Here is a 123,358-nt window from a genome sequence, read left to right as displayed (position 1 = left end):
ACTTTCCTTAAGAAGTATGAAATGTCCTTCTTTATCTCTTCTGATTAACCTTGGTTTGAAGTCTATTTTATCTGAAATGAGAATAAAAACCCCTGCTTCTTCATGCAATACATAAGTTTTTTCCCATCCTTTCACCTTCAGCCTGTTGATGTCTTTGCCAATAAGGTTAGTCTCTTGAAGACAGCATATTGTTGGGTTTTGCTTTTTAATCCAATCTGCCAGTCTATGTCATTTGATTGATGAGTTTAGGCCATTAACATTCAATGTTATTATTGAGATATGATTTGTATTCCCTGTCATTTTGATTTATTTCTGGTTTTTGATTTGTCTTAGTTTCTCATTTGGTTGAATGTCCTTTTAGTATAGGTCTTCCCTTTGCTGGTTTTCACTTTTTTTCCACTTCATCCTCATGGAATATTTTGTTGAGAATGTTCTGTAATGTAGGCTTTCTAGTTGTGAATTCTTTTAATTTTTGTTTATCATGGAATGTTTTAATTTCATCTTCAAATCTGAAACTTAATTTTGCTGGGTATAAAATTCTTGGTTGGCATCCGTTTTCTTTCAGAGCTTGAAATATATTATTCCAGGACCTCCTAGTTTTGAGGGTCTGGGTTGAGAAATCATTTGAGATCCAATTGTTTTCCCCCTCTATATAATTTGATTTTTTTTTTTTACCTCTCACAGCCTTTAGGATTTTATATTTATTCTCTGTGTTAGTCATTCTCCTTATAATGTGTCTTGGTGTGGGTTTACTGTAATTTTGTACATTTGGAGGTCCTGTAAGCTTCTTCTTCTTCTTTTTTTTTTTTAGAGAGAGAGACAGAGAGAGAGAGAGAGAGAGAGAATTTTTTAATATTTATTTTTTAGCTTTCAGCAGACACAACATCTTTGTATGTATGTGGTGCTGAGGATCGAACCCGGGCCGCACATATGCTTGAGCCACATCCCCAGCCCCCCTGTAAACTTCTTGTATTTGATTTTCCATTCCATTCTCTAGGTTTGGGAAATTTTCTGCTATTATATTATTTTTTTAAAGCATACATGAGAAACAAAGATTCTTTAGAATGAGCCAATCACAAAGACTCTACTTCCCTTTAATGCATTTTTTTTTGAGAGAGAGAGAGAGAGAGAGAGAGAGAGAGAATTTTATTTATTTTTCAGTTTTCGGCGGACACAACATCTTTGTATGTGGTGCTGAGGATCAAACCCGGGCTGCACGCGTGCCAGGCGAGCGCACTACCGCTTGAGCCACATCCCCAGCCCCTCTGCTATTATATTATTGAAAAGATTGTGTATTCCTTTGGTTTGTATCTCTGCTCCTTCATCTATTCTGAAACTCTTAAATTTGGTCTTTTTATGTTATCCCATAATTCTTGGATGTTCTGTTCTTGGTTTCTTACTATCTTCTCTGCATGTTTAACTCTACTTTCAAGATTATATATTTTGTCTTTGTTGTGTGCAGTTCTGTCTTCCAAGTGGTCTAGTCTGTTGGTGATGTTTTCTATTGAATTTATAATTTGGTTTACTGATTCCTTCATTTCAAGGATTTCTTCTTGGTGTTTTTTTTTTCTTCATGATTTTTAACTCTTTACTGAAGTGGTCTTTCACTCCTGTATTTTTTCTTTGATTTCACTCCTTATACTATCCTTTACTTCACATATCAATTTAACTATATACAATTTGAACTCCTTCTTGGACATTTCTTATATTGTGTTATCAGTGGCTTCTGTTGTTGGAGCATCTTGGTTTGTTTGGGGCTCTTTATTCCCTTGCTTTTTCATGTTGTTAGTGTGTTTTTCCAACTAAAAGTATGTACCTAAGGCAGGATAAATTCTTCCCTGTAAACCTATAGTGTCCCTGAAGGTTTCCAGCACTTTGCCTTTACAGGTAAGACCAATATCAACAGCACCCAGTGTACACAATATATAGCCTTAAACCTAATAGCTCCCACTAACATATCTACTGCTTTCTTGCATAAATCAAAATGATGAGTTCAATAACTATCAATAGAACAAACAGAATATTTGTTAAAACGATTTACAATTTCAAATGGTGGATGAGAGAACAGAGGTCGTGTAGTATGCAATATTTGTGAGGGAGGAAGAGGGAAGCTAGAAGTAAAAATTCACAAGAAGAGTGGAAGAAGAGCCAACAGAGATTGGCTGTTGGTTGGAGAAAAGGTGGAAAGAAAATAGACAAGAGAGAGGAAGAATACAAACAAAGAGAAAAAATTAAAGACATAAGAATACAACAAAAATGCAAAACACCATTCGTATATTATTGTCCTCTACAGACTGATGCATAAAAAACACCCTGTTTCAAATATGGCAGAGAGATTAGTGAATCAAAAAATAAAATAAGTCTTGCTGGAAAGTCAAACTGTCTCTGTCAGTGTTCAATATTTTCTCAGCCCTGTCTCTGAAACATCTCTCAGGATCACCAAACCCAGATCAGCCCTCTTAAACCCAGTGTCTATCCCACTGATCAGAATTGGCCATGCTATAGTCCTAAGATCTCAATGCTGCTCCTACTTGCAGAGAGACCATCAGGGATACACTCATGCAAAGGAGCAACCCTGATATGCAGCTACAAGACAAGGCCACCAGCACTCTTAGCAGGAAGACCCTAGGCTCTTCCAAACCTGCAGGCAACCGCACACTGGATCTTCAGGTTCCAGCTGGAATCCCCAGACAGAGGCTCTTGTGGTGGTAAATCTGCTGGCACCCGGGCACCAGTCCCTGGCTGGTGTCCCAAAATGGGTGCAGCCACTTGTAACCAAACCTGGAATTTGCCCCGAAGCAGTCCTAAAAGCTGTGGTAGCAGCGGTAGTGTCGGTGGTTGTTGGCAGCAGGCAGCCGGTCAGTAGTAGCCGTGGTTGCAGCAGCAGCTGCAATGGCAACTGTGGGGTCAGCGTCACCAGGCAATCTCCAGGGGTCAGCAGCAGCATCAGCTTTAGTTGCACCTGGGTAGCGGTTTCTTCTGTGGCAGCAGCACCCAGAAAGAGGAACTCCATGCAATCTCAGACTGGCCACAGTGGAATCAGAGGCAGCAGCAATGGTGGTAGCAGTGCAGGCGGCTGCTGATTGACCAAGTCATTTTTATTTTTTAAGAGGAGGAAAAGGTTATTTGGGGCTTTTGGGTTCAGAGGTCTCAGTTCATAGATAGCCAACTTTGTTGATCTGGGCCCAAGATTAATCAGAACATTATGACTGAAAGGTGTGGAGGAGGGAAGCAGCTCAGGGATGACAATCTGGAAGCAGAGAGAGACTACTCCACTTACCAGGGACAAACAATAAACCCCAAAGCATACCCCCAGTGACCTATCTCTTCTAGCCACACCCTACTTGCTTGCAGTTACCACCCAGTTAATCCCTAACGGAAAATTAATGCAGTGATAAGGTTAAAACTCTCATAGCCCAATCATTTCACCTCTAAATTTTCCTGCATTAGCTCATAACATGAACTTTTGTGGGACACCCCATATCTAAGCCATAACATCCTGCCCCGGTCCCCCAAAACTCATGCGTATCTCACAATGCAAAATACATTAAATCCATTTTCTAGAGTCCCTATGGTTTTAACAGTTTTAGCATTTCCCAGAGGTCCAAGTTCTAAGTCTCTCCTGAGATGCAAGGCAAACTCTCAGCATGTGTCCCTGTAAAAATCAAAAACAAGTTCCATATATCAAGTCGTTTTTAAAGGTCCTTTTTGTGATAGAAATGTATGAAAATGGGATGCCTCTCTGCAAGTTTTTCTCATGTCAGCTATTCAAGTTTTGTTCCAGAGATGTGAGCATAAGATATATAGATAGAAAGAATATGAATGCATACACTAATGGTTCATACCAGCCTGGGAACTGGGTATTTCTGTGATTGCAGGGTAACTTTGTAGATGGGTAAGCATATTTCAGAATGTAACAGAGTAAATGAGTGTCCATGTCTGCATGTGTATAGCACATGAATGGATAAAAGTGTGATAGCTGCATGAGCCTGTTTACATTTACATGTCTGTGTGAAAGGTATATGAGAATATGAGAAAAAGCAATAGATTTTTTTTAGTGCCTCACAATTGGACTATGTGTACAAGATCAAAAGATTTACATTCTTCCTTGCTATAGTTTAGATATGGGTTGAGTGTGTCACCCAAAATTTCATGTGTTGAGAGCTTGGTTCTCAACGTGAGAATATTGGGAGGTGGTGTTAGCTACTTGCATTCAAGATCACAGCCCCTCATGGCTGCTCTGGAATCTTCATCAGGTAGCCTTTTCTTGTAAATATTTTAGAATTTTTAAAATACATTCTTTTTCTCTTTCTCTTTGCCTCTTCCTCTTCTGTGGTCCTCACCTCTTGCCTTTCTTGCTTTCAAAACCAAAGTTTTTAAAAGAATGTTTAAATTCAGGATCTCTCCTATCCTTTCTCGGAGTAACTCTTTGACATCACCAGGGACTTCCTAAATGTAAGATCCAGTACAGACCTTTCAGTCCTTTGGCCTTTCTCTAGCATTTGTCTTTACTTTCTCCTTCCTCGACTTTGGACTTTATGCAGTCTTGGTATTTCTTCCTCCTCCTCCTCCTCCTCCTCCTCCTCCTCCTCCTTCTCCTCCTCCTCCTCCTCTTCCTCTTCTTCTTCTTTAAATATTTTTTAGTTGTCAAGGGCTCTTTTTTTATTTAATTATTTTTATGTGATGCTGAGGATCAAACCCAGGGCCAGGCTAGTGCTCTACCACTGAGCCACAACCCCAGCCCCTCTCTTCAGCTTCTTGAACAGTTCCTTTTCAGTCTCTTTCAAGAGATTCATCATCCCATGGTCCACCTTCAACCCTCTCTTTGTCTTACACTACTGTTCTCCATGGGGACTTTCATTCATCTGATAACTTCAACCCTCCCTTCCTTCCTTCCTTCCCCTGCCATTTAATAACTTGGTTTTCAAGTTATTCAACACAGTTGTCCTTCCCGACACTTAGGTATCTAAATAAACATATAAACTTTTCCTGTGAGCTAGAGTTGTAGCTCAGTAGTAGAGCCCTTGCCTAGCATGTGTGAGGCACTGAGTTAGATTCTCAGCACTGCATGTAAATAAATAAATAAATATTCCATCAACAACTAAAACTATATATATAAAGAATTTTCTTACTAGTCATCTATGCCTGTTTGTTTCCCCATTGTGATGTTTAATTTTATGTGTCAAGTTGATTAGACTATGGGGAACAGTTGTTTAGTCAAACACTAGTATACATGTTGCTCTAAAGGTGCTTTTGGTTTGTTAGATGTTTTCTCTTTTTTGTATTGCCATGAGGAGGATCAAATCCAGGCCATGCAAAGCACATAGCTCTACCACTAGCTAATATCCACAGCCCCAAGGATTAGTTGTGAGTCACATTTATGATCAATTGACAAAGTAAAGCAGATTATCCTCCATAATTATTTGGTGGGCCTCATCCAATCATTTGAAGGCCTTAAAAACAAAAGATTAAAGTTTCATTCTCTTTTTTATTTTTTTTGTATGTGATACTGGGAATTGAACCCAGGGATGCTCCAACACTGAGCTACACCCTCAACCCTTTTTAAATTTTTATTTTGAGACAGGGTCTCCCTAAGTTGCCAAAGCTGACCTTGAACTTGCAACCCTCCTGCCTCAGCTCCCCAAGTCACTAGGATTACAGACTTTACAGACTTATGCCACCACACCTAGCTGAAGTTTCCCAAATAAGGGGGAATTCTGTTTCCAGACAGCAACATAGAAATTCTCCCTGCATTTGGAGCCCTCAAACTCAACCCTCTAACATCAACTGTTACTTGAATCTCCAGGCTGTGGGGTGCTTGTTCTATGGATTTTGGACTTGTCAGTCCCCAAAATTACATGACCCAATTTCTTAAAATCTCCCACTCTTAATAGAAATTGGTATATATTGTGTGTATGTGTGTGTGTGCGTTTGTGTGTGTATATATCAGATGTTATATAACCATATATTACATATATAATTATGTGTGTGTGTGTATTTTTTGTTTGGTGCTGGAGTTTGAACCTAGGGCTTTGCTCAGGATCTACCACTTAGTGGTACACCTCAGTCTTAACTTGATATATATTTTATATAAAATAAAACTTGAATATAACTGGGCATGGGGGCACATGCCTGTAATCCCAGTGGCTCAGGAGGCTGAGGCAGGAGAATTATGAGTTCAAAGTCAGCCTCAGCAATGGGGAGGTGCTAAGCAACTCGTGAGACCCTATCTCTAAATAAAATACAAAATAGGGCTGGAGATGTGGTTCAGTGGCCGAGTGCATCTGAGTTCAATCCCCAGTACCTCCCCATCAAAAAAACCCTTGAATATAACATATGTAAAGAAAGTATTTGTTTGCTTTGTTTTGCTTTTATCATTCTGGGGATCAAGTCCAGGACCTTGTACATTTTAGGCAGGTGCTCTACTACTGAGCTGCAACCTCAGCTTCAAAAGAGAGTTTAAAGAATATTATATACTTATATATTATGTGTGTGTGTATATACATATATCTCCTAATATATATTTCATATATTTAAAAATATTTATTTATTTATTTATTTATTCAGCTTTTTCACTGCTTTGACTAAAGGATCTGACCAGAACAATTTTAGGGGAGGAAAAATTTATTTTAGGACTCATAGTTTCAGAGGTTTTAGTCCATAGATGTCTGGCTCCATCATGGTGGAAGACTGTGGCAGAGGGAAGCATCTCACAGGCTGATCAGAAAACAGAGGGAGAGACTCCATTCACCAGATTCAAATATATACCCCATAACAATGCCCCCAATGAACCACTTTCTCCAGCCATACTACATCTGCCTTCTTACCATTCAGTTATTCCCATCAGGGATTGATTCACTGATTAGGTTAAGGGTATAACCCAATAATTTCTCCTCCAAATCTCCTTGCATTGTGTCTCTTGTGAGTTTTTGGGGAAACCTCACATCCAAACCATAACAATGTTCTATTCCTTCTGGTTCTCTGGAGAACCTTGACTAATGCCCATCATGTACTTATTATATCCAAATCCCTTAGCATATTTGCAAGGACCTTCACAATTCTGATGTCACTGACAGCCTCGCCTGCCATCCTAACATAGCAATTCTCCCCTCTTTTCATATGACCTTTCTGCTCATTCCTTGAGCTTGCCAATCTTTTCCCCTCTGTGCCTTTGTACTGTCTGTCCACCTAGAAAAAAATTTGTACTTTGGAACACAACTCAAGTTTGACCCTGGCTCTTTGAAGGAGGCAAGCAGAAAAGTAGATCCCCTTGCATTTCTATTGCACCATGTTCATAGAGTCTTCCTTCATACAGCAGTCATATTTATAAAATTATTTCTCTCCATTTAAAAAAAAACTTTTTTGGAACAGGGCATGGTGGGGCTGTAATTACAGCAACTCAAGAGGCTGAGGCAGGAGGATTGCAAGTTCAAGGCTGGCCTCAGAAACTTATGGCTTAAGCAACTTAACAAGACCAGTCTCAAAATAAAAAAATAAAAAGGTTTGGTGATGTAACTCAATAGTAAAGCAATTACTATTGGGTTCAATATTTAAATATATATATATATATATATTTTTTTTTTAAATATATATATATTTTTTTTTCTTTTACCATGGCTGCCTATGGTTTTCAAAATGAAAGGTTCCTCAATGTAGCACATTGTCTCATGTTCCCCTCTCTAGTCTCTGCTCCTCTCAGTGCTCTACACACTCTAATTTCTAGCTAACTTCAGAATTAATTGCAGTTCTTTCAACAAGCTTAGCTTCCTTGCATTAACTTCTGCATTCTTTAATCACCTGCAATATTCTCCTTCCTCTCAAACCATTTTGCAATTTCCATTAGCCTTGTAATCTTTGTTTCAAGTATTCTCTTTCCTGTGAACCCTATGCTCATCCCTGCCTGCCTTTTCCTGTTTCCTTAACATTCTGTATTTATCCTACTTAGTGTAATCGTTTGCTTCTTCATCTACCAACTGCAGAATGTAAGTCATAATCTATCTTCTCTATTTCACAGTTCCTTGAGGGATATGTGTAGCCCCACTGCACTTGGGTTTGGCATGTTTCTGTTGAACTGAGGGTGAGGAGGCATCAAGTGTTAAAAAAGGAAGCACAAAGGAGGGGTTCTTCTGAAAATAAATCCCTTGCTGTACAGTTTGCCCAACTACTGCCTTATAGGCCGTTACTCTGAAGATGAAATGTTCTGCTTAAGAAATGTCATTTTCTAATAATGTTAATTATTTCATAATGGTGCAGCAAGATTTTGTATGCTTTAGAATTTCAGAAACTATTCTCTATGGTGACACCTGCCTATAATCCCAGTGATTTGGCAGACGGAAGCAGGAGAATCTCCAAGTTCAAGGCCAGCCTCAGCAACTTATTGAAACCCTGTCTCAAAAATAAAAGAACAGATCAAAGTGTGAAATATGATATATCAAGAACTATGTAATGTTTTGAACAACCAACAATAAAAAAAAATAAAAGAACAGGATACAACTCAGTGCCCCTGGATCCAATTCCTAGTTTAAAAAAAAAAAAGGAACTGAAAGGATCTAAATTTTTGCCCAGAACATAAAAATCATCTGGAGTATACAATTTGACATTCATAGACTGAGGATTCTTATTCACTTTCTTCTTCTTCTCTTTTTCTCTTCTATTACTTCCATTTGTTTAACATTTTGAAGTCTATGGCAAAAATTCCTGGATGAAATGGTAAAGCAGTAGAGTATAATATTTAAGAGCACATCTGCCTTTTTCTAAATCCTTGTTCTGCGAGTTAATAGTTACGTGATCTTAGCCAAGTTATTTCACTTTTCTGTGACTTAGTTTTGTGACATCAAATAGATATGATAATAATAGTATCTATCTCAAAGGGTGGCTCTAAGCATTAAAATATTTGGTGTATAAGAAGTCCTTGACACATTACTGCTTCCCCAAAATGTCAGCTACAGTTAACTGCTGCTTAATTCTTGGTGACTAATGGAAATTTATTATAAATGCAGTGGAATATAGGAAGAAAGAGTTTTCTAGATTAAGTAAATATCTTATTTGAACTCCCTGAGGCAAGAAGAAGGTGCAGGATATTTTGGGAAACTGAAAACTGACAGTGACTAGTGAGGTAGCCAGAGACCAGATTATTTAGGACCTTGAAGACCATATACTGTATAGGATTTTGTTTCAAGATCCCATACACTGTATAGGATTTTATTTTTATCCTAAAAACTAAGAAAATCCCTTGAAGGATTTCAGAAAGTTTTAAGCAAGGGATGACATAATCCAATTTGCTTTTCTAAAGATAACTCCCATTGCTGTGGGAGAGAATCTTAGTTTGAAGCAGGCCAAGAGGAAATGCAGGGAGATAAGTGAGGAGGTAGGTGCAGTTGTCAGGTCAAGATAATTTATTCTATTTGATCAAGATGTCAGTAATAGAAAGAAATGGATAAGACCAAAGGCTGCTTATGAGTTAGGATAGGGTTGGATGCTGAGGGGGGAAAGGAGTGTGTGACATGTAGAGGGAGGAACTATATGATGGTGTTATCTGAGCCATTTGTGGGTGATGGGGCCCTTCATTAATATGTAGAACACCAGAAGAGAATTGGGTTGAGGGAGAAATGAAGAGGACTCAGAATTGAACATGGGAGATTTTCACATGAAGTTAGATTCTAGAGAAATTGGGTATGTGGTTCCAAGGCTTAGAGATAAAATTTGTCTTGGCTATTAAACTCAGAGTCTAAGTGAAAAGAGAAAGTCTGAATGAAGTTAAAATAGACAACTTCAGCTACTGATGAAACAGGAATCAACAACCAAGTCTACATTTGGTTAAAGGCAGGGAAACTTGCCAACAGCAATTGATTGAAGCATGACGATGGGCAATTAGCTTAAGAAGACTGAATTTTAAGCAAGCATTTCAGAAAATGACAATTTAGCCTTTTTTAGCTATCAAATAAACAGGTCATTGATTTAAAATATATTTTACTTACTTGAAGAAAAGGGAAAAGAGGCAAGCCTAGTTTCTCTGTCTAGTTCTAAAACATGTTTCCACTAGAGATTGAAACTATCAGCCAAGAGCAACTTTTGCAAATTGGAAAACTCCCACAGGCTTAGGTTTTAAGTGGTACTTGAGGTAAATATAGTGCATTTTGGAATTTCAAAGGTCTCTATTGATCTTGCTTAAACATTCCAGGTTAAATTAGCAGAGCATTGTATTTGCTGCATAGCTTTATTCTCTTAGAGACACTCAGGCATTGGACTAAGTCTTTTAGAGATTTTGAGAATAAAGTACCAGATATAATAAAAGAAGTGGATTCATACTTAAAAATTAGCAGGCTATTTAAAATATTGTTCCATGAAAGTGTCAAAAATGGGTCCTGCCCAGCCGCTTTGGTGCTCGTGTTTTACCGTCTTGTCGCGGAGAGTCACTGCGCTGGGTTTTCGGGTCGCCATGTCTGGCTACGAATACGTGAGCCCAGAGCAGCTGGCTGGCTTTGATAAATACAAGGTAGCGTGGGCCGGGGGACGCCCCTCTCCCTCGCTGTGGCCGCGTCCAGGCAGCTGAGGGGCTGGCGAGGTCCGTGTCACCTTGTGCCGCGTGGCTCGGGGCGCGCTGGCGGGCGTTACTGCCGGGTCCTGCGAGTCCCGGCGCCGGGGTCTGGGAGCGTGGGAGCCCCTTAAGCTCGCTGCCCTGACACGGCGCCCTCCCCAGAGATTTTCTTTTCCTTAGAAGAGCGCTCAACTGTAGTGGAGCAACAGTTATCTTATCTCTTTTTAATAATAATAATAATAATGACATTATTATTTTAAGCCCCCAGAAAGGATTCTGTTTCCTTCTGTGTTGGAATTGTCTTCGTTTGAATGAACTTTCTACCTGCCTTTCTTGCATACAACTTCAGAGATGGAGATGATCATCTCTCAGATGAGGCCCCGGGAGGGGGAGTGACTTACCGAGGCCTTACTGTGGGTGCATTCCACTTCTGCTCCCAGGAAAGAGGCTTCCTCAGTGGTGGCTTGTGGCGGTGGGGCTGCCAGATGTGCACGGGAAGGATTGTATAGTGGAAAGAACGCTGCTTTCGAATACATGTAAACCTGAAGTCAAAATTTCTTTATTTGGTCCTGGACAAGTCATTTTAACCCCACTCAGCCCTCTCTTTTTTTGCTAGTAAACAGGGAATAATAGTTCCTACTCTGCAAAGTGATTATAAGGATTTGAGAAGTGCCTGGCACATAATGAGCGCCTAGTAAATTCTGGCTGTTAAGCTTTTTTCGAAATCTAGTTCCTCTGCATCAATGAATGACTTTGCTAACCTTTTGCCCAAACCTGGAATACGAGTTTTAACCTTTCATCCTTGTTACATGTTTATCGTCACAGCTTTAAATGTTACTTCCTCAGATAAGCCTTCCCGAAGCGCCCCTTTTCTCCTTGAATATTCTGTTTTGGAATTACTCTTTAGTGTGTCTCTTCATTAGAATGTAATGCCCGAGTAATGAGACTTACTCATTAAGTCTCACCATGGCCTGAGCACAGTGCTAGGTACTAGGCACAGGTACTAGGCACCTAATAAATAAACATCTGTGGAATGGATGGATTACTGGAAAAATCATGATGGATTTTGTTTAACTGGGATAGAAAAAACTGTAAAGGGCTGTAGAAAGCCATCCAGTTAATGTTTCTTTGCTTTTGAGCAATATTGTGCTACACCATTTTGAACTGAGGTGATGACTTGTCTTAAAATTTTAAGTGGGAAGAGGTTCCAGAGCTGCCTTGGTAACTCAGGGCAGGGTTTTACATCTTTCATTTCAGAAGACTATTTAACCTAGATATCTCTGTTTTGCTTTAAGCCCTACTCCCTTTTTGTTATCTGCTCTGCATTGTAAATATTGACATGTAAAATATTTTTTTCCTTACTAGGGTCTGACTTTCAGAATAATAAAGATAGCTGTTTTATTTGGAAAAAAAAGAAAGTGTCAAAAATGATATTTTTGTGGAGGAGTACAGGGGAGGATCAAAACAAGGTCTTAGGCATTGCTAGGCAAGCAGAAATAAACTTTTATTAGGGAAAAGTCCACCCCCCAAAAAATACACAAAATCTCCTTCACCCAGCTTCAACCACCATTGACTGCCTGCTTGTAAAAAATATATTTTGAAAATAATTGTGCTGGATGTGGTGGCACATGCCTATAATCCCAGCTAATTGAGAAGCCAAGGCAGGAGGATCCCAAGTTCAAGGCCAGCTACTTAATTAGACTCTGTCTCAAAATAAAAAATAAAATAAAACATCAATAAAATAATTTTTTTTACTTATTCATTGATGAAAATATAGAGGGTGGGGGGAACCAGATTATCCAGGAGAAGAAAACATACTAGTTTCAATTGCAACCCTCCTAGCAGTGCTATCAGTAGTGCATTTGAAAAATTCAGAAAAAAAAAGTGCTCCTTCTCTTGGATATATATATGCTCCGGTTCATGGCTTAGCTTATGTAGTGTGAACTTGATCTCTGCTCAGTTAAGTTCTCTTCTGAGAGCTCAAGATGCACAGTGGACGTGGCATCTCTGCCTTCTAATCTCCTTTCTCTAGAGGCACATGTGCATTTACATAATTGGTATTATACTATACATACTGTTTTATGGTCTCTTTTTTCGGTTAATATTTGGTGAACACTTTTTCCTGATTGTTATTGAATTCTAAAAATATCATTTTATGCTATATTCTGTAATAATCCCCTAATTAATTTAAATCTACAGTTGAACATTTAGATTATTTCTCATTTGCTAATACTATAAAAGCACTTATTATATATTCATTTTATATATAATGTAACAAACATTAGTGCCCATCCATGATAAACTCCTTTAGTTAAGTTTTCAGAGTGGGATTCCTGGAACAAATAACACAGCAAATTTTAAGCTTCTTTATACCTGTTACTAAACAGTGAGGTTGAACTAACTTTTATCCCATTATCCAGCTTTGTGGAAGACTACTTATTTTCCAAAAGCTTGATAGCATTAAACATAATAATGAAAGGCATGGATTCATATTAAAATATAACATTAATGTTTGATTAAAATATGGATTCATATTTTAAAAATAGAAATAAAAACAACACTGTCAGTTTGACAATTGAAAAATGATACCTAATACTGGAGTTTCTTTGAGTACTATTAAAGTGAAAAATATTTTTGTATTTATATTAGTCACTCTTCCTGAATTCCCTAATGTATTATTATTTCTACTGACATATTTTCTTTTTCTTTTTTTATGACATATTTTCTGATCTGATAAATCTTTTTGGATAAAAATTAAGTTACTCAATATATGTGCGGCATCACCCCAACATTAATAAAAGCATAAGAGGGTATTGTAGTCCATTCATGATGCTGAAACAAATAATTTGAGACTGAGACTGGATAATTTATAAACAACAGAAATTTGTTTCTCATAGTTCTGGAGGATGGGAAAGCTGCCAGCAGTTTCGATGACTAGTGAGGGGACTCATTTCTCCTTCCAAGACAGAAGGCTCAAGAAGAGTCAAGCCTGTATATTTGAGCTTCCACCTTCCATTTTTTGTTCCATTCTGCCTCTAGCCTATTGGACAATGTAGTGCACATTCAGGATGGGTCTTCCCTGCTCAGTTTGCTGACCTATATGCTAGTTGTCTCTGAAAACATTTTCACATACACATCCAGAAGTGTGCTTTACCAATTTTCTTTCTTTCTTGCGGTAAAAGGAATTAAACCTATGAGCACTCTATCCCTAGCTACATCCTCAGCCCTTGTTACTTTTTTTTTTTATTTTGAGAAAAGGTCTTATTAATTCGCTGAGGCTGTTCTGGAACTTGTGATCCTTCTGCCTTAGCCTTCAAAGTTGCTGGGATTGCAGGCATATACCACCATGCCCCATACTTTACTAATTTTGTAGGTGTCTCTCAATCCACTCACCTTAACAATCAAGATTAACCATAACAACATGTGATGTGGTACATCTTTTCATATTTTACTTGTCATCTTCTGTATATCTTCTTTGGTGAGGTGTCTATTAAAGTCTTTGGATCTTTTTTTTTTTTTTTTTTTTTTTTTTGTAGTACAAGGGATTGAACTCAGAGTCTCACACAGGCTAGGTAAGTGTTCTACCACTGAGCTACACCCAGCGTCCCTTGTTTTCTTTTTTTTTTTTTTAAAGAGAATTTTTAATATTTATTTTTTAGTTTTCAGGGGACACAGCATCTTTGTTTTGTATGTGGTGCTGAGGATCGAACCCAGGCTGCACGCATGCCAGGTGAGCGTGCTACCACTTGAGCCACATCCCCAGCCCCCCTTGTTTTCTTATTGTAGAGTTTTAAAAGTTCTTTGTGTATTTTGGATAACAGTCTTTTATCAGATAAGCATTTTTGCAAATATTTTATTCCAGTCCATGACCTGTGTTTTCCTTTTGTTGAGGGCCCTCAATTTTTAAGAGTGTAAGAGAATCTTAAATTGAAAAGTTTGATAATCTCTGCTTTGTGACATTTGAATTTAGTTACCTTTTCCTTCAAAGATAGCAAGAGATGTGTAGGAAGTGCTTCCTAGGAACTCAGTGTGATGAATCTAGGAGTGTCAGAGGTACTCTTTTGTTCAGAATGTTTTTGGTGTTGATTGTGATATTATGGGATACTCTATAGCAGAGTCTATGGCAAAGAACCCTGTTTCCTGGGCCTAATGGCAGTTCTGAAAAGGATCAATAACAGTGAGATTAGATGATTAGTGATAAATGTGAAGATCCTCATACTAGCAACAAAATGGTGAAACATGACTTTGTATTCCTCTTTTTCCCTTTGCTTCAGTTAAAAAAAAAATAAAATGAGTTTATCTGAGGTGATGTGAATTGGAAGAATCTGTTCCTTCCTCAATTATACTAGGAAATGCATATTTTAAAAAGAAAAAAAGGATACACTTTCCTCCCACTTGGGCTCCTTGGGGAGCACCAGAGTCCAAAGAATCTCAAAATCTACTTCTGTTAATTAGAAATTAATTAACCTAATAAGAAACAGGTAGAACCTAAAGAAGCAATCTTTAAAACTTTACATAAGAAACAAGAGAAAAAAATGGAAAGATACACTTTGTTCTTAGGTTAGAAATGGAACATTGTTTAAAGTGCCATTTCTTGAGCTGGGGTTGTGGCTCAGTGGTAGAGTGCTCGCCTAGCACATGTGAGGCGCTGGGTTCAATCCTCAGCACCACATAACAGTAAATAAATAAAATAAAGGTATTGTGTCCAATACCTCCAATACTACATCTAAAGAATCCAATACACAAAGAATACCATTTCTCTCCAAACAATATTTAGGGTGAATGTGATTCTGACAAATCTGCACATTCTCTGAAGCATCAATTATTTTAAAAATCAGGAATCTGTTATATTAAGCTTATTTTTATTTTATAAAAGTTAACTCATTTAGTTTGTCTCCTTCTATCATCCAGATGTCTGTATTGGAGGTATTTTTACATAGATCTTTCTCCTAAATGGTAAATAACTTATGAATAAGGATATTATTAACACCCCCCACAAAAGAATCTTGATCTCCATTCTTCTCCAAGATATTATTATTTTCTCTTGAACTTGCTATAATGTTCATATATCCTCAAGGATACCAGAAGGCTAGAATGTGGCAACAAGAGTTACCAAGGCACTAACCAAACTGCATATCCATAGTTATATTAGTGTTGGGCTTTCTCTCCTCCCTCCCCTGCAGTTCTGGGGATTAAACCAGAGGTTTATTAGGGAAAAGTCCACCCCCCAAAAAATACACAAAATCTCCTTCACCCAGCTTCAACCACCATTGACTGCCTGCTTGTAAAAAATATATTTTGAAAATAATTGTGCTGGATGTGGTGGCACATGCCTATAATCCCAGCTAATTGAGAAGCCAAGGCAGGAGGATCCCAAGTTCAAGGCCAGCTACTTAATTAGACTCTGTCTCAAAATAAAAAATAAAATAAAACATCAATAAAATAATTTTTTTTACTTATTCATTGATGAAAATATAGAGGGTGGGGGGAACCAGATTATCCAGGAGAAGAAAACATACTAGTTTCAATTGCAACCCTCCTAGCAGTGCTATCAGTAGTGCATTTGAAAAATTCAGAAAAAAAAAGTGCTCCTTCTCTTGGATATATATATGCTCCGGTTCATGGCTTAGCTTATGTAGTGTGAACTTGATCTCTGCTCAGTTAAGTTCTCTTCTGAGAGCTCAAGATGCACAGTGGACGTGGCATCTCTGCCTTCTAATCTCCTTTCTCTAGAGGCACATGTGCATTTACATAATTGGTATTATACTATACATACTGTTTTATGGTCTCTTTTTTCGGTTAATATTTGGTGAACACTTTTTCCTGATTGTTATTGAATTCTAAAAATATCATTTTATGCTATATTCTGTAATAATCCCCTAATTAATTTAAATCTACAGTTGAACATTTAGATTATTTCTCATTTGCTAATACTATAAAAGCACTTATTATATATTCATTTTATATATAATGTAACAAACATTAGTGCCCATCCATGATAAACTCCTTTAGTTAAGTTTTCAGAGTGGGATTCCTGGAACAAATAACACAGCAAATTTTAAGCTTCTTTATACCTGTTACTAAACAGTGAGGTTGAACTAACTTTTATCCCATTATCCAGCTTTGTGGAAGACTACTTATTTTCCAAAAGCTTGATAGCATTAAACATAATAATGAAAGGCATGGATTCATATTAAAATATAACATTAATGTTTGATTAAAATATGGATTCATATTTTAAAAATAGAAATAAAAACAACACTGTCAGTTTGACAATTGAAAAATGATACCTAATACTGGAGTTTCTTTGAGTACTATTAAAGTGAAAAATATTTTTGTATTTATATTAGTCACTCTTCCTGAATTCCCTAATGTATTATTATTTCTACTGACATATTTTCTTTTTCTTTTTTTATGACATATTTTCTGATCTGATAAATCTTTTTGGATAAAAATTAAGTTACTCAATATATGTGCGGCATCACCCCAACATTAATAAAAGCATAAGAGGGTATTGTAGTCCATTCATGATGCTGAAACAAATAATTTGAGACTGAGACTGGATAATTTATAAACAACAGAAATTTGTTTCTCATAGTTCTGGAGGATGGGAAAGCTGCCAGCAGTTTCGATGACTAGTGAGGGGACTCATTTCTCCTTCCAAGACAGAAGGCTCAAGAAGAGTCAAGCCTGTATATTTGAGCTTCCACCTTCCATTTTTTGTTCCATTCTGCCTCTAGCCTATTGGACAATGTAGTGCACATTCAGGATGGGTCTTCCCTGCTCAGTTTGCTGACCTATATGCTAGTTGTCTCTGAAAACATTTTCACATACACATCCAGAAGTGTGCTTTACCAATTTTCTTTCTTTCTTGCGGTAAAAGGAATTAAACCTATGAGCACTCTATCCCTAGCTACATCCTCAGCCCTTGTTACTTTTTTTTTTTATTTTGAGAAAAGGTCTTATTAATTCGCTGAGGCTGTTCTGGAACTTGTGATCCTTCTGCCTTAGCCTTCAAAGTTGCTGGGATTGCAGGCATATACCACCATGCCCCATACTTTACTAATTTTGTAGGTGTCTCTCAATCCACTCACCTTAACAATCAAGATTAACCATAACAACATGTGATGTGGTACATCTTTTCATATTTTACTTGTCATCTTCTGTATATCTTCTTTGGTGAGGTGTCTATTAAAGTCTTTGGATCTTTTTTTTTTTTTTTTTTTTTTTTTTGTAGTACAAGGGATTGAACTCAGAGTCTCACACAGGCTAGGTAAGTGTTCTACCACTGAGCTACACCCAGCGTCCCTTGTTTTCTTTTTTTTTTTTTTAAAGAGAATTTTTAATATTTATTTTTTAGTTTTCAGGGGACACAGCATCTTTGTTTTGTATGTGGTGCTGAGGATCGAACCCAGGCTGCACGCATGCCAGGTGAGCGTGCTACCACTTGAGCCACATCCCCAGCCCCCCTTGTTTTCTTATTGTAGAGTTTTAAAAGTTCTTTGTGTATTTTGGATAACAGTCTTTTATCAGATAAGCATTTTTGCAAATATTTTATTCCAGTCCATGACCTGTGTTTTCCTTTTGTTGAGGGCCCTCAATTTTTAAGAGTGTAAGAGAATCTTAAATTGAAAAGTTTGATAATCTCTGCTTTGTGACATTTGAATTTAGTTACCTTTTCCTTCAAAGATAGCAAGAGATGTGTAGGAAGTGCTTCCTAGGAACTCAGTGTGATGAATCTAGGAGTGTCAGAGGTACTCTTTTGTTCAGAATGTTTTTGGTGTTGATTGTGATATTATGGGATACTCTATAGCAGAGTCTATGGCAAAGAACCCTGTTTCCTGGGCCTAATGGCAGTTCTGAAAAGGATCAATAACAGTGAGATTAGATGATTAGTGATAAATGTGAAGATCCTCATACTAGCAACAAAATGGTGAAACATGACTTTGTATTCCTCTTTTTCCCTTTGCTTCAGTTAAAAAAAAAATAAAATGAGTTTATCTGAGGTGATGTGAATTGGAAGAATCTGTTCCTTCCTCAATTATACTAGGAAATGCATATTTTAAAAAGAAAAAAAGGATACACTTTCCTCCCACTTGGGCTCCTTGGGGAGCACCAGAGTCCAAAGAATCTCAAAATCTACTTCTGTTAATTAGAAATTAATTAACCTAATAAGAAACAGGTAGAACCTAAAGAAGCAATCTTTAAAACTTTACATAAGAAACAAGAGAAAAAAATGGAAAGATACACTTTGTTCTTAGGTTAGAAATGGAACATTGTTTAAAGTGCCATTTCTTGAGCTGGGGTTGTGGCTCAGTGGTAGAGTGCTCGCCTAGCACATGTGAGGCGCTGGGTTCAATCCTCAGCACCACATAACAGTAAATAAATAAAATAAAGGTATTGTGTCCAATACCTCCAATACTACATCTAAAGAATCCAATACACAAAGAATACCATTTCTCTCCAAACAATATTTAGGGTGAATGTGATTCTGACAAATCTGCACATTCTCTGAAGCATCAATTATTTTAAAAATCAGGAATCTGTTATATTAAGCTTATTTTTATTTTATAAAAGTTAACTCATTTAGTTTGTCTCCTTCTATCATCCAGATGTCTGTATTGGAGGTATTTTTACATAGATCTTTCTCCTAAATGGTAAATAACTTATGAATAAGGATATTATTAACACCCCCCACAAAAGAATCTTGATCTCCATTCTTCTCCAAGATATTATTATTTTCTCTTGAACTTGCTATAATGTTCATATATCCTCAAGGATACCAGAAGGCTAGAATGTGGCAACAAGAGTTACCAAGGCACTAACCAAACTGCATATCCATAGTTATATTAGTGTTGGGCTTTCTCTCCTCCCTCCCCTGCAGTTCTGGGGATTAAACCAGAGGTGCTAACTGAATTACACCCCTAAATCTTTATATTTCTTCATTTTAAGACAGAGTCTCAATAAATTTCCCAGTTTGGCCTCAAACTTGTGATCCTCCAGCCTCAACCTCCTGAGTTGCTGGGATTACAGGATTGTGCCACCACACCTGGCATGTAGAACTTTTCTTTATGGTTGCGGACTCCAAACTAAATGGATGTTATCATTCATCTTATTACTTGAGAAATTTCATTAGTATTTTAAATTTTAAGGAAAACCAATTGTTCTATGTGAGCTAGAGGAGTCAAAAAGACCAGAATTTGGTGTAATGTTATGTATTGTGAAGATCATTAAAACGTCTAAAGATGTGGAGAACAGGGCAGTGTTAGAGCTTGGGAAGGAAGAAACAAATGAAAAACACGAATGATTTAAAAAAATAGATAAATCAGAAAAAAACGACAAATTAAAATTTTGATCTTCTCTTAATTCACAATAAGAAAATTTGAGATTTCACTTTTTAAAAAAAGCCTTGAAGTATAATGTTTTGCATATGAAAAAAGCACACAAATCATAAACATACATCCCCCCTTCTTTGTGGTACTGGGAATGGAACCAAGAGCCTCATGCATGCTAGGCAAGGGCTATGCCATTGAACTACATCCCCAGCACACCCTGCCCTTTTAAAATTTTACGACAAGGTCTTGCTAAGTTTCCCAGGCTGATCTCCAGCTTGCAATTCTCCTGCCTCAACTTCTCCAGTAATAGATTCCAAGTGTGTACCACCGTACCCAGCTATAAATGTACATTTCAATGAATTTTCTCAAATTCAATGCACTTATTTAACTACTATTAGGTTAAAAAAGATAACATTACCCACATGCCAGACATCTCCCTTTTGTTCCCTTCCATTTGCTACAGTGAACCCCCAGTCACATACCAAGGGTAAACACTATCCTTTTTTCTAATAGCAAAGATAATCTTTGCTTGTTGTTGACCTCTTTTGTCTCTGGCTTCTTCATCATTATGCTGTATAATTCACCCATATTGTGTGTGGTGTTGGGTCACTCATTCTAATCATAGAGCAGAAATATACTGTGTAACTAATATCACAATTTATTCATTCATTTTTGTTTCTTTTTATTTGTTTTTTGTCTGTTTTCATTCACTTAAATAGACTTTTTTTTCCCCAGCAGTTTTAGGCTCACAGTAAAATTGTGCAGAAAATGCAGAGTTTCCATCATTAACATCTAACACCATAGTGACATGGTGGTTATAGAACTTACAGTTCCATGAATGAACATGACACATCCTTATCAACAAAAACCCATGGCTTACATTAGAATTCACTCTTAGTGTTGTATTGTCTACAGGTTTTGAAAATATATAATGACATATGCTATAATTTGAATATTTTGTCCCTTTTGAAAATCATGTGTTGGTCACTTAATCCTGCCTAATCCAGTTTTTTTCTGCTGGGTATATACCTAAGGCTGGAACTTCTGGGCCACAGGATGACATTTGCTTGGCTTTAGTACATACAACCGGTTTTCCAAGGTGGTTGTACTAATTTACACTCCTACCAGTGGTCTATGAGAGTTTACATTACTCTAAATTCTTGCCAACACTTGATATGTTTTCTCTTTTTGTTGTAGCTGTTTTGGTGTATATGTAGTCATTTTGGTTGTAATGTACATTATTTGGATGACTAAATAAACAGTACCTTTAAAAGTATTAAAATAATAGTCTTTTATGAAATGCTTTTTCATGCTATTTTCCCATTTTATTATCAGGCTGTCTTTTTCTGATTGATTTGTAGAAATTCTCTATTTTGGGTATTAGTCTTTTTAATTTACATATTAGCATATCTTCCTTAATTCTATAACTTGCCTTTTGGTGATGAAAAATTATGTAATTGTTTAGTAGTCTCAATTATCATATTTTTTTCCTTTATTTAATGGTTTTTAGTGTTGATTTTAAGAAACATCTTGTTCCTTAACAAATGATGCTAGGAACACTGGATATCTCTATGTAGAAGAATGAAATTAGATTCCTATCTCTCACCCTGCACAAAAAAAAATTAAAATAGATCACAAACTTAGGAATTAGAGCAGAAACTTTCAAATGCTAGAAGAAAACATAAGGTCAACACTCCATCATATAGGTGCAGGCACTGACTACCTCAATAAGACCCTCAAAACTAAAAAAATAAAACTAAGAATCAATATGTGGAGGTGCCAGAAAACTAAAAAGCTTCTGGCTGGGGTTGTAGCTCAGTGGTAGAGCATTACTTAGCACATGTGAGACACTGGCTTTAATCCTCAATACCACATAAAACACAAATCAATAAAATAAAGGTTAAATTCTTAGGGGGAAAAATGCTGCTGTATAGCAAAGGAAATGATTAAGAGCTTGAAGAGAGAGCCTACAGAATGGGGGAAAATATTTGCTAGCTGATCCTTTCACAGTGGGTTAATATCCAGAATATATAAAGAACTCAAAAAACTTAATGCCAGGGGCTGGGGTTGTGGCTCAGTGGTAGAGCGCTTGCCTAGCATGTGTGAGGTTCTGGGTTCGATCCTCAGAACCACATAAAAATAAATAAATAAATGTATTGTGCCCAACAACTAAAAACAATTTAAAAAATGCAAAAAAAGAAAAAAAACCCAACCAACCAACCAAACAACAACAACAAAAACTCAACAAACAACCCAGTCTGTAATTTTTTTTTTAGAAGAGAGAGTGAGAGAGGAGAGAGAGAATTTTTAATATTTATTTTTTAGTTCTCGGGGGACACAACATCTTTGTTGGTATGTGGTGCTGAGGATCGAACCCTGGCCGCACGCATGCCAGGCGAGCGCGCTACTGCTTGAGCCACATCCCCAGCCCCACCCAGTCTATAAATTGTAATTCTCAAAAGAAAAAAACTCAGGGCTGGAGTTGTGGTTCAGTGTTAGAGCACTTGCCTCACATGTATAAAGCACTGGGTTTAATTCTCAGCACTGCATGTACATAAATGAATAAAATGAAGGTCCATCAATGACTAAAAAAAAATTTTAAAAAAGAAGAAACACAGGCCTGGGGATGTGGCTCAAGTGGTAGCGGGCTTGCCTGGCATGCGTGAGGCCTGGGTCCGATCCTCAGCACCACATACAAACAAAGATGTTGTGTCTGCCAAATACTAAAAAATAAATATTAAAATTCTCTCTCTCTCTCTCTCCCTCTCTCTCACTCTCTCTTTAAAAAAAAAAAAGAAGAAACACAAATGGCCAAAAAATATATACATGAAAAAAAATGTTCAACTTCTCTAGCAATCAGAAAAATGGAAATCAAAACTACACTAAGATTTCATCTCACTTCTATCAGAATGGCAATTATCAAGAAAACAAATAACAATAAATGCTGGCAAGGATGTGGGGGAAAATGTACACTCATCCATTGTTGATGGGACTGCAAATTAATAGAAGCACTCTGGAAAGCTGTGTGGAGATTCCTCAAAAAACTAGAAATAGAACCACCATATGACTCAACTAACTCACCCCTTGGTATTTATCCTAAAGAACTAAAATCAGCATACTAAAACAATATAGCCACTTCAATGTTTACAGCAGCATAATTCACAATAGCTAAATTTTGGAATCAGCCCAAATATCCATCAGGAGATAAATAGATCAGGAGATAAATACTTCAGGAAAATGTGGCATGTACACACACACACACACACACATAATGGAAATATATATATATATATATATATATATATAATGGAATTTTACTCAGTCATAAAGAAGAATAAAATAATGGCATTTGACAGTAAATAGAGGGAAATGGAGAACATAAGTGAAAAAAACCAGACTCAGAAAAATCAAGGGTCAAAAGTCTTCTCTCATATGTGAAAGCTATAGCAAAATAAGGAAAAGATGGTGAAGAGTGGGGTAAGGGGGGATTGGATATCATATTGGGAAGATAAGTAGAGGAAGGAGAATTAGGAGGAGAGAGGAAGGGAGTGAAAGGGGGAGAATGGGGATTTAAATCAAATCAACTTCTATGCATGTATGATTTTGTCAAAATGAACCTGACTACTATGTATAATTATAATGCTTTAATTTTTTAAAAATCCTGTTCTAAGATCATTAAGTTATTCTCTTATGTTTTCTTCTAAAGGATTTGTTGCTTTCCTTATGTTTTTAAAGATGTCTGAGTTGGAAGTTGTAAAAATCACTGACTATCAAAATTAAAGAGCTATTTATGAAAAACCAGAGTACTGTGATATGAATCTGAAGTAGTTGAACAAACAGCTGTCTGCAGCAGGAATACTAGGGAAAGCAATTACACAACTCCCACCTTACTTCAGTCAAGTGTTCCTTACTAAGAAGCCATGTTGTAAGACAGTCAAAAATTGGATTAACTGCCAAGGGACTGTAAAAAATAAAATAAGACAGAGGGGGAAAAGTGACATCATCTGAAGTAGATTCTTTTATCTCCTATGATTAGAAGTTCCTGTCACAGAATTATTTCCTATCTTTCCAAGACTAACCACTCCATCAATACCCCTGATACAGTAATCTTTCTGCATCATTTATCTCCTTTTATTTTAACTTCAGTTTTTAAATCTGCTCTATAAGTTTCCTTTCAACCTACACATAAGTTCACTCTGCCCAATTCACCCTACACTGAGAATCCTCAATCACTTCCCTCATCTGCCACTTTCCACAGTGCCAAAATGCACATAGTCATCACATTTGTTGTTTCTGCTTTCTCACTTCCCATTTATCCTTAGCCATTTGGCTTATCTTGTGAATTTTTGTACCAATCTACAAATACTGATCTCTTCTTTTTTAAAAAAAATTTGTAGTTGTAGATGGACAGCATGCCTTTATTTTACTTGTTTATTTTTATGTGGTGCTAAGGATCGAACCCAGTGCCTCACATGTGCTAGGCAAGTGCTCTGCCACTAAGCTACAGTCCCAGGACTCTTATTGATTTTTCAAATTAGTGTTATGGTTTAGATATGAGGTATCCTCTAAAAGCTCATATGTGAGACAATGCAAGAAGGTTCAGAGGTGAAATTATTAGATTATGAGAGCTTTATGACCTGAGTGGTAACTGTAGGCAGGTAGAGTGTGACTGGAGGAGGTGGGTCACTTGGGTATGCCTTTGGGATTCATATTTTGTCCCTGGTGAGTGGAGCTCTCTGTCTCTGTCTCTCTTTCTGTCTGCTTTCTGTGGCCATGTCTGAGCTTTTTTCCTCTACCATGCCCTTGCAACATGATGTTCTTCCTTATCTTGGGTCCAGAGCCAGGATTGGCTGACCATGGACTGAATTTCTGAAATTGTGAGTCAGATGAACTTTTACTCCTTTATGTTGTTCTTGTCAGGTATTTTGGTCACAGTGATGAACAAGTTAACCGAAACAATTGGTGTGTCCAAACTGAACTTTTCCACTTCACTTCTCCCTAAGAATTCTCTCTCTCTCTCTCTCTCTCTCTTTTGGGGATTGAACCCAGGGCCTTGTGCATGAGAGGCAAGCACCCCACCAACTGAGCTATATCCCCAGCCCAGCATTCTCTCTTAATTAAAAAAAAAACATATGTTAATAGTGTACATCCTCAGACACTTAGGTTAGTAAGAGTTCCCTTAAGTAGGCTCCCTACATCATTGGCACACCCAGACTTGGCTTTAGCTCAGGATATTATAGCCACACCTTCAGAAAATGATGTTCCTAAACTGAAATTCTAGAAACAGGCAAAGGCAAGCTACTAAGAGAGACTGAGTTTGCCCCTGTCTTCAGAAACTCGTAGTACAGGTTCTATAAATAAGGTAAGTATTGCTGCTTGGGAAAGCTGTTCATTTACTTCTTTATCAATTCATAAATGGCTTTGTGGAAAAGAAGGGTGATCTATTTAGAGTAGTTTCTTAATGACAGAGATTTTTGTTTGCAATATCTTTAATTTCCCCATAACATTATGAGATGAGAATTATTATTTTAAATTTGCAAATAAGGAAAGTGACGCTCAGTGTGCTTATTCAATATCATATAGCTGGAGAATGACAGAACCAGGACTTGAAAGCCAGAATGTATGGTTCTTCAGTACAAACTCTTTCCACCTCATATTCCTGAGGGGAATGAGTGTCCCTGGGTTTAGTCTCCAATGCCAGGTGGATCGAGGAGGAGACACTGACAATCTGGCATAGTGTCATCTGTTGACAACAACAGGAGACGACAGGGTGGAAGAGTAGAGTCTTTTCTAAAAGACCTCCCTCATAAGAGAGGGTTATTATAAAAGTTAATTTGGTTTTGTCTTGCTTTCTTTCTTCTATATGTGTTCTTTCATACATGATCACTTTCTTCCTGCTTTTTCATCACAATTCACAGCGTAAGGTCCTCCACCAGAAGTTGAAGAGATGCTAGTGCCACAACTGGAAGCAAAATAAACCTCTTTTCTTTATAAATTTTCCCGTCTTAGGTATTTTTTATACCTGAGACTTAGACTTTATAGTCTTAGAAAATTATTAAGACAAAGAGGAACTCAAGGCACAGTTAATCTCAAAGGAAATTCCCTCTAGCTATGAGCCCGTGAAATCAATACAAGTTATCTCCTTCCAAAATACGATGATAGGACAGGCATAATGTAGACATCCCCATTACAAAGGGGGAAACAGGCAAGAATAAAGGAGTAAAAGGTTCCAAGTAAGTGTAAAATCCAACAGCAAAACAACATTAAGTTTGAAGCTTGAGAATAACCTGATTCCATCTCTATGATTCTGGGCACACTGTTGGGACCCCTGGACCTCTGACAGCCCATCTCCATGGCTTTCCTAGGATCAGCACACACTTCAGCTCTCTGATTAGAGTCCTGTTACTGTAGTCCTTTCGTGCTGGAGTTGCACACTATAGCTCCACAGTTCTGGAGTCTTGTGGCATCATGTTCCCATACTAGGTATCACCCTAGTGGGGACTCCATCTCTGTGAGGGTCTCTGATTGAGTCCTCAAGCCATCCACAACATCCTCTGAAACCTAGATGGGGGAAGCCATATTCCCACAACTCTTGCATTCCGTAGGTCTTCAGGATTAATACCATATGAACATTGCTGAGATTTGCAGGTTGTGGCCCCCTGGAGTGGTGAGCTGAGCTGCACCTGGGGCTTGAGACCCAGCTAGAGTGGCTGAGGGGTGCTGGCCTGGAATGTGGGGAGCAGAGGCATCTCTTTGCTGTCATTTCATTGTAAGTGATTTAAAGTAGCCAGCAGCAACTCCAATGCTTGGTTGCCGAGAAGTTTCCCATACCAGATATTTAAGTTCTGCATTCCATAAATTTCTAGGGCATCAACACAAAGCAGGTAATGTTTTTGCAACTTTAAAACAAGGATGGTCTTTACTCTAGTTTCTAATACTTTTCCTTCAGTTCCATTTGAAACATCATCAGATGGCCCTTACTGTCCACATCTTTAGTAACATTCTGGTCACAATCACTTAGATAATCTTCGTGAAGTTCCAGATTTTTCCTGGTCTCTTCTGAATCCTCACCAGAATCACCCTTAAAGCTCCACAGCAATACAAGAAAAAAAGCAATACAAGCTTTTTTCAAGCATTCATTTCAAAACTGTTTCAGCCTCTGCTCTCATTACAGAGATCCAAAGCCACTTCTACATTGTCAGCTGTTAGTACAGCAAAAGCCCCACGTTTTGTTATAAATGTTCTGTTTTAGTCTGTCTTCTGTTGCTGTTACTGAATAGCACAGACTGGGTGATTTATACAGAATAAAAGTTTACTTGGCTCACAGTTCTAGAGGATGGAAATCCAAGAGCACACACACACTGGTGTCAGTTCAGCTTCTGGTGAGGGCTTTCTCCTGACATCATTACACAGCACTGGGCATTACATGGTGAGACAGAGCAAACATGCTACATCTGGTGCCACCTGCTCTTCTTATAAAGCCACTAATGCCATTATGCCCTCATCTAACTAATTAGATAGGGAATTAATTCTCTAACACATGAAATTTTAGGGGACACATCCAAATCATAGCAGAAAGAAAATTTAAATTGTTTCAACATGGGTAGGTGAATGGATTAGAAGCCTTATTGACTTTTTGTCATATGTTAGAACAAGGATTAAAACTTCATACCTCTGCTCACAGTATTCCAATCAACAGCTCTGCATTCAAGAAACTTAGCAATACACCCAGTACTTAGTGAACATTTGATAAATTATTAAACAAAGCAGTTATGGGCCAAACACTGTGACAACATTAATAAGTTAGTGAAAAGGAAAATCAGTAAGGACTAGAGTACACAGCATTCATGAAGAAATTTATATTCTACCTCTGTAATAAAGCAGATATGCTAAATCAAGTAGAAGATGTCATGCTTATATTCCTTCAGTTTCTCTTTTAAAATGAGGAAACCATTTTAGGCAATCTCAAAATTTCTTTTTTTAAAATTTTTTTGGTAGATGGACACAATACCTTTATTTTATTTATTTATTTTTTTATGCAGTGCTGAGGATTGAACCCAGTGCCTCACACATGCTAGGCAAGCATTCTACCAGTGAGTCACAACCCCAGCCCCTCAGAGGTTCTTAACTCTTAGTTTTGATGTTTCTATTTATAGATGGGGAAAGCCCCTCCACTTCTTTTTTTTTTTTTTTTTTTTGTAATGCTGGTGATTGAACCCAGGGCCTCATGCGTGCTAGGCAACTTCTCTACCACTGAGTCACATCCCTGACTCTTCTTTAAAAAAAAAAAATAGGAAATACATTTTATTTATATGGGTTAAAAAACAGAACAATATCAGAAGGTGTACACTGGAAAGTATTGCTTCCATCACTGTCTCACGGACTTACCTTATGGGTAATCACTTCGACTGATAACTTAGGGAGCCTTTGAGAATTTATTTATGCAAATACAATACATGCATGTGTATATATGCATACAAAGGTAGAATGTTAAGGGCTGGGGATTAGCTCAGTGGTAGTCATAGAGTGGTATAGCATGTATGAGGCCCTGGGTTGTATCCCTAACACTTAAAAAAAACAGATATCACACTACATACAATTTCTGCACCTTTTTAAAAACAATCTATCTGCCAAGTGCAGTGGTACATGCCTGTCATTTCAGTGGCTTGGGAGGCTGAGGCAAGAGGATCACAAGTTCAAAGTCAGCCTCAGCAACTTAGTGAGACCTTGTCTCAAAATAAAAAATAAAAAGGGTGATAGGAAAGATGGTGGAATGAGATGGACATCATTACCCTAGGTACATGTACAATGACATGAATGGTGTGACTCTACGTGTACAACCAGAGAAATTAAAAATTATGCTCCATTTGTGTCCTATGAATCAAAATGCATTCTGCTGTCATGTATTACTAATTAGAAAAAATAAATTAATTAAATTTAAAAAAAGAAGAAAAAAAGGGCTTGGGATGTTGCTCAGTAGTAAGCACCTCTGGTTTCAATCCCTGGTACCAAAAATAAATAAATAAAATTTTAATAAATAATAAAACAATCTATAATTAAATATACTTTAAACTGGAGAGAATTCCCTATCAGTGCTTATAGATATTCCTTATTTTTTCCAAGTAGTGATCTGCTTTTTTGACTTTGTTTATACACACACACACACACACACACACACACATATTTGTCATGCAGATTTTTTTCTTTTGTTTTACATGGATGCCTTTATAATTTTTAATTGACTTGTAGTTTGAATCAAAATCAAACATGGTATAGTTTCTGTAGTATCACTTTATTTTTTTTCTGGTCAAGGAACATCTCTGTGGAGTTTGTGCTCTTATTAACTATATCTTTAGTTTTCTCTTTCCTGGAGAAGCAGAAACCTAGGGGCAGGGGAAGTATACCATGAAACTGAAAGTCTATGGCACATGATCAACTCTAGGCTAGTCAGCAAGAGATTGCTTTAAGCATAGTTGAGTCTGTATTTGCCTAAGTATGGTTTTTTTCCCCCTTGGTTGGGGTGTTTGAAGGAATTAAGGGGCTCTCAGTACCCAGAACCCATGTAAGACTTTAATGAGCCAGTCCTTTCTTGGATCTGACTTATTTTTAACTACAAGTGCCACAAAATCTGGTTTCTTCTTCATATACTTCAGTGTAGACATGTGTTAAACTTTGCTGTATTATACACATAGGCATACTTCATTTTATTAAGCTTTGCAGATATTCTTTTTGTAAATTGATGGTTTATGGTAACCGTGCCTTAAGCAACTCTATTGGCACAATTTTTCCAGTAGTATGTGCTCACTTCATGTTTGCTTGTCATATTTTTGTAATTTTTTCAATATTTCAAATACTTTCTGTATTATTAAATGTTATGTTGATCTATAATCAGTGCTCACTGAGGTTGCTACTGTAATTGCTGCCAGGTGGTAGGCACACTGATCAAAATAAAAAATCAAAATCATATTGCATGCACAAGGTCCTGGGTTCAATCCCCAGCACCAAAAAAAAAAAAAAAAAAAAAAGGACTGGGGATAAAGTGCCACTGGGTTCTATCTCTGATAGCAGAAGTAAAAAAAAAGAAAGAAAACATAAAACTATTATAATTGTAGTTGTTTTGGGCTCTACAAATTGGGAGCTCCTCCTAACACTTTATCTCCAGCCCTTTCTTATTTTGACATGGGGTCTCATTAAATTGCTGAGATTGGCCTTAAACTTGAGATCCTCCTGCCTCAGCCTCCTGAGTATCTGGGATTATAGGCGTGGGCTACTATGCCTGGCTCAAACTGGAAGCTTTTAAGACAATGAGCTTTAATACATAAACCTGTGTGTTTTAATTCCTCCACCAAAATGGCCAATCCTTCATCTCTGTCCTGCTCCTGGGACTTCCTTATTCCTTGAGACAAAACAATATTGAAATTAGGCCACTTAACCTTACAATGTTCTCTTTTTTTTTTTATTGTTGGTTGTTCAAAACATTACATAGTTCTTGATATATCATATTTCACACTTTGATTCAAGCGGGTTATGAACTCCCATTTTACCCCTTATACAGCTTGCAGAATCCCATCAGTTACACTTTCATTGATTTACATATTGATATACTCATGTCTGTTGTATTCTGCTGCCTTTCCTATCCTCCACTATCCCCCCTCCCCTCCCCTCCCCTCCCCTCCCCTCTTCTCTCTCTACCCCCACTACTGTAGTTCATTCCTCCCCCTTGTATTATTTTTCCCTTTCCCCTTACTTCCTCTTGTATGCAACCTTGTAAAACCCTGAGGGTCTCCTTCCATCTCCATGCAATTTCCCTTCTCTCTCCCCTTCCCTCCCACCTCTCATCCTTGTTTAATGTTGCTCTTCTTCCCTAGTCTGTTCTTAGCTACTCTCCTTATATCAAAGAAGACATTTGGCATTTGTTTTTTAGGGCTTGGTTCTCTTAAGTATTCATGTGAAAGAAAGAGTCCCACGTTTGTCATTTTAAATTTAAAAAAAAAACAACAACCTAGAAATGATTTAAATTTAATGAAAAAATCACAATGAAGGCTGAGATAGGCCCAAAACTAGACCTCCTGTACTAGTTAGCCATGCTGAGAATGCAAAGGAAAAGTTCTTCAAGGTAGAGCAAGATGGTGGCTGAATAAGATCCTCTGGCAACTATCTTCCCCCATATACCAAGTTGAACTGCTGTTCACACCTGAACTACCCTTTCTAGAGCTAAGGAAGCCAGGTGAGACCATAGTGCCTGTCAATAATAATAATAATAATAATAATGCATTGAAAAAAGCAGAAATGAGAGTTGCAAGTACCAACCTTCCCTCCAGCATACAGAGTTTTGCTCCATGCTATGGTGCCCAAGGTTGGGGTGGTGAAGGTATTTCTTGGTCACCAAGACTGATGCTAAACTGGCCACACCCAAGTCTCACAGGCACAGGGAGCTTGAAAGTCTCATAGGTCCATCCAGGCCCATGCTGCAACTGACTATGACACTAGGCAAAACGTAAGTTCAACTTCCCTCAACTCCAAGCAGGGTGGAGATGCCTGCTGCTTGGGGAAAGAATAAATTAAGTTCATACCTTAGATTTGAAACACAGGCCCTCCTCAGCAAAATACAGTTCCAGGCATAGACTTACCACCTATGCCTCAGGTCTATACCAATGGTCTAAGCTTCTGGAATTGCAATAGTTAGACAGCCAATAGAATGCCACCAACCCCTCTCCCCCAGTCTTAGGCAGCAGAGGGGATAGTAAGACTTCACCTGTGGGGAGCACGGAATGAAAACCAGTTCAGTACTTTGCCTTGGAACTTGGTACCAGACCCACTGCAGTGATTCCCAATACCAGGTAGAAAACAGAAGCCCCTATACCCAGGTCAGAGCCCTCAGACAGAGGGCTCAGACAGATTTATTTGCCTTGGCAGTAGGTAGTTACCTATGTGGCAGTAGCACAGACTCACATTTTGACCTGCATCATTATTAATCTTGGAGTAGGCATAGGAACACCCATCCCTTAGACTGTGAGAGACCCTAGTGCCTGGTTCCTGTAGCTCAATTATGACTCAAGTGTGACCCACCTTGGTTTCAGTCTTGACACCTAAGGGGACTCTCTGGACCAGGTTTACCCCAACCTCGGACAGCAAAGGAATCCCCAGGGTAGCACCTGTATACAGAGCTCTAGATATGCACTGGCACCAAGACCTTTTCTGGATGGGATGAACTTGCATTTGCCTAGAGTCATAGTCAGTTGCAGCATGGGCCTGGATGGACCTATGAGACTTTCAAGCTCCCTGTGCCTGTGAGACTTGGGTGTGGCCAGTTTAGCATCAGTCTTGGTGACCAGGAAATACCTTCACCACCCCAACCTTGGGCATCATAGCATGGAGCAAAACTCTGTATGCTGGAGGGAACATAGGATAGTAAGCACAGGACTTTGCCTTGGAATTCAGTGCCTGGCTGGTGAAATCTAACACTGGGAAGATCCTATGGGCCTCACCCCAGGTCAGTGCCCACAGATGGAGTATCTGGAACAGCTTGTGTCAGGCAGAAACATGTGGCTCCAATCTATCAGAATTCTATTCCAGACAGTATCACCTGTGACTGGCTGCAGTTGTCTTGAGCTATGTGTCTCTCTTAGCAGTAGACAGCCCATAGCAATATAGGCCTTGATCCTACTCAGTGCTGTGCTGGTCTCAGTAGGCTGTGGACTTAAGGTGTGATCCAGTATATAAGTGCTCATGGCCACCGGTGTGGCATTAGAGGCTGATCCCTCCTCATTGATTATGTTCAAACCAGGCAAAATTCTGCAGTCCTTGATCATAGGCTGGTGATTGCAGATGAAACATGTGGGCCTAACTTGGCCTCAGGAAGAGGATTATGAGGAGGACTACCCATTATAGGTGCTCCCCCTAAGTCATGTTGAACAAACATATCAACTACAGATTGAGGGATAGGATTGCCCTCTATTGGGGGGGTGGGGAGGGGTGGGGGGGAGTAATTTACAGAAAATATGGACCTAGGGTGCCATCTAGTGGTAAAAAATAGTGACAGTGACTACAGACTCAGAGAAAAGCAGCCTGCTTGAACTTTTGCCAACAGACAAAAAGCAAGATCATGAAGACTGCAATAAATACCAAACCTTCAATGTGCAAATGACGTTGCATATCACCAAGCATCAGTAACTTTCAAGAAACCATGATCTGACCAACAGTCAAAATAAGGTGCAAAAAAAAAATCAGGCATGGTGTCAAATGCCTATAATCTAAACTATGGTGAAGGCTGAGGCAGGAGGATTATAGATTTGGGGTGAGCTTGCACAACTTAATGAGACCTTGCCTCAGAATAAAATAAAAGAGGCTGTATATGTAGCTCAGTGGTAGAGCATTGCCTAGCATGTACAAGTCCCTGGGTTCAATTCTCAGCTCCATCAAGGCAGGGGTGGGATGCCAGAAGCTGGGCACAGCCGCCTACACCTATAATCTCATTTTACTCAAAAACCTGTGGTAGGAGGATTGCAAGTTGAAGCCTGGGCAAATTTAGCAAGACCTTGTTGCAAAAAAAAATAAAAAAGTGAGGGGGTGCTGATGATATAGCTCAGTGGTACGTGGTAGCCTAGCATGCACAAGACTATGGGTTCAATTTCAAGTCTTCTCTCTCTCTCTCTCTCTCTCTCTCTCTCTCTCTCTCTCTCTCACACACACACACACACACACACACACACACACACACACATACACACACACACTCACAGGTGCCAGAAACTGGCCAGAGACCAACCAGTCTGTAAAGAATAAAACAGGCATATTAAGGAAACTAAATGAGAGAACAAAGAAAAATAGCTCAATGCTCTAACAAAGAAACAGAAACAAGAGCAATTTTAAAAAATTAAACAAGCTAGGCTGGTGGTGCACACTATATATAATCCTGGTAATCCCAGCAACCCAGGAGGCTAAGACATGAGGATCACAAGATTAGCCTCAGCAACTTAGTAAGACCCTCAGAAATTTAGTGAGACCCTGTCTCAAAATAAAAAACAAAAAGTACTGGGGGTGTAATTTGGTGGTAAAGTTCTCTTGGGTTCAATTCCCAGTGCCCACCCCCCCTGCAAAAAAAGAGAAAAGAAAAGAAAATCAAACAAATTCTTGAGTTGAAAAATAGATTAAATGAATTAAAAACATAATAGAAGGCATCAGTAGTAGAATGGATAGAAGAGAAAATCAACAAGTTACAAGATAGCCTATTTGAAAATATACAATTAAAGGAGAAAAAAAGAAAGAAAGAATGATAACAGAAAATTTCCTGAATCTAGAAAAGGACATGAATATCCAGGTACATAAGGTCAAAGATCACTAGTCAGATTTAACTCAACCAATTCTACCCCTGAACAAAATCAAGCTCTCAAAGGTGAAAAATAATAAGATTTTTGAGGCATCAAATGAAAAGAATAACACATAAGGGTGTCCCAATTTGCCTGTCAGCAAAAACCGTAAGGCAAGAGAGAGTTGGCATGAGATTTTCACAGCATGAAGGGAGGAGAAAAATGAACTGTTGAACAATAATATTGTATAAAGCAAAGCTATTTTGTTTTTAAGAAAAGAAGCAGAGATAAAGACATTCAAGCAAAAACTAAGTGAATATATCTTTACTGGACCTGTTCTACAAGAAGTACTAAAGTAAGTTCTTCAAACTTAAAAGAAAAAAGACATACTGAGCAAGAAGAAAACATCAGAAAGCATCAAACCCACTTGTAAGAGGTATGCAGACAAGTTCAGAATGGTGCAATATTGCAAACATGGTGCATAGGTGGTTCATATCTTTAGTATAAACACACAAAAAACCCTCAAGCCAATTTAAAAATACATTAATATGTTAAGAGATAAGCAACATAGAAAGATATAAAATGGAACATCAAAAGTTCTACATGTGTCCCCTTTCCAGGTTTGCTGGCTGTTTTGATTGCTTTGGTCTGATCCCTCTTTACTATTTCCCTGTTCCTCCCTTTCAAAATAGGAATGTTTGTCCTGTGCCTATTTCATCACTGTATCTTGAAAGTATGTAATTTGTTCTTTTGATTTTACGGGAGCTCACAACTAAATTTGCCTGGAGTCTTGCCTGAAGTCTCACTGTGGACTTGGACTTACACATAATACTGGAACAGTTAAGACTTTGGAAACTCAGACTGAATGCATTTGGCACTGTGTGATGGACATGAACCTTTGGAGACAGAGACATATGTTGTAATTTGGATATTAAGTGTCCCCCCAAAAGCACATGTGGTAAAGATTTTGTCCCTGTTATCAAAAACTCGGTCCTTGTCCCCAGTGACAAGCCAACAACAAGGATAAAGTTTTGGGAAAAAGGAAAAAGAAGTTGTATTGCTTTGTTAGCAAAGGAGAAATACAGGGACTATTCCAGAGGCTGTGATTCTGTATATCAGGGGGAACAGGGTTTTTTTTTTGTTTGTTTTTGTTTTAAGAGGTGAATCAAAAGCTACACTCCAAGTGTTCTCTATTTGGACTTGTAATTCACTTGTTACTTTGGGAGATAGTAATTTCTTAGATCTTCTGGAACCATCCCTGAATCTGAACTACTTTGTTCCTGTGGTGGGTGTGTGCTCAAGGATAGATTACTCTTCCTGGGATGGGGAAGGTAATCCTGTTTCCCCTGAGATTAGGGATGGGGAGAGAATAGGGAGGCTCAACCCAAAAAAACCAAAAGCCAAGAACTGGGGATGTGGCTCAGTTGGTAGAGCGCTTGCCTTACATGCATAAGGCCCTGGATTCAATCCCCAGCACCATAAATAAATAAATAAATAAATAAATAAATAAACCAAAGGCTGAATGTTTTCTTATACATTCAGATGCTAATTCACAACAAGGGGGCAGGGTGCTAGGGAAAAATAGAGGTACTTTGGATTAGGCAGAGGGGAGTGAAGGGAGGGCAGGGGATATGGGGGGAGGAAGGATAGTAGAATGAATTGGATATTATTACCCTATGTACATATATGATTACATAACTGGTGTGATCCTACATCATGTACAGCCACAAGAATGAGAAGTTATACTCCATTTATGCATGATGTGCCAAAATTCATTCTACTGTCATGTATAACTAATTAGAACAAATTTAAGAAAGAAAAATATATTTACAAATAAAGAAAGTAGTCAATAAACTAGGCTGAGTGGTGTGCACTTGTACTCCCAGCTACTCCTGAGGCTGAGGCAGGAGGATTGCCTGAACCTAGGAGTCTGAATAAGGCTTAGGCAACATTATGATTCTGTCTCTTGTTAAAAAAAAAAAAAAAAAAAAAAAAAAAAAAAAAAAAGCAGTAGACCTCCGCAGTCTGGCTGGGCACAAAATAACAGAGCCACCACACACCTTGTAGATTCAAACAGCAACTCTTTATTCCCGAACTTTCACCGGCGCTCTACCCACACTTCGAGTGAACACACTGCCTCTACCCAGCTCCAGGCACCAATTCTCTCAGAACCCTGTGAGAACTCCACGGGAACTCCAAAGAGCGGGTGCCTGAGGCAGCAGGATACGCCCTAATCCTGGAGCTGCCCTATTCCCAGCAGGATCCATCCTAAACCTGGAGTCGCCCTATTCCCAGCAGGATCCACCCTAAACCTGGAGCCACCCTAATCCCTGAGCAGGGTCACCTTTCAACCCCAAAATGCCATGCGTCATTCCTACTTGGCAATGGCTCTCAGCAGTAGACTTAAAAAAGACATACAAGCAGCCAAAAGGTATATGGAAAAAGCACTCAAATTCACCAATCATCAGAGAAAGCAAATCCAAGCCTTAATTAAGATAGCACTTTATTCTCATTAGAATGTTATTAACAAAAGATAAGTATTAGGTGTGGACAAAATGGACCATTTGTATACTGATAGTAGGCATGTAAATTAGTATAGCCAGTTTGAAAAAGAAGTTCTTCAAAAAATTTAAATGTAAAACTATCATATGATCCAGCAGTCCTACTCCTGGATATGTATTCAAGGAAATCTGTATGTCAAAGAGACATCTGCAGCCTCATGTTCACTGCAGCACTATTCACAATTTCCAAGAAATGGAAACAACCAAGTGCTGATTAGTTGATGAATGGATATAGAAAATGTGGTATATGTATACCATGGAATAGTATTTAGTCATAAAAAGAGTGAAACCATTATTTTCAACAATATGGATGGAACTGGATATTGTTATTAGGTGAAATAAGCCAGAAACACAAAGACAAGCACCACATGGTCTTTCTTATATATGGAATACAAAGAGTTTACCTCACAGAGGTATGGAGTAGAATGGTAGTTACTAGAGGCGGGGGAAAAGGAAGGGATGGAGGCATGGGGACAGTGTGATTAATGAGTACTAAGTAATAATCAGATAGAAATAAGAAGTTGGTGTCTTATAGATGACTATTGATAATGATGATTTCAAACTCCTTCTACTACAAACTTGGGAGTGTCTTTGGGAAGGGAAAGGACAAAGCAAAGACTGAATGGCAGGGCTGGCTGCTCAGTGTTAGTTGGGGGAAGTTTCTAACTTGTACTTATTCCATCTCGTGAGCTATGCATATGTGGATTCTTTTTTTTTTTTTTAAGAGAGAGTGAGAGAGTAGAGAGAGAGAGAGAGAATTTTAATATTTATTTTTTAGTTATCGGTGGATACAACATCTTTGTTTTATATGTGGTGCTGAGGATCGAACCTGCACGCATGCCAGGTGAGCGTGCTACCGCTTGAGCCACATCCCCAGCCCCCAGATGTGGATTCTAATTGAGGGGATATAAGTAGACAGGGACACAAATGGAGGCAAGTGTGTTGGAGTTGAGCTCTTAATATTCTGAAAGTGAGATGAGAAAGTATTACTTCAGTATCTTGAACAGTAACAGACACAAATACCTGGAATAATGATCAAAAGAATTCTTGAAGAATCAAAAGTTAATGAGTTAGATCTAGAATTTTGTCATTCACTGTTCTATGGATTCCTTAAGTTATAGTCCAATTTTAATGCCTGCCTTCAGACTCTTACAAAAATCTTACAGTTCTACAGGCCAGGAAGTCCAAGATCAAGATGCCGGCCGGTTCATTTCCTGATAAATGCTTTTTTGAAGATGACTGCCTTGTCATGGAATCTTCATATGCCTTTGCCTCTATGATCTTGAGAGAGATCTTTCTCTTCCCCTTCTTTTTTTAAAATATTTTTTTCACAATATCTTTATTGCTTTAACATGAAAGGAGTGGACAAAGAACTTCCACATTTTCACATATGAATTTTATTCCATTTGTTGAGCCAGACTTTCACTTGCAAAAGGAAAACAGATTGGGGAAAAGGACAGTCAGCCATGTCTGAGAAGCAGCATAATGTGGTAGAAATAAAACATGAATTTTTTTGGGAATCATATGGGTAAAATTCATAATTTTCTTATTTTCTACCTGCATAATATTTATCTAGGATCAACATTTTATTATTTGTGAAATGGGCAGTAACACTCACCTTGCAGAGATTTGAGATAACCTACAATGAAAGCACTTAGCAGCTGCTAAATAAATGTATGGCAAATGAAGTTTAATGTGTACTAATGTTTAGCATTTTAATTTTCATGCTTACTAAGACACATAAATTGAAGATTCTTTAATACATTAACATTAGCAGTAACAGACCACACATAATAATGAAAGATGAGATGTGAAAGCCTAAGTGTAGTAATTAATTATACACAATCATAACTTATATTAAAAATCATTATAGAAAATTTACATCTTTTTTTTAAAAAGAGAGTGAGAGAGAGAGAGAGAGAGAGAGAGAGAGAGAGAGAGAATTTTTTAGTATTTATTTTTTAGTTTTCGGTGGGCATAACATCTTTGTTTGTATGTGGTGCTGAGGATCGAACCCTGGCCGCACGCATGCCAGGCAAGCGCGCTACCGCTTGAGCCACATCCCCAGCCCCTATAGAAAATTTAAACATGTTTAAGTATAGAGACAAAAAGGAAATCTGTGCATCTATCTTCCAGTGTCTATAATTATCATCTGCTGACTACTTGTTTCTTTGATATTGTGAACTATTTACACCTTGCCCTGATTCTGAAATTTTGAAACAAATTCTAGGTACCAATATTTTCTCTTAAATTTTTTGGTATCTTAAAAAAATAATCATAGCAAAACATCAGAGCTAAACATAATCAATAATTCCTTAGTATAATTAAATATCGATTACATGTTTAACACTACTTCCAGTCTATTAAGTGAATGAGTTTCCACCTGCAGTAACATACCTTTTATTTCAATTCAAAATCAGGAGAGGATCCCAAATTTCAAGCAATTCCCAATATACAAATTAAAATTTGGAAAAATTAAACAAATTGGAGGGTTTCCCAATAGTTACTTGACAAACCTAAAAGAAGTCACTGTTCCTAAACTGTAAAGGAATTACAGACTATGTTGATTGTACTTAATCTTAAGAACAAAACACAGCTTATAGTTATGATGATTCTTTTTTGAATGGATCTTTATTAATCTGTGCAAAACTTGAGATACATTGTTTTAGCTGGCTTGGGCTGACACAACAAAATACCATAGACTAAGTGGCTTAAATATCAGAAATCTTACAGTTCTACAGGACAGGAAGTCCAAGATCAAGATGCCAGCCAGTTCATTTCCTGGTGAGGGCTTTTTTGAAGATGACTGCCTTCTCATTGAATCTTCATGACTTTGCCTATATGATCTAGAAGAGAGAGAGAGAGAGAGAGAGAGAGAGAGAGAGAGAGAGAGAGAGAGAGAGAGAGAGATCTTTCTCTTCCCTTTATTTTTTTGAAAGATTTTTTTTTCACAATACCTTTATTCTCTTTATTTATTTATTTTTATGTGATGGTGAAGATCAAACCCACATGTGCTAGGCAGGTACTCTACTTCTGAGCTACAGCCCCAGCCCTCTCTTTCCCTTCTTATAAGGCCTCTTATCAGATCATGAGTACCTTATCTCAGGACCTAATCTAATCCTAATTAACTCCCAAAGGCATCATCTCCAAACACCATCACATTAGGGGTTAGGACTTCAACATATGAATTTTGGAACTGCACGAATATTCAGTTCATAGCATATTGAGTTTACTGTAAACTGAGCAGGAGCAAAGACATCCAAATAGCTGGAAGAAAAAGTAAGTGGTAGAGTGCTTGCCTACCATGTGTGAGGCACTGGGTTTGAGCCTCAGAACTAAATAAAAAGAAATAAAATAAAGGTATTGTGTCCATCTACAGCTATTTTTTAAAAGTGAGTATATTAAGGACATGCAAATAGGTGCACATTTCTAGTAATTCAGCCACAGTTTGATCTATGACCTTGATAATGCACCTGAGGCTGAAGCTGAACCAAGTTAGATTAGTGAATGATGCTGCTTTCTGACTGAGAGATGACTGGGTGTCGAGGGAGAAAAGCAAGTAATGGAAAGGGTCAGCAGGATATTTTTTTTTAATGAGTAAATGAATGAAACAGAAGTCAGCTTATCATTTCAGATAGCTACAATGACAGTTCTTTTGATACCATGCCCTTGATTGTATATTGGCTTACAGTTATTTAGCAGTTATCTCAATAGGTATCATGGTATTTGTAAAATCAAAGTAGTTTTAACTAATTTCAACTGAAACAGATATAAGACTTAATTGTTCTTTTATTTTTTTGCAGAAAATATCTCAAAATATGTTAACACTTACAGTTAAAAGTTCAAAATGCCTGTTTTAGTGGCTCCAAGCTTGTAATCAATCCTAGCTGCCCAGGAGGCTGAGGCAGAAGGATGGCAAATTTGAGGCCAGTTCAGCAACCTAGTGAGACCCTGTCTCAAAATTAAAAAATCAATAAAAAGGGCTAGGGATGTAGCTCAGTGGTACAGTGCCCCTAGGCTCAATTTCCAATATTAAAGAAAGGGAAAAAAAAAGTCCAAAAACATGGATTTTGTGTGTGTGTGTGTGTGTGTGTGTGTGTGTGTGTGTGTGTGTGTACACCTAGGGGTGCTTAACCACTGAGCCACATATGCAACTTTTTTTAATTTTGCGAGTGGGTCTTCCTAAATTTCTTTGAACCTTGCTAAATGGCTGAGGCTGGCTTTGAACTTGCAGTTCTCCTGTCGCAGGCTTCTGAGTTTCTGGGATTATAAGCGTGTGCCACTGTAACCAGAAAAAACTTTGGAAATTAATGATTTTAAAAGCCTGAAGTGTTCTTTCTAAAGATAGCCGTATGACTTTCAAGAGGTATTCAACTGCATACATTTGTAAAGATCAGGCACTATGTGTTAACACAGTTGTCCAGAGAGTGACAATTACTTGAGAATGGAAAAATAATAAGCAATTAGAGGTATAGCTCAGTGGTAGAGCATGTGTTTAGTATGTGTAAGGCCCTGGAGTTGATATCCAGCACCCAAAGCAAAATGAAACAAAACAATATCCTAGTATTTGTATTCTTACCTTCTACAAACACTTTCTAGGCACTTTATATGAGCCATTTTGTTTAGTTCAAATATATAGATATAGATGTATGCTGAGCACAGTGGCATACACCTGTAATCCCAGTGAGTTGGGAGACTGAGGTAGAAGGAGCACAAATTTGAGGCCAGCCTCAACTTGGTGAGGTCCTAAGCAACTTAGTGAGACCCTGTTTCAAAATAAAAAATAAAAAGGGTTGAGGATGTAGCTTAGTAATAAAGTACCCCTGGGTTCAATTTCCAGTACCATGAATAAAACAAAACAACAAACAACAACAACAATAAAAAACCAGTGGGGGGTAGAGCACCCCTGGGTAGGACCAAAGTGGGTAAATTATATCAAATACCATCAGATGGGCTCCAAAGACTAAGATGCTCTATAAACCCATGACTTATGAAATGGATCTTAAAAGTCTGGCAAGCCAGGCATGGCGGTGCATGCCTGTAATCCCAGCAGCTCAAGAGGCTGAGGCAGGAGGATTGTGAGTTTAAAGACACCCTCAGCAAAAGTGAGGCACTAAGCAACTCAGTGAGACCCTGTCTCTAAATAAAATAAAAAAATAGAGCTGGGTTGGGGATGTGGCTCAGTGTTTGGGTGCCCCTGAGTTAATCCCTGATACCCTTCCCCCCACCAAAAAAAATTCTAGCAAGCTGAAAAACTAGCAAGTGTGACACAACTAAGCCTTTTCCTCACCCAGAGTTACTTTTGCTCCAAGTAAACAGTAATCATTTCTGGAAAACTTTCTTCACACCCTGATGTAATTTCCACTGTAGGTAGAATCAACAGCCCTATATAGATACTTTCTCCCTCCCTGTGCTGCCTCAGCACCAAAACAAGCTTAATCAAAACTCACTTTTAACTACCATCATATTAGGGGAATTTTTCATGAAATTAGTAATTTTCTGCCACTTACCAGATTTGCAATTCAAATGAAAGCTGAAGGATCTTTTCATTTTTTTAATATTGGGGATTGAATGGGGGGGGGCTCTACAACTAAGCTATATCCCCACCCCTTTTTATTTTTTGACAATCTTAGTAGCTGCCAAGGCCTCCAATTGTGATCCTCTTATCTCAAATCTCCCAAGTAACTGGAATCATGGGCATGTGTCACTGTGCCCAGCTTGAAGAATCTTTTTAGATCCTGTTAAACTTGAAAATTTGCCAAGAAAAAAAAAAAAAGGTAGGTGGAGCTATTTGTAGTCATTTTTGGCCCCTTTCCAGGTTTGCTGGCCGTTTTGATTGCATAAGCAATCATGTTTTTACCAGTTATGGGTGTGTCACTGCAGGAGTAGCAGCAAAGAATTTCTATATCCTGATCAAATTTTGTTAACTGAATCCCATTTCCCTTAATTTAAACAAATTATTTTGTTATTAATCTTAAAAACGTTAAGTAGGACTTGAAATATTTTGCCCTTCAAAAGCTAGTAGGTAAAAAATCTGAAAATATGATAACTTTCTAGTCCATGAGCAATGCTGTGGAGGAATATTAGGTATATGGAAGGCAAACTAAGAATACATTTGTGTCATTTTTGCAGAGCAATTTTACCTATGGAAACTGAGATCCAACAAATCTAAATATGTAAGAAAAGAGGATGTGAATACAAGGATGTTCTTGTATTCACTAATTAGAATACAAGATTAGAAAGTAGTTAAATAATCTGCAGGGGTAAGAAAAAGAAGTCATCTTCTATACATTGATAGGGAAATGTCCAGGTACCTTAAGTGTATAGTGCAGAAGTATGTATGATAACCTCCCTTTTGTATAAAAAATGGGAAAAATAAGAATATTTATTCTCATATGTAGAGTCATGAGGAAAAAGTAGGTTACCTAGTGGGTGAGAACAGGATGGACAGAAGACAGTGATGATTATTTAAAAATTTTCTGGACCTGTGAATGTATTATCTATTCAAATATATATTTTTAAAATTATCTAGAAGCTCTAATTAACCAAAAATTATATGGGATAGTTACCTCAATGCTACCTTAATTCATGGTGCAAAAATACGAAATTGAAGTGTCTAATTCCTGGAAATCAAAGTTTCCAGATGCCTCTAGGGAAAATTTCAGTGACTTACTATGGGTCTTTTTTAGAACTCAGAGAGGTGGACAGAGAACAGACAGAAGACCTTTGCTCCTATAAACAATTTTAAGTGCTTTGAGGGGCTGGAGATAAAGCTCAGTGGTGGAACACGTGCCTAACATGTGTGACCTTGGGTTCAAGCCCAGGCACTGCATACATACAATAAACAAATAAAGTAGTTCAGAAGCCTGTCTGCCTCTGAATCATGCATTATTCATCAGTAAAACTATAGGAAGGAACTAGTAATTGCATTATGGGGAAACATTCTTCTTTCAATTTTCCTTAATGTTACATTGCTATATTTATAGTAAAGAAATGGTGTTAATAAACCTAGAAGGGAAAATTCTTTCTCATAGATTATAGATTACCCTAAAATTTGAGGCAACATTAGTGCTTTCTTTCTCTTTTTTTTTTTAAATAAAGTTCTTTTTAAGTGATTTAAAAGACACTGTAGGTATTTTTAGGTGGGGTCTCTCTCACTATGTTGCCCAAGCTAGTCTTGAGCTTGTGAACTTAAGCAATCCTTCTGCCTTATCCTCCCCAGAAACTGGGACTAACAGGCATGTGCTATTGTGCCTGGCTTGATATTGCTGCTTTTTAGAAGGTCTGTGTTTATCATCACCAGATGATACCACTTTTTAAAGATCTTGACTAGCAAAACCATCTTCACCTTTCCTGTAGAATTTCAGGTGACTAAAACTGCACTGTATACACAGTGAACAAAGTTACATAACATTCCAGAGTTTCCCAAAGAGAAAGACCCATACCACTGGTGACATTCAAAATGGTTCTAGGCAGTACATGGACAAAGCAGTAAATAGCACTGAATCAGAGAAAGTTTCTCCTGTTTCTCTTCTCTTTCAGTCTTTGGATTCAAAGCACTTGGTTGGCAAGAGCATCTAGCTAGAAATTAGTAACTGGCTTTGTTTTATATGTACTAATTTTTACAATCACTATCTTCGATTTTTTTTTTTTTCGTATCACCAGAAGTTTAGAACACAAATGTGTCTGGATTACTCACACTCAAAGAAGCTTAACAGATGGGAGAAGAGTACAGGTACTGCTGACTATATTCCAGTGTCTCCTTAAGTCACAGATCACAAAAATCCAATGGTCTTTTCTCAGGCTTATCTTTCCTGCACTCAAATTCTCTCCATGGTCTTTTGTAACAGATACTTGGTTCTCCAGGAATGGTGTGGTGAACAGTATAAACTGGAGTCACAAGCTGGTTTTAAATGCTCCTTAATTGTCTTGCTGAGTTTACAAAGTAAGACTAACAAAAGAGGCTAAAATTGGCTACCTTGGAATCTGAAAGGAATAAATGAGAAAACAAATGCAGACTGTCCAGTACTCCATTTAGCAGATGCTCAATAAATCATTTCCCCCTCCTTTCTTCATTTTCCTTCTTTGTTCTTCAATACCTGTTCTATATTCTTTCATTCACTCTCATAGCTTTAATTATTATCCTTCTATGGATAACTTCTAATTTTCTATCACCAATTCTGACCTTTCCCCTGAGTATCAAACATTGGCTTCTGTGTCTATTTAATAATTCCCCTTTGGCATTCCAGCATCATCTTAAACTCAACACATATAAAACAGAGTTTGTTTTCTTTCTCCAAATTTGGTCCTCATCCTCTTGGTTTTCTCACTTAATTCATGCCATTAAACTACTATTATCTCTACCACTTAGGCTTAAAGTCTCAATTATCTTTTATCCTTTCCCATTACATCGAATAAAACATCAATATAATTTTTACTTGGGGGCTGGGGATGTGGCTCAGAGGCACAGCACTTCCAGTCATGCATGAGGCCCTGGCTTAGATCCACAGTATCACAATAAATAAATAAATAAAAATTACATTACATTTTAATAGCTTGCAAAGAGTTATAAATGGCAATAAAATGTTAGTTTTTATCCTCCTATCAAGCCCACAGAGATGAGAAAAATGAAATTAAGAGAAGTTAGGAGACATACCCAGGTCATGTTTCAAAAGTGACTAGAGCCTTGTCTAAAAACCCACTGCTCCTCTTTCCAACTGTTATGCTCTTTCACTTTGCCATACTGCTTCAAGTTTTGCAGTATCTTTTGATTCTTTTCTCCTTCCTACTGCCATCCCCCAAATTCAGGTCTACCTTATCTTTCACAATAATGGTAATGCATTTATAGAAAAATTGGTTCAGCGAGGGAATAGCCGGTAGCATGTATCCAGCATTGCTGAGGAGATATTTTTTTCCTTATTAGAAAAAAACTTCATCAAAATATTGGAAGGGGGGTACTGGGGATTGAACTCAGGGGCTCTCAACCACTGAGCCATATCCCCACCCTATTTTGTATTTTATTTAGAGACAGGGTCTCATTGAGTTGCTTGCACCTCACTGTTGCTGAGGCTGGCTTTAAACTTGTAATCCTCCGGCCTCAGCCTCCGGAGCCTCTGGGATTACAGGTGTGCACTGCTGTGCCTAGCTCATCAAAACTTTTTAATCATGAAATACAGAATATAACAAAAGGCACCTTTCCCAACTTTATGGCTCAATAAATGAGTGACCTGTCCCTCACCAACCCCATACAAGTCAAGAAACAGAACAGGACCCCAAACCCTGGAAGCATACCTTTATTTCCTCCCAAGTACTATCCCCCAGTTAATTCTTTCTTTTCTCTGTAACTTTATTTCCTAAGTCTAGTTTGGTTTTGCCTGTTGTTTGAACTTTGAATTTTCCAAAGTGGTCATAACAAATCCATTCCTATTAATAACATATGCTTCAGTTGCTAACTCTTGATCAACATTTGGTACTTTCTGGTTAATTTTAACAGCTTTTTTTGGGTGTGTCACAGTGGCTCATTGGGGCTTTATGGCATTTCTCTAAGGATTAAGATAGTTGAGTACCTTTAAATGTTTAAAAAACATATAATTACCTTCTTTTGTGAAATGACTGTTAAGGCTCTTACCCAGTTTTCTATTGGGTTGAAATTTGTTATTTAACTGTGGTCTATAAATTATAGATAGAAGCAAAGCCGATGTATTTCCACTGAATGCATTTGCCCAGTGCTGTCAGAATACCACTAACTCACCTTATTCTGGCACCAAATTCGCTAATAAACCTTCTGGGAGTTATGTAACCAACTTCATGCATTCTCTTTAAAACAATGTATTGAGTCTTTGTGCCAAGGAACTCCTTAGACATTACACATTAGTGGCACACACACACACACACTAGGAATATTGCTTTGGAAAGAGACCTGTACTAGGATCCTGTTGTTAATCAGGTTTCTGTTGCTATAACAAAATACCTGAGAAAAATAACCTGCCATTTCAGGTTTTAGTCCACAGATGCTTTGTCCCACTGCTGTGGGTCTGTGGTAAGGCAGAATGCCCTGGTGAGGGGGGCATGGAAGAGCAAAGCTGCTCACTTCACGGTAGCCAGGAAGCAGAGAAGGAGGAAGGGGCTGAGGACAAGATAACAGTCCGCAAGGATACATCCCTAGGGACCCACTCCAAGTATTTTAACCTCTTACAGTTTCTACCACTTCCCAAGAGTCTATTCAGCTATGAATTCCTCAATGGCTTGATTGTTCAAAGACCTTATGATCCAACCACTTCCCCAAAGGCTCACCTCTTAACTGTGGGGATCAAGTCTTCCAAAATATGAGCCTTGGGAAATATTCCAGATACAAACTATAACACTTGCTCCTAACATTTATGAGCTTGGTGACTTTAGGCAAGTTGCTTAATCCATTTTAGCCTTAGTTTCCTCACAGGAAAAATGGGGTAATAATATTTTATAGAATTATTTAAGGATTAGATGAGACAATATATGTAACAGACTATGCAGAATGGCTGGCACAAAAAAAGCATTAATAAATGGTAGCTATTATAGATTTGGTTATCTCCATAGTAAAAAAGAGGCATTTAGATTTAGATAAATCTTCTAGGAATTTGGTTCTATTGACCCCTTTATCTGAACACCTTTAGAACAGTGTTTCAAATTTTCACTTTTTGTGAAGGTTGACATTGGCCCATGGGCCAAATTTTTGGTTATACTAGTCTAGAGCACAATAAAAATAAAAGTTTCTAATCTGCTAGCCTGAAGTCAAAGCAACTGAAAGGTTGCTCTTGGTCCTGAGTCACCAGATGGCCATCTAGTGGTTACTTTCTAGCCTTAAATACCACATTTTTAGTTCCTTGCTCAAAAAATAGACACTGTTCGCCTTATTTCTAGGATAAAATCTGAGTCCTTTAGCTAGTCATCTAAGGCCTTCCATCATGGTCCCAAATAACTTTTTAAAAAAGACTTTCTGTTATTCTCTGTTCTACTAGACTGCATTGATTAGTATAGTAGCGACTAGCTGTTCTTGAAATTTAGCTAATTTAGGAACTGAATTTTTTATTCCTAAAGTTAAAATAAAATTTAAAAACTGATATGATTCAAATACCACAAAACTTCATTATGGTTGAAACCAGTTGGATATGTTAATTTTGAACTGTAAATTTTGTAAAATCAAATATTGAGATACTTTGTTATAAGATTCCAAACTCTTAGTAACAAGCATGTAAAATGTTTAAAAATATTTAATAATTTTTAAAAATATTTTTTAGTTTTAGGTAGACACAATATCTTTATTTTTATGTAGTACTGAGAATTGAACCCAGTGCCTCATGCATGCTAGGCAAGCGTGCTACCACTTGAGCCACATCCCCAGTCCCCAAAAATATTTAATAATTTATATATTGATCACAAATGAAATACTGAGACAAACTAGGTTAAATAAGACTTTTTTTTTTACTAGAATTTCACATTCCTTTTTACTTTTTTAATGAGGCTAATATAAAATTATGTGGCTTGTTATATTTTTATTGGCCAGTGCTGGCATAGACAACAATGCCCCAAACCTAGGTATCACTATTGATTTCTTATTCTCTCACTCTTCACATCAGGTTAAATCCTCAAACTATATCTGTGATACATCCGTTTTCTCCATCTCTGTTACTATCCTAGTACATGCTTCTCCATTCTTAAAACCCTTCAATGGCTTGATCTTACAAAAGTTGCAGACTTGTCTCTTACCATCTCTTTAATTTTTTTCACTACATTTTTTTCTGCCATCTTTGCTGCTCCCTAAACATAACTCCTTCTTACCTTAGGGCTTTTGCCCTGTTATTCCCTCTGTCCCAATTTCTTTCCCATTAGGTCTGAGCTCACAGAATAACTTCTCAACGAGGCATTTCTGCTCAAGGACCAAAATTTTGTTCTTTCACTCAGAGAAATATTTTATCTAATCATGCATTCATTTTTCTCATTAACTTATTATGGGATATCTTTCCTTGTTTCTATTTTATAGTCCCCCTGACCGCCCAACATACACACTGGAAATAGGAAGAGGAATGATGTTTGTCTTACTGCTGCTTTACCTATGTAGAGTGTAGAATAGTGCCAGGCATAGGGTGGGGGTGCCTTTCCAACAACTGTTCAATGAGTACCTAATTGCTGACTGGGCTTATCTATTTGGTTGGCTCACAGGCACTTCAAATACTTCATGATCAAAATAGAACCTTTGTCCTTCCCTAACATATCCCTCTTCCCTTCTTATCTCAGTGAAGATATTACCATCTTCCTAGGTGCTTCACTGCCAAACTTGAGTCACCTTTGACATTATACCTCTTAAGTCATTCCCTTATGGAGTCAACCAAATCTCTAAGCTCTCCTTTACCACTTTGATCATGTCCTTCACTCCTGTTTGCCATTCTCTCTCCAATTCATCATTCTCTTGGATTTTTATACAAACTGTTTTTCTTGTCTTGAACTTTGTATGCTAGTCATCCACAAATTAAATCACATGAATGTTCTTATTACAGATCATTCAACATTTGCCTCCTGCTCTTAAAAGCTAATTTCTGCACATGACATTCAAGGTCTTCATTAGATCTCTACAGGAACACTTTAGATACTACTGAAATAGCATTGTCTTCTTTATCCATCTAACTCCTTGAGGCCTTCCTCAATTCCCTTACTGAAGCTCAGTAAGAGCTTCAAGTCCTCCCTTTCAGGTTAGTAAAGGGCTCCTCCTCTTTGTAATTCTAGTATTCGTCAATTTCCCCTCATCATACTACTGATGATGCCTATTTACCGGTTACATTTTACAGCAGAAGATCAATGGGGGCAAAGATTCTGTAGCATTACTGAATGTTTACTCAAACTCTGTTACAGAAAAGCATGACATTGAGGCTTGGGTCGTGGCTCAATGGTGGAGTGCTGGCCTAGCACGTGTGAGACCCTGGGTTCGATCCTTAGCACCACATAAAAATAAATAAAAATAAAATGATGGGGCTGGGGATGTGGCTCAAGCGGTAGTGCGCTTGCCTGGCATGCGTGCGGCTGGGTTAGACCCTCAGCACCACATACAAACAAAGATGTTGTGTTTGCGGATAACTAAAAAAAATAAATATTAAAAAAATTCTCTTTAAAAAAAAATAAATAAAATGAAAGATATTGTGTCTATCTACAACTAAAAAAATTAAAAAGTATGACAACAAAATCTTTATGTTTTGGGGCTGGGGATGTGGCTCAAGCGCTAGCGTGCTCGCCTGGCATCCCTGCGGCCGGGTTCGATCCTTAGCACCACATACAAAGATGTTGTGTCCGCCGAAAACTAAAAAATAAATATTAAAAATATTCTCTATCTTTAAAATAAAATACATTAAAAAGATCTTTATGTTTTATCAATAAAAATATTAAATAAAAACAAATAAAGACTGTGGCTCCTATACGGTTCTGCTTCCAATTTAGGAATACTGAGTTATATCAAGACTATGAATCTTTATTGCATCACTATTACAAAGGGTAAGTGAAGATAAATTACTTATTTGAGGCCACACAAAAACAGTGGGAAATATGAATTCCGTTTAAACTTGTCAGTTCTGGACTAAACTTCGCGTTGTCTGAGATACTCCCAACTCCTAGATACAAGGATGCCAAAGTTCCGCTCTTTGTAGGTTGGGAAAGCGATCCCCGAGGTTCCCTGTTAAAAAAAAAAAAAACATTAGTATGTTGAGTTACTTTGGAAATCTCATAAACATTTAAGACTTTTCCTTTGCAAATCGCCATCTCCGAATAAACTTGCTTTTAAAATAAAACGCAAAAAAGCTTTATGTTGCAGGCACAGAAAAATTGATCTCTACCTCTGTGACAGGTGACAAGTAATCCAAGGGAATTCAGTGAGCAAATTATTGTAGTCTACAAAGTATGAGGCACCATTAGAACGCTTTTTTCAAAAAAGGTTACAGAAACACGTACATCCTCGTCATAAACCTGACTGTTCAGTTTATGCGAAGTGGAAACAGTCTTCGTTCCTCCCCTGGAACTTCAACAGCGACTCCCGTCCCAGTCTAGGGCCACTTTAAGGTAAATCCTAGCCTCCTGGCTGCCCTTCCGTCTCCCAGAATTCTGCTAGGCGGTCCAATTGGCAAGCTTAAATCTCAAGGATCCCGCAGTCCACGCCTTTCAACGGTCATGTCGGAGACATACTAGCGTTAGCACACGCCAGCTTGTTTCCAAACTCCTACCCATCTCGGAAAGAGGCGGCGCGGCGCGGTGCGGCCCGGCTGCTATTCCGCGCACATGGCCCGCCGCAGCTCCCACCCCCGCTGCCGCGCAGGCGCCGGGCGAGCCGGGACTTGCGGTCGCCGACAGCGGATCATTCCGCCGCCTTCTTTGTGTAGCTGAACGCTAGAAATGGCATATTTTCCTTCCTTCTGTTAAAAAACAAAAAATCAAACCCTCTTGTCCCTTCCTCCCACCGGAATGGGGTTAGGGAGTGGATGGGAGCGGGATCTGCACACAAAGGCAGGGGCGAAAAAGCCTCAAGCGAAGGGCTGACGAGGGCCGGGTCCGGGAGGGATGCTGGGAGCTTGACTCACTCGCACACCATGTGTCCCTCCGCGCGCAGCACGGGGGACTTTTCGGTGGGGATTTTGGGCGCCGACCAGACGCGGCATTTTCGGAAAATAGCGCCCTGTGCAGCTGAAGCGCTTAGTGTGTAGCGGGGCCGCGTCAGCCCGGCCGGGTACGAGGCGCCTCGGGTCCCCGCACCACCTCCTGCTGCTCCCCCGTCGCCGCTCCCGAAGCTTTTCCAGGTCAGTGCGGGTCTGTGTAGGGCCCTGTTACCACCGGATGTGGAAGTTGATCTCTTCGCTGGTAAAAAATAATTCCACTTCCCCCGGAACCCAGATCATCCCCGCGATTTCCTGTTTATTGCATTAAGGCGCCGGGTTTCCGGGGCTCCTGGACCCGCTTATTCCGCGGGGGTCGACGGGGTCGGCCTGGGCGCCCGCTCCGCCCGCGCCGCCGGCGCGCTTTGTCTGCCGGGCACCCCGCTTCTGGGAGGGGCGGGCAGACATGGTGGCGGCCGCCGCCCCCTCCTCGGCCCTGGCATGCCGCGGCCTCCCCTGCGCTTCCCGCTGAGCCGCTGCTGAGCGGCGGCCCCGGGGCTGCGATGGGGTCGTACCGGGGCAGCGGGGACTCTGTGGGCGCTGGGAGGCTGGCAGTGGGCGGAAGAGGGAAGGAGGCAGGCGCGGCCCGGCCTCGGCGCCCGCCGCCCCCGGCCCCGCCAGCCCCATTGTCTCTGCGGCCTGACGGTCCCGCCGGCCTCTATTGAGCGGGAAGGGCCGACTGGCCCTGTCGCGCTGTGCTGTGGAGCCCGCGGAGCTGGAAGGCTGTCGGATCGCGGTGGGAGCGGCGGGATTGGACAGGGTTAACGGGAGAGCTCAGCTGGTGCCGGGCAGGGCCGCCACGGCTACTGCCTCGGCCGCGGGGACTCGAGTCCTGAGGGGACGAAGCCTGTGGTTCTGAATGTTCGGGACTTCTGCCCCAGAGACTTCGCCGCTGGGACTTATGAGAACAGATTCGGGACAGATATTGAGAATTTTGCCAGGTCATCTCTGCCTGGGCACAGTTAATCGGTGTGATATTTAGTGAGTTTCGTTGAAGCTGTCCAACTGTGTTGAATCAGCGTGCCTAGTCTCAAGGGTGCATCGTGAAAACTGAAACCAAAGGAATGATTCTGGCCTGCTTTGTGTGTTTTCCCACTTTAAGCTTGTTTTCAGTACACAAATTTTTGATTCAAAGCTGATTGGACTGTGGCGAGCAGAGAGATCTGTTCAAAGGAGGGCAGAGAGCACAGTACTTCTGAAGGGGGCTTGATAATGTGGAATTATTTTCTCTCTCCGGTCACTGGGTTGCTGGTTGAATTCAGGCAAGTGTTACTTTCTGAAGTATAATTTTAATCTGCACACAAGTTTCATGTAGTCGGTGGATGATCCTTGTAGATTGCCATCCCGGAATTAAAAACTCACTCTAATTTATCATGCAGAAGTTGGTGCTCAGAAATTCTTTTTTGCTCGTGTTTTAAATCATGTTAAAACCCACCCAGCTTGGTTTAAATTTCTTCTGCCATATTTTGACACTTCCACTTTCAGGCTCAGACTTTCAATTTAAGGAAACTGAAGAAGGCTGTATCTTGTTTTTTTTTTTTTTTTTTTTTTTTACAAAAAGTTTTTTTTTTTTAAAAAAACAAACAGACTGACTCCAGGTTAACACAGTGACATATTAGGCAAGCGTGACATTGTTTTGCATTTCTGCAAATCTTTTTAATGCTTGATTAATGGAACACCGCTGGTTGTGGTATCGTACCATGTAACATCTGGAAAACTCCACTTCTGTCTCCCTCCTTTTTTAACACAGAAGTGTGTTATTCCTGTCTGTTTTCACTGTGTAAGTCATATAAGGATACTATCCAATACATATTTTAAAAATCAGGATAATAAGGATGATTCTTGTACTTTTTTCTTGGGGTCTAACTTTTTAAGAAGTTGAGATTTAGGGGTGGGGCTTTATAGTCATGGGTAGGGGGTTTACCTAGTATGCTCCAGGACCTGGGTTCATTCTCCAGTCCCAGAAAAAATCAATTGGGCTTTTGGTGCATAAACAACGTAATACTTAAAGATTATGTAACCTGCATATGCTCCTGGAGATTCATTTTTTTCTCTTTTTGTTATATTCCTACGTACACACAGTGAAACAGTGTAATTTGATCAATTTCATTCCCCAGTATCTCCTCTTTCCCCCTCCCTATCCCTGATCCCCTTCTTTCTATTCTATTGGTCTCCCTTCTTCTTTTTTAATTTGTCCTAATTAGTTATACATGATAATAGAATGCATTTTGACACATTGTACACAAGTGGAACACAAGTGGAACACTTCTTCTCATTCCTCTGGTTGTACATGCTGCACACCAGTAGTGGAATCATACATGTATATAGTGTAGTAATGTCAGTCTCATTCTCCTTACCATCCCCACATCATCACTGAAGATTCATTCTGAGTGATTAAACTTTGTCTTTAATTCCAATATGTTTCTTTAGTTATGTACATAAATAAAACATGAATTCCACATTAGATGTACTTGTGAAAATCTGTGTGTAATTGTAATCTGAGTATAGGACACTTTCAAAGCACTGTGGGAGCTCCAGATTTAAAAGAGTAAAACCTTCGTTCAATCTGTGTAATGTATCTATACACATCTAGAGTTTTCTGTCTGAATCTTTAGAAACTTTTCTGTCTGGACAGTTATAGTGCAGTGTGTAAAACTTTAAGATCACATTTTGTTTTAATGGTTTGGAAAGGAAACTAAATTTGTTTCCAGTTGTTTCTGTGAACTCTACTCTGAATCTGTCAGTCTGTACTGTTCCATCAACAGGAAGCATCTGGTGGTTCTTCATGTAATTGTTAAAAAATGTCAGGTGTATTTTTTAATAGTTTGCTGTTCCTATGAAAGTAGGTTGAATCTTGGTTAATTTTACTTGATTTTAGTTTTTTTCCCTCCAATATTAAAACTAAAAGTCTTTATAGTAGGCTACATCTCCTACAGAATAGACCCCCCCCCCAAGTATCTTGTAAACAGGTAAAGCAAACATGTTATTAGGAATTCAGAAATTTCATATGAAAAAAATTTTTTTTCTGCACTGGGGATTGAACCCAGGGTGCTTAACTACTGAGCCACATCCCCAACCCCCCACCCTTTTAAAAGTATTTTATTTTGACTGGTTTGGGGTCTTGTTTTCCTTGGGGCTCTGCTAAGTTGCTGAGGCTGGCACTGAACTTGTGATTCTCCTGCCTTAGCCTCCTGAGACTCTGGGATTACAGGTGCCCATAACCTTCCTGGGCTTTTTATATTAAATTTCAAATCACATTCAGTTTTGAGGGTACATGAGGCCCTGTACCAAGTATGGATGAACTCACTGTTGTGCTCCCTCTCTTTCCTCTCACTTTGCAAACATTAAAAAACAAACCCAGCTGGTGGGGATGTAGCTCCCTGATAGAATACTTCCCTGGCAAGCTTGAGGCCCTGGTTTCTGTCCCCAGCACTGCAAAACAAACAAGCAAACAAAACCAAACCCAAACAAGGTCTTGGACTCAAGACAAATTATTTTTTTTTTCTTTAATGTACGTATTTAGGAAGTATTTAGAGAGTACAGTGTGATAATTGGATACATGTATACAACGTAATGATCAAAGTAATGAGCATTTCCATCTGCTTAAACAGTTATTGTTTTGGGAACCTTTGAACTCTTTATTATTAAAGTCTTTATAATATATAATAAGTTGTAAACTATAATTACCTTACTAAGGATAATTTAGTTTTTTTTTTAATACAAGCCCCCCACCCTTTTTTATGTATATTATTTAGAGTGGGTTGGGGTCTTGTTTTCCTTTTTTTTTTTAATACTTTTATTTTGTTTTATTTTTATGTGGTGCTAAGGATCGAACCCAGTGCCTGTCACGTTCTAGGCAAGCTGCTCTACCGCTACAACCCAGCCCCAGTAATTTAGTTTTCTAACAAAAATCATTCCTTTGGTTCACACTTTTGCACTTAGTCATATTTCTGTACCACAAATATGTCTACTTTGGGACGATGATAATTAATGTTTTAGTTAACTTTACTGAAAAGTTCTACCATACTCTCTAAAAAGTAAATCCAGAGCCAGATGAAATTAGTGTTTAATTAGTGTTTTCTCTTACTACAAACACTACATTGCTCTGTACAGAAATGTTTTGGTGCAATTAGCTGTCAGTTTAGCCGTTGCTCCTTTATTTGGGCAGAGTATATCCATAAGTGTAGAGACTTAAACTTGAAGTGATTTCTCCTCTAAAGATAAATCCATATGTAGGGATATAGATACAGATATTTAAAATTCAACTCTACTTCGCTTACCATTTTTATAGTACTTGAGACCCATGACCTTGTTTGTGCATGACTCAAGTGGTCTACTACCGAGCTACCTCTGCCCCCGCCTTCCCTCCTTTTTTAAAAATGTATTTTTGAGATAGGATCTTGGCTATATTGCTGAGGCTGACCTTGAACTTGTGGTCCCCTGCTTCACCCTTGGAGTACTTGGGAATACAGGCATGTGCCACCACATCTGGCTTTATTTTTTAATAGGAATAATTGTAAAGGCTGTAGTTAGGGCCCCAAGTTCTCTTGCACAAATAGACAACGTGAGAAAGACTTCACAATTTTAACTGTGTGTTTAGTGTGAATCAACGCTATTGTTTAATTTTTAGAAAAAGTAAATAAATTTTAGATTGACAGAACAGCTTATAGGAAGTGTTAACCCACTGTACTTTATACTGGTCGTGTTGCAAGTAGGATACTGCCACTTTTGTATGTGGCATGTTATTTTAAGTAGAACCTTGCACCCCTTCTCAAAGTTTATATTAGAATTACCTGGAAACCTTTAAAAAAGAGGCCCAAGCTTAAGAAGTGTAGGACCTGGGCCCCTATTATTATTTTTTCCTCACGAATTCCAAGGTGGTAGACCCCCAGGTACAAGAATCACTAACTGTAGAGTAGAGCCAGAGGATTTTCATCCTGGGAAGAACGGGAATAAGGACATGTAGAAAACAAAGGATGTTTGAGAGAAGCTCCTTTAAGAAATGACAACCATCTTGAAGTATTTGGTAGTCTGTCGCTGAAGGATCAGGTTTGATCTGTCTAGAAAGAACCAGGATCAATGGGTAGAAGTTAGAGTCAGATTTCAACTATCCTCTAAGAGAAATTTCCTTTTAAAGGTCTAAAAATAAAATGAGTTGTTTTGTTTGGTAGGCTGTCTTTATTTACTGTTAGTGTCCAGTTGGGGATTCTAGTGTATAGGAGTTGATGTGCTGAAGGAGGAGTTGGGCAAGGCATCCTCAAGTTTTCTATAAACTTTGAGATTTTATGAACTATATGTATGTTTGCAGGTACATGGAGAAAGAAAGAGCAAAAACTAAGTGAGACAGTTGAGCTTAATTGGATCAGAGTTTTCATCTTGATAAGTTGAGTATTAAGTGACAGGATTATTTGATAAAAGACTTTAAGCCACTCTGCTTTGGCAGACTCAAAAGTCTTAAAAATGAACATACTTCTGACATGGACGGACACTCCCAGTTAAAGTAATCTGTATTGAAGTAATAAATATGTATGAAAAGCATATCAGTTGTAGCTCTGTTGATATTATGAGACTATGGGGGGCTAGATCCTCTGGTTCTGCAGTTCAGTAATTCTTGTACCTGGGTGTCTACCACCTTGGGAATTTGGGGGGACAATAATAATAAGGGCCCAGGTCCTGCACTTCTTAAGCTTGGTCCTCTATTTTATAGGTCTCCAGGTAATTCTAATATAAACTTTGAGAAGGGGTGAATGTTCTACTTAAAATAACATGCCACATACAAAGGGGTTGTAGCTTAGTGGTAGAGAGCTTGCCCAGCATATTTGAAGCACTGGATTCAATCCTTAGCACCACATAAAATAAATAAAGGTATTATGTCCATCTACAACTAAAATATATATATATATATATATATATATATATATATATATATATATACTCTATTATATTATTATATGTAATTATTATATATAGTATCTCTCTCTATATATATATCTATTAGCTAAGGTTGTAACTCAGTGGTAGAATCACAAGTTGGTCTGTGCTTAGCATATTATGTATGAGGTCTTAGCTTCCATTCCCAACACCAAACAAAAATAACAAGAAAGACAATATACTAACACATTTAACTTTCACAGTAAACATTTGAACTGGGTACTACTGTCTCCATTTTTCAGAAGACAATATTGAAGTATAGAGAAATGACATAGCTGAATTAGTAACTAATAGAACCAGACTTTAGTCCTGCCATTGTCAATACCAAGCCAGTACTCCTGTTCACTGTGCTGTAAAATTGTAAGCAATCTAGGTATTTCACAGTGATGGTTAGGCCACATCTCTACATGGGGATACTACCAATCCACCATTAAAGTGATGATGTTAGAAGAACGTAAAGACATGAAAAACTGTAAGCGAGAAAAGTAGATTTAAAAACAGTATTCCATTTTGGTTTTTTTAAAAAAATATTTATTGACATCTGTAAGATTATATGCAGAATTGTTGAGTGATTATTTCTTTTATTTATTTATCTTCTTTGGTACTAGGACTGAACCCAGGGGTATTTTACTACTGAGTTGCATTCTCAGCCCTTTTTATTTTGAGACAGGACCTTGCTAAGTTGCTGCAGCTGGCCTTGAACTTGGAATCCTCCTGCCTCAGCCTCCTGAGTAGCTGGGTTTATAGGAATGCACCACCATTCCAATTGTGGAGTGGCTATTTCTAAGTGTAGTTTTATGGGTGATTATTTTCTTTGTGCTTATTCAAATTTTTCAACTTCTGCAATGAATATGAATTATTGTATATTAAAAAGATGTTAATGTTACTTTTAAATTCAGAATTAAAGATATTTGCATAAGCTAAGGAATTTAAACTTCATACTATTCACTTTATGCAGGATGACTCAGGATTTATACATAAATGTGATTTTGTAAATGCATGTAATATTTTGAATTTTTTTCAGTTTAATTTCTTCCCATTCTCGAAGTAATATGTTAATTGAACAGAGAAAATATCACTGACTTCTACCACCTTACTGTAATTAACTATTTTGTGTTTTCTTCATCTTAGGTGTATATTTTAAATGTTTTATTCATTCCAGTTAGTCATTCTCTAGCTATGTGATTTTAGGCAATTTATTAATCTCTCTGTGCCAGTTTTCTTCTTTATAAAATGGGGATTATCCTAATACCTATCTTATGGTGGTGATGAGAATTAAATGAGTTAGTACACATAAAGTGATCAGAACAATGCCTGGCACATAGTTAATACCTCAGTAAATGTTAGTGATTATTATTTTATGACCAAAATCCACTGTTCAAAACGTTGGGAACCTAATAGTTTGAAATTAAGAATTTTTTGGATATAAGCAAGGTAATAATGTTATGCAGTCTTCCAAAGTAGTCCAGTACAAATATCGTTCTTCAAACATGTTACTATTTTCTGTTAACATTTTCTGCAGTAAAATATATGAACATTAGGCTAAATGGGATAGATTAGAGATAGCTTCATGTCAGTTCAGAAAAGGTTTTACTACCAAATAAATTATTTTTGGTTTCAGAACTTTTTTTTTTTAAGTTTTGGAATTGCCAATAAGAAAACCAAATCATTTACTTAATTTTGAGTCCCATTTTATTTTAGTATTAAAACACCTTTTATGACATTATATAGTTTTATAGTACATAGTTAAAAAAATGGAAATAATGGGAAATGTCCACTTGTATCTCCTTTGCTTTAAAAAATGTTAAACCCACCAATTGTGTGATTCTGTTTTTTAAAATATGCTATACCCACGGATACTATGATTCTGTTACATAAAGTACAATTTTTTTCTAAAAAAAGTCTTGAGAGTTCCTATAACAGCTTGTTTCTGTTTTATTACATTTGAGGGATAAAATACTTTACTACAGTGGTTTACTAAAGTAGTGATTATATAAAGAATAGTGGGAGGAAGGCCACCATGATACTTGTTTCTAATACATTCCTATTCTGTACATGTGGAGACTGAGGTGGTTATTTACTCGAGGACACAAAGTTAGTTTTAATACTGGACTTTGGAATTAGTTCAGTTCTTCTCATGATAAAATTATTGAATGTGTAGTCCTTTTAGACTCCATTGTGTCTATAGCACTTACCATGTACCCAAACAGAAAGCGCATTTAAATACTATGGTATGTAAGTGAATGATTTAAAAAATTTCCTTTATATCTTAAATGGCTTATGTGAATTCTTAGACCTTTGCCCATGTGATTGATTACTCTTACTGTTTTTCTTTATTTCTGTCCATTTACAAGAACCCTTAATTTATTTCCCATTGTGTTATGGTATGAATGCTTGTGTTTCCTAGAAGTTCATATGTTGAACTGTGAGTCTCCAAGATGATGATTTTGGAAGGTGATTAAGTCATGAAGGTAGAGCCCTCAAAATGAGATTAGTGCCTTTTTAAGAGACTCCAGAGAGCCAGTTTGCCCCTTCTACCATGTGAGATTACATCAAAGAGACTGCTGTCTAGAAGCTGGCCCTTAATAGAATGAATCTGCTGATGCCTTGATTTTTGGACTTTCCAGCCTCTAGAACAGTGAGAAATAAACTTCTGTTCTTTGTAAGCCACCCAGTTTATGGTATTTTGTTTATGTAGCTCAAATGGGCTAAGATACTTAGTTTATTCATGCGTGTGTTAGATATTTACTGGGCTTCTGTTGTCAAATCTTTCCATCATTCATTTCTTCTGTTTTCCCCTCATAATTCACAGCATATGAATGGAGGAAGTTGAATAATTATGATTCCTTGGCCAGTATAAGTTTATGTTGAATAGTTCCAAATGGGCCCTTACTAATTCATGCTAATTATTATATTAGTTTCATATTTTTCTGATGTTTCATATTTCTTCTTATTCTCTTAGAAGATGCTGTTGACTTCTACTTATTGGAAAAACTGTAGGGTATATACCTGCACATTTTTTTTTTCATTGTCACCATAATGAATCTCAATTCTATCATCTTATATTTTGTCAACTAAATAAAAGAGGAATCTTTGCTTTTGTTTTTTTCCCAGGAATCTTGCTGCCATATTTAACTTTTATTCTTTGGTTACGTTGATCATTATCTTTATTGGATTTTCCTCTTTACCTTAAAATGTACAGATTTTTTCGGAAAAAGTAAACTGTAATGAACTGCTGCACTTCTTTACTGCACTTGTTTCCTCCTGTCTGCCTTATTTCTTTTCTTCATTTCAGAAGTTTAAGGATTGAGTTCCAGTTGCTGCTCCCAGCTCTTTTACTACTTAACTGCAATTTTGGAATATTTTATTCAGACTATTGCTTCAGAAGACATTGTTCTTATTAACAATGTTGGCTTTGTCCTTATTTTATTTAGCCAATATATGCGTGTTAAGTTGATTTTTACAAAGGCTGACAACTTTTTTCTTTGCCTTTCATATTAGTATACCATTCTGGTTTTCTCTGACTACAAATTTTAAGTTTGTTGTGTCATTGTACCCATCAATTCTTGGTCCTCTCCTCCTCTATATGTCTTCTATCAGATAGATGTTTTATATGTTGATGACTCAAGTGTGTACTCTCCAGGTTTGTAGCTCTAGTGGTTTACTGGATGTTTCTACTGGAAGGCTCAAGGAACTTCCATCAGTTCTAGATTTATTATTACCCAGCCTTCTACCTGCTCCCAGGTAGACCCCCTTACGTGTGCAAGAACCTAAGTAGAGGGAATGTTTGTTTGACTGGTTTCCTCCTTATCATCTTGAAGTTGTCTCTGATGCATGTTTTCCTTTATTACTTAAATCCATCATTCAGCATAGTTTTTCTAACTTTAGCTTCTCCTTCTTTTAATCTATTCTTGCTTATGGCTGCAAGAATAATTTTCTTAAAACTTTTTTTTGAACCCATTGCTACTAAATTGAAAGCTCAAGTAGAGAATATTGTGCTGTTGATCTTTGTACTCTCCATTGTGCCAAGCAAAGTGAATTGAACTTGGGCAAAATAAATGTTTAAATGGATCAACATTTGCTCAAAACTTTGAATGACTCCCAGTAGACTTCAGGATAAAGTCCAAATTCTACTTTCTGACTTTCAAACCTTTTCATATTATATTCTGCCTCTTTAGTTTTTTTTTTTCCCTTACTTCTAAACATTATTAAGCTGGTGTTTCCTCATTGGTATACCATGCTCACGCACAACTCCTTGAGTTCTTTCCCTGGCCTGTCAAAGCTTGTTCAAGAATGTTTGCTCTGTGCCAGGCACTTTTCTAATCTCTGCATTATGGTAATGAACAAAACAAGACAAAAGTTTTGGAGCCGAGATTTGTGAGGAGAGACACAGTAAACAGGTCTATGATGTTAGGTGGTAATGAGTACTATGAAAAGGAATAAATCTAGATAAGGGAATAGTGGAATGGGATGTGGCTGCTACTTTGTATAGTTAGGGAAAGTCCTGAAGTCCTCACTGGACTGAAACCCTGGAGCATGGCATGCAATTATTTAAGTAGAATTTTCTAAGTAGAGGGAATGTGTGCAAGACCCTAAGTAGAGGGAATGTTTGTTTGACTGGTTAGATTTGCCAAACTTTAAATGGCTAGAGCATGCTTGTGGGGAATGATAGGTAAGCTAAGAGAGGTAGTGGGGAGCCAGATAATGCTTCAAATGTTGTCTTTTATTTTAGATGGAGTCTTGCTGTGTTGCTTAGGCTAGAATTCTCAATCTTCCAGTCTCAGTCTTCTGAGTATCTCCAATGTTTTCTTTTTGGTGAGGGAATTGAACCCAGGGTCGCTTAACCATTAGGCCATATCCCCAGCCCTTTTTAATTTTTATTTTGAGACAGGGTTTTGCTAAGTTGCCTAGGCTCACTTTGAACTTGTGATTCTCCTGCCACAGCTTCCCAAGCCACTGGGATTACAGGCATATAATACCATGCCCCACTTAGATTTTGTCTTTTGTTGAAGAATCCTTCCTTGACTACTTCATCTTGTTAATTTAAACCTTTAAACTTAGGTAGCAACTATATAAGTAGTTTTCAATTTTTTTCCATATGTATGGGTGATAATTACATTTGATACATATTCATATTTTTTAAAATGTTGATCTTAACCCACTAAAAGGATTTCTTAGTGTGGTAATTGTAGGTTATGACGTATGGATCTAAACAATCCTGATTTATGGCATGTACAAATATCAAACAAACAAAAAAACCCCTGAACTATAGACTGCTTTTGTTATATAATTTACATATTTTTTTCTTTTTTTTCCAACAGTGTTCCATGTAAATTTATTTATTTATTTAATTTTTTTATTGGTTGTTCAAAACATTACAAAGCTCTTGACATATCATATTTCATACATTAGATTCAAGTGGGTTATGAACTCCCATTTTTACTACATTTTTTTCATTATTAATAATATGTTTTTAAGATTCATATGTAGTGATTGTACATATTTGCAGAGTACAGTGTGGCATTTTAATGTTTGTATACAGTGTGTGATTATTATTGTTCAGGGTAATTACTATATATATATATATATATATATATATATATATATATCACCTCAGATATACATCCTTTCTTTGTGATGAGAACATCCAAAATCCTCTCTGGTCACTATTTTGAAATATCCCATTAATTGTTGTGAACCACAGTTACCCTATTATTAAAACATTAGAAGTTAATACCCTCCTGTCTAGCTGTAACTCTGAACCCTCTAACTATCATCTCCTTATTCCTTTCTTTTCCCCATCCTTTCTAGCCTCTGCTAGATAGTATTTTATTTTCTACTTTTTGAGATTTCAATGGAAGTTAACAAGAACATGTTTTATTTGTCTTTCTGTACCTGAATTTTTCACCTAATATAATGTCCTCCAGTTGTCCATATAGCTGCAAATGACAGAATTTTATTCCTGTTTTATTAAATAATATTCATATATAGATATACTCACATTTTGGTGGTGGTAGGGGCACTGGGGACTGAACCCAGGGGCACTTAACCACTGAGCTACATCCTCAGCCCTGTATATTTTTAATTTTGAGACAGGGTCTCACTAAGTTGCTTAGGCCCTCACTAAATTGCAGAGGCTGGCCTTGAATTTGTGATCCTCATGCCTCAGTCTCTGGAGCTACTGGGATTATAGGCATGTGCCACCACACCCAGCTAATCACATTTTCTTTATCATTTCATCCATGGTTGGGCATCTAGGTTGACTTCATGTCTTGCTTATTTTGAGTAGTGCAATAAATATGTGAATGCAATTATGTCTTTGACAAAATGATTTTTTTTCCTTTGTGTATATATACCCAATAGTGGGATTTCTAGATCATGGCATTTTTTTTCTTTTTCTTTTAGGAACTAACATACTTTTTTCTATAATGGCTGTGTTAATTTCTATTGCCACTATAGTTATGAGAGTTCACTTTCCTCATCCTCAGCAGCATTTGTTATTTTTTTTTGTCTTTCTGATAACAGCCATTCTAAATGATAACTCATCGTGGTTTTGATTTGCATTTCCTTGATGATTAGTGATGCTGGGCATTTTTTCATATACTTGTTGGCTAATTGTGTATCTTCTTTTGAGAAATGCTTTTCAGTTTATTTGCTCATACTTTATTCAGATTGTCAACCCATTCTTTCATCTTATGAAATATTTCAGTTAAAAATCATGACGTTAGAACTGGGGCTTTAACTCAATGGCAGAGTGCTTACCTAGCATGTGTGAGGCATTGGGTTCAATCCTTAGTATCACATAAAAATAAATACAATAAGGGTATTCTGTCCATTTACAACTACATTTTTTTTTAAATCGTGACTTCAGTTTTTGTATAATATTTAATTATAGTGCTTCGTTTACTTTGGCAACACAGGTTTATAGTGTTGTACAAGTGTGGAATTAAAGTGGATTTGTTTATTAAATGATTGTTATGCTAGAAACTGCTAGCTAGCTACTAAAATACATATACATGTAAGTTAAACCTTCCTTGACTTCCTGAGGCTTATGGGTGAGGAGAGCTTGTAAACAAATAATTTATTATGTGGTAGAATCCATATAATAATGGAAGTATGTTTAGGACACAGTGAGAGAATAAAGAAGTGATTAATTCTGCTGAGCTCAAGGAGAGCTTGTTGGAGAAGGTAATGTCTGAATTGAGTTTTGAAGGCAGGATATTAATGGCTGATTAGGTAAATTTTAAGAGGGAGATTTCTTAGGCAGAACAACACATAAAGGAGCAGTATCATGAGATCAAATAGCACATTTGGGTACTTACAGATAACTCTGTATTGTTATATTATAAACCCAAAGGGGAAATAATGAGTTGATGAGGCTGTAGTGAGGCATAGGCCAGATCTTAAAAGGTCTGAGATGCATTGGAGTTACCATTTATTTAATGATTATGCATTTTAGGTGAAAATAATGTATAGTCAGAATTAATTCTAGGAAGTTGTCACATGGGAAATAGAGATACCATCTCTCAATAAATCTAAAACAGCCAGGTTTTCCTCTAGTGATCACTGTGCCCTAGGAGTTGGCCTGCATTTATGGGGCTGTGTTGTACTGGGGGGAAAATTAACATTAAATTCTCATCATTGCAATGAGAAGAAGCATTTGTGAACTGAGATCTATTGAGGAAATGGAGATTCATATTTCATTCTAAAACTAGGATGGTGAGTGGCTAAATTATTTTTCACTTCAAGTTAAATATACATTATAAATCTTACTGTTTTCTATATGTGATTGGATTATGTAATTATATCTACATTTTTGGAAGACATGGATAAATTTGACTAAATCACATTTTTAGACTATTACAATGCACAAATTTAAAACAGACTGGGAGGAATATTTGGACATGCTAATTGACAAATTGTGTGTGTGTGTGTGTGTGTGTGTGTGTGTGTGTGTATGAGAGAGAGGGAGGGAGGGAGGGAGATAGATATTGGGGATTGAACTCAGGGGTGCTCTGCCACTGATTTACATTCCTAACCCTTTTTATTTTTTATTTTGAGCCAAGGTTTTGCTAAGTTGTCCAGGCTGACCTTGAACTTGCCATTCCTCTTGCCTCAGCCTTGTGAGTAGCTGGAATTATAGGCTACTTATCTGGGGAAATCTTTATTACTTTTTAGTTTAATGTGTGTGGGCATAATTTATGTGCTATAGATATGAAACTCATGAACTTATCTTAAACATGAATATCAAATATTTGTCAATAAATATTCTTATCCTTAGAATTATCAATATTTATATTCTAAGTTTCATGGATATCAATAATTTCATAATTTTACAGTCAGACACACTGGTATGCACAGGTAGAATGTTATTAAAGAAACAAATGTAAAAGTGGAAAAGGAAAAAGAAGATGTATCTCTGATAAATACAGTATACGGAAGTAGGAGCTTAATTCATTAGTACAGTTCCAATTTTTTAAAATTTTTGTTGTTGTTATAGTGGGACACAATGCCTTTATTGTATTTATTTATTTTTATGTGGTGCTGAGGATCAAACCCAGTGCCTCACACATGCTAGGCAAGTGTTCTGCTGAGCCACAACCCTAGCTTAGCACAGTTCCAATTTAATGGTATCTTTTGGTATCTGAAACTCAAGAAACAAAAATAGCTTAGAATAAGGAATCTTTAGTTTGGGGGAGATGAAATTGTACTGTAATATTTAAAACTGAAGTTTAGGGATGTTTTTAGTAGAGTACACAAATATTATGTAGAAAAATTTGAAAGTAACTGTATATAAGACAAAGAGGTTTAATACAATGGAGAAAAGGAGCCCCAACGTGCTGGGTGCTGCCTACAAGAACTTCCTGCTATAGAATTTGAAATTTCAAGACTTTTGCCTAAGTTATAGTTCAGAATTTGATTTTTGAGGCTATAACATATATGTTACTTTTACCTGATTTTTTTTTGAGTAAAAATAAATAAAAACTTTAAAAAGGGAGCACAGATAAAGCACAAACATATCAGGACTTGCAAATAAATTTGATAGTTTTCTCCTGGGGTTATGTTATTAAGGATTTAAATGTGGGATGATGGAAATTTTAGCCTCTTTATATATGAAGAGAAGATGTTTTGCTGATAGTGGTTTACTTTATAAAATGCTTTAGGAACAGTAGGGTGTGTTAGTGTGTAGTCCTAGTTACCTGGGAGGCTAAGACAGGAAAATCACTTGAACTCATGAGTTTGAGACCAGCCTGGGCAATATAGTGAGACCCTATTGTTCAAAAAAAAAAAAAAAAAAAAAAAAGAGTTACAAATAGGTTGGGAGGTTGGGGTGTAGCATAACATCAGTGGCACAGCACTCAAGTACAGGGCCCTGGGTTTGATCCCTGGCACTGCAGCAAAGCAACAAATTTCTAGTAGTTGTACGTACGGATCAAAGTGAGTGAAAAGGGACTGAAACTCATCCTATTCTTTTATCTCCAGTTTGTGTTTACCCCTTTACCCCCTGTCTTTCTGAGTACTGAAATCCTCTGGAACTTTAGGAAACGTAAGTTGGAAATGATGGATTGGGCTGGGCTAGAATTAGGGGTTGGATGGACTCTTACTGCATTTATATTTTTGATATGAACAGTTGAGTGAAAGGATAGTAATGGAACATTTTGTAGAAATTCACTTGAAGCTGAGTGCAATGGCGTGCACCTGTAATCCCAGTGGCTTGGGACGCTGAAGCAGGAGGATCAAAGGTAATTTACTTTAATTCAAGAAGCATGCAGTTCAGTTGTTTTTAATCAAGTATGATTTTGCCCCCATGAGATATTTGGCTGTATCTAGTGGCAGGCTTGAAGACAGGGAACAGGAAACTCAAAAAAAGAAAAAAATTAGAAGCAGAATAAAAAACTTCATGATACAATCTACAGTAGATTGAATACAACAGAAGTATCAAACTAGAATATTGAGCAGATGAAATTATCCTCAAAGGCAAAAAGATGTAAATATAAAAGATTGTAAGATTTTCAAGAAAGTCTTAATTGGGACTCCAGGAATGAGGGTGAGGGGATATAGAGCATTTGAAGAGATGTTGTAGGGTGTTTCTCAGCCCCAATGAAAAATACCAATATTTAAGAATCCCAACGAATCCTACTCAGGATAAAAATAAATGCACACCTACACATATGATAAGAAAAATCACAGAAAACCAGTAATGGAAAAAGCTTAAAAGTAGCATGAGTGAGTCCTGGGTTAATCCCTAGCGTGCTTCTGCACACACACACACACACACACACAGAGTCACAGGTGCACACAAAGATATGGTTTACCACCAATATATTTCCAGACCCCAAACTGTCAACATCTCATCCATGAAAGATGATTTAAGCAGCACTATTCTATAGAAATTTTTATGATGATGGAAATGTTTTTGATATCTGTGTTGTCCAATATTGTCATAAGCCACATAAGGCATTGCTTATTTGTTTTTGTTTTCAACCACAGAGATGTCCTTAACTTGTGATCTTCCTGCCTCAGACACATAGGCTCTTGAGCACTTGAAAGTGGCTAGTGTGGCTGATGGACTGAATTTTTTGTTTTGCTTATTTTATTTTTATTTTTTTTTTTTAATAATTTTTTAATATTTATTTTTTAGTTTTTGGCAGACACAACATCTTTGTTGGTATGTGGTGCTGAGGCTCGAACTCGGGCCGCACGCATGCCAGGATTGTATATTGAACCCGTGGCGTATTTTTGTTTTGGAACAGGGCCACACTAAGTTGTCCAGGTTGACCTTGAACTTGCAAACTATTCAGCCTCCTGAATAGCTAGGATTACAAGCTTCTCCACTGCACCTGGTGGGAAAAACACTTTTTTTTTTTTTAGTTGTCAATGGATCTTTATTTTATTTATTTATATGCAGTGCTGAGAACTGAACCCAGTGCCTCACATGTGCTAGGCAAGCGCTCTGCCACTGAGCCACAACCCCAGGTCCGGAAAAACACTTTTAAGTAACTTTTGAGTTCCACAGTAAATGGTATATATGCTCAGGACAAAAAGACAAAAAAAATTTAAATTTTATTGCTAGTTTTAATATTGGTGTTTTAATTTAATATCATTTGATATATATCATAGAATAAAGCAAGTTAAGTCTTTATTTAATGTGTTAGGAATCAATTGAGATACAAATATAAAAGTAAACTAAGCAAAAAGACCTGGTAATGATTGACTTGAGTTGTGAATGTCAACATGAACTCACGATTTAAATATGTATTTTTTAATTCTACCCATGCATACATATTTTTCTAATCTTCGTGCACTAAAAGGATCTAGAAACAGTGTCACCTTGGTAGACAGAAGTACTTTTAATACTTTGATTTTGGTCGTTAAATACTTCTACTTAAAATTGAGTCCAGAGCTCATTCCAGGTCTGGTGCAGGGAACATACATACATAGTGAACCTGGAACATTTTGTGCTAGAAACAAGAAAGCTTTGAAAGATGCAAAAGCCAAATTGAAGAGGCTATTGGACAAAACTGGGACAATCTGAACATCAAAAAGAATAGGAGTAATTTATTGGGAAAGTGAATATTTAATAAAACAGAACACTGAAGGTGACTATCATCTTTTCCTGAATCTGAAAATTGACAATTAAAAGCTATTATAAATTTAACTGCTTTTCACTAGGAACTGTACTGTAGTCAATTAGGAAAGCCAAATAATAAATGTAAAAGGAATTATGGAATTAGAAAGTCACATTTTATACAACATGTTGTGAAATAATTGACATGGGCCAGGATCATTAGTGGGTGTTAAAACTGATTAAAAGAAGAAAAAAAAACAAAGATTGACTGGGAATGGGATATTCACATGGTGCAACAGTGTGACGTTACAGATTGCTAGTTGGTCTCTAGGTAAAATGCTCTGAGGGATCAGTCCATCATTTACCTAGTAATTAATCTTGGTATCATTAACAATGAACCAAAAGTTTTATGCTTCCTAATGTGATTCAATATCAAGCATACATCATCAATTACGAAATATTTTTGTCCCAAAATTTAATCTGAATTTCATCAGGCTTTTATTACTTTTAGTTTATAAGAAATACTGGAGATGGAGAAAGAAATTAGGCCTCCAGGTGTAGCTCATTGATAGAGCAAAGGACAGACATGTATGAGGCCTTGGATTTAATTCCAACACCACAAAATAAAAAGGAAGAAAAAAGAAAATAAAGAAAGAGATTAAATGCTATTTTGAGGAGGCAATAGGAAAAAATCAGAAATGAGATTCAGATGAACTGGCTATTCATCAAATCATTTTCATGGGGGAGAAAGAAAGATGGGTAGGGTAGATGAGAGAGAAGGAAATTGCTATAGAATAAAATTAATATTTAGATAAGAGCAAAATGCAGTCGGTGTTAGCAGTAAAGAACATTTTTTTTTTAATTTAAGAAGTAGGATAAAGCAAGATGGCCAGCTTTAAATTTAGAATGTGGATGATGGGCATATAGATGTGTGTATATATATAACATACATGTTATATATATGCATATGCATACACTTCTGTATTTGAGAATTTTTTAATAAAAATTTTAATTTTTATTTCTGTCATTGGGCACTTATTTGTAGTTTCTGTTTTTCTTTTTACAAATGATGTATGTGTTCAAAAATACACAAGATAGGGTAACAGCTTCCTAGCTACCCTTCCTAGGAATCCCTAGGTCAAACAATACTCACATCTTTAGCTATACCAGATGTTGTTATATTATTCTTCAGAATGGTTGTACCAGTGGGAATTTTGGATAAGAGAAGCTTGAGATGTATGTCTTCCCTACTTGTGAATTATTTGAGGGCAGGTTCTGTATTAGAGGTTCACACAGATATGTTTGAATGAAATTGTATTTCAGGAGAATTGCCTGGCAGCAGGGTGAAGAAAGTAGAGTTAGGTCAGCTAAGAGGCCATTGTGATGTTTAAGGTATGAGACTATGTAAGACTAGAGGCAGTAGGGAGAAGGAGATGAATATGAGAAATCTTGGGGAGAGAGAATCAAAATGTTTGTTTTCTTTTTGTTGGGCAGGATATTGATGGTTCACTCTTGTGGCTTATAGCAGCCAAGAGTTGATTTGCTTCACTTTATAACAAGCAGGTAAGTTATACTTCTGTAATAATCCAGAGTCATGTACTGACTCATTCCAGTAGAAGTCTATCCTTATCTTCATCCTCTTGGTACACTCAAACCTCATTTGGTCTCTTCTTGAGATAAATATGTGTGATTAAAAAACAAATGAGTGATTTAATGCAATAAAGCACAGTGGATTGCAAAGATAAGAATTTAATAAAATGTGTGAGGGTCTGTCTTTTTTCTTTGGAACTGGGGATTGAACTTAGGGGCACTGAACTACATATTCAACCCTTTTTATTTTTTCTTTTGAAATGGGGTCTCCGTAAATTGCTGATACTGGCTTTGAACATGCCATCCTCCTGCCTCAGCTTTCCAAGTCACTGGGATTACATGCTTGTGGCACTGTACCCAACTGGGTCCCTTTGTCTTTATATGATTTTTTGAAATCTTACAAAGGCCATATCCTCCTATAATTTTTAGAGGTAAAGCCTATCCATTATGAAAGGGATAATTCACCAGATAGAATTTTTTCTAAAAGAATGCCCTTATTTCTTATTTTAAAATGTTGTAGAGCTGGGTATGGTACCAAAGTTAAAAAAAAAATAGTTGTAAATTCTAAAGTTGATGCCTTTAAGAAGTTTTTTTTTTAATTTTATTTTATTTTTATTGGTTGTTCACAACATTACAAAGCTCTTGACATATCATATTTCATACATTAGATTCAAGTGGGTTATGAACTCCCAATTTTTACCCCAAATGCAGATTGCAGAATCACGTCGGTTAAGGTTACACATCCACAATTTTACATAATGCCCTATTAGTAACTGTTGTATTCTGATACCTTTCCTATCCTCTACTATCCCTTTAAGAAGTTTTGACTAATGGTTTTAGAATATCTTGGTCCAAAAGAAATGTAATGTGAACCACATATTTAAATTTATCTCATAGCTACATTTAAAAAAATCTCAAAAACAAAGTTAATTTGAATGGTATATATTATTTAACCCCATATATGTAAACACTACTTGTTTTAAACAAGTAGTCAGAGTCTTTAATGACCTATTTTTGGTACTAAGTCATCAAAATCTGGTGTGTGTTGTACCTATAGCACATCTCAATATGAACTAGCCACATTTCAGTGTACTGTATCCTCATAGGATTAGTGGCTAATTATATTGTACAGCTCAGTTCTAGAATATACTCAGTAGAAGTCTTTCAACACAGTTTGTTACTGATTTAATTTACTATCATTGATGGTGGCCCTGAGATGATCTTGTTTCAAAGTCCTGTTGATGATTATTAGATAAGTTCTGGCTTCTTGGCTAGATTTTTCTCTATCATACTGACTTGGCAGGTCCAAAAGTGACTGAGGGTCCAAATGAATCATTAGTAATATTTAGATTTATTATGTTCATATTTTTCCCTTTTGTTTCAAAAAACAAAGTTGACCTCAGATTTTTTGGGGGGTTAAATTGTCAATTTAAGTTGCTGCCAATAAAAAAAGAATTTTCAGGCAAGTTCTAACTTGATCAATGACAAGGAATTTATAGTTACAAGGCTAATTTAGGAATTCGTTAAGCTTTCTATTATGTTATTTCCTAGAGTTTGTCAAATTGTCAGCTTAGTTTACATTTAAAAACTTAAATGTTGGGACTGAGATTGTGGCTCAGTGGTAGAGCACTTGTCTAGCATGTGTTGAGGTACTCTGTTTGATCCTCAGCACCACATATAAATACATAAAAAATAAAGGTCCATCAGCAACTAAAAAATATTAAAAAACAAAGCCTTAAATGTTAGGAATTCATTGGTTGTCCCAAACATTATTGGAGTGTCTACTGTGTATCAAATATTGTTCGTTCCATGAATGAGAAATTTATTGGGCATTTGACAGGTACCATAGTCCAGGCACAATGACAAGTTTTAATCAAGTAAACAGTAAATTTACTGTGGTGTGATAGAAGAAGTGATAGGACACAGGAAGAATATACACGAAGGACTATGTGTTCTTAATTTGAGAACACATAGTTATTTAAGGGGATTGAGGAAGGCTTCTCTGAAGAGATAAGAATTTAACTCTGAAAGACAAATAGGAATGAGGGGACTTGAGGATGAGAACATTGTTCTTAGCAGTGAAAACGCTTGTTTAATGACTCAAAGGTGAGAAAAAGAGCCCAGTCCAACCAGTGGTGTGTGCCTGTAATCCCAGCTATTCAGGAGGCTGAGGGGTGGTGGTTCCAAGTTTAAGGCCAATTTTGGGGATAATTCATCAGATACATGTTTTTTTTAATTATTATTAAATTAGAACTCTGTCTCAAAAAGGGTCTGGAGATGTAAGTCAGTGATAGAGTACCCCTGTGTTCAGTGTCCAGTCTTGTCCCTCACACCCCCCTAAAAAGCCCAGTCCAATACATTGTCTGAGGTATGGAGTTCAATGGTAGAGATGGTGAGTAGTGTACATGGGGTGATGGCAACAGGCGCCCAATGTGTAAGGCCTTGTTTCTAAGGCTGAAGAGTTTGTATATGAGTTAACTGAGGAAGAAATTGTTTTCTGTTTAACAAGAATTTAAAATATTGGTGGCAAAGTGGAGAAGAGAGAAGAACAAGAAGTGAGGCTTAGACACTAGTTTATAAGCTCTGTAAGAGAGAAAGGATGGAGGTATGGATATAATTGTGACAGAAAAGAAAAGCCAGCTGAGGGTCCACTGTATATCAGTGAAAAGAGGTAACAGGAATTGAGAGAGAGTTGGGAGATAAAAGTCATAGATCTTAATGAATTATTGGAGAGGTGAAGAAAAAGAGTCGAGGGCGACATCAAGGTTCTGAGCCAGAAATAAGTCAGTCCTTAGACAATTGAATTTGGAGATGCCTTGGAATTTATAGGTGTAGTACCTCTATAGAGTTGGAAACTTGGAAGCTGATAGGTAATCATGAAATAGAAAGTAGATAATATCCACTAACGTAGAGAATGTAACTGAGAAAGAAAGGAGGAGGGTGCTGAAAATAGAACATTGAGAAATACCAATATTTAAAGGGGAAAAAAAGGAACCCAGTTGAAAGACAAGTAAGCTACCATTCTTGCCTCCAAGTATTTTATAGTTCAGATAGGTACAACCATTTGATGACCACTGAAAATCAGAGTATAATATGGTGCCAAATTGTAACCCTCTGTTTTGTATGTAATGAAGTTAGGTAGGTAGAGATAGTGGTTACTACATTTGTGGTGCATGAATTCAAAGGGGCTATCTGACCTGTGGTCACTAGGACTTAATACTGTGGCCTCTGTCAGAGTGATTATGAGTATAGAGCATGGATTCTGGAGCCAACTGTCTCAGTTCAAATTCCCACTAAGCAGGAAAATCTTGGGCAGTATGACCTTCTGTGCCTGTTTCCACATCTGTAAAATAATGATGATGATAATAATTGCTACTTTATAGTGTTTTAAGATTGAATTAGTTAATGTGTATCAAATTCTAAAGACTGGATATGTGTATAATACATGAATGTTATATATTTATATATGTATAAATGTTAGACATTATCATTATTTAATTATTGGTGAGTCAGTGTATCAAATGAGGGCCCATGTTTTGGCAGAATAACTAGGCACTACAGAGAGAAAAGGTTCCCTGAGCAGGAATGTTTGCTCTATAGAACACACATGATTTTGTGCAGGTGTTCATTTCTAAATTGTTAAAAAGTATGATTATGTTAAAATGAACCAACTATTATGTGTAAGTGTGGCACACTAGTAAAAGCATTTTCAAAAATAAATGAAGTGGATGAAAAAAATGCCACAGGAGCCCAGAATGGGCATTTCCTCCACATTCTCGGGGACCAAAAAAAAAAAAAATTCCTTTTAAAACAAGGGCTTTGAAGGTGATGAGAGAAAGTCTTGTCTTCCTCATGTGGTAGTGGAATTTTCTTAAGTTACATTACCTAAAGAGAGTTATCCTGGAAGAAAGTTTCTCATGTTTTTTGTGAGTGTGGTTTCATAGGAGACTGGGCCTTGACTGAGTCAGATGGATTAAGGTTCTGGCTTCAGGAGATAGGGACCTTGAGGAGAATCAGTTATTCTTGAGTTGGTACAGTCTTTTAGTAGATAATTTGGCAGTGTCTATTATGATTAAAATGTGATTTTTAAAAAAATCTGCAATCCTACTTGTCTGAATAATTTCTAGAAAAGTTCTAACTCATATATGGTATTGAAACATTAAAGAAATTAAGAAATTAAAATGGGATCAAGTAAATAATATACTTCTATTCTATATTTCCTATTCTTACAGTACATTTTCCTATTTGCTGTAACAAATTAGCACAAACTTTGTATCTTAAAACAGAAGAGTTTTTATTTTACAGTTCTGGAGGCCCAAAGAGCTAAAATTAAGATTTCAGGAGGGCTATATTCCTTCTGGAGGCTTTAGGGGAGAATCCCTTTTCTTGCCTTTTCTGTCTTAAAAAGATGGCCTGCATTTCTTGCTACGTGACCCCTCCCTCCATTGTCAAGGCCAGCAGTGCAGAATCTTTAAATCTCTCTCCTACTCTTCATCTCTTTCATTCTCTCTGACTTGATCCTCTGGCTCTCATTGTACACCTGCTTCTCTTGATTCTTTCTGCTCCTCCTCTCTCCCTCTTAAAAGGACCCTTGTGATGCTTTGAATCCACCTGTATAATACAGGTTAATCTTATCTTGAGGTCCTTAATTTAATCACACCTTCAAACTCCCCTTTGATATGTAGGGTAACATAGATTCTGTGAATTGGGATCTAGACGTCTTTGGGGATCCATTGCTTGGCCTGCCACACTCTATAATACTGTGCAGCCACTAAGAAGAGTGTTCAGATCTGTATGTACTAACATAGGAAGATGTCACTGATGAGAGGATTCCGGTTAGGTAAATAAAAAGTTGTAGAACAGTATAATATGATCCCTTTTCTTGTTTTGTATATGTGTTTCTATATGCATAGAGAAGTTCTGGAAGGATATACACTAAACATTTAAATAGTGTTTACTTCTGAGGAGCAAAAACACAGGAAGTCTAGAGATGATTTTGAAGTACATATTTCTTTTTTTCTCTTTTGGTACTGAGGATTGAATCCCAGGATGCTTTACCACTGAACAACATCACCAGCCCTTTTTATTTTTTAATTTTGAGATAGGTTCTTGCTAAGTTACTGAGGCTGGCTTCAAATTTGTGATCCTCCTGCCCCAGCCACTCTCCAGTTGCTGAGACTACAGGTGTGTATCACCACACTTGGCAAAATGATGCTTTTTCAGCATCTAATGTTCTACATTAAAGGCATCTAATTTTAATGAAAAGCTTTTAAATAAATAAAAATTTGTTTTTAATAACTTGCATAATAAATGCTTGCTATAGAAAAATTACTAGATAGAGAAAAGCAGACAACAGGGAAATTCATCATTTTTATTACCATGGCATATTGTTTCCAAGTATTTTTCTATGCATTTCTTACATAGTTTAGATCTCAATGTGCAGATTTCCGGGGAGTTCTGATTTTAAACTGTTATATACTATTTGTAAATATTTGTAAATGAATACAATATTATCTATACTAAAATATTTACAGATATAATGGTATGATGTCTTACACTTATAAAAATGTGTGTGAATGGGAAATTAGTTGACCATACATTGATGATATTTAAATGAAATGGTGGTTGTGTATGAGTTTATTATACTATTGCCTATTCTTGTATATACTTATCAAAATTTTTCCATAGTAAAAGGTAAAAAATAAAAATAAAAGACTACAAGCCAGGCATGGTGGAGCATACGTATCATTGCAGTGACTCAGAAAGCTGTGGCAAGAGGATCAAAAGTTGCAGGTTAGCCTCAGCAACTTAGTGAGATCCTGTCTCAAAATAAAAAGTATCTTAGTGATTGAATCTCAAAGTACACACACACACACACACACACACAGAGACAGACAGACAGACACAGACAGACTGCAGTATTTCATTATGACATGTTTTAGTTTCTTTAACCATTATTTATAATTGGAAATTTATTTTTCCTTATTTTAAATAATATCACTATTAATATATATTTTTCAAATACTTTGAATTTATATGTATAGAATTATTAAATGAAAGGGTAAGAACATTTTAAAGGCTTTTGAAACATGTACTGCTAAATTGTTTGATACGGAACCTTAGAAGAGTTTTATTGAATTTTATAATTGTATTTGTTGAGCAGAAAAGTGATATAAAAAATTTATTCTAAAATTTCTAATGTGAGACAATTAAGGTTTATTTATAACAGGCTTAAAATTTTGTTTTTATTCATATTCTTATTTAAGAGTGCTAGTAACAATTTACATGGGTTTAGTACCTTACAATTTTATAGAGTATTTTCATGTCTAGTAGATAATATAATTGTTATAACAACTCTATAAGCCATAATTATAGAAATTTAAAATAATACTTAAAGCTTTTGTGTAATTATTGGTAGTAATTCCTGTTACCACTAGATGGCCCTCTTGGCATGTACAGTACTTGTAAGGAAGATGTAGCTTTTGTGTAAATAATTTGAAGTTCCTCTGTAGTTGTTATGAAAATAGATAAATTCAAGATAGAATTTATTACAATAGATTTTTTTTGGGTTTCTTTCAAGAAGAAGGGAGTATTAAACTAAGTAGCAAGAATTGCTATTCAACACTGTATTTTCAGTGTTTTTAACATTCATTAAAATTTATTGAATTAAATTTTCTTTTGTTAAGGGTGAAAAGTTATTTGCCACACTAAAAAGCAACATTTTTAAAATAACTAACCCTTAACCCTTTAAATAATTTTATTTTAATGTAGCACTTTACCTCTGACAATTTAATATATAGATATTAAAATGAGTAAACAAAAGACTTCACCTTGAGCTAAGGTACTCTTGATCAGTTTTGCTATCTGAATACAGTTGAGTTCCTCTGTGAATCAGAATTATTTCACTATATATATATGATTTTTTTCGGGTGAAAAATCAAAGATGATTGTTGTCTTTTGGTATTTTTCATTATTTTACTAATGATCTTGACAAGAAAATTAGAGCATCTTTGATTTTGATCTTGCATATTCCATTGTTTTTTTGATCTTATTTAGATCCATTGCTACCTTTTTATAAAATATTGCTCCGTCTTCGAACTTGAAATGAAAATTGTAGTTAATATTTCAGATCTGCGTAACTTCAAAAAGTACAATGTCTTGCTTATAATATGAAGGAAAAATAGAAGGGAAGCAATTTAAAATAAAATGTTATTAAAATATTAAATAATTAACTAGATTATACCAGATGTCACAGTGAGGTAGTTGAATGCTTGCACCTGTATATAAAATCACTGTGAATGTGATAGTTATGCAGTTAGCTCCTGTATCTGTGGGTTAAATCTGCATTCTCAGATTTAACCAACAACAAATCAAAAATGCATGAAAAGAAATTGTGTCTGTATTGAATATCTACTTTTCTTGTCATTGTTACTTAAATGCCTATTTATATAGCATTTATATTGCATTAGTTGTTGTCACTAGTCTAGATATGATTTAAAGTATATGTAAGATGTACATAGATTATATGCAGTACTATACCACCATGTTTAAGGGACTGAGCATTCACAAATTTTGTTGTGTTGGATCCTGGAAACCAATGCCCCATGGATACCAAGGGACCAAGTATATAAGCTGATTGATGTAGTGTTGTATTGGTGATGTAGATACCAAAGTAGTATTGACATTGATGACACAATTTTCCAAAATGGTAAAGAGCTCTTAGTAAAGTTCTGAAAAAAACACATGAATTCATGGTATGGTTGCATTTTGGAAAATGCAGGATATATTAACACTGTGAAAAAACACATTTTGTATACATGTAAAATTTAGTTAGGTTCCAGTTTTAGATATATTCAGTGGAAACTAAAAATCATGCAGGATTCATAATAGTTCTTTGCAATGAGTATATAACATTGCTGGACATCTACTATCCCTTACACATGTCTTTAAATGCTGCTAGTTCCCCTAGTAATCCCCCAAATGACTTCATAAATATACAAATGGGGCTTTTGCTACTACCTTTGAGAACTACTGATTTTTATATATCCAGCTACATTAATCTACTATAGCTGTATATGTATTTATATTGCTTTGGAGTTTTAAAATCAGAGTAACTTTTAAGTGTCCTTGGTCCTTAAATATGGTATGTTTTGAATAGTTAAGACACTTAAAGAATTACAGAAGTTGATTTGCTTGTATGCTTTATCGTCTTATTGCAATGCTATAAGCAAGTCAATATTTTTGCTATTTTCAGTCTTCAAAATTCTTCAATTTCTTTATTTTTCTGCTCTTCTTGTCCAGTAAGGTAGGAGTATATAACTTAATATCATCATTTACTTAGTTGGAGTCATGTAATGTAATTTGTTCCTTTAACAAAAGACACTTTTTCATTTGGGAAGGTAGTATAACAACATTAAAGAAACTTTGTAAAGTGGAGGAAAAATTTCCCATAATCATACCATCCTAATACTTAATATTTTTCAGTATTTTTAAAAAAATATATATTTATTTTAGTTGTAAATGTACCCTTATTTTATTTATATGTGGTGCTGAGACTCGAACTGAAGGCCTCACACATGCTAGGCAAGTGCTCTACCACTGAGCTACAACCCCAGCCCCTCAATATTTTTTCTTTATGTATACATTTCAACATTCTTAAATAAAAACATTAGTTTTATATCTATTCCCTTAACATGACACAAGTTTTTATTCTTATATTGCTTTGCAATCAGTTAAATTACTGTATCTTGTTCTATTAGATTCTACAATTTAAATATTTTCTGATCTTTAATTTGTTTATGTTATAAAAATGATTGTTACATGTATATATACATATGTAATTTTTATTGATCTGTTTGAGTTTATGTTTTTCCTTTAGAATAGATTTTCAGAGGTGAAATCATCTATTGGACCCATAGACTTGAACTTTCTTGTAATTTTTGTTAAATTTACCAAACTGACTTAAGTAAAGCTGATCCATTTATATTGCTATCAGAATACATGAGATGTCGATGTATGAAAGTATCAGTTTCACCTATCCTTGATTGTATTAGGAATTCCTTTAAAATTATTTACATTTATTGACTATCAATGACATAGAATATTTTGCTTATAAACTGTTTTCTCTTTTGCAAAATATATGGTCATGTCTTTTGACTATTAATGTGTGAAGTTCTTGCTATTCATTTTTTCCTTTTTTGAATTTTGGGTTAGACCTTTTAAATAATGAAAACTTTAATTTTCTTTCAGTAATTTTTGTGGTAAACATTCATTCTTTTTCCATCTTTGATTATTTTATTTTCAATTTTTTAATATCTAGAAGTTTTACATTTTTATGAAACATAACAGTTATTTACCCATAGAGGATAATATGTGATATTAAAGAAAAAACATGGGATTGACAGTCAAAAAAATCAGGATTCGGGAAGAAGATATTCATAATTTTGTGTTTGACAAAAGACCTAATATCCAGAATGTAAATAAGAATGTTTACAAATATCAGAGAAAGGACTATAATCTAATTCAGAAATGAAGAAAAGCCCTAAACTAGCACTTTATAAAAGATATCCATCTAAGCCATCTGGCACTACCTATGGTGAAAGAATGCAAGCTGGTTTGATACTACTTGTGCAAAACATATTTAAAAACATTTTGAAAGATGTATTTCACTGTAGAGCCAGATTTAGATGAAATTTTGCTTATCTAAAATATACAGTGTGTGTTAATGTGGCAAATTTACATTTTACTATATTTAATATAGGAGAGAAGTCAGTTTTTATTTTTCCTTTGTCCTTATGCTATCTTTAATAGGAAAGTATTGTTGCAGATTCTTTGCCTTTTGAATTTGTTAATTTTTAAAAAATATTTATTTTTTAGTTGTAGTTGGACATAATATCTTTATTTTTAAATTTATTTTATGTGGTGCTAAGGATCGAACCCAGGGCCTCACACTTGCTAGGTGAGTGCTCTAGTGCTAGGTGAGTGTTCTACGTAGCGCTGAGGCACAGCCCCAGCCCTGAATGTTAATTTTTGCTATCAAGTTACAAAATATTCTTTAGAAAAATGCCTTCATGAGAGATCGATTTGAAGGTGAAAATGCTGCAGGTGTCACCAAAAAAAGCACATTAGAAAACCCCACATAAAACTTAAATACATGTGTTATTTTTCTTATTCCTCGCCATAGGATATAATGTGAATTATTTTTAAAAAATATTTATTTTTTAGTGGCAGTTGGACACAATACCTTATTTTATTTATTTATTTTTATGTGGTGCTGAGGATCAAACCCAGGACCTCACAAGTGGGAGGCTAGTGCTGTACCACTAAGCCATAACCCCAGCCCCATGGGAATTATTTTTATTGTATCAAAGAGAACAATTCTAAGAAATTCTCTCATGCCCTGTTACTGATAAACCTGTTTTAGATGTACATCTCACTTAGTTATTGTGCAAGTTTTCTAATGTTAGTGGCTACTCCTGGTTATTCCTCTGCTTGGTTGTTCTCATTTCATAGAATCTACCAAAAAAATACAACATTGGCATAGCATAATTCTTTATACTTTTAGGGACATCTTTTTATATAATTATTCATTTTAGATTTTCTTAAATCCTTTTTAATTATGTAGTACATTTTATTCCTTCATGGCAGAAATAATCTTCCAAACTCTCCCAGTTTCTCTCTTTCATGCACGTGTGTACACACACACACCCCCACCCTTTTTTTTCCCCTTCTAGAGTAATAGCTATTGTCATAAGATTAGGATACACCACTAGTCAACCTGTCATTCCTTCCTTACAACTTATTTTCCCTTGACCACTTATCTAACCCTCATAGAGCATATTATTGTTTTTTGAGACAAGTTCATATCCCACACACATTTTTCTTATATAAATCATAGGTTTCATATTGCCCCTTCCCCTCTGGCCTAAACTACCTGTTTTATTTATTTATTTATTTTTAGGATGTTATTTAACATCATTGGGTAGTTCTCTAGCTGAATAGTCTTTCTGGGTCTGGAAACTTTCTTTACCTAAGAAATGTCTTCTCATGAATCTTAAGTGTCTCTATATTCAAATCTTTCTTTACTTAAATACTCCTGTCATGATCTTTTTCTTACGTATATTTAAATATTTTTTATTCAAGAAGATACCACATACACATAGCACACTCTAGGCTGGGACATTACTCTGTCAGATCTCTTAAATTCAAGACACAAATTATTCTTTCTGGTTTCCTACTGAGACACATGGTCTACTTTTTTTTTTTTTTAAATAGTATTTTAATGGAACAAGAATTGTGCCCTTTTCTGGAAGAATGTAAATGTTCATTGCATGTTAAAGGGCAGAAAATATTTATTTTAAAATTCCAAACACAACTAGGTACTGTAGCACACACCTATAATCCCAGCTACTCAGGAGACCAAGGCAGGAGAATTGCAAGTTCTAGGCCAACCTCGACATCTCCGTGAAACCCTGTCTAAAAATATAAAGGATTGGGGATTGTATGTTAATGGTAGAGTATCCCTGGTTTCAATCTCCAGTACAGCAGATAAGTAAGTAAATAAATAAATAAAATTTCAATACATTTACTATTGCAAAAATGTAGTAGATTCAGTTTAATATGCACCAGTAAGGATGTGGCTCAGTGGTAAAACACTGAGTTTAATCCCCAATACAAAGAAAACAAAATTTGCACCCGTAATAGAACACAGTGTCTTATACTTTATTTTTATGAAGAATTTTATTACTACACCTTCTCCAATGAAAAGAGTTAGTTGCTAATTTTAAATTTTAGACTACCTTTTCTCTGATAACTTACTTTTACCAGCTATATTTGAAGAATTCAAACTTCATTTTATTCTAGGTAAACACTTAATGAGAAAGGAAAATACATTCCTAACATCCAAATATAAATTGCTTTTGTGTGATCTCCAGCTGTAGATTAAATTAACCATATTGTAACCTTTTGAAGGGATAATTGAAAGTGGACTTAATAATAAAGACAAGAGGGGAAAAGTCATGTCATATATAAATATAGATTTTGATGTTCAGTTCATCTATGTTTTGTTTAGATGTCCCTGGTAGATTTGGGAAAGAAGCTTTTAGAAGCGGCACGAGCAGGTCAAGATGATGAAGTTCGTATTTTGATGGCAAATGGAGCTCCTTTTACTACAGACTGGGTAAAGAATAACTTTAATGTTGTGGTTTCTTCTTTTTCTGCTTCTCATTTTTGACTTTTTCCAGATAAAAAATTTGTCAATACTTTTAAGTGGTTAAAAAAACGATTTTTTTTGAAATTTGTTTTTATTTTTTAGAATTATAACTTTTAAAATAAATGGTTCATATAATTGTCTTTGATACTGGACAATTTTATGTGAGTATTCTATCACCAAAGTTTTTCTTTTAGGCTTTGAAGTTCACTAATATGGGATTAATATAATATGTATCTGCTTAGGATTTAAATTAAAGGTCTTTTAAATAACACAGGTAAAATTATAATCCAGAACATAACAGATAAAGATAGGAAATGTAACTTCTAAAAAAGAAAAAAAAAGTTTGTATTTCAGTTGATAATTGTACAACCTATTATAAACATGACCTAAGGGGAAGAAAGGATTTTGATCACTTTAGATCACTATAGAAGGCGATTGTGGGAAGGTTAAAAAAAAAAAAAAAAAAAAAAGAAACCCTAAAAAAACAAAACCCAAATTCCCCCAAACTGTTCAATTCCAGGGATAAATCAAAAGGCATGGTCTTGGGAATATAGAGGACTTGAAATCTGGATTAATCCTCTGTTAACAATTATGAAGTCCGGATTTTGATTTTTTTCCCCTTTTTTACTTATCCCCCCTTTTTTTCCATGTAATTTTTTTTTATTCTGGAAAATTTCAGGCATAAATTTCAATCCCTGCATAGCCTTTATCTCACTTAAAAAATATTAAATCATCATGGATCTTGTTTCCTTTATAATTGCATCCACTTCTTTTGTTTTGTGTTATTTTGAAGCAAATTCCAAAATCCATATAATTTCTTCTACAAATATTTCAGTGTCTGTCTTTAAGAGATAAAGATTCTTTCATTAGCTATTTTCAAGAAAATCTTAAATGTGCTGCTAAATTAGAAAGAAAGGAATTGTCAACCTGAAGAACTAAGTGAAGGCTGGAACTCAGAGAAATTTTCCCCTAGGAACATTTGCTGAGTGTAGACCTATTATTGGTTTTCCACTTCACTAGTATGGGGTACTGAAGACAAAGGGCTGGGGCTGCTCATGGAGAGAGAGATCTGATAGGAAATCCCTCTCTCCATAATTCTGTAATCCTAACAAGCTGCACCTTCAGCCTGTAAAGGTAAATCAGAAATACCCTCACCTTTTCATGTGATAGGGTGCTACAAAGAAAATGACCTGACTTGACCCAAGGGACTAATAGAGAAAAGGAAAATTTTGTTGATGAAAATTTGGAACCACAAGCCATTCCTTAAATGTGTTTGCACTTGAACTAATATAACCCAGAGATTTGAGTAGCCCAACAAATCTTCAGCAGGATCATTTTTGTAAAAAAAATAAATCCATATATAAAAACATTATAGTCCCCTGCAGGACATGTGTTCATCTGTAAAATTAACTAGGTGATTCAGAGAAATGAGATTAGGGAGGATAAGTCAGGAAGGAGATCAGGGATGAGAAGGTTAGGGAAAAGAAGATCAGGGAGGAGAAGGTTGAGGAGAATATCAGGGAGAACATGGGAAGTGTGTTCATCTGTAAAATTTGGGCTAACAAATGCCTCAGAAACTTCACATCTCCCACCCAATATTTTCTAGGCAATTTAGTGACACCATTTTAAATTCATTCCTTGAAGGAATGATCTCACTGGGGAAGTTCCCTAAAGTTATTTACTAAACTGGCCTGGGACCTCCTTGCTGGAATTCCTGATAGTGATGAATACTTATTGGTTACACCTTGTTATCTTCATGGAGGATTGGGGCACACCATTGGGTCCTCTGAAATCTGTTAAAAACTTTGATCATTTTGGCCAATGAGATACCTTGTCCATCTAAATTTATAGACTTATCTGGACTCCTTGGCTAAGGTAATTCTAGATAACCCTATGGCATTAGACTATTAGCCAAGCAAGGGGGAGTTGTGCTATAGTTAATATGTCTTGCTGCATTTATGTTAACACCTCCTCACAGGTGGGGACCAGTATTGAAAAGATCAGGCAGTGAGTAACCTGGCTACAACAGATCCTTGACCACCATACTTCCCTTATGGATGGGATGGGGACAGGCCTAACTGACTGGTTCTCTAGCTTTTTCTCTTAGATACCAAAAGATACTAAGTCTATATTACTAGGTCTACTCTGCCTCATTCTGACTACCCTGTTCATCATTGCCCTTTACTGCTCTGTTGCTGTTCCATCTTTGCAACTATGCAATAAAAACCCATAAGATAGAATGGCAACAAATAAAAAGTCTCCATTCTAAAGATCCCCATTCATTGCCCGCTTTCAGCAGGAAGGAGCTTGGAGATATCGTCACCCTCTTTCCATAGAAATGAAGGCTAGAAATTGACAGTGGAGAAATGTAACGGGTTCAGTTGATGATTTGAGTATATCCCTTGTCACTTTAAAAGCTCATTTCTTTTTCCAAACCTTCTTTTCCCTGACTTTCTCCCTGATCTTCTTTTCCCTAACCTTGTCCTCTCTGATCTTCTCCTTCCTGATCTATTCTCCCTTATCTCATTTATCTGAATCACCTCTTTAAAAACCTCCTGTTCCCTATAATGGGCAGAATCGCAGGCTCTGGGACAAGGAGTTCCCTGTGTTTCCCCTTTGCTTGCAAAGCAATAAAACATTTTCTTTTTCTTACAACAACAACAATTAAAAATAAATCTTAGTGATGCTATAGTACATCAAGACAAAAAGGTTATAAGAAGGATTAGTATCCATAGTACATAAGGTATTCCTGTGGGTCAGTAATAAAAAGACAGACAAGGAAATAGAAAATAGACAAATGACTCACTGTGATACTTTCCCAAGAGAGGGACTGACCAATAAACATGAAAGGATGATCAACTACATTAATAACTGGGCAAATAAAAGTAAAATTAAGAAATACTTCTGTACTGGATTAGCAAAGATTGCCTGGCAGTACAAAGCCTTGGTGAAGAGATGTTGAATTGAGAACTCTCTGATACTTCTGGTGGAAGTTTGAATTGGTAGAATTGTTTTGGAGGACAATTTTGCAGTACTGAATAAATTTGAGCATGTGCATACCCCTGTGACCTATCAGTTGAATTTCTACGAATATTTCCAATAGAAGAAAATCTTATTCATATTTCTGAGATACACATGAGAATACATTAAGCAGCATTGTAATCCATAGTAACAAAAATGGAAATGATACAAATATTCATCAGTATATTGTTTAAATTAATTGCGAATTACTCACTAAGTAGGATATCATAGAGAGTTAGTGAACTATGTTTGTACTCATTAATGAGTGAATCTTAAGAACATAGTATTAAGTAAAGGAAAACAAGTGACAGAAAATACATACAGTATGATTCTGTTTAAAAAAAATTCAAAATGGGCAAAACCAAAATATATTATTTAAGAATGCATAAATGGTACACAGAAAAGCAATGTTTGTCACAAAGTTTTGAGTATTATTTATCTCTTGTCTTTGTGATTAGAGATTGTTGTGTGGGAAGATTTTAAATTATTGTCAGTATTTTACTTCTGGATTGTGGTGTTGACTTCACAGATGTCTGCCTTTTTTTCAACTACATGTATGTATGTGTGCATACACAGATATGTGTGTGTGTGTGTGTGTGTGTGTGTGTGTATATATTTCATCATCAACCAAAAGGGGAAATGCTCAGGAATAAAACAAAAAATACAAAGTAAGCCTTAATATCACACTAAGAAAGAGCCATAGTTGCTCAATGGATTGTTGAAGTACTTAAAGAATTTAGAAAAGAGTTTGTTTTAGGAAAATATGACAAAGCATGGAGAAAGAAAGGATTGTTCAGAAATTTCCTTTGTTCTACTAGAATGATTTTTCCATTTAAAAATGCGTGTTTTTGTAGTAAATAATTTCAATTTTTATCACATATTGAGAGCACATACCTAACTTTGTATTGTGATTATTTGTTGTATGACTTCAGGCAAATTAGTAACCTCTTTGTGCCTTAGGTTCTTTTACTGCTAAATGAGGATAGTAATAGTTATTTATGCTATGAAGAGATTGAATGAGATTAGTATGTGAAGTTCTTAGGACAATGTGTTCAATAGAAAGTGATTAAAAATTTTAGGTGCTTTTATTACAGTGGTAATCTGAGCAAATTTCATGTTCTAGTGAAATATATGAGCTCCTTAGAACATCAGTGTTTTGATAATCAAGAGTTGTAGGGATTTTCTGTGCTTCTAAATGCATGTGATACAACATTTCTAAATTTTTCTCATTTTAAAATTTCCTTTGTACTTTGTGGATATCAGTTTAATGGCTAGATACTGTGGATCCAATTTCAGAACTGAGCTCTGTTTGGGTCTCTCTGGACTTAACTTTGACAAATGCACTTCAGATTTTTCCTTTGAGAAAAGACTACATGAACCCCTTAGAAAAGATCATTGAGATAGTCTTGTTTATGTATATTTTTAAAAACTGCAAAAAGTTTTGACCTAAATTCTACACTATTAAATTTATTTGAGATTAATTTTATAGATGAAAAGAAGTTGTTATAGCAAGTTTTGTATGACTGGTATAAAGAAAATATTCTAATATTCAGAAAAATTCTCAAACTTTAATTATCTCTAATTCTTAATGAAGTTAATTTTATTTAGGTTGTTATTTACAGAAATTTTGAATTAAAGGAAATGCTTGACTTTTCTTCCTCACTGATAAGACCTCCATGAAGATATGATAAGCTTAAATCTAGTAATTCATTTTGGATTACCATATATACAGATATTAACTCATTACTATATAAATAGAAAATATAGCATAAAAATTATAGTGATATATTAAAAGTAATTATATATTTTTTATTTTTATTTTTTTGTGGTACTAGGGATTGAACCTAGGGACAGTACTGCTGAGCTACATCCCCAGACCTTTTTATTTTTTATTTTGAGACAGAATCTCACTGAGTTTTCCAGCGTGAACTTGAATTTGGGATCCTCATGGCCTAGCCTCTGGTGTAGCTGGGATTACAGGCATGTGCCACCATGTGTAGCAAAAGTAATCATAAATTTGGATTTTTTTTTTTTCTCTCCTGTGGTACAGCTGGGAACATCTCCACTTCATCTGGCAGCACAATATGGGCATTATTCCACCACAGAGGTACTACTTCGGGCTGGTGTAAGTAGGGATGCCAGAACCAAAGTGGACCGAACACCATTACACATGGCAGCTTCTGAGGGCCATGCCAGCATAGTAGAGGTTTTGCTTAAGGTATGTCTTCTTTTTTTGGTCTTTGCTATTGAAACTTCTTATGGGTTTATAAGAAGAAGGAGAGAGCTAATTTTATCGAATGCCTACTTAGTGTTTTACCTGTGGTGATATTCTCTCTCTCTCTCTCTCTCTCTCTCTCTCTCTCTCTCTCTCTCTCTCTCTTTTTGGTGTATAAGCCCATCAGATGAAAATTAAATTTTTCTTTTGTGAGGGGAAAACTTTCTCTAGGTATATTCTTAGTTAAGTCAAACAATTGAAAGTCCTTAGGGTAAGGGACAACAACAAGTTTGTCAATATAGTCCAAATGCCTATGGAAGGGAACATTAGGCTTGGATGATTAACAGATTGATAGGTAATATAAATGGGGATTTACCTTTAATTATCTAGATGCAAAAATGTGTTGTAGAAAATTTTGCAACATTATTCTTTTTTACATGGGATGCGTATCAGGGATTGAACTTAGTGGCACTTGACCGCGAAACCACAGCCCCAGTCCTATTTTGTATTTTATTTAGAGACAGGGTCTCACTGAGTTGCTAAGTGCCTCCTCATTGCTGAGTCAGGGTTTGAACTTGCGATCCTCCTGCCTCAGCCTCCCAAGAAGCCAATGGGATTCTAGGCATGCGCCATCACACCTGGCAATAGTCCTTATTCTTGATCCTTTTTATTCTGGTCTTTAGATGAACCTATCCAAAAGAAATACAACGTAAGCCATGTATGCAAATCACATGTAATTCTAGATATACTTGTACCTGCGTTCAAAAAGTAAAAATGAATATTATTTTTGGTCCAAAATATCAGAACATTATAATTTCAACATGAACCGATCTGAAAATTATTGAGATAATTTACATTCTGTTTCTTTGGTACTAAGTCTTTGAATTCCAATGCTTATTTTACACATATAGCATATCTCTATTCTGATAAGCTATATTATAACCACCTGTGTCTACTGGTGATTATACTGGATAGTGTACAGCTAGATAGCTCCCTTCTAATTGCTTGTACGTTGTGCTGGTTTTGAAAGCAAAGGGTGATTTTGTGTAAATGAGGAACTAGGGGATCAATTCTAATACAACATTAAAAAGAGTTTGGAGAAGTGCTCATAGTTTTCCTTCACTTCTTATGCCATTCCTGTTCCTTCATGCCTGTAGTTGAGTAACTAAAAGAATAATTGCCGCGGGGCTGGGGATGTGGCTCAAGCGGTAGTGCACTCGCCTGGCATGCGTGTGGCCCGGGTTCGATCCTCAGCACCACATACAAACAAAGATGTTGTGTCTGCCAAAAACTAAAAAAATAAATATTAAAATTTCTCTCTCTCTCTCTCTCTCTCAAAAAAAAAAAAAAAGAATAATTGCCTCATTTCAAGAAATGAGAAGGAAAATAGTAGAAATATCAGCATGAAAGAAGAATGATAAAGGGACAGATAAAGGGTAATTGCTAGAAAGCATGTTTAACACAGAAAATCAACTATGGTATTTGTTCTTGCTTCAAAGCATAGTGACTAGTATTATCATGTCAGGAATTTTTGTTTTCCATGTTTTAGCAATCTCTCATTTTGAAATATTTTTTGTAGCATGGTGCTGACGTTAATGCAAAGGACATGTTAAAGATGACAGCTCTGCATTGGGCCACAGAACACAATCATCAAGAGGTGGTGGAACTTTTAATCAAATATGGTGCTGATGTACACACGCAAAGTAAATTTTGTAAAACTGCATTTGATATTTCAATAGACAATGGAAATGAAGATTTAGCAGAAATATTACAGGTAACTTGGATTTTAATTTTAAGAAAGCAAACAAAAGGAAGCTGTTTAGGTAGATGGATCTCTATGTTGTAGATTATTTAAAGCTTGTAGCTTTTTATTTTGGACTCAGTTATTTTGGACAGTCTTTTTTCTTTCATTTCCTCTTAGTTCAATACTATTCATTTTCCTGATGGTAAGACCTCACAGTCTTTTTATGTAATAGAAGATTAAATAAGGTGATTACTTTCCTGTGTTTTCAAGTTTCTGAATTACCTTCTAGGTAGCTTATTTTATTAATTATTCTTGCTGAAAAACCAAATGGATTTTCAAAGTCTGTTTTAAATTACTTTATAAAAATTAAAAAATAAATAGCAACTGTAATGACATCCTTTGAGTAAGTGATGCTGTCTTTATCATTCAGATTTGTTTCTTTTATTTTCACTGTCCTCAAAAAAAATTGTTTGTGGGGCTGGGCATGTGGCTCAAGCGGTAGCACGCTTGCCTGGCATGTGTGCAGCCCGGGTTCGATCCTCAGTACCACATACAAACAAAGATGTGTCCGCAGAAAACTAAAAAAAGAATATTAAAAAAATTCTCTCTCTCTCTCTCTTTCTCTCACTCACTCTCTCTTTAAAAAAAAAATTGTTTGTGGACATGGGTATATTTGGCTTTTCTAGTAACCAACATGACTTCTTTTTTCTTCAGCTAGACAACATTGATATTATATTTTCTTTGTTTACTGCCTCTTCTTGTCTATCTTCTTGTTCCTCCCAGTGGAACTGTCGTCTCTGACTTCATTTAACTGAGTTACTTAAAAGCTGTTTTATGTTCAGAAAAATAAATTTTACCATGCCTTTTCCATTCATTTGTATCTAAGAGTTGAAGATTGGGAACAATTTGAATAATTCTTATTTCCACACCCATAGAGCAACAGGATATCTTTCAATCTCCTGTTTTCCTGTGCTCTATAAAAGCTTTCAGATACCCATTTCTTCTCTAATAGAATTGTTCTGCTTTACTCAACAGGGGATTAAAATATATAAATTTATATCTATGTTTTAATACTACACTCTCAATGTTCCATGATCAAACCATTTCCATTTGTATTATGTTTCTTCTTAGAGAATGCGCCTATAAAATCATATTTGTATTACATTGAGAATCTGTACCAAATATTCTGACTATAATTCTGAAAGCACTGTGGTGATTTTTTTCCCTAGATTGCTATGCAGAACCAAATCAACACAAACCCAGAGAGTCCTGACACTGTGACGATACATGCTGCAACACCACAGTTTATCATTGGACCTGGAGGGGTGGTGAACCTAACAGGTCTGGTATCTTCAGAAAATTCATCCAAGGCAACAGGTATTGAGATGCATATAGGATAGCTGTTGGGATTTTATGCATTAGTAGGTATCATCCTTTTAAGCAAGGACTGTTGAAGAATAAGGGTAAGATTATATCAGTCATCTTGGTTTCTTTGGTATTAGCCATAAACATTTTTCTGAAACAAAACAATCTAAAGAAAGGTAATATTACAAAATGTACTATAATATTACCTTTCAAAAACTAATGCCTCCAAGCATAATTTAAGAGTTGAATAAAATAAAACAATATGAGAAATATACATTGGTTTAAATTCCTTAAAAATTCAAATCTATTTTCTGTTTTCTCATAGATGAAACGGGTGTGTCTGCTGTTCAGTTTGGAAACTCCTCTACATCAGTATTAGCTACGTTAGCTGCCTTAGCTGAAGCCTCTGCTCCGTTATCCAATTCATCAGAAACTCCAGGTTAGAAAAGCAAGCCAGATATGTACAGTAAAAGGTGCAGATTCAAATACTTACAAAGGTTGGGACGGTAACATGAAAAACAAAACTAGGCAGGGTTGAGATTATGCCCAGTTAAAAAGTGGGGCCGGGCAGGGGCATGTACTACTCAGCTCTAGCTGATTATAGACATGTCTTCTATGTTTCTAGATTCTGTTTTTTTCATGGGAAGCTGAAAATGTGAACTTCAAAAGAATATTAAATTTTGACAACTAATTAAAATTAAAAAACAAACTTGTATGCTTTACAGAAAGCATGTCTGTTTACCCAAGTTGGCCTTTGTTTTATCAATTGGTGACTTTTTGCTTAAGTAGATAAATGTATATGAACTTACTATTTTTTCATATACTTAATTTTTGTCAGTTCTTTTAGAATGCTACAAAGATCTTAATGTCTGACAGAACTAAGAGATAGTGTATAGAAATTACTATTAAAGGGTTTCCTGTTAAATGAGGATGTGCAGTGTTGGTGAATAGCTGGTTCAGATAAGGTTTGCCTCATACTTACTTAAAATATTTCTTACTGTAATTATTGTGTAAGTTATTTTTAACTAGGAAAATTTTAAAACTCCAAGAATAGTCTTCTTATGGTAGTTCAGGCCATTGGGTTTGGATTAATATTTATAAAAGTAAAGAATAATTTATTGTCATTTTTTAAATTAGTGTTTTTTAAAAGTTTAATAATAACAGTAGCAAGTCATTGACTGCTTACCGTGTGCAAGGGCACCACTGTAAATTTTTTACCTATGATTTCACTGGATCCTCACTGAAAAGCTTTAAGGTAAATAATTTTGGATTTTTTTTTTTTAACTTGGAAGAAAAATAATTCCTACCTTTTTCTTTTTTTCCTTTCTTTTTTCAACTAATTAGTAATTCTCCAGCTTCTTACATCACATAAAGTTTGAATCTAAGTCTTTTTATTTGGGAGTCTAGATTTTTCTGAATTATTTTTGGCCATTAACAGTTATATGCATCATCATGTTTGCATATTGCTTTTATAATGAATGTATGTCTGGCTCTTTTTAGCACCTTTGTAAGTACAGAAACTATCAAAGAAAGTTGATTTCTGAACGAGGCGCAAAGGTCAACATGTGTGAGGCATTGGGTTCAATCCCTAGCACCTCAGAGAAGAAAGAAAAAAAAGAAAAAACCTATTTTATTGGTGGTTTCTTTTTGGTTAAACTTGAAAATATTGTTAATTAAAATGCATCTACCTTGCCAGGTGTGATGGCGCATGCCTGTAAATCCTGGTGGCTTGGGAGACTGAGACAGAAGGTCACAAGTTCAAAGCCAACCTTGGCAACTCAGAGAGGCACTTAGCAATTCAGCGAGACCCTGTCTCTAAATAAAATACAAAATAGGGCTGGGGCTATAGCTTAGGGGTTGAGTACCTCTGAGATTAACCTCTGGTACAAAAAAAAACAAAAAAACAAAAAAAAACCTCAAAACAAAAAATGCTGGGGATATATGTGGCTCAGTGGTTGAGCACCCCTGGGTTCAATACTTAGTACCAAAAAAAAAAAAAAAAAAAAAAAGCATATACCTGAAATTCAATAGCTTTTCTTAAAAGTCAGCTAGAAGTTCTGACATTTAGATTTTTAGCTCCTTAAATTGGTTATACTAACCTTTTTAACTTCTCCTATCTTTGAAAATTTTTATGGTCTAGTCTGACAGAATTTCAGTTGACTTTTATTGCATGTGACTTTACAATCTTCTATGAGCATAATAACTTTTCATTTCAATGCTATATCATAATAGAATCCCTTTGAAGAGATTTTTAAGAGCTTGAATTAAGTAAAAGTTCAGTTAAGTATATTGCCACCAATACTTATGTCACAATTCCGCTGAAGTGTATATCTTCTTACTCAGTTGGTACCTGCTTAGGCAGTGATAAATCTGCCACAAATTATTTTTTTTTCATTTTGGCTATTTGGTTTCTTTACCCAACAATCATTACATTCATTTTGATTTTAGAAATATGTATTTTTCAAGAGCATCTAAGGATCTGCAAAATGTATTAGAAGCGTCTTCATTTTACATATGATGAAACAGATTTGTGAAGGTTGAATAGTTTTTCCTAAGGTCATGTGGCTACTAAGTAATGAACAGAGGCTTGTGGTCAAAGTCTGACAAGTTCACAAGTTATGTGTCTTTGACCACTATATAGTTTATTTATTTTTTCCTTCTTTTTGGTACCAGGGATTAAATGCATGTGTGCTTAACCACTGAGCCACATCCCCAGCCCTTTTTTATATTTATATTTTATTAGAGACAGAGTCTAGTTGAGTTGCTTAGGATCTCCCTCAATTGCTAAGGCTGGGTTTGAACTCATGATCCTTCTGCCTTAGCCTCCCAAATCACTGGGATTACAGGCATGCAACACCCTGCCTGGCTGTCAGTATTCTCTTTCTTATACGTTTCTTTGGGTGATCTGTGGACTGGTCTCTTTTGGAATGTTTGCAATAGAAATAAGTACTTGTGTGGTTATCATTTTGTCTCATATCAAGCAAAAATGATCACTATTCCTACTTTTACTTCAAAGATGTATCTGTAACTTTTTCTGGTAATAGTTTATTGAATTACGTGTTCTGTTCCTGTCATGCCTTTTTAAAATGATTGTGGACCAAATATAGTGTAAGAACTATGTTTACACTAGTTGTTACTTCATATGTGTGTGTAAGTCTTGCACTTTCATGACTACAGTAGAACCATTTTTGGCATATAAAACAAATTTTAATGTTAGTCCAGTGAGAATCTCATGAAGTCTATTAAAATGCTTTTGTTGCACAACTAAATGATGGTGCTATCTTCTTGATTTTATAAATAAATAGAATTGCAGTTTGTCAAGGCTTGATGATTGGAATATCTCACTGGATTACTGTTGTTCAGAGGGAACAGCTGGAGTTGGGAAGAGTTTGTAGAGGGGTGGGTGTTGAGTTGCTGGCCCAAAGAATGGATAGGAACACATTCCAAGCCATACTACTTTGGAAGTTATTTCATTTTGAAAACCATTCCTAAAATGAAGAGACAGAAGAATAAAAGCTGTCTTGGAGATTGCAGGCACATTTTTCCTTTAGGAAAATGGAGTACAGTCTTCATAAACAGAGGCAATCACATTTTCTTGTCTTTCTGCCATAGGTTACAGGCTACTCTGGTGAGTCATGGAGTCTTCCTAAAGGATTAAGTAGAAATTAGGGAAAAGTTGAGGGAAGAACATATCAGGAGGAAAGACATGTGAAATTTTTGAGACAGAAAGAGCTTATATTTTCAAGGAGACCCAGAGTCCAATGCAACTGAACCCAGTGAGAGGGAGAATAACATAGGGGTTGAAAGTAAGATTATAGAGAACTTTAAAAGTGATCATTTTGGCAGGCATAGAAGACTCTGGAAGGGCGTTTAGTTAGGAGTCTAATGCAATCAATTAGGAACAACATATAATGGCAGCATGAGTGAGGATTTGACAAGGAGACAGTAAGAAGTGGATAGATTTGAGACTTATTTATGTGTAGAATTAGAAACTGTAGTTGCCTAAGATGTAGGTTTTGCAGGATGTGGTAGTGTGTGCCTGTAATCTCAGTGACTTGAGACTATCCTGTCTCAAAATTTTAAAAAAGGCTGGAGAAGTAGCTCCATGATAAAGCACCCCCTGGGTTCCATCTCCAGTGCTAAGGGCTGGGAGGAGGAAGGTAGGTTTTATCTTTGCCATGTAAATATCAGGTTCTTTTAAAATACCATTTCATGAAACCCCTGTTTTATACTTCCAGCAGTCCTTATCATTCCTAGATTAAATAGAAATCTATGATCACTCTTCTTTTTGTCTTCAGAGCAACTTCTGCTAATTGCTTGTAAGATGGTATTTCAAAGGTGTTGTAATATGTCAGGTAGCGGCTGTAAGTTCCTTCCTTTCTCCCTAATGGTGTAGTTTAACAGGTACCTACCTGTTAACATATTGGTTTTTGGTCTGTTCCTAACAGGGTAATAAAACTGAATTGACTTTAGAGGCATTAGTACCTGGGCCTCATGAGGTATTTTTTGTTTTTAATTTCAGGTTTGATTGCAAGCATAATATCTTTGAATGTTATTTTTTCTTCAATGAAGTTTTTATTTTATTGTTTAAATATTACAGATAGACTTTTCAGTCTTTTTCAAAGATAATTTTCTTCCCTGCCTTATTTTAGTTTTATGGCATTATAATTCAAAAGTCATGTTGAATAAGAGATCCCAACTATTTTCAAAGGTGCTGTAGATTATTAGCTCTTTTTAAATATTAGAGCTTGACTTCAGAATTAGATCAACCAATATTTATGAAATAGCAGTTACTTTTTATCCAAGGTTTTTATATTTTGGAAAAATATATATATGTGCACATACATATTATATAAAATCATTTTTAGAATTTTTAGGCTTTCTCTTTTATTCTTAAATGTTTCAACATTTTATTGTTGAGTTATTCTTAAGGTTGGGGGAGGGTGCTTTGTCTTCTTCCATAATTAGTTTCCTTTTAATTTTTTCTTAAATACCTTACCGTTGCACAACTTGAAAAGAAAGCTTTTTAGATGAAAGACAAGAACTCTTACTTTAATGACAGTCATTGTAAATAGTGCAATGATGAAAGTTGAGTTGTATCTTGATTGCGTGTGATCTCAGAAATTTCTTATGATTATACTTTAAAATATTACTACTTATATTTAGTATTCAACCAGTGAACATTTCTTTTTCATATGGATATTTTTTAAAAAAATCAAAGCAATAGTTAATGCATTTGAAAGCCTTAATAGTTGTCCTATTGAGTATTTTTTTATTTAGTGCCCTGTATTTTATTTTGTAACTATCTTCCTGAAATTTCCTTAAGTGCTTCGTGATAAAATTTAATTATAGTTTAAGGCAAACAAAAATAATGAAAGCACTCAAAACAAAGGTTGTTTGCATTTTGAGGGTTCTATGGTTTGTGTTGTGATTCTTGATTATCAAATAATGCTGTGACAAGGTGGAAGCCAGGTCTGTTGCCACAAGTTTGTCTTCTTGAAAACTAGGATCCCGGCATTTATCTTGCCTAAAAAAAAAGCATTCCATATATTCATATATTTGTGGTCTTTCTCTCTGAAATAAATGCAAAATCATTTTTATCCATGATGTTCTGCTGTGAGTTGGTAGCAACTCAAGAGCAAATGTTATATCTGGACAGTAGCTTGATTTGGGTAGAGAAAGCTTTTATTTAATTGCTCTTTGTGTAAGTGTTGCCTTGAGTAATAGGTTTTTAAAAATGTTAATTAGAGGGGCCGAGGTTGTAGCTCAGTGGTAGAGCACTTGCATTGCAAGGTGCTGAGTTCGATCCTATTACTTCCTGTTTTCCTTTCTTACCAGGCCCCCATTTGTTTGTTTGTTTGTTTCGATCCTCAGCACCACATACCAACAGAGATGTTGTGTCGGCCGAGAACTAAAAAAAATAAATAAATAAATATTAAAAATTCTAAAAAAAAAAAATATTTTTAGTTGTAGATGGACACTGTGCTTTATTTTATTCATTTATTTTTATATGGTGCTGAGGATCAAATCCAGTGCCTCACATGTACTAGGCAAGTGTTCTACCACTGAGCTATAACCCCAGCTTCCCCATTTGTTTCTTAATAGATAGATGGAGGTCAAACACTTTCAGAGGAACACAGTGATATTTTGTAACCTCTTATTGCATCATATCATGAGGTACATAATATCAGGTGGACTTGATAATGGCATTTGGTAACTGCCAGGTCTTTAAAGGTACTCTTTCCCCTTTGCAACCAATGTTAGTCTTTGGTGAAATACTTTGAGAATATTTAAATATCCTGTTGTCCCCAAACATTTCACCAGTGCTTTTATTACTCACTAGTAATCTTTGCTTGAATCAATTATTATATTAAAGTGATTTTTTCAAATTTGTCATTCTTCGATAGATATCTTCTGTCAAGATCTTTGACTCCCCCCTCCTTTGTTTTTACAAGATATATGTATTTTTTTAACATTTATATTTTAGTTGTAGGTAGACACAATACCTTTATTTTTATGTGGTGCTGAGGATCGAACCCAATGCCTTACACATACCCCTGAGCCACAATCCTAGCCCTACAAAATATTATTATATAGAGATTTTTAAAAATTCATTATGAATAATCCATTCACTATTATTATTCCTTTTGATGCTCCTTTATTGAAATTAACATGTACATTGGAAAGTCCATAGACAATAAATGTCCAATTTAATGAATTATCACAAAATAATCATTTCTGCATAATGCTTCCTCAATTCCTAAATAGAAGGCAGACAGTGTATTTAGTTTCATGCCTGTTTTACATAACTCAGTATTGTTTTTATCAAATTCATCCATGTTTTGCATGTAGACATTTTAGTTATTATGTAGTATTCCAATATATGACTCTACCACAGTTTATTTACTGTCAATGAATATGTAGATTATTTCTAGTTTTTACTATTTTAAAAAAGCTGCTATGAGGGATGGGGTTGTGGCTCAGTGGTAGAGTGCTTGCCTAGCATGTGCAAGGCACTGGTTTCGATTCACAGAACCACAAAAAAAAATTGAAGATATTGTATCCATCTACAGCTAAAAAAACCCAAATTATGAATTTTCCCATTTCATGTCTTTTGGGGTCAGTAGTTGAATATAGGATTGCTTGTATAAAAGGATCTTGGCAGTATTAACTTGTGATTTCTTTACTCAGGCAGAGCCAGAAATGCTGTTTTTAGTTGCCAGAATCCTTTGAGCCTCTCAAATTACTAAGAGCATATTTTGGGATTTTATTTATGTAATCTTCAATACTGTTTTGTTCACTATCATGTAGTACCAGATCTGTATGCTGCTTATTATCAAAGCAATCCTTGCTCACTCAATCAAAAAAGGGAATACTATTTATTCTGTATATCAACTCATATGTGTAAATATGAATGGAATATAACCAATTTGAATTATGGAATTTTATTGAGTAGACAGAACCTTTGTCATGATTTTAGAAGATTTTATACATTTTGTACCTTGAAAAGAAGAGAAACTGTTTATTTAAACGCACTCATGAAGGTAGTTGAAAGCCAAGTGTAGTAGTACATACCTATAATCCCAGCAACTCAGAGACTGAAGCAGGAGAATCCCAAGTTTGAAGCCTGCCTGGGCAACTTAGTGAGAGCCTGTCTCAAAATAAAAAGAAAAGAAAGAAAAGAAACTATTATTTTAAATTGCAGCACTTGTAATCCAGCCATTTACATTGAGTTTAAAAACTGTAAAAGTTGTCCTGCATAAGAAAGAAGCAGAGAAAGCAAAAGTAGCAGAAGAAGCAAAACTAAATATCTATTCATACTGCTAGATATGTACACTGATTTTTACTTTACTTTTTTTTCCCCCCCAGTAGTGGCCACAGAAGAAGTGGTTACTGCAGAATCTGTGGATGGTGCAATTCAGCAAGTAGTTAGTTCAGGGGGTCAACAAGTCATCACAATAGTCACAGATGGAATTCAGCTTGGAAATTTGCACTCCATTCCAACCAGTGGAATAGGTCAGCCCATCATTGTGACCATGCCAGATGGACAGCAAGGTTAGTAGTGGACATTTACTTAAAGTTTGTGTTTATTTTTAATTTTCAGGAAATTGTGATATATTTATAACAGACATGATTGCCTAGTATTTATTTATTTAGGTTAATATTAAAATTAACTTACTTTTTCAGACTATGCATCAGGTGGAAAGAAATTGGCCCCAAAGTATTCTGGTTGGAAAATAGGCTTAAATATCAACACAGAAGTACAGAAAATAATTCAAAGCAGCACTGGACAATAAATTCGCAGGCCATTTTATACAATTGGAATATCATGTGAACTTTTAAAAATACCACATAAGGAAAACTACTGAAAAACAAGTCCCTGTAGTAGGAATATAGTGACAACTTTTAGAAACTTTATTGTGAGTCCCCTCTCCCCTTTTTTCTCCTTGAAAACCACAAAGAGTAAAAAATAGATGAAACGAAAGCCTCAGCTACATTTTTAGTGAAACTGAAAGGCTGAGAAAACCTCAAATTCCCACATTTTAAGTTTTGTTTATTGTTCAAAACATATAGGACCCTTGCAGCCAGGACAAGAGGACCCACATGAAAACCCACAATGGTTTATCAAGGAAAGAGTAGGATTGAGCTCAGAAATCACCAATAAATATACATTCCGATAAGAATAGAGCCTCAGCATGAATAGGGACTGTACATACATGGCTAAATTAGAATAAGGAATGAATACTGAGGAGTCAGAGAGAGAAGGTGCAGAAAGAGTCTATTTGATCAAGCATACCCTTCAGTGCCAAAGAAGTATGTACACACAAAACCTTTAAGGAAATGACCAGAATTGTAAAGACAGTGCCTCTTCATGGGCAGTGAAGGAATTGGTGGGGGGGCAAGGCTAGAGATAGAACTTCTAAGTTGGGTTTTGTTTTGAGTTAACAGAGGAGCTGTGGCACTAAAGAGAGACCAGATTTCAAGAAAAAATTTTGTTGCTATAGCCAAAGAAGAGGAAACTCTTGACCTATGAAGCTTGGGAGCTTTTCTCTCCCGCTCTGTAGACATCCGTTGACAGCTGGTCCAAGGTTTGGATTAAGCCCAGATGCTTCCACAAAAGCTTTGAAGAACTAATTTTTTTCAAAAAAGAGGAAAATTTCCAAATATTTGTATAAAGCAGATATAAAATTGTCTCCAAAACCTGACATTTACAGACTAACCATTGATGAACAAATAAAGGGAAATATCCATGCTTTTCAAAGTGAAGGCTCATTATCGTAAAACTTTCAATTCTTCCTGAGTTAATTTATAGTTGTAATATGTCATGAAAAATGGACTGTTAGTTTGATAGGACTGTTACAAAACAGACTGGGTGACTTAAACAATAGAAATTTATTTTCTCTCATTTCTGGGAGCTAGAAATCCAGCATCAAAGTGTTGTCCAGTCTAGTTTATTCTCAGGCCTCTTTCCTTGGCTTGTAGATGGCCTTCTGGCTATATTTTTTCACTTAATTGTCTTCAGTTTTTTTGTGTTATATGTGCCTAATTTTCTTTTCTAATGAGGACACCAATAATATTAGACTAGGATCCACCCATAAGTTCTCATTTTACTTCAATCTCTTTAAAGGCCTTATCTCCAAATACAGTCACATTTAGTGTTCCTGGAGGTTAGGTCTTTAACATGAATTGGAGTTGGGAGAGGAGTTTACAATTCAGCCCATAGCAAAGATCAACAGGTTATTTCCCCCTATAATTATGCAAATGAATTTTAAAATTTATGTTGATAGGGAGAGGGGGAAGGAAGAATAAGGAAAACTCTGGGGGGGGGGGGAGCACACTGGGAAGACCTTACTAAATATTTAAATAAAAATTTAAAGCCTCCCTAATTTAAAAATGTATAGATAACATGAATATGTAGAGTATATAGACAGTCCAGTGAAACAAATACAAATTCTTAGTTCATCATGAGTGAATTCATAAATGTAATATGATAGAAAGAACATTCTTTTCTTCTCAGTATTTCTAGTGTTCTAAATTTTATTGTTCTCAAATAGAAATTTTGCCATTTTCTAATTTCTGTTTACATTTATAAGTGAAAGGGAATTTTTAATTTTTAATGTTTTGACAAAAATTTAGAAAAAAATCATAGAGCAACTGTAATTTTCCCCATTCATCAATAAAATTGTTTTGCAAGGTTTTTACTTGTAAAAACATTGCTGTGTAAAGCAATGACAGCTTTTCTAATATTTACATTTATATAAAGAGCTACAGAGAAATGGTGACAGGAATGGGGATGTGGCTCAAGCGGTAGCGCGCTTGCCTGGCATGCGTGCGGCCCGGGTTCGATCCTCAGCACCACATACAAACAAAGATGTTGTATCTACCGAAAAATAAAAAATAAATATTAAAAAAAAAGAAATGGTGACAAAATCCAATTGGAAAATAAAGTTTATAAACTGTATTCATAATGGTGTATCCATATGATGAAATATTATGCAGCTGAAAAAAGGAAGCTCTGTATATTAATATAAGATGCTGTAAATGTAGGGAGTGAAAGAAGATAATGTAGAACAACATATTGTATATATGTTTGAATGTAGGCATTGTATGTATGCTACCCATATATTTTCATGTTTATTTTTATATAAATTAATATAGGAATAATATACAAGAAAGTAATTGGTGGGATTATGTTAGTGGGATGGGCATGAAACCTCACAAAATAAACTGGTTAAATATTGTTTTGAGTTTGCGACATATTAATAAATTATCTATAAAAGTTTTTTTAAGTAAATAATAAGTAGATTTCAGTTAAAAAAAAAACAAGAAAGCAAAAAAGACAAGTACAGACCTTTTCATAAAAGCAAATCAGTATGTTGAAATTATTGTTTTGGAATATACTTAGGTGAGTAGCATCAACAGTGTCAAGACTAGTTTATTAATTCTAAAGCTATCTGAGAGAACGAAGTAATGTGTACACCTTTTCATTTTAGTGTTAACAGTACCAGCAACAGACATTGCTGAAGAAACTGTTATAAGTGAAGAACCACCAGCTAAGAGACAATGTATCGAAATAATTGAAAACCGGGTGGAATCTGCAGAAATAGAAGTAAGGAGTCTTTTACCCGGTGTGTTTTGCGGCAGTCATCCAAAATAAATTCAATTTATTTTTCTTTATTATTATTATTTTGTCTTATATATTTATTATTGACCATGTTGTTTTTATACAGAATGAAAGTGCATAGTGTTATCACTTTGTTTAATTTTTTTTGTCTTATACATATAGTAAGCTCTCAATAAATAAATATTGAATGAATGAATGAGTGAGTAAAGCATTTGTTTGTAACAGAGTCTGTCATCCTGATAACATTGGGACATCTTTGGTTCTTGCATTCCATCCTTTGTTTTCTGTTAAACTTATACCATTCTCACAAGTCATTAAAGGAAAATGTCACTATATACTGACTAAAAATTCTTTTTCTTTCGAAAATGAAATGCAAATGCTTAATTGGGCTAGGGGGCTGTTTTAAAAAAAGGTTGATGTTTGTTGGATGGGTTGTTTTTAAAAGCAATAAATAACTTTTTATTTTACCATTAAGATCTTGAGGGAAATTAATTTAGATTGTTGATAGAATTCAACTTCTTTTTTCCCCCCGCTCTCAAAATAATTTGTGTAAACCAGTTTGTAGGTGTAACCAAACCACAGCTACCTCAGTTTTTTCTTTGCCACGAGTATTAATAAAATTATGTTCCTTGAACTTACGAATAAAAAAAGAGTTATTCTTGAGAGTTACTTTGAAAGAGAAACTGTAGTGTAAACAACATTGAACATGACATCAGAGAATCTGGGTTTGAATATTATCTCTTGATCTGTCAACTTTTAGGCAAGTTGTCTTTCTTGGTCTCATTTATTTAAATATTTATCTCATTTTAGGGTTTTAATGAGAATTTTAAAAGTCAACATACTCTTTATATATATATATATATGTATTGGTAGTATCTGATATGTGTATAGTAAACTTGATGAGCCTTTAGTAATTCTTTTAAAAGATTTTTGTTATCAGAAAAAGGAGATATTTAAAAATACACTTCTCATATATATCTTTTATTGTTGTTATATTTTTTATGGTACTAGGAATTGAACCCAGAGGTGCTCTACATTTCCAGCTCCTTTTTATTTTTTATTTTTAGACAATTCCATAAGTATGTTTTAAAACAATGAGTGTGCAGCCTGACCCTTATGTACAAGCCAGCGAACATTACTGTTTCCCTCAGAAGTTCATCCTGATTCCTCTCTTATAATTTTTCAGAGATTAGGGAGAATGATTGAAAATAATAGGAAAGTAGGAATTGAGGTATTAATACTAGGACCAAGGAAAGAGAACTTAGGGTGATAGTTTTCGCTTGAATAAAGAGGAGTATTTTTTGTTTGTTTTATTTTTAATAGAACTTTCTAGTAATGGAAATCTTATTTTTTGTCACTGGAAATATTCAAGCCAAGGCTACATGACCTCTTAAGGGCTATTACACAGAGATCTTGACATATACAGTGAGTATAGGTAGTAGAGGTGAGCTAGAATTAAAGAATGAAGAGATGGCCTCCAGTGTTTATATCAAAACAGGTAATCATTTTTCTATAATACATAAAGTCATTCTTTTGAATTTATATTCTAGCAGACTTTTACACTGATTTCTTAAGTAACAACTTGATTGTAATCCAAAGAGTTTCTGTTAAGCAATGATTCTCAACTGGAGCAATTTTAACTCCAGGGGACATTTGGTGGTGTCTGGAGACATTTTTGGTTATGACTAGTGGCATACAACTGGCATTTAGTGGATAGAGACTGGCTTGACACTTTGCAATGCACAGGGCAGCATTTTGATTCATGTGGTCTAAGAATATTCATAATGATGAAATTTAAAAACTTGTAAAGGAATTAAAAGATTAACATATAGAATCTGATGTGTGAGTTTTATGTCTCGTGTCCATAATTTCCAGAGTGACTGTCTGTAACAAAGGTGCCAAGAATTTTGTGTTTACAAGTTTTCCATCCAACAATGAAAAGGTTTCTCCGGTAATCTCTGGGAAAATTAGTTCAAATTGTAGAAATTTTATTTTAAATTTTTTGACTTTTACATCTGCATTGTAAAAACATAAAGGAATGAAATGAGTTTGTATTTTGGAGGGGAAAATAGAAGACATTGAATGAATTCCAATAGTGTATGTAACTGTTACTACCTCTTGATAATATTACTCTATTGAAGATATTGTTGAAGGAAGTGTACTATTTACAGATTTCTTCCATAAATAAGCAACAATATCCTGATCTGAACTGAAATTAACTCTTGTATACATGGGAGGGAGTTAATGTAATTAATTAGTGAATTAGGTTTTCTCTTATTACTTACATAGTTATGTGAATTCAGGAAAGACCTTTGCTTTCTTTGTCACAAAGATTAGTGAAAAGTAAGTTTAACAATGAATTTTGTTTGTTTATTTTTGAGGTTGGCATATGTTTTTTTCTTCTAGTAGACTTTTTTTTTTTTTTTTTAATGGTGTTAGGCAGCTGACCCAGGGCTTTTTTTATGTTAACACTCTACCACTGAACTACATCTCCAACCCTGTTATTTTTAATGAAATATTTGTGTCTTTTAACCAGGGGTGGATCAGGATCCTAGTGCTCTTTTAAAAATTGACCTCTGTAAGGTCAATGTTTATTATAATTTTTTCCAATCTGTTTTTCTTTTATTAACAGATCTTTCTTGATCTGTTAAAATTTTAAATTTTCTGTAGTTGTGTTTCTTCTTGATAGTTTGTTTCTCTAGGACCAAAGAAGACCAAGTGTTTTTGTAAAAGGACCAGATTGAAATTTTTTGACTTTATGAGCTGGTCTCTGTTACAGCTGCTCAGTTCTGCCATTATAGTGAGAAAGCAGCCATGGACAATATGGAAATGAGTAGGTGTGGATGTATGTCAAGAATAGTTTGTTAATTAAAAACAAGATAATATTTGTTATAATTGAACCAAGGCTGCAAGAAAATTGAAGTTTATATACAAGCAAATAGCACAAACCTGGTCTAGTTTTTCTTTAAAAAAAATTTTTTTTCTAGTGTTTAGGATTTTTTTTTTTTAAATAAGGGTCTGGAATCAAATTTAGGTTTAGATTTTATTTAGTTTTAAGTTATATATATATATATAAATATATATGTAGATATGCATATATATACATATTTTTATTGGAGATTGAACCCACGGATACTCTACCAGTGAGCTACATCCTCAGTCCTTTTTATTTTTGATTTTGAGACAGGTTCTCACTGAGTTGCTTAGGGTCTCACTAATTTTTTGAGGCTGGCCTTGAACTTGTGATCCTTCTGCTTCAGCCTACTGAGTTTCTGGGATTGCAGGTCTGCTCCCCCATATCCAGTTACTTTGTAATTTATTTATTTATTTATTCTTTTTTTTAAATTTATTTTTTAGTTGTAGTTGGACACAATGCTTTTATTTTATTTATTTTTATGTGGTGCTGGGGATCGAACCCAGGGCCTTGCGCATGCTAGGCAAGCGCTCTACCACTGAGCCACAACTCCAGCCCTGTAATTTATTTTTTATTTGTTCTTTTTAGATATACATGACAGTAGAGTGTATTTTGATATGTTATACATACATGGAATATAACTTCCCATTTTTGTGGTTATACATGATGTAGAGTTACACTGGTTATTCTATAATTTTTTTGATTGTATGATCTTGGTCAAGTTATTTAACATTTTAAGGCTTGGTTTTCCTATCACTAAAAATGGAAAAACAGTAGGACCTGCAATGTAAGATTATTTTAAGGAGGACTCTTGCAAAAGTGAGCATATAGTAAATGCTTACTTAAATGTTAATTGCTATTATTTTTCATATTTAAGTATGGTAGAAGATAAATCACTATAGTGATATTTTTGGTTTTATAGTAGCAAAATGTAAATTGAAATATTAGAAAATTATATATTAAAAATGATAAAAAGTGTTTGAGATCATTGCTGTTAACTAAAACAGAATTAAAGAATCCTGTTTGAAAATAAACCAAGCTCAAATCTTTTTTTCTTTTTCTTTTTCTTTTTCTTTTTCTTTTGGTACTAGGGATTGAACTCAAGGACACTTAACCACTGGGCTCTGTCCCCGGCCCCTTTTATTTTTTACTCTAAGACATGATCTCACTAAGTTGCTTAGGGCCTCACTAAGTTGCTGAGGCTGGTCTTGAACCTGGAATCCTTCTGCCTCAGCCTCCTGAGTTGCTGGGATTACAGGTGTGCATCTGGCATTCAATTTTTTTCTTGTCCTATCATTTAATTATTTATTTATTACATTAGCAATAAATGTAATAATAACTTATTGCTTTGGTTTGAAGTTGTGGCTTAGATAAATATATTCCTTATTGCCACTACATGTTGATTATTATCAGGATTTTTTTTTCCTTCAAATTCTTCAATGTTGAGATGTTGACAGAAAAATCTTTTTTTTTTTTTGGTTTTGTTTTGTGCTGGGGATTGAATCTAGGTCCTGGCACATGTAAAGCATTGTTATTATTTGTCACTGAGTTGTAACCCCAATCCCTAGAAAAACACTCCAGTATTACATATTTGGAGACTAAATTATGTTTACTTTAAAATGTCAGAATCATTTTCATTGTAGTTTTATTGCAAAGGATTAAACCATTTGTTTGGTGTTTCTATTTAAATATAAATCTCAAATGTCAGTCTCTTGCCACTGTTAATGTTTCGAACAACCAACTGTTTGCATTAAGGAACTGTCTTGCATGTGATGTATATTCAGTAAATGTTTGACAAATTAGCAGGGAAGCAAAGACTCTTTGTAAAATAGAAAATGATGTTTTCCACTTTTCAGAGATTATTACTTGCTTTGAAAAGTGAGGTGGCAGAAAGACTCTTTTCCTAGGAACTAAGTAAAAAGGGAAAACACCATAAAAATTTATAATGTTAATCATACTTTCAGTATATTCAAAGAACAGTGTTAATGAGCATTGTTTTTCAGATTTTACAGATCTGGTCAAAAAAATCCAGTGTAAAAGAAGTCTTTTGTTTGGCCTGGTAGACAGAAGGGAGCTTTCATTTTATTTATATTAAAATAATATTCTACTTTTTGGGGATGGGGTTAGTAGTAAAGCACTTGCCTAGCATGTGTGAGGTCCTGAAGTTGATCCCCAGCATGAAAACATAAAATTTGTATATATGCATTCACATGCAAAAACAAATATGAATGTGAATATACATATTCTATTTATAATAGGATTAAAGTATTGTCATTTTTGGACTGTTTTACCTCAGTTTATTTGCATCTTCTGCAATGATAGTGAATCTCTTGCTGAGTCTAAATATTAATAAATAGATAATAATAGAAGATACTTTAGGTTTAATATGATATAATATTTCCTACTAAATTGGGGCAGATTTTTATCTATATTCTAAGTTTTGCCTGCGAAAGGACTTTCTTGCTTAATATATGTAAAGGTTTTTTGTTGTTGTTGTTGTTTTGTTTTAAAAAGAAACTTAGACAGCACATGAGGTCCTCTGAGGTGCAGTTGAGACTCCTTGCTTTCTGTGCTCTGAACACATGTAAATTTCTAAAATACTTTTTCATGATTGAGAGTGTTCCTTCCAGAGAAGTGATATCTAGCTCCTGAGGCAGCAGTACACAAGCCATCTCACCCTCTATCCCTATCCATTGGTAGGGATAAAATCCTTCATCATGTGCTGGGGTACTAGTTTTCATAATTTACCTGAGGCTCGGCTCTTGGGTATTTGGCTTGTTCCTATGCTGTCATTCATCTTTGCTAAAGTTATGGTTAGAAAGGGGTAAGAAGAGGGTGGCTAAGGTATAAAGAAGCATCAGGGTAGGCCTGGTTAGTGGTAAGAATCATTCTTTTATTATACTTGAACACTTAGTGTAATTAGAAGATTTGGAGACCACTTATATAATCAGTCACTCCCATTTCTGGCCAGCCCATGGAAAAAATAAATGTTGGATCTAACTTCATTCTCAGTGTAGGAAAGGAGGCAGGATCACAGGAAGGCAGGTGGATTGTATATGATCCTTCTTGTGCACTATATGAAAAACAAAGTGAAGGGACTCTTTTGGTGTCTTTAGTGAGCAAGTATCAAGGAGGCAGTGGATATATAGGAACAGACCCTTATACTGCCCTTCTAGCAGGCTGCCCACTGCTCACCTTCAGTTTCCTCTAGTCAAATTTCTTGCCCAAAGTGAGCCCGAATTTTCTTGATTTATAATTCTACCTCACTAAGAGGGTCCTGCATCCTGTGATGGGGTTGATTTATTCCTTTTGTTTGATACTGAGATTCTAACTCAGGGGTGCTTTATTGCTGAGCTACATTCGCAGCCCTTTTTATTTTGTATTTTATTTTTTACTTCAAGACAAGGTCCAACTTGTGATCCTCCTGCTTCAGGTTCCAGAATCATTGGGATTACAGGTGTGCACCACCACACCTGTCTAGGTTGCTTCATTCCTAAGATAATGGAAACTTTCCTAGAGTCTGGGCCTATGCAGGTTACCTCTTTTGTTTATGTGCTTACAAGAGGTATGGGAAAGGAATATTTGAAATGTTTTCCCTAAAATATATAATATGATATAATATATAATATATATTATATTACATATTTAATAATAATATAATGTATATAATACATAATATATGAAGTAACTAATAGGGGCCGGGTGAGGAGGAGGAAAAACAATACCATTATTCATTGGATTGGATTTGAACAATACCATTATTCATTGGATTGGATTTGAACAATACCATTATTCATTGGATTGGATTTGTTTTTCAGCTCTAAATTTATTGAAGAATTTAATACATATATAATGATAGAGATCTCTATCATTACCTTTAGATGAAAACATCACAAATATAGATATAAAAAGGTATAGTTGTATAGTTTTCTCTTAAAACTCTGCTTTTTTGTTTTGTTTTATTTTTAGTTTGAAACAAAGTCTCATTGTTTTAGTCAGGCTGACTTTGAACTTGAAGTTGTGATCCTCCTGCCTCAGCCTCCCAAGTGGTTGGGATTGTATGTGTACAGCACTGTCACCTGGCTCTTTGAAAACTTCTTAAGTTTTTATAGTACATATGAAAGTACAAATACCCATTTGGGTTAGTCTTATTTTTAACTCAGAAATTTGAGATTAGAAAGTAATTTACATCTTATAATGTGGAGCAAAAAAATTATGATTTAATTACTAGTGAAATTGGTTGAAAAGGTAAGATGTCTAGGAAATATCAATAGAAATCTACTATGGCTACTGCAGATTTTCTATGTGAAAGAAACATGCTTGAATGTGTTAGTAATGTATTTGACCAATAATTGAAAAAAAACTTATTATTATTTTTTTAATTTAGGAGAGAGAAGCTCTTCAGAAACAGCTGGATGAAGCAAATCGAGAAGCACAAAAATATCGACAGCAGCTTCTTAAGAAAGAACAGGAAGCCGAGGCTTACAGACAGAAATTAGAAGCTATGACTCGTCTTCAGACTAATAAAGAAGCTGTTTAGTTAAAATGAACATGTAGTTTGATTTTACTTTTGGTCAAGAAAGAATGCAATCTTGAACTGTATACAAAAAGAGTACAGTCATGGAAATACAGGAAATAGAAGAGACTGCAGATCAATAATTGGACTTAAGCCATGAGCTCTGAATTCTTGTATCATAAACTTTACTTTAGAAGTTGTGAAATGTATTTAAAACTGAACTCTGTAAATAGTTTTTTTTTTTTTTACAGTTCCATGAGTTGATAAAAGATTGTTGAAGAGATCCAAAAACACAATAAGCCACTGTTATTGAGCTTCTTTTTGATTTTTAGTATGAACCTAAATTCTCAGAGACAGAACAGTTTTAAGGGTGATCGTTGTTGATTAGACCAAATGTTGTGTAATAATTATGGTGGACTAATGCTGGAATTACTCCTGTAGGTATAAACTTCTATGTGAAGAAAAGATTTCTCCCAGGAAATCTTTTGTACAGCTTTAAGTTGTCTCAGATTCTCTGAAAACATTTTTTAGAAAGCAAATTTTTATATTTGTTCAATTTCAGCTATACCCAAGTAGATTTACATGTATATGAAGCAAATATTTTTTAAACTTTCTGTTTGTACATATTCTGCATGTTTTATAATTTCAAAATGCATCACTTGCATAGATATTTTTCCCACAAAGATGATGAAAGCTACCAGAAAACAACAACAACACACAAACCTTTTATTCTGTAGGTAATTGAAACCAAGTAAGCTAGCAGTTGGTTTTATTGGAATGACAATGTTCTTAGAAGGAGCAGCTTACAAGATAACTTGAATAATTTGCAAACTCTGCAAAATCTATGCTTTTTTGAAAATTTCATTGTGGGGACGTGAAACTGTATTTGTGCCTTCCATCATGATTTCCACATGAAAGCACTTTAAGGCACTGGATTTTAAGATAATGTTTTTTTGAAAACTCAAATGTATATGGGTTTCTGAAATATTTCATGGACTTATTTTCCCCCAGGAAATTATTCTTATGGAAAAAAATTGCTTTTGTATGTAGAACAAGAACTTTTTGTACTACAGTGATGCTATAGATATGTCTGATGTAACTTACACTTTTCTCTGTGAAAGCTCCATGTCTATGTTGTAACCTGCTCTCATCACAATATTCTTGAATTCTACAGTGTATGGTCCTTAAACTCTGAAGACTGTTCATTCTTTTTTGTAAAACATAACTTCAAGCCCTTTTTTTCTTGCTTTATTTTTTAATGTTTTATTGCTTTATGAAAATGTTTAACCCTAATAACCCTCTAGATTACCTATACTGTATAAAGAAGCAATTGCCCTTAAAACTGTACTCTGGCCTACTTTTCTATTTTACAATTAAATATCTTTTCCACATATGTTCAGTGTAGACTTATATTTTGACTGTATTTTCTTTATATTAAAAATTCTGGGTTGGAGATGTAGTTCAGTAGCAAAGTGTGCTCAGCATTCATACGGCCCTGGGTTCCACCTCCAGCACCTAAAAAGAAAAAAGAAATTTTATCATACTGTGTTTTTGAGCCATATTCTGCCATAGGAAAATATTTTGTACTTTTCACATGGTGACTTAAAAATCCCTGGGATAACTTCTTGGGCATTTTAGTTCTCTCGGTGGAGTTACTCATGAGTTGTTAATAAAAAGGGATGACTATCAGCCTGATTTTAGTTGCTATTGGGAAGTTCTTAAAAAAGGTTATAAGGGCAAATTAAATAACTCTATAAGGAGGAGAAGAATTTTTTTTCAGTTTTTTTTTTCCCCACTGAATTTGACTTATGTTTTATTTATTTATTTTTTTATTTTGAGATGAAGTCTTGCTGTATCGCCCAAGCTGGTCTCTAACTCCTGGACTCAAGGAGTCCTCCCACCGCAGGCTCCAGATGGCTGGAACCACAGTTGTTCACCACTATGTCTGTCTTTGACATATATTTTGAATTATATAAAACTAAGTTTTAAAAATGACAGGACATATTTTCAATAGCATGAAGCTTTTTCTGTAGTCTGAAAAGTCAATGGAGAATGTCTTTTTGATTAGTGTTTTAATTTATGTTAGGCAAGGTGCTGGTATTACATTCCCATACCCTGACGTACACAGAGTTGGAATGGAGAAGGTCTAATGTGTTTGCCACTGTAGTTTTGCTCCCAAACCAGACTGACCCTGAAAATCCTCAGAACAGTGTTGGAAGAAAGCCTTTAAATGCTAATTTAATGTCTTCTTTTGACTCCCAGCCTTGTTTTGTTGAGACTTTACCTGTGCAAGACATCATTTTGACCTCCAATAACAATCACTGGCATAGATGGTAAAAAAATACTTGGTGCTGCTGAGGAGTAAATCTAATATTAACAAGTATTCAGATATCTTTGGGTTGTTTTTTTCAGTTTTTGTATTGGAATTTGTGTAATTTTTCTATACTGTCTGGACATTGAACTCACTGGGTGTCTTGATTGTGAATTACTTGATTCAGTTTAAATACTTTCCTGGGTAGATGCTAGACTCCTAAGATTTATAAATGCTAGGTTGAATTTGTGGTGCTTTCAGATTCCTCATTTGAAGAGGAACCTCATCTACAGGAATCACACTTCTCAACTATTTTTCATTAATTGTTGTTTATTAATATTTTACCTTAAATATTTCCCAAAAAGATTTGTCATGCCATTTGTTTTCATTGGCTGTTAGGAATTGTTTTCTTATATCAATCTCTCAAGATCCAAATAGTAGAATAGTTACTTTGCTTTTTACTCTGCCACTAGATTGCTCTGTTATCTTTCTGGTAGTGGATATTGGGGAGTTGAAGAGCTTTCTCCTTGACATTCAGTAGAACAAAACTAAAAAGCAAAGAGAATTTGAAAAATCATGTCATGAAGATTATTTTGTAATGTGTTTATCCAAAATATTACTAATGAAATTTTATGCCAATATATGTATCTTCAATATGATCATTTGTGATATTATTAATTAGAAATTTGAAGAAATTCTTTGCCCATAATGGAAATTGGTATTTTGATAGAAATAGTTATGGCTGCTTAATTCTGATATGACTTTTTTTTTCCTGTATTACTCAAAATCAAGTTGTTCTGATAAAAATCTATGAGTTACTTTGATGTTATTTTAATACCTGGAAGACCTTGAATGTTGATTTGAAATAAAAATGCAGCAAGAGGGAATTTTTTTTCAGATAAAAATCACAAAGCAATACTAGGAACATTTATATCCATATGGATGGGTTCCCAAGGCATTAGTACTTAGGCTTATATAGCAATAGAAAAAAAATGTATTTTTTTCTGTTTCACCTGGCTTCTATTGAATAAATAACCTCTCCGTCATGTCAGATCAACTTAGGAATGGACTAACTAGTAGATTTGTTATTTCACTAAATAATATTTACTGTTCTTGGATTTCATTATAGATAACTAGTCTATTGTAGTTTTAAGCGATGTTTGCTATTTGCTTTCTCTATGTTAGATGAGAACACCTGATGCAAGTGGATTCAGTTTGACGTAAGTTCTCAAATTCATTCCCAGATTATTTTGTGTAAACTACAGTGGAAAACATAGTATCACCACTGGAAATATGCCTCTGGTTCCAAATCAATTTCTGTGTGTGTGTGTGTATGTGAGAGAGAGAGAGAGGGAGAGGGAGAGGGAGAGAGAGAGAGAGAGAGAGAGAGAGAATGGGGATGGAATCCAGGGGTGCTCAACCATTGAGTTACACCACTACCCCTTTTGCTGCTGGCCTCAAAATTGCAATCCTTCTGCCTCAGTATCCTAAGTAGCTAGAATTATAGACATACACTACCATGCCCAGCCCAAGCTACTTTTGATATTAATATTTTTGCTTTCATAAAATTGTTTCCCCAAATGTTCAGATATATAGCCTTCTGATCATTTACACACCTTAAATTTCTTTGAAAATATGTCACTTTAATGATAATCAAATATTGAATAAAATTTGGGTACAATGCCTATGGGCTCTTCATTTTTAGATAAATAACTCCCCCATAACTACCATGTACTTTCTGGAAAAATTTTGACCTGGTTTGTTTCTGAGGTTCTGTCTACCATACTTCTTAATTATGTACTTGGCTTTTTGTTTGAATAGTTATGATCTCATATGCATAGTTGATATATTTTCTAAAATATGTAAATATATAGTACTATATAATACAATTCCATTCTTAGTGGTGATTGATTACATGGATTATAATTTTGAATTTCACAGATTATTTGGATATTGATTTTCTACAAGAATAATATTCTCATATATTTTTGTGCACCAGTTAAAAAATCAGCCAAACATTCATTTTTGTATTACTGTTTTTTATGATTATTCTAGGCTTAGCATCGTTATCATGATTCTCTTAGCTGGGTTTAGTGATACACATCTGTAACACCAAAGGCTCAGGAGACTGAAGCAGGAGGATTGCAAGTTCAAAGCCAGCCTCAGCAACTTTAGTGAGGCCCTAAACAATTTAGTGAGACCCTGTCTTAAAATAAAATTTGACAAAAGGCTGGGGAATGTGGCTCAGTGGTTAAGCATGCTTTGGTTCAATCCCTAGTACCTAAATACATATAAATTTTAAAGTTTTTAAGGATTAAAATTACATTGATTTATTATTTTTCTATAGGCAAATAAGTATTAAGAAGTTCACATTTAAGTGGAAATATAGCTGTCTTTATTATTTATTTATTTACTGGGTATTGGGGATTGAACTCAGGGGCACTTGACCACTGAGCCACATTCCCAGTCCTATATTATATTTTATTTAGAGACAGGGTCTCACTAAGTTGCTTAGTGCCTCACTTTTCCTGAGGCTGTCTTTGAATCCCAATCCTCCTGCCTCAGCCTCCCAAGCCACTGGGATTACAGGTATGGTCCACCACTCCCAGCCAGTCTTGTCTTTAAAAAACTTTTTAATTTCTTTGGTGTTAGAACTCAGGAATTTTTACTATTGATTCACACCCCCAGCCTTTTTATGTTTTGTTTTTCTTTTTTTAGAGAGAGAGAAAGAATTTTTTAATATTTATTTTCCATTTCTCGGCAGACACAACATCGTTGTTTGTATGTGGTGCTGAGGATCGAACCCGGGCCACATGCATGCCAGGCGAGCGCGCTACCACTTGAGCCACATCCCCAGCCCCCTTTTTATGTTTTGAGACAGAGTCTTGCTAAGTTGCTTAGGGTGGTCTTGAACTTTTGATTCTATTGCCCTAGCCTTTGTAGTTGCTGGGATTAATAGGCATGAACCACTATACCCAAAATTGTAGTCTTTAATTTTTCTTTTTTTGGTACCATGGATTGAACCCAGGAGCTCTTAACCACTGAGCCACATCCCCAGCCCTTTTTATTTTTTATTTTGAGACAGATTCTTGATAAATTGCTTAGGGCCTTGCTAAATTGTCCAGGCTGTCTTCAAATTTGTGAACCTCCTGCCTCAACCTCCTGCCTCAGCCTCCTAAATTGCTGGGATAATAGGCTTGTGTCACTGTGCCAGATTAAGTGTAGTCTCTTAAAAAAAAAATTCTTAGTCTGCCACAGAAATAGTTCTTTTTCCAAAAACTTCTACCTAATGTCAAGATTTGGCATCACACACTGAAACATTATGAAATATGTTTATTTTCCTTTTAGAAATAATTCAGTATTTAGTTTTCTGTTTTACTTTAATGAAAATTTCAAACCATACAGAAGGGTCTAGAAAATATTATGAAAACATCCATATACCTATCCTCAAATTTAATAAGTTTGTTTGCTTTTTTTCTTCATTCTTTTAAGGAACAAAATTAGGTCCCTTTGTTCTGTATTCCTTGATCCTATTTCCTTCACTGTCTCTTAAAAGACAATCAGAGCTGGTGCAGTGGCGCACGCCTGTAATACCAGCAGCTCTGGAGGTTGAGGCAGGAGGATCACGATTTCAAAGCCAGCCTCAGCAAAAGTGAGGTGCTAAGTAACTCAGATCCTGTCTCTAAATGAAATACAAAAATAGGCTGGGATGCGGCTCAATGGTTGAGTGCCCCTGAGTCCAATCTCTGGCCTCCCTCCCCCACAAAAAAGACAATCAGTACTAATCACTATCCTGAGACACTTCATTCTTTTATATTTTTTCCCATATTTTTTATTGGTGCATCATAGTTGTATGGGATTTGTTTTTACCTATGTGTGCATACACATAATGTTTCATTCTATATACTTTCCAACTGTCACTTCTGATTGTTTGATGTTATAAATTGGATGTGGTGGTGCACATCTGTAATGCCAGCAACTCAGGAGACAGAGATGTGGATCCCAAGTTTGAGGCCAGCCTGGGCAACTTAACAAGACCCTGTCTAAAAATAATCAATAGAAAGGGCTGTAGATAAAGTTTGATGGTAGAACAGTGCTGTGTTAAACCCCCAGTACAGGAAAAAGATAGATAGTTCTGTAACAAACATCCTTACATGTTAATTCTTTGTGTATATGTGGTAGGTTTCTCCGAGGCATGTACCTAGAATTGGTATTGTCAGTATAGGAGAGTCAATTTTACTAGATACTATCAAATTGCTTTCTGAAGTGTTTGTGAAGAATGAATAGGGATGAGAATTTTTATTTCCCCACATCTCACCACACCTGACATTGTCACACTTCAACATTTTTTCCTACTCACATTTATAGGAAGTTGTTTCATATCATTTGCATCCTGATGAGGCACAGTGGTGCATATCTGTAATACCTGATTTTTGGAGGCTGAGGAAGGAGGATCACAAGTTTAAAGCCAGTCTGGGCAACTGAATGAGGCCCTGCCTCAAAAAATAAAAAGGGCTGGGCATGTAGCTTGGTGGTAGAGCTCCCCTGGTTTCAATCTGCTGCATAAGGAAAAAAATTATTATTTGCATTTGCCTTATTACTAGGGAGATTGAATATTTTTCCCTCTTTTTATGGGGTAATTTTTCTTAGTAAGTTGAATTTTAATACCTTCCTGGAAGTTAAACTAATCTTTTGCTGATTGTATAATTTGTAAGTATCTTCTTCCACAGTCTGATTTTCTAAAAAAAAATTGTTTGTTTATCTCTAAATCCTTCTTTTATTGAATGCCTCCAAGTGCAACTCTAATGTCAGGCTGAAGGGAGCATTCCAAGAAGTATTTTATGAGTCTAACAATCATAATTAAAAGTGGAATGAAAACTGGGTGCAGTGGCCCATCTGGTAATCCCCAGCTATTTGAGAGGCTGAGGAAGGAGGATTTCTTGAACCCAGGAGTTCAAGGCCAACCTGGGTGGCATAGTAAGATCCCCCGTCTCAACAACAACAACAACAAAAGGAAATTTTCATTTACAACTTGATCCTGTTTTAGTTAACACTAATTAAAACATGTATACTTCCCGATAATCGGTGAAGATTTGATTTTTACTCTTAACATGAAAGATGTATTACACTACTTGACATAATCTGTTTCTCAATGCTTGCTTATTCTTTTGGTATTTTATGGCTGTGTATTTTGAATTATATTTGAAAGGACAAGAAGGTGATTATTGTATATACAGTGTTTGAGAGCATTTAATAGAACCTCCAAAGATTAAAATTGCATTAGCTCCTTAATCCTACAGATCTGACATGTGAAGAGCCAAAGATAACACAGAAGCAGCTTGGGGTGTTGGAATGAACAGGGGTATTGGATCCTTAGCTTAAATCCTGGCCTCAATTGTGTAATTTTAGCCAAGTGTTTTAATTTCCTCAAGACTCAGTTTGTCAAGATAAGTTAGAAGATGGCTTTCATGAGGTTGTCAAGATTACATCAAATAATGTGTACAAAAGAGTGCAAGGCAGAGTACTCAGCACATAGTTGACATTCTTGGATATATTTTGAGGAAATAGGAAGTGAGGTAGAGCTCTACTGAAGACTTGAGTGCAGGGCTGTCATTTCAGCCCACCCTCTTCCTACTGGCAGTTGGAGGCTGCATCCTTACTGTTATCTGAGCCCCAAACTTTGAAATCATCCTTGACTCCTCTTTCTTTCATATCCCAAATCCATCCATCCTATTAGCAAATCTTATTTGTTTTTCTCTCCAAAGACATCTATAATCTGATTGCTTCACACTGGCCCATTAATACCACTACCATCTCTTAGCTAGATAGTTATGGTGGCTTTCTATCTGGTCTCCCTAACTCTTTGCTCCCTTTTCAAAAGGACAGGCAGAATAATCCTTTCAAGAATGAGGTGGAATCATGTTTTAGTCAGCTTTTTTTTTTTGTCATTGTGACCAAAAGACTTGACAAAAACAATTGGAGGAGGAAAAGTTTATTTTGGCTCACAGTTTCAGAAGTCTTAGTACATGAGAGCTGACTCCATAGCTTGTAGCCCAGGGTGAGGCAGAACAGCATGGCAAAAGGGAATGACAGAGGAAAGTAACTCAGGACATGGCCACCAGGAAAAAGAGAGATGTGATGTAATCACTGAGTGACATTTAAACATCTTAACTAAATACCAGCAGCACTTTGTTCAAAATATAAACCTAAAAGGCATGCCCCCAGTGACCTACCTCCTCCAGCCACACCCTGTGTGCCTACATACCACCCAGTTAATTCATTCAGGTGGATTAATCCACTGATTAGGTCAAGACTCTCATAACTCAAAAATTGTTTGAAAATTGTTGCGTTGTCTCACACATGAACTTTTGGGGGACACCTCAGGCAGGATGTAGGCAGACAGTTCTTAACATAATTTTCAAACTCCCTTCTTGGATGGACTATCAAAATCAAAAGCCACTACAAATACCAGTGGTGTCTTCACCTGATCCTCTGAATGGGCAGTTTAGAATGAGGGTTGACATTTCACATTTAGTGTGTTGTTTAGCAACTTTTCACCAGCCAGCCCTAACTTTCAGGAAATGAATGAAAATGGCAAAATTATCCAAATAAAGATCCACAATCTTAAAAAAAGAACCTTTGTGTTTTGAGAGATGCTGTGTCAATGATGTTGCTGGTCAGTACTGGGGACAGGTATGGGGCAGCGCAGGTCTCAATAGTTGTCTGTATTTAAGCCAGTTATGTCTACGCTCAAGGCAGAAAGGCAGAGGACATAAAAATGAACTCTAATCTTCCTACAACATAAGGTTTGTACCAAGGAGGCCACAGCATGTGTCAATGTCAGGGAGTCCCTCCTTCTGGAAGCCAAGAGATAGTCTCAAAACTATAGCATAAGCGGGTTTTCCCAACAGCAATCCAGCTCTGAAGATATTCTATTAGTGATATATGCCCCTTCCCCAAAATAACAAAAGTGTTGGCAACATAGTTAAAAAAAAAAGCAAAAATAAGCATCTGCATTTTTATAAAATTGGATAAAAAACAGTATTTCAGACTCTATAGTCACCAGAAGTACATGACTCTGAAAAATGCATTCGCTTTCCTGGCATCTCAGCTTTCTATGCCTGGTCTGTTTGGCATCTCCATTTTTTGTAGGGTTATTCCTAACCTTTCCAATGCTGGTTTTGTCCTTTTTCTGGTTGGCTACCTTCCCTCTCTTCTTTGCAAGTGCCAGAGCCCAAGAGGAGCTGGTTCAGCAGACAACCTCGAAGATCTCCGATTTGCCCTTTACTTTGCCTCATCTCCTTGAACATCCCCTTCAGGCTCTCGCTTGGGCATTGTGGAGATGACAATAAGTGGACATAGGTGCTGGGTGCAGGGATTTGGTGGGTGCGGAAGTTGCTCACACTTCTTCACATCTCAGTGTTTCTTTTTAAAAAATTTTTTTAGTTGTAGATGGACACAATACCTTTATTTTATTTATTTTTATGTGGTGCCAAGGATCGAACCCAATGCCTCACACATGTGAGACAAGTACTCTGTTATCTCAGTGTTTCTTTTTGTACATAAAAGCGAATATATACTGTATTCTAATTTTTCTCCTTTTATCTTAGAACCAATATGTGTGTGTGTGTGTGTGAGGGGGTTACATTGAGTAATTACTTTCCTAGCAATGGATTTTGGAGTAGTTTCTAATCTTTTGATATTGCAAACAGAGCTGCAAAGAATTGCCTTGCACATAGGTCATTTCATGTGTGTGTAAAAAACCTGTGAAGTGAAAACAGCTGGGTCAAAAAAACATGTGCATGAGAAATATTTTTAGGATGCCTTTCCACTGCCACTATGATGGCCCCTGTCACCCCACAGCCTTGCTCATGGAAGGATTATCAAACTGAAGTTTTTGCTACTCTGATAAGTAAAAAAATGGCCATTCAGCGTGGATTCTAAATTGATTTTTCTCAATTATGAGTTTTATATTTCTTTTTTTGCTATTTCTCTTACTATCCTTTGCCCAATTTTCATTTGAATCATGATCTTTTTTAAAATATATTTTTGTAGTTGTAGATGGACAGAATGCCTTTATTTTATTTGTTTATTTTTATGTCGTGCTGAGGATCAAATCCAGTGCCTCACATATGTTGGGCATGTGCTCTACCACTGAGCCACAGCCATAGCCTCTCTTGTTTTCTTCTTAATTTATAGTTCTTCATATATTAGAGAGATTAGCCCTTTCTGCTATGAATTGCAAATATTTTTTTTCAGTCTGTCATTTATCTTCCAAGTGTCTTTATGGGTTTTTAAAAAATGTAATTAAATTTATGGTTTCTGGCTTTTTTTATATATATCAGGATTGAACCCACGGGTGCTTAACCACTGAGCCACATCCCCAGTCCTTTATATATTTTATTTAGAGACAGGGTCTTGCTGAATTGCTCAGGGGGTTGCTAAGTTGCTGAGGCTGGCTCCGAACTTGTGAGCTTCCGGCTGCAGCCTCCTGAGCTGCTGGGATTATAGTTGTGTACCATGATACCTGGCCTAGTTTCTGAATTTTGAGCTATAGTGGTAAATGTATTCTTCATTCTGAGGTTGTCTAGGAAAGCTCCTACATTTAATTTTCATCTTTTTTTTGAACAGCTAGATTAAGGTATAATTGATATCTGAAAATTGCTCATAATTATCGCATACAATTTGATGAATATGAACATGTTCATACACCCAATAAATTGCTACTACCCTGGATGGTGGTGATGGTATTATGTAATTTTATGCTTTTACTTTTTACATTTAAATCTTTGACTGTTTTGGAATTTACTAAATGCATGGTGTGAATTCACCCAAGTGCATTGTTTTGTTTGTTTGTTTTAGTTGCAGATGGACACAGTACCTTTATTTTATTTATTTATTTTTTATGTGGTGTTGAAGATTGAACCCAGTGCCTCACATGCACTCCATCACTGAGCTACAACCCCAGCCCCTGCACTGTGTTTGTGAGACGATGTCTCACTATGTTGCTCAGGCTGGCTCTGAACTCCTGGGCTTAAGTGATCCTGCCTCAGCCTCCCAAGTAGCTGGGACTTTCGAGAGGGCATTATTATTATTATTATTTTTACTGCATTTATTCCTGTGGCATTCTTTTCTCCTTTTTTCTCTTCACCATCTTTATTGAGCTATAATTCTCACACTATACAATTCTCCTAAAGTGTACAATCTAATGGCTGTTAGTATATTCACAGAATTATGCAAACATCACCACAAACGATTTTAGAACTTTTTCACATACATTCTATCCCCCTCTCCCTACCAACCCAGAAAATAAAACAATTTTCTTTCTTTAGACATCAACCTCCAACTCCTCACCTACCCCTAACCCCTGGAAACCACTGATCTTCTTTTTGTCTCTATAAATTTGACTTTTCTGGATATTCCCCAGAAGTGGGATCATAAAATATGTGGTCCTTTGTGACAAGGTTCCTTGTCACAGGTTGTTTTCAGGTTCATCCATGTTTTAGCATGTATCAGTACTTCATTCCTTTCCATTGTGAAATAATATTCTGTTATTGGATGTAACACATTTTACATATCCATTCATCTGTTGATGGACATTTGAATTGTTTTCACTTTTGTCTGTCTATTATGAATAATGCTGCTGTGAACATTCACGTGTAAGTTTTTTTTTTTTTTTGTACTGGAAATTGAACCCAGGGGCACTCAACCACCGAGCCACATCCCCAGCCCTATTTTGCATTTCATTTAGAGACAGGGTCTCACTGAATTGTTTAGTGCCTCACTTTTGCTGAGATGGGCTTTGAACTTACGATCCTCCTTTCTCAGCCTTCCAAGCCATTGGACACATATAAGTTTTTGTGAGGACAAAAGTATTCATTTCCCATTAAGTTGGCTTATAAAAGTTCCTTTTGAGGAAACTTCAGATATTTTGGTTTTCCCAAATGGCTGCACCATTTTACATCCCCATCAGTAATCTAGGAGAGTTTCAATTTCAACACATCCTCACTGACATATGTAATTTTTCTTTTTTTATTATAGTCATTCTAGTGTATATGAGGTGGTAGTTTTCAGTAGCAATATAAGAAAAGTTTTTTTTTCTTAGAAATAATTATAAATTCACAAATAGTAGTTTGCAGAATCATAAACTCTGTAAAGGAGAAAACAAATTGTTGTTTCTCTCACACACTCAACACAGAATGCTTCTGTGACCAGATGTGTGTGGATTTTTCCCTACACAACAAGCAATCTCCAGTGGACACTGACTTGATAACCTATAATTCAATTCTGTTCATATGCTAGCTACCTGGAGACAGAATCAGATCCCACAGGTTGAGGGCTCAGTCCCATAAGGCTGCCTCCACGTCAGACACCAATTTCAAGCAGTAGGTTTTCACCTGTACTTCAGACTATGCCCCCACCCCCGACTTTTGGGTTCCAGTAATTGCTTGGAAAGCTTATAGAACTCAGAGAAACATGTTTACTGTCTTACTATAAAGGATATAATGAAGATACAGTTTAACAGACAGATGAAGAGAGACAATTTCCCTTCTCTGGGATCTCCATATTCCCAACACCTCCATGTGTTCAGAAACCCAAACCTCATTGAACCTTGTTGTTCAAGAGTTTTTATAGAGATTGATCCCCAGCCTGCCAGTTCACCCAAAGGTCAGAAGGTACAGCTGAAAGTTTCAACTCTCTGATCACTTGTTCTTTTGAGTGACCAGCCTCATTCTGAGATTGTATGGGCTGTACTCTAAGTCACCTCATTAGCATAAACTAAGGTCTATCCAAAGGGGCTCATTACAAATAACAAAGAATACTCCTGCCACTCAGGAAACTCCAAGGATTTTAGGTGCTCTGTGACAGTGTCAGGACATACTACCCTAAAATGTAACTGTGGGAGACCACAATGCTCCATGTCAAAGCTATACGTCTTTGGCGTATTTTGAGCTGGCTGTTCTGAGAAACTGCAGACATACTAGTGGCTCTGAAAAGCTGTCCTTTTATTTAATGTTTGACTTTTGCAGTGCTGGAGATAGATTCCAGGGCCTTGCATGGGTTAGATAAAGCATTCTACCACTGAGCAACATCCCTAACCCTAAAGCTGTCCTTATATAAAATAAATGTACATCTATAAAGGAATTCTATATTATTAAATGTATTAGGGAGAGAGCTATTCCAGACAACTATTTTTAAATTCTTTTTAAGCAGCTATTTATTTATTTAGTTTTTAGTTTTATTTGGATACAATATCTTTATTTTATATTTATGTGGTGCTGAGGATTAAACCCAGTGTCTTACCACCATGCAATTCTTTCTCTCACCTCTCATAAATTGTGTGGCCACCCCACACCAATCAAGGCCCTATTCTCTTCTGTAGCTTAGGATGCTATATAAGCTTTAATGATCGACACTTTATTTGAGACTCTCTCTCT

At 36.0% G+C, this 123,358-nt stretch overlaps 1 protein-coding gene across 6 annotated transcripts; it reads left to right on the top strand.

Annotated features, from left to right (window-relative positions):
- The first annotated feature begins 51,469 nt into the window (after positions 1–51,469).
- On the top strand, positions 51,470–110,989 carry Gabpb1 (GA binding protein transcription factor subunit beta 1). Of its 6 annotated transcripts, none has more exons than XM_026390694.2 (9): positions 51,470–51,552; positions 82,569–82,676; positions 87,781–87,948; positions 89,525–89,719; positions 90,919–91,066; positions 91,380–91,493; positions 98,924–99,109; positions 102,049–102,164; positions 109,481–110,989. In XM_026390694.2, exons 2-9 carry the CDS (start codon positions 82,569–82,571, stop codon positions 109,631–109,633), a joined length of 1,188 nt encoding a protein of 395 aa, XP_026246479.1. In that variant the 5' UTR covers positions 51,470–51,552; the 3' UTR covers positions 109,634–110,989. The 6 variants fall into 6 exon arrangements, with proteins under 6 accessions (XP_026246479.1, XP_026246477.1, XP_026246470.1 ...); XM_026390692.2 differs by lacking the exon at positions 51,470–51,552 and adding an exon at positions 51,574–51,613 and having other exon boundaries at positions 90,919–91,030; positions 98,927–99,109; XM_026390685.2 differs by lacking the exon at positions 51,470–51,552 and adding an exon at positions 51,574–51,613 and having other exon boundaries at positions 90,919–91,030.
- The last annotated feature ends 12,369 nt before the right edge of the window (positions 110,990–123,358 follow it).

Source organism: Urocitellus parryii, chromosome 6, assembly GCF_045843805.1.
Source record: "Urocitellus parryii isolate mUroPar1 chromosome 6, mUroPar1.hap1, whole genome shotgun sequence".
In the NCBI taxonomy this organism is placed as follows: Eukaryota; Metazoa; Chordata; class Mammalia; order Rodentia; family Sciuridae; genus Urocitellus; species Urocitellus parryii.
Note: the sequence above shows the minus strand (reverse complement) of the source record. Positions and strands in the feature narration are given on the sequence as shown.

Excerpts from the sequence above, each read along its gene's own strand:
- Gabpb1 (XM_026390664.2), top strand. The coding sequence starts at position 51,590 with ATGTGGAAGTTGATCTCTTCGCTG. Across the intron at positions 89,720-90,918 it reads ATTTAGCAGAAATATTACAG|ATTGCTATGCAGAACCAAAT; the intron begins GTAACTTGGATT and ends TTTTTTCCCTAG. Across the intron at positions 91,494-98,923 it reads CAATTCATCAGAAACTCCAG|TAGTGGCCACAGAAGAAGTG; the intron begins GTTAGAAAAGCA and ends TTTCCCCCCCAG.